General features: G+C 41.2%; 1 protein-coding gene and 1 long non-coding RNA gene across 2 annotated transcripts in view; one reads left to right on the forward strand and one right to left on the reverse strand.

Moving 5' to 3' along the window:
• Positions 1–4,825: 4,825 nt before the first annotated feature.
• Positions 4,826–69,388, reverse strand: TACR3 (tachykinin receptor 3). Its single transcript, XM_030565506.1, has 5 exons — positions 68,707–69,388; positions 41,164–41,352; positions 40,092–40,242; positions 10,139–10,335; positions 4,826–8,829 (listed from the first exon to the last, which is right to left on the reverse strand). The coding sequence occupies exons 1-5, from the start codon at positions 69,180–69,182 to the stop codon at positions 8,514–8,516; spliced, it is 1,329 nt and encodes a 442-aa protein (XP_030421366.1). The 5' UTR covers positions 69,183–69,388; the 3' UTR covers positions 4,826–8,513.
• A 73,061-nt stretch (positions 69,389–142,449) lies between these two features.
• Positions 142,450–144,179, forward strand: part of LOC115652961 — a 3,703-nt gene continuing 1,973 nt past the window's right edge. Inside the window, exon 1 of the long non-coding RNA XR_004000795.1 lies at positions 142,450–142,893. This is a non-coding gene — a long non-coding RNA (uncharacterized LOC115652961). The remainder of the gene's footprint in view (positions 142,894–144,179) is intronic.

The raw sequence follows: 144,179 nt of genomic DNA on the forward strand, positions 1-144,179 counted from the left end.
GTTATTTCAGTGATACTGAAAATATTTGTTCAAAAACTGATAATGAAAACTCAGGCCCATGCCAACCAGAGCTTTTGTTTTCTACAAGTTTAGCTGTGTAATCCATCACTCCCTCTGTAACTTGACAGAGTCAAGGGACTTCATTTTAAAGCATGTGCCACACAACTATTATTGTGACATTTCACCTAATCAGTGATTGCTTCTAGTTACTGCGTGGGCTGACTAACATCAACCCAAAAATATAGCCTTGAAAATGTGTTTAATTTGCTGAATAAAGAAACCTCATTTGTAACAGTAACCTTGGGGAAGAAAAAAAAATCTTCAAGAATGATGCAACCCTCCTCCCTGACCCACTTTTCTTAATATACCCTATCACTATTATGATTAAATGTAAGTACAGGTTGCTTTCCATCAGATCCAGGGCCGGCTGCAGACACCAGCATAGCAAGCTGGTGCTTGGGGTGGCCATGGAAGGAGGTGGCATGTCCTGGTCTTCGGCGGCAATTTGGCGGCTGGTCCCTCAGTCCTCTTGGAGGGAAGGACCAGCTGCTGAATTGCCGCCGAAGAATGAAGCGCCGGCAGTAGATTGCGGCTTTATTTTTTTCGCCGCTTGGCAAAACACTGGAGCTGGCCCTAATCAGATCATGTCTAAAAATACTTTACTATGTACTTTCCTTTGATTTATTGGTTTTAACTCTTTTCTTGTAAAATAGCTTCTTAGAAGAAAGAGAGACTTAACTGCATTACTAAAAAACCACTTGCTGGGATTTTAATGTTTCAGTCATTCAGACAAGACAATCTATGGAGGTGATAGCGTTTTATCACTTATGGCAAATTGCCGGCACTATGATGATGGGTCTCACACTTTCTCTTCTTGGGGGGGGGGGCGTTTCTTGCCCCTGAACTGGGATATTAACTGCCCCACTAGTGTCCTAGAGGAGGGGAGTGGAGATGGAGGGATCCAGGCCTGCCCTCTACTCCAGGTCCCAGACCAGGGGCCCTAGGGATAGCGATAAACCACTTGAACTAGCAGTTCCTTCCCCTGGGCTACTTCCCTCTCCTGCCCTTCAGCTTGTGGGGGCTTTCTGCCCTCCCTCGGCACAAGCCAGGTGTCCCTTTACCTGGGGTCTTGGTCTTCTTAGCCCACCGCAGCACTTCTCCAAACTTTCCTGTGCTTCCCTCCAAACTGTTCTCTGCTCGAACACCAATCCACTCTGTGCCAAACTGCTCTCTGCTCCAACACCTTCACTTGTCTGATTGAAGCAGGGGGTTTTATCAGGTGACTGGCTTCAGGTGATTTAATTGGCTTCAGGTTCTTTAATTAATCTATAGCAAACTTTCTTCCCTCTACAGGGAATAAGGATCCCTTCTAACCCTCTGCTGCTGCCCTCTGGCCATGCTGTATTACACACTCCATTGAGACAATGAGACAAATGCTTCAGCTGAGTTACACTGGCAATTTTTGTTACCCAGTGTCACACATATCAAGCAAGTCAACACAATCAGTTCCAAATGCTAGTTATCTCCTTCACTCTCTGAAGGGAGATGTAATATGTAGGCTAGATGACTCATTGTCTGGATCCTTGAGACGTGGGCCCCACGTTTGGTTGGGGCTCAGACTCAGTAGTGAGGCAGCGCATCAGGCAGATATTTGATCCCTGCCAGTCCTGTTTGAGGGTTGGCTGGGTGATAACATGGAGCCAAATCCTGAGTCCAGCACCCTTGCGAAGTAGCCAGGTGAAGTGCTAGGTATTTGTGAACTGGGGACATAGAGAGGAGTCCTCCGTGTTATGTGACAATGGCAAAGCATCACAGATATTCTTGTTTATTGAAAAAGGGGTCTAATAAAAAAAGTGAAAAATAATTTCAATTACATTTTTTCAAAAAAAAAAAAAAAAGCAAAACCTTTTGGGAAAAACCCAGCAATGTTTGGTATTTTTGAAATTTTTCCTTTTGAAATTGTGGCAAAATGCTCACCACAGAAATGGATGGATGCATCAATGTGGCAGCAGATCCTCATACCACACCTGTATCCTGCTGCTGTGCAGGGTGTTCCTATGGAATAGGGCATTGAATTCCCCCTTAAATCCTGCCCTGCCCCCCTAACTTCTGTGCTTCTTTCTTCATTTCTTTCATGGTTCTTTCTTTTGCATCTTTCCCTGGACTCCCTTTTCCCCTTTTGATTTCTCCTTCTGGTCTCTCAGCCCCAGGATCATTCTTCTTTCCCAGGATCATTCTCCTTTACACCTTGTTCTGTAGGATTTGGAATAATCATGTGCTCTTATTAACGCTACCTAGCTGGAGGGATCAGACATCAGCTTTTAGCACATATACAGTGATGAATATTTTTCTATGAAAATTTTCATTTCATTTCCAAAAATGTAGTTTAGTCTACACTCCCCCCAAACTTTCTCTCGCTTTTAACCCTTAATAATAACCCTCAATCTGGGGCTGGCAAGCCAGGGGGAAGGCATAGGCTTAGGGAGACATAGTAGGGAATAATAGTAGGGAACTAATCCACAAGGACTACTTACCTTAGTAAGTAGAAGTATTTCTCTATCTGAGTAGTTAGCTACGGTCTATTTCCTGTACAATCTACGATTCAAAAGATTTTGGATTATTACACTTAAAAGAGTCAGGTTTGGTGATCCGTTCTATCAAAGTGCACCTGGCTGCAATTTTAGTGTTTTATTCAGCTGTTATGGGTAGGATGGTATTCTCTAACCCTATGTCCACCAGGTTCCTTAAAGACCTAGAAAGACTGTTCACATCTATCAGAGATCCTACTCCACAGTGGGATTTGAACATAGTTTTATCAGCTTTTATGGATCCCCGTTTCAAACCATTAGCCACCTGTTGGTTGCTTTACCTTTCAGCAAAGGTGGCCTTTCTAATAGGCACCACTTCAGCAAGAAGCGCAGGGGAACTACATGCTCTAGTTAGAGATCCTCTGTACACTTTTTTATTTTTTTTACAAGGACAAGGTGCAGCTTAGGCAGCACCCTAAGTTTCTCTTCAAAGTGGTATCTGATTTCTAACTCAGTCAATCTATCTATCTTCTTTCCAAAACCAGATGATCATTACGATATCCAAAAGCTGCCGGCTTTGGATGTTCACTGAACATTAGTTTTTTATTTGGCAATAACAAAGCCTAGCTGTTTGTCTCCTGCATGGAACAAATGAGAGGACATTCTGTAACAACATCATAACTTTCCAGCTAGATCACCAGCTGTATTGTCATGTACCACACAATCAAGGGTATTCAACAAGAGCACGCTCAGCCTCTGTAGCATATGTGGGTAATGTCCCTATCATGGACATCCGCAGAACAGCATAATGGGTCTTCAGTCCACACCTTTCCTAGACACAAATGAGGATACTAGAGTCTCCTCGTATATTAACTATTTACCTACCACTGTCTCTATTCTTAGAATCACAAAAATGTAGGACTAGAAAGGACCTCGAGAGGTCATCTTGTCCAGTTCCCTGCACTGAGGCAGGACTAAGTATTATCTAGGCCAGCCCTGACAGGTGTTTGTCTAAACTGCTCTTAAATACCTCAATGACGGAGATTCCACAACCTCCCTAGGTAAATTGTTCCAGTGCTTAACCTCAAACTCCCTTGCTTCAATTTCAGCCCATTACTTCTTGTCCTGTCCTCAGGGGGAAAGGAGACAAATTTATTGCCCTACTCTCTATAACAAACATTTATGTACTTAAAAGACTATTATCATGTCCCCTCTCAGTGTTCTCTGCTCCAGACTTGACAAACCCATTTTTTTTCAACTTTTTCTGTAGGTCATGTTTTCTAGACCAATAATTATTTTTTGTTGCTCTCCTCTGGACTTTGTCCAATATGTCCACTTCTTTTCCGAAGTGTAGTGCCCAGACCAGTACACAGTGCTCCAGCTGAGGCTTTATCAGTACCAACTAGAATAGAAGAATTATTATTTGTGTCTTGCTAATATGTCTCAAACTGATGTTGGCCTTTTTACAGTTTTACATTGTTGACTCATTTAGTTTGTGATCCACTATAACTCCCACATTATTTTTCAGCAGTACTCCTTCCTAGGCAGTCATTTCCCATTTTGTACTTGTGCAATTGATTATTCCTTCCTAAGTGGAGTACTTTGCATTGTCCTTTATTGAATTTTATCCTATTACTTTATCCTATTTATTTCAGACCATTCTCTGGTTTGTCATGATCATTTTAAATTCAATCCTGTCCTCCTAAGCACTTGCAACCACTCCCAGCTTGGTATCACTCACAAAATTTATAAGTGTACTCTCTGCGCCATTATCCAACCCATTTATGAAAATATTGAATAGAACTAGACCCAGGACAGGTCCTTGTGGGACCCCACTCAATATGCCCTTCCAGCTTGATTGTGAACCATTGATAACTACTCTGAGTATGGTTTTCCAACTAGCTGTGAACCCCCCTTGTAGTTGTTTCATCTGGGCTGTATTTCCCTAGTTTGTTTATGAGAAGATCATGTGAGACTGTATTAGAAGCTTCACTAAAGTCAAGATATACCACATCTACTGCTTCCCCCATCCCCAAGGCTTATTTACCACATTCTTTGTCTTCTGGAGCATTTGAATTGTTCTTGCTATCATCAGCATTTTAAAAGTATATATAGAGTAGGAGGAAACCTGCACATTTCTGACATTGGATTGTCACAAGCGACTCCTAAAATTGTACATCTGTCTTTTTCAAGATTAAAATAAGAGAGAGGAAAAACAAAATAAGCTCACCACAGTCACGGTTTGAAGTACACAACGTATATTCATATACTGATTTTTATTAATACAATGCCTTTTTTTGTAATAGCCACAATTTAAAAAATACAGTTTATTCAACAACAATAAATGTTCTGTACATAACTTCCTTATAGACAGAAACTGTACATGAACAACCAGAAAGCCTTTACAATACACACATATAATATACAAGCACAAAGTTACTATGCTTAGCTTTTGTAGCCAGTCGGGACTCTCTCCCAGTTGAGTTGTGTTAGTATATCTTCATACTTGTGTGCATTTAAAAACTTTAAATCAGGACATTTGAGGCAAAAAATTAAAACAGACATGTTGTATGCATTACATTACAAATACTGAACTAGGAAAGGGTTGTTTTTTTTTTAAATGATAAACATTTTGCTGAAAAACAGGGCCTGTTGTTCATAAATACAGGCATTTGGCATGTATGAGCAATGACTTAAGGTCTGGTCCAGAAGTTAATGGGACTTTCCCTTTGATGTCAATGGCTTTGGATCCGGTCCTTGCTGAGAAGGGCATATGTGACACTGGAATTGCAAGTTATTATATTTTTTATAATTTTCTAATATAAAAGAGAATTGGCTTCTTTAATGAAATTGTTGGGGTTAATGCAAAGATGTCATAATGGGGGGGGTCACAATCTTTTTTTTTTTTTTAAAGATATTTTCAACTGTATACTTTTCCTGACATTTACATTTACAATTTTATCTTCTACAATTATACAATTGAAAACAAATAGTATTTTTTAAAGTTACCGAACATACTTGTACAATAAAATTATATATAAAGTACACATATTCATGTTTCTAAACAAACTCCAAAGTTTCCTGAAGTGTAATATCCATTGTGTCCTTGCTCTGAATTACTGTGTTCTGCTTCAGTATAAGACAGTTTTTATTCTTAATCATACTTGTATCACACACAACCCTTTAGTCTTTATGCACATTAAAAAACTTCTGGTTTTGTATGATAGAAGTACTGTATGATTAAAAATAGATATCTTGGATATTATAGAAAAGATTCTGTATATTATAAAAAAGAATTGTATTTGTTCTAGATCATCCAGATGTGTATTAGGTGGATATGGATCTAAACTTTGTCACACACTAACACTTCTGGACTATAAAATAGTTCTTGTTAAAGAAAAATGGGAAAATTCTGATATTAAAGACATTAAGGGGTTATGTTCATGGTTAAGTGTGTTGGTAATGGCCAGCCTGAACAGTGAATCCTGAATTGGATTCTCTAATGATTCCTAATTTGCTGTTGTCTCATTCACCTTGTCTAAGTATCAGATGCCTTTGAAATTTCCTTGCTGTCCAGTAACAATAGGACTGAGATGTTAAAGATCCAGGATGGGCAAATTTATGGTCTGATCTCTAAGGATGTCTCTTAGATGATGCTGAGTGCCCTCAACCCATGTTGGATGAAATCCTGAACCTTTTACTGATTCTTAGTCAAGCAATTATACTTTTTCCAGTCTTCAGAGGCATTTGTCTGAGTAAGGACAGGTTAAAACTGGATACAGATTTCAAGATTTGGCCCAATGATTTCAGTGGAAATGTGGGTGTGCAGAAGCTCTCAAGAGGTGCTCAGCTCTTTGGGCTTTTACCACAGTAGTCATTTTAAAAAGAATACTTTTAAATCTAATATAAAAAGATTGTATGCTTAGATTTGTTTCATATTTACAACGAGCTTCCAAAAATGTGATCACAAGATTTCTACATACACCCATAAGAATGCACATTATTGAAGGAAATGTATATTTGGAAAACTATGGTCTATGAGGACAAATTTCTAAAGGGATCTGATTTTGCCTTTACCATTTCAGGTGCAAGTAGCTGCAGGCTTCCTGTAGATAGATTGTACCCACAATTTGTACTAACTGGAGCTATCAGGTATTAGACATTTAAATGATTGATTTATTCTATTTTGTGGGTGCAGAAACAGAGCCCCATAAAGGCTGGATTCCAAAGTAAGCCCTTAGAGTTCAATGAACAGCATTGCAATTCTCTGAAGCACTAGGAAACTTTCATGATGGATATTTTTTCATATGCCATAATCTCACACACATTTCTCAAATGATTGTTGGATTCCTGTCCCAGTGTAAAGAGTCATATCCAAGTGTATTAGGATTAGGCTACCATCATCCCTGACTCAGGCTTAATCTGGAATTCAAGTTTTGGGTTTGGAGTCAATTGTGACAAAATCCTGAGAACTGTTTTTAGCACAAAACGAGGGAAAAACTGGCAGGATGACATGATCTCAAAAGAGTTCTCTTTTATCTTAAATCAAAATATTATAATACGTTGGGTCAAAATCTTGCAAGGAAAAGCTGCTTGTGTGAGAGATTAGTCATATCTGAACCTGCACTGAAAAATACACCCTTTATGGTTTGAGATTCAACCCAAACCAAAACTGAGTTTGTATTTGGGGACAGAGCAAGCAAACTATACTTAGTACAATCACTGTTTTTTGCTTTTGCAGGAAAACAGATATCTGCCCATACACTTCACTTGTTTGAATTTAATTATGTATACAAGTTGGCTGACAGTCAAAATGAATACAAATGCAGTTAAGTATTTTTATGTCTGTCTAGTAAGGCATTAATTTGCAATGCCTTACTGAGGAAGTGGCTCTTCATACTTCAGCGGGAGAGCATTGATCCATGCAGGGCTGGCTTTATGTATTTTGCTGCCCCAAGCACGGCAGTCAGGCGGCTTTTGGCAGCATGCCTGCGGGAGGTCCGCTGGTCCCGTGCCTTTGGTGTACCTGCCACCGAATTGCCACTGAAACTGTGGGACCGGCCAACCTCCCACAGGTATACCTGACTGCTGCCCTCATGGCGACCGGCAGGGCGCCCCCCACGGCTTGCTGCCCCAGGCACACGCTTGGTGCACTGGTGCCTAGAGCCACCCCGGATCCATGTTTAACAAAGATCTCTTGATACAGACTGTCTTTTCTGACCTTCACTTTGAGGTTGTAGTCTGGTGTTCCTACTGAAAGATACTCCAATGGTGGGTCAAATAAGTCCTATTTGCCTCAAACAAGGTGGTATTCCTGCATGTGCAGGGGCCAGAACAAGGCCTATGAACCACTTAAGCCCTATTTTGGGGTTTGAGTTAGTCTTAAGTGGGATTTAAGTGGTACACAGTTTGGCCTCTGCACAGAGCTAAATCCTATTCACATTGACTTCAGTAGGATCACTCACATGAATTTGTACAACAGCAGACTGGATTTGGAACTTATCAAGACTCGATACAAAAGGAATTTTTAACCCAATCTTATGTAACTTTTCTCCAATAGAATTCACAAATAATATAAAAATTCAGTGAAGTTTGAACTGTCGTTATTTTGAAGCTGTCTGGTTACATTTTGGTCTGTGAAACTTAAATATCAGCAAGTCAGCTATAGGTCAGCATTTGATCCTAGTGAAGGAGCAAGAGTTTGATGTTGTATTGTTTTAAAATAATTCTTACAAACATTTCTATGTACAAGATGTCACCGTGTTTTCATACTCATGTAAACAGACATCTTATAGTTCCTCTTTTTTTTCCAAAGCACAAATGTAAGCAGAGCCAATAAATCATATGGTATTTACAACCAGGGCTCATCAACTGAATCTTGACTGCCATCCAGTAGCTTGGATATTGGTTCTAAGGTAGAATAGCATTGTCTCGTTTATGTACAATACTGCTCTTTTCATGCCCATCACAAATTTACCCAAGGCCTTAAGAATACTCATCCACTGATGTATAGGGTGAGCTGATAAAACTCGACATTGTCGAGGTGGTTTTGGAATTCCTGCGTGAACAGCCATTGAAGTTTGTGTCCCGTGAAACAACCCTTTTCTTACGAGTGGATTTGGAATGATCTCCATCATTTGGATCAAACACTACTGTTGTGCTAGACTCCATTCTGGACACAGTGTACAAGCTACTTTGTCTGGTGGGATGAAACCTGGCTGCCTTGAGCTCCAGCTCATCATAGCTGGACACCTCAATAAATGGGCACCAACGGAATGCTCTCTTGAAACCAGCTCGGAACCTGAGAAGAAAGATACTTGGTGAAAACATTCATAGGCAAGACGTAGAGTGAAGAGTCCCCCCCACCATTTCTGCTCAGCCTTCCAGTGAGGAGAGTGAGGGGTTCTGTACTTCTACTGCACCTGCTCCCTGGCACATTCAGCCCCTGTCCCTGGCAGCCGGGTCTGGGCGGGGAGCAGAAGGGGTGGGACAGAGTCACTTCTCCAGTTGGCTGAGTGTGGCCGCTCCTGGTCATTGCCTCTGTGCTGTGCAGCAGCTGCCTGAGAGACAGCCTGGCTGGGAAGGTGGCAGCTGCCTGCACCCTCTGCTACCCACCCAGGCCTAGTATGTTTTTGGCTTGCTCAGGCCCTGGCCCTGGCAGCCTGACCCAGGTGGGGAGTGGAAGGGGTGGGCCACTCCCTCCCCAGCCAGGTTCTCTCTCAAGCTCTTGATGGTTTTAATTCAGTAACACTCATGGAAATGAAAAATGAGCAGATATGTAAAAGTAAAGTTATTTGTGAAGAGGTGTAATGGCACATGTTCTGAATAGTACTTATTTAGACCCTGATCGTGCAGTCTGATCCAGGTGAGGTGACTCATGCCCATAAAGAGTCCCTTAAACAGTTGTGGCCTGATTTTTTCAACAGGGTAAGCACCCACAAATCCCAGTGAAGTCAACTGCAAATGCAGCCCCCTTGAAAATAAGAACCTAGGAGTATGTGTGACTTTTTCCCCCCCGCAGCATCTCCAACTACATATGCTTTAGGACTGAGTAATAAGGCTATGAGCATTCATTTTATCGTCCAATCAGACTGCAATGTAGAAATATTGTGGTGTGATCAATAATACTACAATAAAGCTTTATTTTAAATTGCATTCTGACTGCTCACCTCGTAAAGTCATGCTATAAATATCTTTGGAGTAATGATTAGTTAGCAAATATATATAAATTGTGGCATACACCACTAACAGCAAAGCAACCTTAATTTATATTTGGTGTATTAGGGCCTGGTTCTGCAAGCCTGACAAGTGGAACTTCCATTGATTTTATTAGGCCTTCCGCATGTGGAATGTGGCAGGTGAGCTAAGCCCCTGCAAGGCTAAATGTTGCTCTTACATTTGTCAATGCCACAAGTGTTCACTGGAAGAATAGTATTAGCATTGAACAGAAACCCGAAGGAGGCTTTCACCTCACATGATATATATATTTTTTCCTCTCATTGGGAATCTTTACTACTGAAGTGAAAATTACTCTGCATCTTTCACATTCAAATCATTTATATTCTGGCTAAGCTCACCCTCCTCCCCCAATAGTTTCATGATTCTCTTACCTCTTATTAAGGCAGCAGTAGATAATGGGATTGTACATTGTGGAGCTCATGGCCAGCCAAAAGCTGGCTAGGTAGATTTGCTGAATATATTTCCACCGATTTAAGTGTTGGTAGATCCCAGTAACTATGAAGTAAATGTGGTAGGGCAACCAGCAGATTGCAAATGTCAACACAACGACAATCATCATTTTTACCACCTGAAAGAAGGAAGCAATAAGGCCATTTTATTATATATGTTACCTTGTTTCATACCTAGTACAAAGGTGTCCACATCACAAGCACCACTGCAGCTAGCACCAGCATTTTTGTTTTTACTCTGAATTTCTTGTGTTTCCATTTTTCTCTGGAGAACAGCATCCTCCTCAATAATAGCATGAGAGACTTTTATAACATTATCTACATTGAACTTTGTACCAAAAATTGACATTTAGTGACTAACCCTTGGACTTGTTCAATATTATCATTTTTCCTAGGTCATTAGCCACAGAATAAGGTTATCCTATTTTCCATTTAGCCACCCCTGCATGGCCTTTATTGCCCCAAAGTCTGTTGTAGAGAAGAGACTCCTTGCTAGCTGCTAAATAACTATATCCCTAGGCCCTTGCTAGTAAATGGGAGTTGAGTGAGCAGTGACCAGCAGGGAATGCCCACCAGCAGCAATCTGCATTCTTAATTTAGTTTCAGATGGTGTACATCCAGAAGTATGACAGGTTGGTGATCTTCATCATCTTCCCTGGTTTTGTGTGGCATCGCAGCCCCCAGATCACAACAAAAGACAAATGAGAAGCTTTGGTCAGCCTGAAAGGCAAGGGGAGAAAGTCATGCACGACAGAGGAAGTAAGCATTAAACAAAAGTGTTTCTAGCTGCCATCTTGCCCTCTCTAGCTATAGAAATTGCAAGACCAGTCATTCTCAACACAAAATGAAAGATCTAAGCATGGTAGATTTTATTTTGTGTATATAAAATAAAAACTATCCTGATTAGGCTTATACTGCAAATCTGGTGGCCGTGTATGTATGTTACAAGCAGAACTGGGATTGTCACCTATGCTTTAGGTTGCCTGTCACTTTCCATTATAAAGACTCTGTTTCCAGTTGCTTTCAGCTTTGCCAAACTTTAAGTGCTAGAGCTAAAATCTTCCATGTCAAGTGTCTCTCTCATGCTGATTTTTTTTTTGAAAGCTTCAGCTAAGCTTGTTCAACCTTAATCCGGCCCTGTGATACATATGTATGATGGTACAGATTGTAATTACATGAATACATGCTCATATTTTTCACACACAAATTACTTTTCATTAAATTTCTGCTACCAGATTCAGCAGGCTACCACAGAAATATTGCGTTGAAACAATCATAGTTCAGATTGGATTATATTTCACTCTTTTTTGGACATACTTTCCAGCTGTTCATCTGTGATGAAATTACTCCTGCAACTATAAATTGTACTGCTAGAAGACTTGGTGCATACTTTCATCACATCTTAGCATCGAATCCCCTGATTTTCAGAAGGGCCTCCACTTGGCCTCCAGTTTTGCATCCACATTTTTATGCCAGCATGGAACTGTTGTTATTTAAATTTGCAGGCATATTTCATAACACTTAGATGTCTAATGATCTGCAATCAAAATTAATCAGCTAAAAACCTGATACAACCAATATTTTAATAAAATGTGCCCATAAAATTACCCCTGAAACTATTTACCAGTGGAACAAAATAAGTAGAAAATGGAGGCTGCTAATGAAAATCAGACCTCAATTCTTTACAGTCTAAAAAGTCAACTCAATATGTATGCAAACAATCCATCTACACAATGCTTGAGAAACTGAAGCAGCAGAGCCTTTCAGTACTGTAATGTGTTTGGTTTAAACTGGCTGCACACTGTGATTCTCATACCCTGGAGCTGCAGGAATTGCTACAACAGTAACATTACAGATTACCAATTCTGGCATCACTAAAATGTGTTAGCTCCACAATTTCCAGAGAAAGTAGCCCTTCTGTTTCTAACACCTAAGCTGTTACAAAAGCAGGTTAAAACATGTAGACACTTAAAGGGCAAGTCAAGCCTCTCTACGGGAGTTGCCGATTTAAAAGATTGTCTGAAGGTCTCCTGAAAAAACACACATAAGCCAGTGAATGCAGGGCCACCTTAAAAATCTGTTGCTGTCTCTGCCTTGAATTTTGGTAATGATTCCAGATGCACAAATTTGTTCTTAATGAAAGACAAAACTACTATGATGGAGGTCTATAGAATGACTGGTATGGAGAAAGTAAATAAGGAAGTGTTATTTACTCCTTCTCAGAACACAAGAACTAGAGGCCACCAAATGAAATTAATAGGCAGCAGGTTTAAAACAAAAGGAAGTATTTTGTTCACACAACACATCGTCAGTCTGTGAACTCCTTGCCAGAGGATGTTGTGAAGGCCAAGACTATAACATGGTTCCAAAAAACCAAACCAAACCAAAACAGAAAAACCAGATAAATTCATGGAGGATAGGTCAGAGATGGTGTCCTTAGCTTCTGGCAAACAGAGGCTGGGAATGGACGACAACTGGGATGGATCATATGGTGATTACCTATTCTGTTCATTCCCTCTGGTGCACCTAGCATTGGCCACTGTCAGAAGACAGGATACTGGGCTAGATGAATTTTTGGTCTGACCCAGTATGCCCGTTCTTATGTTATACTTGAAAGTGAGAAGATCTGATATTTCTCTCACACCAGAGTATATCGTGAGTAGTTTCTCTGAAGGCAATGGAAATGTATGTTGTGTATGGTCTACAGAAAATGTCCACTGGGTTTTGGGATTTTGCCAGAAACTTGTAAAAGGGGCATTTTAAGAGAGAAAAATATCTCATCTATGTCACATAATACTCAAGCAAAAAAGGCCCCATTTTCCAAGGGAAAAAAACCTTTGCTTTTAAAATTGAGCATAATTTTGCATTTTTTGCATATTTACAATGTGAAAAACAGACATTTCATTGGCATTTTGCTTAAAGTGAAAACTAGGCAGTGGGAGGTGTTCCAAGACTTCATGAAATGAACGTGAAAAAGTTTACACTCAGAAATATACCCTACTCTGTAAAATGGAGGTGGTTATAATTCTATAGGGAATCAGGCATGTCAGTTCACCTGCAAATATACTCCTACCTCCTTACCTGGTGAAATGCATCATCAGATCACTATTGGGAAAGGCAGGAGTATCAAAAGGAGAAAGGATCAAAGAGAGTTGAAATGGAGGGGAGGGGAATGTGGATATATTGGGACAGAAGGGGAAGGCATGGGGGAAAAGGAGAGGAAATATAATTTGGAAAGGAGCAAGAAGAGAGAGGATTACAGTGAAAAGACAAAGTGAACCATTTCTCACAAAATATAGGCTACTCAAGTAACCGTATGAACAAGATTTGCTTGCTTTTCAAAACCTCTCCCTTTGCATACATGCCAATCTCCCATTAATGAATGATACAACAAAGGAAAAAAGCAGCTGAGAGAAAAACATGCATATTAAGAAGACAGAGACATTGAAATATTGTATTGTCAGGAATGCAGGTGCTCAAACTCGGGGTGCACACTCCATGATTTGAATAGCAACGTTAGATTCTCCTCATTCAGTATTGACTATATATATAAAAAACAAAATGTAATCCACTATAACTCATTATGAGAATCAGTTCAGTCCTCTTGCTCTATCCAAATACCATTAGATATAGGTGTTTCTCTTCTTGACAGTGACTGGTAGCTAACAAATAGAAGTGACATTCATGGTTTATAAATGCAGTGCTGCCGAGTTTGACTCAGTTTAATGAAAAATCCTGAAAAGAAGAAACTCTGACATGAGCTCCAGCAAAGAGTTAAACTAGAGCACAAAAAGGAGAGTGAAACAGTACTTGCACCTAATTTTTCCCAATCTCCAGATTATACATACACTAGAAATTTTATCAAAAAATCCCTCTGGTGCTATTGCTCATTCAGCTTCAGAGAAGAAGAAAGCATCTTAATAATTTTGTTATTTGAATTGTATAGAGTGCATCTGGCAATACAGAATTCAGTTTATTTTCTTTCTTTTTAATAGCAGCAAAGAGTCCAGTGGCACCTTATAGACTAACAGACATTTTGGAGCATGAGCTTTCGTGGGTGAATACCCACTTCGTCAGATGCATGTAGTGGAAATTTCAAGGGGCAGGTATATATATACAGGCAAGCTAGAGATAATAAGGTAGTTCAATCAGGGAGGATGAGGCCCTGTTCTAGCAGTTGAGGTGTGAAAACCAAGGGAGGAGAAACTAGTTCTGTAATTGGCAAGCCATTCACAGTCTTTGTTTAATCCTGAGCTGATGGTTTCAAATTTGCAGATGAACTGAAGCTCAGCGGTTTCTCTTTGAAGTCTGGTCCTGAAGTCTTTTTGCTGCGGGATGGCCACCTTAAGGTCTTCTATAGTGTGGCCAGGGAGATTGAAGTGTTCTCCTACAGGTTTTTGTATATTGCCATTCCTAATATCTGATTTGTGTCCATTTATCCTTTTCCGTAGTGACTGTCCAGTTTACAGTCTAGCTTGCCTGCATATATATACCTGCCCCTGGAAATTTCCACTACATGCATCTGATGAAGTGGGTATTCACCCACGAAAGCTCATGCTCCAAAACGTCTGTTAGTCTATAAGGTGCCACAGGACTCTTTGCTGCTTTTACAGATCCAGACTAACATGGCTACCCCTCTGATACTTGACACCATGCAAGGCACTGCATTTAGCCATATGGAGTGGAAATCCATCAACCTCATGAAGAAACTTGCAAAAATACAGACAGATATCATCTTCCTTTCCAAATGCAAACGGATGGACATCATACCAAATGGACTAAAGGTAAAAAATCCACTGCTATCTACATACTACACAGACCACAGTGAGAGATTATGCCATACTCTATCAAAGAAACTGAGGAACCACCTGATCAGCATCCTATACAGCAAACAGGAAAACATCAAAAAAGAGCTCTTCAACCTGGAGACTCTCATCAATAACCAAACTTCCATACAAACGGACTTCACTAAAATAAGACAGGAGATCTACATTACTCACTTCACCTCTCTACAAAGGAAAAAGGACTGTAAACCGTCTAAACTCCTACCTGCCTCATGGGGCCACAACCGTGGTACCCCCAACTCACCCAGCAATATCGTCAATCTATCCAACTACACACTCAGCCCAGAAGAAAAGTCAGTCCTATCTCGGGGACTCTCTTTCTGCCCTGCCACCCCCGACCAACATGATACAGTTTCTGCGCCGATCTGGAAGCCTACTTCCTCCCATCTCCCACTCAAAGAATACTTTCAGGACAACACTGAACAGTGCACTGATACACAGGTACCCTCCCACCAAAGCACAAGAAGAAGAACTCCACATGGACTCCTCCTGAGGGTCGAAATGACAGGTCTGGACACTCTGCACTGAATGCTTCCGCCGACGTGCCAGGCAGAAATTGTGGAAAAAAACAACATCGCTTGCCTCATAACCTAAGTCATGCGGAACGCAATGCCATCCACAGCCTCAGAAACCACGCAGACATTATCATCCAAAGAGGCTGATAAAGAGGTGCTGTTGTCATCATGACAGGTCTGACTACCAAAGAGGAGGCTGCCAGCAAACTCTCTCCAACACCAAATTAGACAGGCCACTTCCCTCAGATCCCACTGAGGAATACACTAAGAAACTGCAACATCTACTCAGGACACTCCCTACACTAACACCGGAACAAATCAACATACCCTTAGAGCCCCGACCAGGGTTATTTCTATCTACTATCCAGATCCACAAACCCGGAAATCCTGGACCCCCCATCATCTCGGGCATTTGCACTCTCACTGAAGTACTGTCTGGATATGTGGACTCTCTACTCAGACCCTATGGCCACCAGCACTCCCAGCTATCTCCGTGACACCACTGATTCCTGAGGAAACTACAATGCATTGGTGACCTTCCAGAAAACACCATCCTAGCCACCATGGATGTAGAGGCTCTCACACGAACATCCCCACACAGATGGAATACAAGCTGTCAGGAACAGTATCCCTGATGATGCTACAGCACAACTGGCTGCTGAGCTCTGTGCCTTTATCCTCACACACAACTATTTCAAATTTAATAATAATATATATCTCCGGATCAGTGGCACAGCTATGGGCACCCACGTGGCCTATACGCCAATATTTTTATGGCCGACCTGGAACAACGCTTCCTCAGCTCTGGTCCACTCACGCCCCTTCTCCTACCTACTCTACATTGATGACATCTTCATCATCTGGACCCATGGGAAGGAGTCCTCTGGAAAAATTCCACCATGATTTCAACAGCTTCCACCCCACCATCAACCTCAGCCTGGACCAATCTACACAGGAGGTCCACTTCCTAGATACCATGGTGCAAATAATGATGGTCACATTACCACCACCCTAGTAACCGAAAACCTACCGACCGCTGTGCCTACCTTCCTTACCTCCAGCTCTATCCCGGGCCATCACATGATCCATTGTCTACAGCCAAGCACTGAAGTACACCCGCATCTGCTCTAACCCCTCAGACAGAGAACAACACCTACAAAATCCTCACCAAGCATTCCTCAAAACTACAGTACCCGCATGAGGAAATAAGGAAACAGATCAACAGAGCCAGACGTGTACCCAGAAGCCTCCTACTGCAAGACAAACCCAAGAAAGAAACCAACAGGACTCCACTGGCTATCATATACAGTCCCCAGCTAAAACCTCTCTAATGCATCATCAGGGACCTACAACCCCTCCTGGGACAATGATCCCACACCTTCACAGGCCTTGGGTGGCAGGACAGTCCTCGCCCACAGGCAACCTGCCAACCTGAAACATATTCTCACCAGTACTGCACACTACACCATAGTAACTCTAGCTCAGGAACCAATCCATGCAACAAACCTCGATGCCAACTCTGCCCACATATCTACACCAGCGACACCATCACAGGACCTAACCAGATCACCACACCATCACCGGTTTCATTCACCTGCACGTCCACCAATGTAATATACGCCATCATATGCCAGCAATGCCCCTCTGCTATTACATTGGCCAAACTGGACAGTCACTATGGAAAAGGATAAACGGACACAAATCAGATATTAGGAATGGCAATATACAAAAACCTGTAGGAGAACACTTCAATCTCCCTGGCCACACTATAGCAGACCTTAAGGTGGCCATCCCGCAGCAAAAAGACTTCAGGACCAGACTTCAAAGAGAAACCGCTGAGCTTCAGTTCATCTGCAAATTGAAACCATCAGCTCAGGATTAAACAAAGACTGTGAATGGCTTGCCAATTACAGAACTAGTTTCTCCTCCCTTGGTTTTCACACCTCAACTGCTAGAACAGGGCCTCATCCTCCTGATTGAACTACCTCATTATCTCTAGCTTGCCTGCATAATATATACCTGCCCCTTGAAATTTCCACTACATGCATCTGACGAAGTGGGTATTCACCCACGAAAGCTCATGCTCCAAAATGTCTGTTAGTCTATAAGGTACCACAGGACTCTTTTGCTGCTTTTACAGATCCAGACTAACACGGCTACCCCTCTGATACTTTCTTTTTAATAGGTTTGTTTTTTCTCTTTTTGATAACTGTCATTTTCAGCTGCTTTTCTCCCTTTGCTCCATGTTATGTTACATTCCGTTAATGACTGATTGCAATTTGCGCAGATGGAAAGGATTTTCATGAAGCAAGCAAGCTAGGAAAGTACATGACTTTTCACTTCTACATATCTCTTGGCTAGACCCTCAATCGTATTCTATCTGCTACGTGCTGTCCTGCCACCACAAATCACTCAGAAACTGGTGGGTGCAACTACCAGTGGTTTCCACTAGCATAGACTCCTAGCTGTTGAACCAGTCCCCTGGGCTGGCAGGTAGTCAGGTATGCTTTGAGCAAGCCTGAGGTTGTAGGCAGAGCTGGTAGAAAATTTTTTTTTCTCATGAAAAATGTTGATGAAAATAATTTTTTCCCATTTTCGTCAAAAATTTCTGCTGAAAATTTTCCACATTTTGGTAAAACATCAAAACCTGAAAACCTTTTGGTTTTGGGGTGTTTGGTTTTTTGGATGAAGTTTCCAATTTGTTTACAGAAAACAAGCACTTTCAGTGAAAAACTCTATTTAGTTGAAAATCCAGTGTTCCATTGAAAAGTAGTTGAACCAGACTTAGCTGTGAGCTATGTTTGCTTTACCTCTCTCAGCTGCTCTGACTGTATTTCCACTTCACATGAGTATTTAACTCTTTAACTCTTGTGAGACATCTGCATAAAGACAATGTGAATAATGCAGGATTTCCTGTAAAGAAAATCCACATTTGTTATATTACTTAGGCTGATCTTGCAGATCCTCAGTCAGGAGAATATTCTTACTCATGCAGGAGTCCCATTGGATTAATCTCATGAGAGCAGCCTTACAGGACCCGGCCCTGTCTGAGGAATTTTATCTTAAGGGCATCCTGGACTATTTATACAGATTTCTCACTCAACATGGAGATTATATAAAAATGAATTAGACTGTGTACTTTACCGCCTTGCTTACTGCTTAAATCCTTTCCACTCACAAGTTGCAAATTCTCATTAATCAGCAGTGTGCAACACAGCAAAAGGAAGAGTCAGCTAAAATGTAGTGTATCAGAAAGAACGAAACATGCTTATCTAGTGTGAGCAAGGATACTTATGGGAGTGAGACTTTGTAGGATCCCCTGCCTTGTGAAATATTTGATGCTATTTTAAAAATGAATGGGAACTAAAGGATTCTGCTAAATTCACAAAGAACAACAATGATGTTTGGTTTGTTGTATTATTATTATTTCTTTGCACACATGGGAAGGTTTAGCCCAGGAATGGCTAGACAAACTAGTCTGGCTGATTTAGATGTAACATATGGCATGTTTACACTATAAACTCAAGTCAACCTATGTTAGGTCGACTTATAGCCCAGTGCAGGAATTATGTGGTGGTTCATGTCCACACTGCCCTTCTGTCAGTGGTGCACATCCTCACCAGGGAGCGCTTCCACCAACTTAAGAGGGATAGTGTGAGGGGCTGAGAGCCAGGGCTGCTCTCAGTTGTGCGTTCAGCTTCCTGCTGGGAGCCCGGCTGGCCCCCGGTCTCCTCGGTTCTCCGGCGGGGATGGGGCAGCCACACCGGACTTCTTGGTTCCCCGCTCCCCACCGGGAAAGTGACAGCTTCCTGGACACTGGGGGCGGATCTCTCCACAACCCAGCTGCTCCCCCAGGCTCTTAGCTCCCCATTCCCTTCTGGGAGCCTGGCTGCCACCCTGGGCTTCTCAGCTTCCTGCACTTTGCTGAGCTACTCAGTATATTTAGAATAAGATTCTTAGGCAGGTCAAAATCCTCCTTTCCAAACTACACTGCATCATTTTATTGGCTTTCTGTTGCAAACCTGATCCTGTTATTTCTACGAGGTGAATGGGATTTGATTCTGATTTCATTTGCACCGTACTGTGTAACTTCTTCAGCTTCAGTGGAGTTACAAAGATGTAAGTAAGAATCAGGTCCAGTTATTAAAGAGCATATATCTGTAAGAATGTCTTCATTTATCTATTCATAGATTGTTTAGCTAGAATAAAGTGATACAATTTGCAACATGTATCTTAAGGTTTGTAAGTAAATGGATACTTTAAAGTAAAACTAAATCAAGTGTGGCTTTACTTTTGATTTTTGCATTGTTATAGCTATATAGTAGAACCTTCTCATTGTTACTGGTGAGATTTTTGCCTCAATGATTTTCTGAGATAAAACCTGTGCCATTTAAAATATTAAGGGACTTTAAATTCTGATATTCTATCTCCTTATTAATAGACAGCTTTCTCTCTTGAAGTACTATACTATACCTTTCTTTTGTTTCATCTTTATACTTAACAACTCAGAGGAAAATTGTTTTGTAATCTGATAACGTGTATTATTAATGAGATTTCTCATACCCAGAGAAGGTTAAAAGGAACCCCTACGTTACAAAGTAATGAGGCTTTTGTCTTTGGTTATGAAAACCAAAATATATGTGTCCTGTATGTTTCCTAAATCAAAGAATCATAGTACTTAGATGGAAAACACCTACCAGATCATCAGATGTACTCTTCTTGAAGGGCAGAAATTAATCCACTGTAGAAGCGTTGTGCCACATGTTTAACTATCCTTGATTTTGCCATTTTAATTTATGTAACCATTGCTAACCCTAGCCAAAGACAAATGGCTAACTGTACACAATAGCTTACATTCTTTAATATTTCTCTCTCTCTCTCTCTCACACACACACACACACACACACACACACACACACACACACACACACACACACACACACACACACACACACACACACACTGCTTTTAGTGACAGGTGGTTGGTACCGATGACTATTATTAAGTTCTTGAATGTTTTCAAGGCACCAGTAAGTATGTGTTTTCTTCCCTTAAATATATCTCGTTCCATCCTTCTGCCTATCTCTTTTAGGGATAAGGAGAAGGGAAAATACAGCAGAAATGCAGATTCTTTTCTCTGTCCTCCAACTGTTATTCTCATTTCCTCTTTTCATTATCCCTTCCTTTCCTTCCATTGCTGCTTCCTTCCCCTGATCCCAAGTCATTACCATCAGTGACCAACTCCCAGTGATTGGTATTTCTTCTCCCATTTCCCCCGTTGCTTGCTAACACTTGACTCTTCATACTCCTAACCTTTGGCTTGAATCTTCCCTTCTCCTCACTAAAGCTAGATTGTGGCTTTGCCACGGGTGCTCAGAAAGGGGTGGCAGTTAGTTGCATTGCTTCAGGGCAGACTGGAAGCCAGATAGTTATTCAGAGAGTCACAGTCTGGTTCCTGGTTCCTTCCTCCTTTCCCCCTCTTTAGGGGGAAATAGATTACTTCCACCTACATGCTGGCTGAGCTGCCTTGGCAGGCATGTTTGGGAGGTGAAGCCAAGGCTCTGCCCATCCCCTGCCCCTGGCCAGGGGCAGCTCTACGGATTTTGCCACCCCAAGCATGGCAGGCAGGCTGCCTCCAGTGGCTTGCCTGCAGAGGGTCCACACCTGCGGGAGGTCCTCCAAAGCCGCGGGACCAGCGGACCCTCTGCAGGCAAGCTGCCGAGGGCAGCCTGCCTGCTGCCCTTGCAGCGCCAGCAGAGTGCCCCCCGCAGCTTGCCACCCCAAGCACACGCTTGGCGTGCTGGGGCCTGGAGCCACCCCTGCCCCTGGCTACCATATGCTATTCTCTGGGTAGCAAGCCAAAGAAAAAAGGGGGTGTCATTACATCCCTTTCTGCCATGCACTGTGCATGTAGGAAGGACCGCAATCTGACCCTTTTTAGATAATTAGCATTTTAGGCCATAATCATTATTCTGCTGATATCATTATCAATAGACTTATGCCACAGATGAGATGGTGATTGAGAAGTCAAACACTGTTGTACATAACAAGGTTTATCATGACTTACTTTCCACACAATCATTCCTTTATTAGTCCACTGGCCACTTAGTGTTGGTTACATCCAAAATATCAATACAAGCCTATACATCCTTATATTCTGTACCCTAGCAACAATACGGTTATAAATATTGGCTGAAATACCTACAACAGGTTCAGGCCTAGGTGACACCGTCCTATCATGGTGTACTCCAGAGGGGTAAGGAAAACTCTGCTGAAAACCCCCTAGAAAACTTTTATCACTGTACTTTTATCACTGTAACAAACAAGAGATAGCATTGCTGGTTATTGGACCTACGCTAAAGTTAGCTGAAGCAGTTTAGGGCTGCATTCTGCTGTCTTCAAGGTTTTTTACCTTACCACACATAGCCTATTTTTTCCCAGCTACTGGACTGAGCATTTCTTTTCAAAACAAACTTATGTACCTAATTATTTTACTGACCCTAGTACCTAATATACCATGTTTTCTGTATTTCTAGTGCTCAGTCCAAACCTTAAATAACACTGGTATTTCTGGGACCACTACAAGTTCAACACAAACAATCCCTCTGTCTCATGATCTCATTCTTTTGGTCACATAATTTGAGCTAATCAGTCATGTCAGAATCCAAACTCAGCTTAAAATGTATAATTCACTGAGAGATTTAGTGTGCGCCTATATTCCTATAAACACTGAGACTTTTCACATAATTTTCACAACTGTAGTGATTTTGTTAACTTTTTAGTCTATATCAACAAAACTTTCATGATAATAGTAATGTATGCAGGATGGGAACAGTAGAATCACAAGGTTTGAAAGCACAGATAGTCTTTCAATCAGATAAGACAGGTGCCAATTTCAGCACTTCATAAGTTGTTTTGTTCTTCTGATTTATAAGCCACTTTCTGCCAGTTTTTTAAATATCTACCTCTACATTCCATTTGACTAATCCAAAAATAAAAGTTCGTGATCAATTTTTTTTTGTTATTTAAATAGGAAAGTTAAAAAAGATAGGATCATCATGTAGACTGGTTTCACCATCAGCTATGCAACACTTCTGAATCTTAGCTTCATAAATTTGGAATAATCTCTTACAAATTGTGGTCTTCTTTTACAAAATAAAACCCATTCTGACATTTTTAGAAACAGATTTGGCTCCTGGCATTGTTATATTGCACTTCACTGATGCTGTCTGGTCCTCTGGACATTTATTAGAGCTGGTGATATCTCTCAGTTTTGCTAAAAGAAAATTATCCAGTCTGACTCTTTTTATGAAGTTCTGTCAAATGGAAAATGCACATAGAATTCCCTCCAGTCTTGATAATTTGCTATTGGATTTTGCTTAAATGTCACAAACTTGGATTAATCAACAGGATAAAGAGGGGAATGGGGGGCCTCCAAATGGTCCTCTTGGAGTGGCAGTGAGTAAGAGAAAAGCAGAAGGAATCAGAAACTAGAGATGTGAAATGTCTGTTAGGAAATCTAGTCCATCCCCTGCCAATGCAGGATTGTAGTGTATTCAGAGCTTTTCCTGTTTTTAAATGACGTAAATGGGAACTGTGTGATGATCAACTAAGGTGGCTGCTTCTTGATTTAGATCCATTAGACTTGGTTGCCATTTTACTATTTAATTTTTAATTTATCTTTGTACCACTAAACTTCATATTTAACCCCTGATTATGGGCCAGATGAGTCTCTCTAAGTCAATGAGAGTGCATTGTGTGAAAGTGAATGTAGGATATGGCCTTGGATCATTATGTGCTCCTTCAAATACTTGAAATAGAAAGTTCAATAGATAAGTTAACTGGAAGCAAGAGGCCAAAACATTCTTCTACATCACTGAAGAGGAAATCATTTTTACCCAGTTTACAGAATTTATACTTGCTATTTCACAGACAGCAACAGGTTACTGTTCCTGAGGAAAAAAAGTTACACTTGAATAGGTATTTCACTCCTTGGCTGAAATTAAATCAGAAATCTTTAGAGCAGTGGAAGAAATGCAGAGGCTTTCAGTGTAGCCATTTTGGAGGAGAGTGCAGGGTTCGTGTCCTGGAAGATGAACTTAATTCAACAAAATTGCTCAGATTTAGAAGTTCAAGGAGCTCAAAGAAGAGGGAACATCCTCCATTTTTATGAGTTACCAGAGAAAATAGAGGGAGAAAACCTTATAGTGTTTATCTAATCATACCTAAGTGTCAAGTTTTATATGGGTCAGCAGAGTTGTGCGTTGGGGGGTAGGGGAGGGGAGAAGGCACAAGAAGTCAATTTTTTCCTGGTACACCCATGTAAGCATCATTCATAATTTTGCTACTAGGACAGGGCAGAACTAGAGGGTGAACTCTAGCACTGCTGATAGTGCTAATCAGGTCAGAAGGGTCATGTCTAAGGGTATGTCTACACTGCAATCACAGGCTGTGATCACAGCTCCTGTAGGCATATCCAAGCTAGATTTAATCTAGGGCAATGAAGCTGTGACACCGTGGACTTCAGCACATGCTAGCCCAGGGGTGGCCAACCTGAGCCTGAGAAGGAGCCAGAATTTACCAATGTACATTGCCAAAGAGCCACAGTAATACATCAGCAGCCCTCCATCAGCTCCCCGCCCCCTGCTTTCAGTGCCTCACACCCACCAGCAGCCCTGCCAATCAGTGCCTCCCACTCCCTACCTGCACCTCCCAATCAGCTGTTTGTGGTGTGCAGGAGGCTCTGGGGGAGAGGGGGAGGAGCGAGGGCACAGCAGGCTCAGGAGAGGGGGTGGGAAGGGGTGGAGTGAGGGCAGGACCTGTGGCAGAGCCAGGGGGTGAGCAGTGAGTACCCTCTGGCACATTGGAAAGTTGATGCCTTTAGCGCCAGGCCCGGAGTCGGTGCCTACACAAGGAGCCACATATTAACTTCAGAAGAGCCTCATGTGGCTCCAGAGCCACAGGTTGACCACCCCGGGTTAGCCACTCGAGAGGCTTGTACAGGCCACACATAATTCTGTGCTGCCACAGCTTCACTACTTCAGTACCTGAGCCAGCTAGATTAAAGCTATCCTGGGTGTGTCTACGTGACCTGCAATCCCATTACCAAGCCCTGGCAAAAAAGCACAGCCAGAGGGGGAGAACAGCTTATTCACTCTTCAGTCAACTCCCACAGTGTCCATTGTAGGCTCATAATACCCCCTCTTGCCATCACGAGGTGCTTTACTTCCTGCAGTGCTCCACAGCTATAAAAGCCATAATTTTGGTCTACACTGTTAAATTAATCTTGATCACACTGTTCTTTTTTCTTTTTTTTACATTTTTGATTTGTTGTTGTGATTCTAAATGTTGTACTCTACTAGGTTGAAATTCATCGCTGTGCAATGGGCCACCACGGGGCCTGTTCTCCACTTAAGCTCTCAGCATTGGACTTCAGTGGAACTTAACAATGGTGCATGATCCTTGAGCTGGCCTTGGCGCAGGCAGGAATTTCACCTTTGGTCATAAACATACAGCTAAGGGTAGCGTAAAATCCCTTCTTACCCTGGTAAAGGGTTAAGAAGCTCAAATAACTTGGTTGGCACCTGACCAAAAGGACCAATAAAGGGAGAAGATACTTTCAAATCTGAGGGGGAAGGTTTTGTGTTCCTTTGTGTTCTCTCCAGGTCAATGAGAACCAGGGCAGGGAAAATACATCTCCCTAAGCCATATCTGAACTAAGCGTCTAATATTACAGAAATAGTAAGTAATAGCAAGGAAATGTGTTAGATTATCTTTTGTTTTAGCTTGTGAATTTTCCTCTGTGCTAAGAGGGAGGTTTATCTCTGTTTCTGTAACTTTAAAGTTTTTCCTAGAGGGAAAATCCTCTGTGTTTTGAATCTGATTACCCTGTAAATTACCTTCCATCCTGATTTTATAGAGGTGCTTCTTTTACTTTTTCTTTATAATAAAGTTCTTTTTTTTAAGAATCTGATTGGGTTTGTCATGTCCTAAAAACCCAAGGGTCTGGTCTGTTCTCACCTTGGTCACGCTCAAGCTTTCCCAGGAAAGGTGGTGAAGGGACTTGGGGTGATATTTTGGGGAAACAGGAACTCCAAGTGGTTATTTTCCTGAATCTTTGTCTAACTCACTTGCTGGTGACAGCAGTACTCATCCAAGGACAAGGAAGGATTTGTGTCTTGGGGAAGTTTTTAACCTAAGTTGGTAGAAATAAGCTTAGGGGGTTTTCATGTGGGTCCCCACATCTGTACCCCAGAATTCAGAGTGGGGAGGGAACCCTGACACCGCTAGAGAACACCGACTGCCACAAATGGAAGTAAATGTGAAGAGATAGGTAAATCAATCAATCTAGGGCATGCAGGTAAGCAGAAAGCACATTTTAGCTCTAGAAACGGGGATCTCATTCATGTGACCTCTAACAATGGGAAGAACTCCCTTAAAATTAAAAGTAGACTGCATAGCTTGGTACCCCTGGAGACTTGCAGGCACTGTGACTGGGAAGTGGCCATAAAGGCCTTCTTCATTTATTCACTAAATTGAATTAAGTGCCTGCTTTTAGAAGTAAGCCCGGTAAATTTATACTATAACAAACTACTTAAGGTAATTACCATGTTTCTTTATAATTATATGAAAATGTCATGGAAAAAAGTGCTAAACATTTAATAAAAGAGCTATTTTCCCCCCATCCTTCTGATGTGAACAAAACTGTGTTGCCTGAAGATAAAGGCAGCACTTGCCTTTAACAGCACTTTTTCAAAATACATGGCTTAATAATGCAGTTTGCAAAGCAGTTAGACCTATTCTTTTATTTCCACCATAATTGTGCATTTGCAAAGGTAGTAACATCTTTTCTTCAAAAGGTTGAAGCAAAGGGGTTTATTACTGCAGAGACAAAAACAAAACAAAAACACTCCCATAAAGCATGTGTTCGGTATTGCATTTAAATTGAGTTAGAAGCAAATTAACGTCAATGATGTCAGAGTTTTACTTATTGTATTGAAGGGCTCGTCTTCTTATTCAGTAAGGGACTGTACAGTAGAATCAATTTGTTAGGTACAGTAGATTTGCACCCGAAGTGTGGAACAGCACCTCTGAGGGCACTTTGGGAATGACCATTGCCACAACCTTAAACAGGATACATCATGTGTTTCAATCATGCCTTCCCAGTTTTGCTGGCTAGTGTGGCAGTAGCATAATAGTCCTTTCAACACCCAGCTTTTCCCTTTGCCAACAGAGTTTCTAGTGTCACTGCTGGCTGTGATGGGATGTTCACCCCACACTTGCCTGGAAAAGGTTAATGTGGAGTGCGAATTGGGCTAGTTAACTCTATGGGCCACAGCTGGAGGGACTCTGGTGATTAGGTATCCCCTGACAGGATGAGGGAGCCTAGCTGAAGAGGACCACATTGGGCTGGGGTTATAAAGGCAGGAAATTGGAAAGAGGGGGGAAGGGCTGCTGGGAAAGTTTGTCACTCTCTGCGACAAGGAAGGAGTAGGGCTACAGAGGCAGTATCATTTGATTTTTGTGTAGGAATTTTGACTCTATTGTTAAGAAATGTCTGACTCAATTCATCAAAACACTTAAGCACATGCTGAAGTCCTATTCCTATAGAGCAATCACTTAAGCCTGTGCTTAAAGTTAAAGTGCTTTACTGAATTGAGGCCTATGTGACCAAACACAATTGATTTAGGATTCACACGTTGAGGAGGGATCAATTATTCTGGCTTTGTCTAATACATGCTTAAAAATTTGGGATTAAAATGATCCTATACCACCTAATTCAATGTGTTTGTTAGAGAGACTGACTTCAGGTACTGACCAAAAGTTGTTGCCACCTGGTGGCTGTTTGGTGTTCTATATGAAATGAGCTAATGATCTCAGTCTATTTCCCAGTGGACATCATCAGGCTCGAGTTAGAACTGTTGTCTAATTGAAACCTGCCTGTTTCAGGCATCTCCTTGTAGATGTCTAGCTATCAGCTCATACTCAGCATGGCTAAAACACAGCTATGAATCCCCCAACCTCCAAGCCCATACCACTACCTCCTTTCTTAGACTTTGTGGACAACACCACCATTCTACTTGTCATCTGGGCCCATAATTTGGGTACCATCTTATAACTTGGACTCTCTCTCTGTAAGTCCCACATCCGAGCTATGTTAAAGTCTTATGGATTCTTTCTGTATTAACATCTAAGATATGAGCTTTCCTATCCATCCAAACAGCTAAAACTCTTGTCCAAATTCTCAGATACTGCAACATCCTTTTCTCTGGCCATGTTATATGTAGTCTTGCCCTGCTTGTATCTGTTCAGAATGCTGCTTGCAAAGATAATTTTCTTAGCCCGTTGTTTTGATCATGTTATCCCTCCCTCTTCTCCGCTGCATCAAACATAGACTACTTGTCTTCACTTACAAGGCCCTTCAGGACCTATCACCACTTAACTTGTCATCTCTGATTCAGTATCAAGAGTGTGACTCCTGTCTCCAATAAGACCATCGCCATTGCTCACTTGTTAAATCAAACTAGCACTTTCATTTTTTCTCCCATGCTGCCCCTCGTGCTTGGGAGAAGCTCCACCTAAACATCTGCAAAACTAATTCATTATCCTCCTTAAAACTCTCCAGTGCCATGATGTGTATAAAAAACTTGACAGTGGTTAGGCTGCTACTGTGCTGGGACTCCTACCTGTGATGCTGACCAGTTTTGTTTCATTGTTTCCTTGTACTCCCGCATCTGTGTGTATCCATCTGTGTTGTCCCTCGTCTTGGACTGTAAGTGCTTTGGAGCAGGGACTATCATTTTTTTCTGTGTTTTTACAGCATCTAGCATCCACGATAAGGGATCCTAGGTGCTGCCATACCAGTACTACTGCTAATTTAGCAGTTTCAGTAGATAGGTTAAAGCCCTGAAGAAAACCTGAAGCAGAGTTCTGTGTGGTTTGAAAGCGTGTCTCTCTCTCTCACCGACAGAAATTGATCCAATGAAAGATATGATCTCACCCACCTTGCCTCTCTAATATCCTGAGGCCATTATGGCTACAACAATACTGCACAGGCTAAAGGTGACAGTCACATCCTGCAGATCTTGCTCAAACCTTCTGCAGCACAGGAGCACGTAGCTCCCCTCTTACTCATGGTGGTCCTTTCTGCTTAGGAAAACATGGAGGGCTATGTGGGGAAGTGTGTACTGCTGCTTACTGTGCTGTACCTGTTCTGTGGATAAACAGCAGGTTCCAGGTGTCCAGAAGTATCAAGTGGTACATTTTAGGAGCTGAAAATTCACACTGATATAGAAAGAATCAACCAAGAGTGACTTCATTTACTTCTGCTGCAGGAAAGCAATAATTATGGATAAATTCTAAAATTAATGGCCAAAAAGGTCTGTCAGGTGCAAGGGACAGATATATTAGGAGAAAGCAAATGATGTCTGATTGCCTATGAAAACGAGGGGATTAATCTCATCCTTTGAAAAATCTAAACCTGTAGAATCATCCTAAAACATTTTGGTATGGGTATATTAATTTTGGTGTCTTTTAACAAATTCTTATGTCTCATTTTTTTTCCTGGGCAATTACTGAGAGCACAAAGAGCGAAACAGTAAAACCGAAAGTATGATGCATAACGCTGAACTGCTTTCACAATGGGTATTAGGTCCATCTGTACTTCATATACAATATGATGGAAAGGATTTAATAAGTTGTTTGAAACACTTTAAAGAATTATCTCAGAGTAGGAACCATACTGCCTCATATCATTGTAGGCTTGGGGCCATATTATCGTTATGAATAGTATTCATGGAACCTCAATAAAGTTCAAGTTAATGGAATTCAAGAACACCTGAATAGAGTTGTATATCTTGATACCATATTTGTGTTTACAGTTCTCATGTTTTTAATGCCGAAGGGAGCCAATTATTGGGCAAAAATAACAGGATATCTGTTTTTTATCATATCTTCATCATCTGGGAATTGTACTCATGGTATTTTGGCCCTCAGCCATTAAAAAAGCTTGTGATGAACATAAATAAAAAAAAAGTTAAATTCCCTGGGCTGTGGTGTATGCCACACAGGTGCTGAAATAGTTAATTGGAGCTGGAGCATTCAATGAGGCCACCAGGTTGTACCTGGAGGGTGGACTCTGCCCAATGAAAGATGAGTCCCAGCTGGTTGTTATAAAAAAAAGAAGCCCAGAGTAGAAGGGGGTGAAGTCCAGTGGGAGCTGCGGGGAGAGAGAGAGAGTGCGGGGAAGGGAAAGAACTTTGCAGTCCCTCTCTTGGCAGTCCTGCAGGGTTGAAAAGGAAGCCCAGGGGAAGAGCTAGCCTTGGGATCCTCTCCTGAATAGAGATCTTTGGCAAGAGGCCAGGAGGCAAACAGACAAGCCATTGGGAGCCCCTGCCCTGGAAGTAGGGTAAACCCTGAGAGGCTGTGGAGCATGAGGAGAATACAAGTACACAGTGGGCCTAGGATGGGGCTGCGTGAAAAGCCTGTAGACTGGCTAAGGTAGGAAGAAGCCCAATGAAGAAGCAGGATGGGTCTGAGTAGATGACATTGCTTGCTTATTATAGATTCCCTGGCCTGAAACCCAGTGGAAAGGGAGGGCCTGGGTTTCCTACAGGCCCACTCAGAAAGGTGGTGTGAAGACACCGGGGCAAAAGGACTAGTAAGTTTAGAATTGGACTTGGTGTGAGGCTGGTGAACTCTCTTACCTGGGAGAGTGACTATAAGTGACCTGGCTGGAAGGATGAGTCACAGAATTATAGAAATGTAGGGCTGGAAGGGAACTCAAGAAGTCGTCAAGTTCAACCTTCTGTGCTGAGGCAGGACTAAGTAAACTTAGACCATCCCCAACAGGTATTTGTCTAACCCATTCTTAAAAATCGTGCAATGATGGGAATTTCACAACCTCCCCTTGGAAGCCTATTCTAGAACTTAAATACTCTTATATTTTATATATTAGGAAAAAATTTCCAACTTAAATTTCCCTTTCTACTAATGAAGCCTATTACTTCTGCTCTTTTCAATGGACATGAAAAACAATTGATCACCATCCTCTTTATAACAGCTGTTACAGTATTTGGTGACTGATGAGGTCCCCCCTCAGTCTTCTTTGCTCAAGATTAAACAAGCTTATTTGTTTAACCTTTCCTTACGCCAAGTTTTCTAAACTTTTAAAATTTTTGTTCTCTCTCTCCAATGTGTCCACATCTGTCCTAAAGTTTGGAGCCTAAAATCATACACAATTCTCCATCTGAGGCCTCACCAGTGCTGAGCAGAACAGGACAATTACCTCCCTGGTCTTACATATAACTGTCACTAATACATGCCAGACCATTAGTCTTTTTCACAGTGGCAAAATATTGACTCAAATTCAATTTGTGATCTGCTGTAAACCCCAACAGCTTTCCAGCAGTACTCCCACCTAGCCAGTTATTCCCCATTTTGTAGTTGTGCATTTGACTTTTTCCTTCATAAGTGAAATACTTTCACTTATCTTTGAATTTTTTCTTGTAGAATTCAGACCAGTTCTCCAGTTTGTAGAGGTTATTTTGAATTCTAATCCTGTCCTCCAAAGCACTCGGAAGCACTCCCAGCTTGGTGTCACCTGCAAATTTTATAAGCATACTCTCTGTTCCATAATCCAAGTCACTAATGAAGATATTGAGTAGAACTGGACCCAGCACTGACCCCTGTGAGACCCCACTAGATATGCCCTTCCAGTTTGACAGTGAACCATTGACAAAACTCTTTGAGTATGGTCTTTCACTTAGTTATGCATCTACTTTACAGTAATTTCATCTAGACCACATTTCTCTGGTTTGCTTATGAGAATGTCATGTGGGACTGTGTTAAAAGCCTTACTAAAATCCAGGTATATCACATCTATTTCTTCCCCCTTATCCACAAGCCAGTAACACGTTAGCCCTGCACTAATCATCATCTTCTCTTTCAAAGTGTTTGTTGGCAGGGAGAGCCAAATGTGGAGAGCCTGCTATGCCATGACAAGGCAAGCCAGCAGAGAGTGCACTCTTCAAAAGTCCCTGTCCTGCAAACTGGGAAGGGGCTGTAAAAGCAGCTGCTTTTCCAGACTCACATCCCATTTGACACTTATGGATTCAGGACATTTGTGGAAGCACTTTCATTACTAGTCTAATCACTATAAAGGATTTATGGATGTTGCACTGAACAATATAATTTTTACAGGCCTACAATAATCTAAAATGTTTTTCTACTTAAACTTCATATGTTCATTCCAAGTAACATTTTCAAATGTTAGATATCAGAAATTGAGAAAATGTTTGTAATTATTAATTATGGATCCAATAGAAGAAAATTCACAGTAGTTTGTCTGGGCTCTTTCATAGATAATGTACTGCAGTTACTGAGGTGTAAATTATTTTAGCCCCTGGATGATAAAATTGCTTTAATCAAAAAAAGGCTGAAATGCATTCTTGGATGAAAAGAGCATACTTACTAAATTGCTCCTGGAAGGAATACCCAGTTAGCAGTGCCATTGCAGTGACATACAGATACAGGGCAAAACTGCAACCAATCTTCACTTGAAATAGCTTGGTTACTGTGAATACGTTACATCATTGCCACCTACCACGTGCTATCCCACCAATTTAATTACCTAGTGTAGACAATGCTTTAAAAGGACAGTTCAAGAGGACTGCATTTGTTGACTTACTCCATGGCTTCTGTGCTCATCCATCCTTGATACTAATTTCACATACCATAAATCTGAAATTAATTTTCATTAAGTCCAGAGTTCATTCATCTAGCTTCATTACCCAAGCCACCTGTCCTGCTTGTTCACATTTAGTAAACAAGGCATTGAAGTTTAATGGCCTAATGAATCCCATAATTAATTTTGATGGATGTAATAGGTGGCAATGTGAACTGCCATAACAGCCTCAGGTTTTGAGATAGGATCTCTGTCAACACATCTGAATAAATTCTATTGTCCACTTTATGTTATGTCCTTTTTGTAGTTTCTTGTCTTGTAGCTATGTCTTCTGTTCTTACCAACTCTATTCTTAACAAGTTTTAATATATAATCACTGACCTTGCTTTCCAGCATGTTGCACATCTATGATGTAATACCACTGCTTTATTTGACTTAGAGAGTGAGAAGGTTTGAGAATAAGTCTGGCAAATCTTGATAGGGATAATAATATTGTCTCATTAATTGCAGCTTTAACTCTTTGACTTTTTCCTTTTCACTCCCTATAGGAAGCTGTTCACGTAATGAATACCATTATCTTTCCCTGACACATTTTAATAGCAGGCACATCTATTTATCATCTTTTCTACAGATGGGAAGATTATCTTTTCATGGAAAGATTAGGTGTTACCTTACAGATAAAGAAGCTTTTATTTAGAGAAAACATTTTTGATGTCCTTTTCAGAATAAAAAAGGGCTTGTGTCAATGACATCTGTCTGAGATGCAGCATAGAAGAACAAAGCACCAAAAGTGATTTGACTTGAAGCATTGCTTCCCAAGCAGTATCTTACTTTAGGTTTAAAGAGACAGTGGCAGATGCATGTGGCTTTGAAGCTTGTCTCACTCACCAACAGGAGTTGGTCCAATGAAAGGTATAATCTCACCCACCTTCTGTCTCTAATATTCAGGGACCAACCTGGCTACAACAACACTGCATACAACTTTTGAGGCTGGCAGTTCCAGAAATAACTTCTGGGTGTGGTAGTAGCAGATAAAACAGGAATATCACAGGTCAAGGCAGATGACAGTCACTTGGCCACGAAACTTTGTAATGATGTGCTGGAAATACATAATTTAATGTACTTCCAAGAAGGAAATAATTTCTCTCCTGTCTACTTAGACAAACTTGAATGGCATATGCAATGACTCTTAACTGGAGGCAGGATCTAAAGCTTTCAGAGGAAAAAAAATACTAAGAATGCCTGCCATCTAGTTTAAATAGTATGTAATTTATTCTGAAAACAGAAACAGTAGTTTAATGAAGGGAAAGGGTCCTTCTCTGATCAAAAATTGTGAAAGCATGAAAAAAATGTTATTTAAGGTTGCCAGTGATGCGAATTCTAACACTGAAGTAAAAAGTATGAGAATCCAACATGTGAAAACTCTTTAGACTACTGTCTAATGTTAGCGAGTAGCACCCCTATTTCTCTTTAGTATTTTATATATTTCATACAGGATAGAGTGAATGTGTATTACCAATGGATTCTTTGCAGTGCTATACAATAGCATTGTATAATGCCATATACACAAGCCTGTGACCTTGACATGGTGTCTGGATGTGGCGTCGTGTCCTTAGTCTGTGTGTGCTGATAACTTGGACAACCTGCTCTTCCTGTATGGGTTGTGTGGCATGCCAGAGAAAAGTCAAGAATATTTCCTGAGGATTCATTTGTTGAGCTATATTCATAAATAGCTTCTCATTCATGAGTTTGTTAAGGATCACAATCTTAATATTCTAGCTGTGATGGAGAGAGGGCTCAATTCTATATGCAAGGTGAGTCTAGCAGAATTCTGTCTGGTTACATGTGGAGAGTGGAGAAGTGGCTATTTCTTAGCGTGCTTTATTGACATTTTTAAAATTTATACCCAATCTTGTTTTCAGCACACTACTGTAAAGTGTTTGCTTAGGGGTGCCTTAATCTAAGGTTGCGTTGAGCCTCTAGAGAGCCACTTGAAAACAAATATTTAAAATGTCTTGTTTACCTACCATAACTTGTCAGTCTTTTATTCTGGGTGAGTTTTCCAATTTTCACCTCGTTATTCTAACCCTGCCTCAGAAACAAGTAACTCTGTCCTCTTTTTATATTTGGCTTCCCACAGTGTGTGGCTTCTCAGATTCACATCAAAGATCATAATCTTCACTTTATTAAATCCAAACAATCAACAAACTATTTGGAGTATCTTTTTGTCTTTAGAAAGCAATCTTAGATACCTATATTCTTGTATTCTAGGCTTCCTTATCTCACACATAGTATGTTACTCCATCAAATAGCGGGGGTCTCATCTTAGTGGTTATGACATCCTTCCTCTTTTAACTACTATTTCAAGATCTAGTTTTCCAAATTTGTTCACATAATTGACACTACTGCACCTGCGTGCTTACCGATTTACTTCCTGGGATACTATGACACAGTGGGAAACGTTATATGTACTTCCAGGCTCATAGGACCACAAACACTTAAACATTTTGGGCAAAGGTCACGCCTGGCTTTTATTTATGTTGAAGTGAAGAAGGAAGTTGAGTTGAGGTTGCATGTTGAGAGTGTCAAGAGAAGACAATGTGGACAGAATCAAGTGTTGTAGTCATGAAAATTGTCAAAACACACACACAGTGGAGTATCATTAGTATAAAATTAATAGGTAAAGATGAAGCTAGAGAAAAGATGGAAAATGCAGAGGGTCAAAGAATAGAATTTCCTATTCTTGGTCTAATCATTGGCCCAAGACTCTTACTTCATCTTATCAAAACAATCTTTGCCACAAAAATGTTGTACCAGAATTGTATTACAATCATCTCTCACAGAATAGATAGAAGCAAGCTATTACTTTGACCTTTACAGTATATGTTGATTATTCCCTTTTTACCATCTCTGCAAAGTTACAAGGGGAATTGGAATTGATGAACAAATAAAATAAAGAAAACTGTAGTGGCTGACAAGCTAGGGATGAATGTGCATTTTAATGTTAGGGTGATTTTGACACTAACATTTAATAATTCCCCATATTTATATACTTATTCAAAGTTTCTCATCTACAGACAATTGGCCATGGAAATTGTTTCTTCATGAAAATGATTATTGGATGAGAGCACAGCCGAGAAACATGAGTCAATTCTCATGGCAAAGATTTTAATAAGAAGGAAAAATATCTCCCAAGTCTCAGTCTTGTTCTTGTTCTAAAGTTCAGATTGGTGTTGGGTAAACCTCAAAGGGGTTGGCCACTGAATTAGATTCAGGGAAGCATCCAAAAGTTCAAATGTATACGTAGCAGTATCCTGCAGACCTGTATATGTTAGCAAAAAAATCTCTCACCTCATTTCCAGAAATAATGCAACAATAGCCTCTGTTGGGATATTTCTGTCCTTTCCTTCTAGCCCTGGCTGAAAGAGGAAGTTGAGAGATTCACAAATGGAGAGTGGGGGGAATCCAAGACAAAAATCCATTCCTAATATCAGGGCAGGGCTTAGTTCAAGTTTTGAGCATATACTGGAGCAGGTGCTGCTGCAGCTGGGGGGAGTGAGGGGAGGGGGCAAGATTACTAGTCTACCAGTTAACCTGGCCCTGGGCTGGAACATCATGTTGGGTGGTGGATCCTCTTCTGTCTCTCTTGGAAACTGATACTCTCTAAAATTCACCCATATTGTCCTGAACTTTTGAAATGCCGCAAAGCTGGGGCCCTCCAAAATACCAGGAATGGTTTTACTCATCTCTAGATGTAAGGTGATCTTCCTTTAATTCCCACATAATTTGGAAGTTACTTTGAGAGCAATGTGGGTGTGTTGCAGTGCTGCATATAGACAGAAAATGGGAATGTCTTCAAAGCTGTTGATAACTTGATATGTTGTTTAGGTGTTAACCATTTTCTTAGCAAACTTCTAATGACTTCGTTAGAAGTTTTAGGTGTGCTGTTCATTAACTGTTAGCATTTCATATGCTTTGACCACCATTCCCAATAATCTGTACCTCACTGCATAATGTCAAAATCCCCTAGTGTTGTATATTTACCTTTCGTAATAAAATGCAATCAGCACAGGTAACTAGCCAAGTTTCTCTTCATTTGAATAAAGGCAGAGCTGTAGCTTTTTTTATTGAGTGTTGCAGGAAGAACAAATAAGAACCGAATTTGGAACCTGATCTATTCATTTGCCTTTTCGAGTGACAATTACAAATTAATCTTTCCAAATACCAGTTGCCTCACAAATCATACCTGAGACCACAGAAGTGTAATGGAAGAGCTGTCTAAGAGCTCCACTAATAACACTGCTGATGCCATTACTTTACGTCCCATGCACTATTAATCCTCTTATTGTACATTTGCAAAGCATGAATTCCAGTGCATGTCTATTGTAGGCAGAGAGATAATGTGGAGAGGCATAATGAAAACAGGGGCTTGCCATCATGTTAAAAAGCCTTTAATTAATGAGGCATTTCTTGTCTCTTGTGTTCATTTAAAGTCCTAAATGGTCATTGTTTTAAAGGATTGAAGGGATTTAGTTGGACTATTAGCAACACAAAGTAAATGCCAGCTACTCTCTTCAAAGCCTTCTGGCGTTCAACATAAATTGTTCATTTCATTTTATTATCAAATGTGTTGAATTTCTTTGATAAAGTGGGAAGGCTTGGCTCACCTAGTTCAGGAGCTTGAATTTAATGTTTCCTTCCAAACTCCCTTTTGCAAATTGCATTCGTTACACACAGTCATTTCTCAGTTTATCTTCACTGTCAAACCCTTGGCACCATTCATCGTTTCTTTTTCTGACGTAATGAGGAGGTATAGGTAATAAGCCTGATAATTGCCCAGTAAAGAGTTTCCACTGCTAGGGTTTTGTAATAAAGTTCATTTTGTAAACATAGGAAACCTGTTTTTGGATGAGTGATGATATGAATGGCAGATTCATTCCCGCTCCTGTGGGAGATAAGGACTCCATTAAAGATCTAAATAGAGCAGTATGGAAATGCTTTCTATATTTCTTGAAATGAATCTAAAGCATTAGCTTCTTGGGGGAAAATACAATTAAGTACATTTTCCAGATTTCCTTGATAATTGCATGTCAGTTTTCACTTAGTTTAAAATTAACCCCCGCCCCCACTCTCACAAGAATAGAGTTAAGGCAATAACTGGTAAGAGAATCTGTTAAGAGATGTCAAGTATCAGAGGGGTAGCCGTGTTAGTCTGGATCTGTAAAAGCAGCAAAGAATCCTGTGGCACCTTATAGACTAACAGACCTTTTGGAGCATGAGCTTTCGTGGGTGAATACCCACTTTGTCAGATGCATTCAGTGGAAATTTCCAGGGGCAGGTATATATATATGCAGGCAAGCTAGAGATAATGAGGTAGTTCAATCAGGGAGGATGAGGCCCTGTTCTAGCAGTTGAGGTGTGAAAACCAAGGGAGGAGAAACAATTACAAAACCAGTTTCTCCTCCCTGGGTTTTCACACCTCAACTGCTAGAACAGGGCCTTATCCTCCCTGATTGAACTACCTCATTATCTCTAGCTTGCCTGCATATATATATACCTGCCCCTGGAAATTTCCACTAAATGCATCTGAAGAAGTGGGTATTCACCCACGAAAGCTCATGCTCCAAAACGTCTGTTAATCTATAAGGTGCCACAGGATTCTTTGTTAAGAGATGGTTGCTTGAGCCGGGCCTAACAATTGCTTCTTTAAGAGTTGCTGGCACTTTGTCCTCCAGAAAGGAGCTGTTCAAAGTCCTTCCAATGTTTTCCACACTGAGTTTTACTAGTTATTAAGGACATGCTTCCAACTTGCAAGTGGTAGACTAAACTTCCTTAAGCATCCCAGGGCTGCCCAGAGGATTCAGGGGGCCTGGAGCAAAGCAACTTGGGGTCCCTTCCCTAAAAAAAGATTGCAATATATTCTCATGGGCACCCCTGCAGGGCCCGGGGCCTGGGGCAAATTGCTTCACTTGCCCCCGCCCCCCCAGGCGGCCCTGAAGCATCCAGGACTTGAATGAGTGAAACTGGTTGCAACCTATACAAAGAAGACATTGCATTAGTTGGTCTGTAGGTTGACTATATTTCCCAAAGGGAAAACAAGATACTACATATTGCTAGCCTGAGCCTTCCCCATCCCCCCAGGTGGGGCTAGCCCAAGCCACTCACATGGGGTCCTTCCCACTCCCTACCCTGAGTAGTGTTGAGCCTGGCATTGCCTCTCGCTGCCCAGCAAATCCTTCTGGGAATTTGTCCCATTTGCTCTTGCCAATTGATCAAGCTGGCAAGAGCAAACAGGAGAAATGCCAAGTTTTGTCAAAAAGGTTGGGAGGGCTGGGATAGGGCTTAAAAAAGGGACTGTCCCAGCCAAAAAGCGATGTATGATCACCCTATCCCCTGAGACACAGCTGTGCTACCAATTCATGAATGTAAAGAGGGACTCAGGGCTATATGATGTATCCTGGGCTCAGAAACACCCTTGGAAGCCTTGACTTCTCCCTTCCTAGGTCCTCTATTCTAAGAGTGTGATCACTTGTATTGTCTGGGAGAACCTCCTTCTATGTTCCTTTATATGTTTTTGAAACAAGTGAAGCACCAAAGAATCCATCCTATGGTTTCATGCATATTGAATTGGACTTTGGGAGTCCACAAGTTTTATATGTAGATGGCCAGCAAGTATGGATGGGTTTAATTAAGGCTGATACTTATTTACATTAACATAATTTTTGTATTCCAAGGTCACGGCTGTCTAAGACACAACACTTGAAAGTAGTAGCAAGCAGAATTTGGTGGTGTCCTCCTACGTGAATTTTAATTGTGATGGAGAGCTGGTGGGAGAGTTGGAATAACCGATTCATAAGTATTTCACAAAGTGTTCTGTTCAGTTTGTTATGACTCATGGGATTATGTTCATTATTCACAAATGTTGGGATAACTTTGGGATGACCAGTCAGACTACTTGAGTATGTGCTCACCAAAGCAAGTTAGGGTTCCATCATTGGGCCCAATATTTGCAAATCCATTTTAAAGAATTTTAGCACAAATAATTCTTTATCTGAAAATGAATAACAGAAGGGCTTATATATTCGGTTACTATCCTACTTGGAATGTTCTGTCGTCCATTCAAGAAGCAGAAACGATACAACCAGATTCACATGACCAATTGCACAACTACTGAGTGAATTGTCAAAGTAAATGGTTCACTAACAATGTATAAGCTGAAATATTGATTATACAAATAATTACAACTAATGAAATACATTGAAAAAATAATTCAAAGGCTCAGTTTGTTGATTCTCACTATAAAAGGTGCTAATTTCTAATGTATATCCTCCATTAGATGAATAGATAAAGCAGCTCTTATCTGTGTAGTGAAATAAGCCAGTTCAAAAACCTGTTAAGTCAGAGAAAGATTCTCATTGACTTCTGCTGGCTTTGGATCAGGTCAATAAAGAGCTACTGTTCAGAAAACAGACAAAGCTGAATCCAAAGTTCCAGGATCATCACTTTAGTTCCGTTAATAATGCAGACCTTCTATTTCACATCTCAAGGACACAATTGTATGCCTGACTAAATGTTACTCAGAGCCCCCTAGAACTGGAGTAAAGAGTTAAAATCCAAACATTTACATCATTTGTTTGAACAACAACCACACTGGAAAAAAAAACCCAGTCAAAATCAATTGCGATTTTAACTGAGAGTTCTTTTATAACTGTCTCAAATGCCATTCTGTCTGAAATAAAACACTTCCAAGACTTTACAACATAATTGCTAGTGATTTCAGCAGGAAAAAAAATCAATATAAACTTACTTAGCAAGATTTAATGGAACAGTACCTTTCTCTTAGCTTTGAGCTGCTCCTGGTATTTGTCAGATGTGTCACCTGGAATCTCTCCTCCCCAGAGGGTAATTCCGACTATGGTATAAGTGATACCCATGACAAGCAGTGGAAAGCAATACACTAATACAATCACAATGACATGATACCTGCAATAAAAGAGCATTGAACTGATAAATGCTTTGAGAGGGACTATTCAGATACAATTTTCTGAATGTTTGAGAAATAAACAAGATATTTTCTCTACCTAAAGGATCAGCATCTCAGATGAAGTAAACAGGTGCCTATTTACACCACCTGGAGATTTGGCCCAGTATTTTTTTTTTTTACTGTCAGTCATAAAAGTCTTAAGTAAACTGCATTAAAAGCAGACAGAAAGACAGAAAACTGTTTAAGATCTGAATTCATTATTAAAACCTATAGTTCTGATTCTGAATGCATACTGCTATTAATCAGTAGTATCTCATTGAAATCAGTGGAGTTACAACACTGTAAAATAGTGTTACTGAGACAAGTTTTCTGGGTAGCCAAATATTGCACAATAAAGTACTGTACCCATAAACAACTTTTTAAATCAAAATATTTGAAAAACTGGCATCTACAACTACTGAAATCAGAGTACAGACTTTGTCATTCACCCTGCAGCGCATGGGGATGCCTCCAAAACCTATATAATGTATGTCCTAGTTTTTGTGGTAGTGTAGTGAACTGCTATCGAAGAGCAGACACAGAATATTAACTTTGATCTTGACAGGTACATGGAAAGAAGATCTCCTTCCATATAAATTTGTCACTTATAAGTAATGCGCCATCCCAAACTCATGCAGATTAACGGCTAGGTCCTTAAGTGGTGTTAATCGGTGTAGCTCCATTGTCTTCTGTAGAGCTATGTCAATTTACACCAGATGAGGATATGGCTGAAAATCTCTGTAACCCACATTGTGAGCATGGGATAGGTACAGGGCTTGGTTTCTTGGTCTGCAAGTTATTCTTGCCATCCTGCTGCAAAATTAAAATAAGCCCGCAGTTTAGATCTAGCCATGCCTGTGTTTAAAAGCAGAAAAGCTTACGTGAAATGCTGTTTTGGACCACCTGGCCATGCTACATAGCAAAGAGTTCTTCCAGGCATCACTTTGGTTATGGAGTAGAGACACTGGGGAAATGCAAGCAGGAAAGCCAAAATCCATATACTGCCAATGACCACCTTCGTTACAGTTGCAGACAGTCTGGGCTTCAGGGGATCGATAATGGCCATGTATCTGTACAAAAAACAAACAAAAATCCTTCATGTGAGAAATCTTCAGCGATGACTTTGTTCCTGTATCAAACCAGCTTGTGCAAAGGAGTGAAAAGAAGATAGTTATTTTCTTGTCTTGGGAAGGCCCAATGGTATTATATTCTTCAAATGATCAGTGACCTGACCCAGCTCCCATTAAAGTCAGTGGGAGGGTTCCCCCGCACCCCATTTGCTTGAATGGAAGTTGGTTCAGGGTCTTACTGTATGTCTACACTGCAGTTAACCCCCCTGGCTGACCTGTGCCAGTGGACTCAGGCTCACAGGGCTCGGGCTAAGGGATTATTTAATTGCAGTGTAGACATTTGGGCTAGGGCCTAGGCTCTAGGACCCTGTGAGATGGGAGGGTCCCAGAACCTGGGCTGCAGCCTGAGCCCAAAAGTCAACACTGCAATTAAATAGCTCTGTAGCTTGAATCAGGTGGCATGGGCCAGTCATGCGTGTCTAATTGCAGTATAGACATACACTACAAGAACACATGTTCTGTAAATAAGAATGAGGTTGGGGGAGAACCACTGAGCTAAAACCATGGCAAAGGTGGTTTTTTGTTTTTGTTTTTTTAATTTCCAGCTAAAGGGAATAAGGAATGTTGTTAAAATGAACATTTTATGTTCCAAATACTTGAACAGTTTTCCCTACTTTTCTGTATCTAATAAAAGGTTAAAGCGGTTTTAACAATGTACCTGCCATGGTACTAAGGCTGAGGACTTTTTATACCAAACCCTAAACCTTATTTTACACTGTTTAATGTTGGACAGTGATTGGGTTATGTTAACACTTTGGCCGGTATATTCCATTTATGTTAACACAACAGTGGTCTCACAGAAATGCCTGTAGTAATGTAACAAACCACGTTTGGCTCGTGATCAAGATAGGATGCTTCAGTAATTGTTTGCTGCAAACAACAGATTTGTTGTTAAATTTAAAATTAACGATCACATTGTAAAAGTTACACTGATGTCCAAGACCAGCATATGGCCACAGTCTACTTTAAGAGCTGCCCTGTATCTAGAGAAACTGATACATATCCATGCATTTTATTAAGTAGGCATAAGTTTCCTTTCACGCAATCAGCAATACAAACAAGGCCAGATTGTGACTGGCCCCTGTAAGGTGGGAGGTTGGTGAGGGGAACTTTACCTTCTTGTCGCACCCCTGCCCAAACAACACAAAAGATGAAGGCACTAGTAGAAATGTGCGGCTAAGTCAGGAAAATGTTTGCAACCTTTTGCGATTTTGTTAGTGATGCCTGAGGCAGAATAGCATCTGTCTGGGTCTCCTGTAACTGTGTTGGCTATACGTTTAAGGTGGTACCTCATAGAAAACTATCAAAAAATAGGAAAAGGTAGCTTTTCAGTAATTACAGTCTCTTCAGGAGGACACAGAATAAAGAACATGATGGAAGGAGCAGGGGGTCTGGGGAAAGGTGTGATTTTAAAAAGTGAAAATTAACTTAATCTTTCTGCCTTTTGATCTCTGCCTTGATGGAAAAAGCAAATCAGAACCAGGACCTCCAGTCCACACCTGTATAGTTAATGTGCTTTTTACATATCTCTGCACAGCTCTGTTTTGAGCTCTAAACTGAGTTCCAGATTAACACTTTTTCCACTCAATTCCCTGATCACTCTCCCCCCATTTCATTTCCCAACACTGGTGAATTAAAAAACTGATTCACAAAGGGTTGATTTTTATTATTAATGAGCATGTTGCAAGGCATGGGCCATCCCCATCTTGTAAAGAAGTGTTTCCTTTCTGTGAAAAGCCCAAAATAGCTCCCAGACTTACTGAGTATGTTTATTTGATCTGATGCCCTAAAGTTTTCAAAGCCATGAAATGGGAAGCCTGGAACTATGGAGGCTCTCTGAGCTTCTAAACTCCCCGCCATGGAGCCAGGAGCCTGGAAGTCCTTGGATCAGCATCTGGGTCTGTGGCTGTGGGGCAACCCTGCCCTGGTCCTGGAGACCCCAGGGAGATGAGGGTCCTGGTTCCCTGTGTTGCCTGACTCTTAAGCAGGCAGCCCTGGGGATTTTGGAAGCCCTGGAGTCCCTGGCACAGGGCAGTCTGCATAGTAGGGGTGCCCCAGAGCTGCAGACCCCCTGAACCCTAGCATCTGCTCCCTAAACTTGACATTCTTATCTATTCGAGTCAGCAGCTCCTATAATCCCAGGGAGCATATTTTGTTTTAGAAATACCATGGATCATAGTTCCTGAAATGAAACTTTTTCGGGTTCATGGGAAATTTAAAAAAAAAATTTGTTTCAGTCCAAATCAGAACAAAACCAAGCTTCCAAATTTCCCTGGAACTGGAAATCTGTAGTTTGGGCCAGCTCTCTGATCCCTAATTACTGATGTTTTCTATTGGGTTTCGTGAACTATTGCTTTTTCCCCACCAGCAACTGCAGTTGTTGTGTAAATTGCAAATCACACGTAAACTAACAACACTAAAGGTTATACTCACGTCCACATAGTATTTATCTGTTATGAAAATATTAAGCCTAGCCTCTTAAGGGGAAAAGAAAACCCAGAGGACTATGGATCATTCATCATTAGCTGTTTTTGAACTGTTAAAAAGAAGACATGTCTCTTCAGGTTTCACTGTCTTACCAGTCACAAAGTTAAATACTAAGTCAGCAGCAAATTTATGACTAGGGATTTATTATGGTGTTCTCCTCTCTCTCCTCCAGTGAACACCCCTAGCATCTGCCCACTCATCCGTTTGTTCTTCCTTTCTCTTTCTACCCTATGTACTGTCTCAACCTAATTTTCAGATGTACTGAGTATCAGCAAATCCCACTGAAGTCAGTGAGAGTAGCAGGTGCTCAGTACCTCTCAGAATGAGGCCACTAATAATTTTGCAGTAGTTTCTAGCACTACAGATTACTTGAACTACACACATGCAGAGCTGGGGGTGAAACCTACAGACCTCTGTAAAGAGCTCTGACATTTTGACTGAAGGGAAAAGGTATGTTAGCTATCAGCAACAGAAGGGTTCTTAGTGTATATCTAAGCTGCAACCAGGCAACAGAGTGCAATGTAGTCACACAAGTATAAGCCTTGATTCTTCAATTGGCTGTGCATGGGGGGACTTCTGTGTGCATGCAGAGGCCAATTTACTTCAGCAGGGCTCCAAGCAACAGGCCTGTTGATATGCAGTTAATATAGAACTGGAGCCATAGAATGTCCAATCTTGCTACCGCTGAAGTCAACGGCAAAAAATTCTCACTGACGTCATTTGGTTCCAGATTGGACCTCACAAGACTTTTGGCACCAGTGGGAACAAGCAGATATTCTGTGCTTCTGAAAAGTCATGCCGCAAATGACTAATTCAACAAAAATAAGTGGGATGTGTGTGTTTGTGAATCAGAAATGCAAATCAACAGAAAAGATTTAGTGCAAAAAAAATTAACTCTATGCTTGTTCATCATAACAGCCATTTGAAAACTGTAATTATCTCATCCAGCATAAACACCAAATCAACACTTGGAAAGTAATTACAAGATAGGATATACATATCTAGAAATGATATATGTAAATACAGCTAAGAACTGATGACAAGTAAATATGTGTACTAAAGAAAAATTCAGTTAAGTCACCACCTGCAGGAATGACTTGTGAATTATTCATCCTCTGCAGTGAGTTCTGAATTTAGATTTGTGATTTTAAGAATCTTTAAGTGGCAGTTAATTCTTAACTTTCATCATTAAACTTTGCTATTTGGGTTATTGTGACCATATTTAAAGCAATCATACGCCTACTGAAAATTTTTCTAGTTTTCAGTTTGGACTGACCCAACTCCTATTAAAGTTAATAGTAGTCTTTCAACTGATTTAATCAGAGCTGGAGCAGGCACCACAATACCTGATGTGTAATGGTTTTCAGAGACACTGGACTCCTTCTCCTTCAGGACTGATCTTATCTGCTGTGCTCAAAAGAGAGACAAATCTTGTTTCCTTCAGGTCTGTTCAGTTTGCCTGGCCAAGCTCCAGGATTTACTGTATGGTAGTTGCTTCTTAGTCCCCTAAATCAGGAAAATCTGTCTCACTCCTCAGAAATCATTAAAGGTCCAGTACTGATTCAAATAACATTAATGAGAGGTTTTAGTCATTGACTTAAGTGGGAGCAAAACCAGATACACTCTATATTTGTGTGAGTTTTGCACTCTGTTGGCTTGTTACTGCTCACAAATAATATAAAATCCTTCTATAGATGATCCATAATGTACATTTTCCATTGACTCATGTGTTTAAAGTCCTGTATAGTATGTCTGGAACTGCAGGACCAACAATTCAGTCCCAGATCTGCAGGTGTTATGTTCAGAGAACAGGCTCTCAATAGCTCAGCCTGATTTTGATTTCACTTGTGTGAAAAGGAAAAATCAGTCAGCTTTCAAATGTCTAGTGCTAAGTGTCCTTAGCACATATTTTTTAAATCGTGAAACAACTGAGTAAATACTTTTTTACTTATAACTCACAATGTCAGAGAACCAGGAAATGTGTATGTCTAAAACAAACTAAATGCCATCACATCACAGAAAAAGCATAATTCACTCCAGTTAAGAGTATTAGAACCTTCAGAGGATGGGGGAAAAAGGCAGCTAACATGCATAGTGGACTGCAAACTGTGTTAGTAAATAGAGAGCATTTTTCCTGCATTTAACACATTATTTGGACAATTGCAGTAAAAATACATACATGTAAAAACAATGCCAAGTTCCAAATTGAATTTTACAAATATCCATCTGCAGTCACAGCTGGAATCCATTAAAAGTGCTAAATGATTTGTCTAGCTTACTTACAGTTTGCTTGTAAACTCATATAGGGGGTAGGGAGAAATTAACCTACTCAGCATAAGTTGGAACAGGTAACTGGGATGCTGATAGAGGAAAGAGATTAGAAGAAAATTATAAAGTTTGCATAAAAAGAGGTTCATCTGCAGCAGAGACCACTACAGTTCTTCACAGATACTTTTGATAATTTTTCATATGAGTAAGGGTTTCCAGGACTGTGCCCTTGGATGTTGAACTACTGTTGCTGCCTGGTTTTTATGGCCAAAATTATCAAAAGTATCTGATGATTTTGGGAGCCCAACTTGAAAGACTCTAAAATGGCTTCGAAATATACTTCAAAATCTTTCATCATATGAATGAGCTAGTATGCAAGGGTCACACTTTATGTTAAGTGATCATTTATAAAGGATTAATACATGCTTAAAACATCACTGAATCATTTAACTGATAAATTACGTGAAGTCAGTCGAAAGTATTTTATCTGGTTATAGGCTGTTTAGTTACTGGTTAGACTCAATATTCTATAACAACTGAGCAAACATCTATGAATGTCTATTAATCCTTTAAAATTATTTATAGATGTACCCTTAGTATAAAGTGAGACCATAAAATGTAAACAAAAAAAGGAGTCTCCCTCTGGAATTCTCAGAATGATTCAATTATTGTTAATGTATGTAAGTGTACATATGTATGTAGTTCAGCTTGATGTCTTAGAGTAGGATGAATGTATCAGACAAGTAGCAAAGTACAAATTATAAGCAGCTTGACTTTCAAAGATGATGAGCACCTGTAGTGGGAGGACATAAACAGAACGAGCCATGTTTTAAAAAGCAACTAGAAGATGTCCTAGCCTGGGATTCCTACATTTATTAAGCTCCCTGCTGCCAACACATCCTGATCCTTTCTGGTAACTCTGGAGGACCAGAAACTCTATAAACATTCATCTCCATTTATTTATAATAAAAGATTAGAATATAATTACAAAGCCATGTATATACACACAGCAGTTCAAAATAAACTACAAATTCCTTAAAACTATTTACACAGTTATGTCCTCTTATCAATTGTATTTAAATAGCACTGAGCAGTATTCTAAGGATCAAGTCTTTGAGGAGGTTTGATCAGACTTCCAGAGTGTGTTCTCACTTCTGTTGAGTTTGTGCATGGTGTTCTCTGTTGAGGAGGCTCACTTCCTGACAAATACTCACAGGACCCAGATCCTCTCTTTGTTGTGTTGGAAAATATTGAAGATGAACCTGATTTTGCCAGAGAAGTCCTCTTTGGAGTCTCCACTAGGTAGGATCTGGGAGTTTCCACTAAGTTCTGAATAGTTCCAAATGTTTGAGAGCTTTTGAGCCAAACCCTGTTCCTGGATCTCAGATCAGGTAGTGCTTTTCCTCTGTCCTGAAGATATGCCAAACGGAAGATGACTGAAACAGTACCTTCCAAATGGGGTGATGAATGTAGTTAATGGCATAGGTGCTTTAGCAAGAGGGATTTGCTAGGTGTGTGCTGTACCATCTAATTTTGAGAAGGCTTTGGCTTCTGAAAACTGAGCTAATGTCTGGTCAACTGCAGAAAGTGTGCGTCTTTTTCTGCACATGCTTTTACTAGGTTGTGTAATGTCTACACAAATCTGGATTTTGCCATTGGGCTTTGATACTATACCCACCCCTGCACACCAGTCTGTTGGTTCTTCTATCTGGGAAATAACCCCCATGTCTTCTATCTCTTTAATTCTTCTTTTTCTTTCCCTAGCAAGGGTATAGGAATGTGCCATGGGGCTGTAAGAGCAAAGGGAGTTGTTGATGGCACCAGTTTATTTTGTATTCCCTTGGCAGCTATCCGAGCCCTGTGAAGCTCCTGCATAGCTTACTTTCTGCCATTAATGCATTCCAGTTTCTCTGCTAGGTGTAGTCCTTGTACTGCTGGTAATCCTAGTAGAGGAGTTGTCTATCTTTATATTACATATTACTTGTTGAAGAACTTTCTGTCCTTTCTCCAGTTTCCCACAGCAGTGGCCACAAACATTCAATATAATGTTACTAGCTGGTGACAGTCAGCAAGTGAGATTGCACCCTGACACCAATTAGTTCCTCTGGAGAAGGCTGACTGGGGTAATTGAAGTTAATTACCTAATTAATTGAGGCTGGGTGAGTTAAAGAACCAATTAGCCCATCAGCTCAAGACTTATAAGAAGGGAAGTGAGGGAGAGAAGAACTAGGCTTGCTAAGCCCAGTCTCACTGATGTCTCTGGAAAGGGAGATCTCTGGTCCTCTTAGGCCCTAAGGAAAGGGCTGGAAACACAGGGGACACTACAGCATTACTGCACAGGACCAAAAAGTTATTAATGGACAGAACATAAATAAATAGTATGGTGTGGGTACACAATCACTGGAGTTAGAGTCATTTATGTGATGCTAGAAGACAGGACCAGAGTGCACCCTACTACATAGTCCCACAGAGAATCTTATTTGGTCTTTGCAGAGCTCCATCCTGGAATCAATTATTATCTTTTTTGGGAATGCAGTTACTGCTGCTCCTGTATCCATTTTAAATTTACCATCTCAACCATTGATATTCATGCTTGTGCACCCGGTGTTCTCTGTTCTGTTGGGAATAGAGTCTCTAAAAGTATGTACTCATTGTTATCTGATAACACTCCCTCTTGGATTGTTTCCACTACTCTTGGCGATCTGCATGCTATTACCCAGTGTCCCATTTTGTGGCATCTCCTACCTTCTGCCTTGCCAGCTAGACATAGTTGCAAGCTATGTCTTGCCACATCTTCTATAGCTTTTCTAAATTTCCCTCCTATTAAGGTTTCTTCGGTCTCCCTCTCTTCAGCTGTGCACTATTCTTATGGTATAAATTTGGTCTGACTGCTCCTTTCATATTTGGGTCTTTTTCTCATTACTGTGTCGATTTTGTCTGAAGCAGTTTCCCATATATTGTTAGTATGCAAGTGACAAAGCTGTTTCTTTACAGCTTCCTGGATTCTTACTTTTGCTAGTGTGAGAGCTGAGTCTAACTGAAGCTATACTGATAAACTTGTGTCTCTTATTAATTCTTTTGTTCCATATTTTTTATGTTAAACAAGACTATGAACTGCAGTAATAAAAGTCTGAGATTTTTCCTTTGTGGCAGGCACCTCCTACTAAATCTGGCCCTTTCATATGCAATATTCTGTCTGTCTGTGAAATGGGCATCAAAAGCCTCTTTCACTTTGGAGTATTTTATCTTTTCCTCATAAGAAGATAACATCAGAATGGCCATTCTTGGTCAGACCAACGGCCCATCTAGTCCAGAATACTGTCTTCCAAAAGTGGCTGGCGCCAGATGCTTCACAGGGAATGAACAGGGCAATTTATTGAGTGTCCAGTCCCAATTTCTGACAGTTAGAGGCTTAGGGACACCTAGAGCATGGGTTCATGAAGGATGGACCTATCCTCTGTCAACCCATTTATATCTTGATCTTCACAATGTGCCTTAGCAATGAGTTCCACAGGTTGATTGTGCGTTGTGTGAAGCAGTACTTTTTTATGTTTGTGTTAAAAGTGCTGCCTGTTAATTTCATTAGATAACCCCTAGTTCTTGTGTTATGTGAAGGGGGAAATAACACTTCCTACATTACTTTCTCCATGCCATCATATCACCCCCTTAGTTGTCTCTTTTCTAAGCTGAACAGTTCCAGTCTTTTTAATCTCTCCCCATGTGGAAGCTGTTCCCTATTCCTAATAATTTTTGTTGCCATTCTTTGTACTTTTTCCAACTCTAATATACCTTTTTTGAGATTGGGCAACCAGAACTGCATGCAGTTTTCTAGGTGTGGGCACACAATGGCTTTATATAGTGGCATTATGATCCTCCAGTGAGAAGCAGCGTGCACAGTATATCAGCAGCAGCATCACCCATGGCAAATATCAGGGCCTTACATGGAATTTTTGTGCTTTCTCTGTTAAAACAGAAGTCATCTAGAATTGCTCAAATCTATGGATCTCAGCTGCCTGGGTTGCCAAAATCAGACTTTTCTCACAGGACCATTTGTACTCTGGGCTTCATTGCTGTGCTGAGACAAGGTTCTTCCTCTTTCCTTTCACAAGTCTCTTCCCTGATTTTCCATTTTCACTGGTCTGGAATTTGGGGCTCTCATCTTTCCTTTACTCCATCTTTAGAGAGAGAGATTCATTCATTTCTGAAACCATGTAGTCTAAGGACATAGACACAAAGATCCATGCTTTAAGCAGCATCTAGAGAACTCCCTGACCAGGAAGTTCCTATGTTTAAACTCCCTGATGCACCATATCTTGGTCCTCTCTGGTAACTGTGAAAGCCCAGGAACTCTACTGCTACTCCAGAGTACCCACAAATCCCACTGAGGTCCATGCCAGCTGTAGGTGGTCAACACCTTGAAATATAGGTTACTTCTCTTTTGGCGCTTAAACGTGAATTTAGGACCCACATTTTTTACAACAATTGGCTCAATCTCTGTCCAAAAGTGGAAGCAAGTTTAATAGAAAACATCTACCATAGACTAGGAGATAAACACGGAGTGTGGGGGTGGGTTACTTTACTTCTTCAGGAGGAGGACTGGAAATGTTCACATTTGAAATCATATTCTTTTCGTTAGGCAAAAATATCACACATGTGCATGGTCAGAAAGTGGCATTGCGTCAGGTTCTGGCTGGCAGATCCTTGAGAAGCACATGGACATAACTGAACCAGAAAAAAAGTATTCAGGAAGAAAAGCCCCATGATTCTGCATCCTTGTTGAAAGAAGACAGAAATGGATCAACCTGGAGTGAAATATGTGAAAAATCCAAAATAAGCCTTGTAATTGCTACCATTATACTGTAAGTGAAGTCACTGAGAAAATGAAATTTGAGACACATCGTCAGATTTGAATTTCTTAGGTCAGAATTTGGTTTGAACTTGTCAGATATTTCCTGCTTCCGATAGGGAAATTTGAGAGGAGGGACTATTATAAACATTGTCTATATATCTGGAAAGAGTGCTGGGGCAATCTCACTTTCCTGGCTACATGTGATGAAGTAGATATAAAAACAGTCTTGATCAATGCAAAACAAAGAATAAAACAAAGAATGTTGTTTGTCGCCAACCTATCTATCTAGTTAGCAATGAATGTTTGCAGGTGCATTCTGAATTCACAAAGCTCACATAGAGTAAAACACACTATCTTTCTCCTGTGTCTTAGATTTACTGACTCTAATACCATATGGGGGGAAAGATCAGCAGAAGCTTATTTCACTTGTTGTCAGAGAAAGAACTCTATTACCAACCCCACAAAATCATGAGATTTTACAACAAAAAAAAATACATGTGATATTCTTTTGTGTTTTTTTCCTTTTGATACTTGGACTCACATATTTGTTTTTCTCTGCAGCTGTTAGGGCTAGAAATTTAATTTTATATGAAACCTGAGATACTCATATAATCACAAGACAGGGGCTATAAGAAAAAGACCAGATATCATGAGACTCACAATAACATTGCTACACGGACAGGGAGAAGCTGGTTTTCATCTGAGCTCTCTGATCTAGATGGCAAATCAGGGGAAAACAACCATAAACCCCCACAACATTTTATATCAATGTCTGTCTCTGGCATATAGTGACCTGGGCTAGCAAAATATTAATTCCATCCGTTAGTGCAAAGAAACTGTGTTGTTTAGTTTCATCAATGTAGAGATCAAGGCAACTACATATTTTTGAACAATTGTGTTACACTAGGGGCAAATAAAATTAATTACCCATAAACTGTATCTTAAAAATAGCATGTTTGAGAGACAGCCACTTCTTTGAGTCATCTCTTTGGAAATATCACTTTAGAAGACTCTGAAAGAAAATGTCTTCTTGCAAAATCCCAGAAGAGATAAGTGCACTATCATGTTTCTTACAGTTACAACAAAATATATCTGATTACAACGTCCAAGCCCCACAACTCCTCTACATACAAAATATTTGAATAAAAGATATAATGGAAGTCACAGTACTGCTTCTATGTACTCATATATGAATAGAATTATGATGAAAGGTAATTAAAATTTGATTCCTACCCCCTATCCACATTTATTGTTGAAAAAGATTTCTATATGACTATACTTTCTATACGTAAACTTTGACTTCCCATGGGCAGATGGGAGAAACAGCATATAATATCTGGCTTAAAATAAACAAAAAGTGTGTTTTTACACGTTTTTGAACAGTGAAACATTTGCTACTTCCAAAACCTAGAGGCGACCTAGGCTCCCAATTAAATTTTTCTTTAGCTGCTTTAGACATACATTTTGCATTGTTTAAAGCAGGATTCTCAAACTTCATTGCACTGCAACCCCCTTCAGACAATAAAAATTACTACATAAACGCAGGCGGGGGGACTGAAGCCTGAGCCCACCCGAGCTCCGCCGCCTCAGGCAGCAGAGGGGTGTAAAGCCTGAGCCCCACTGCCATGGGCAAGAGGGCCAAAGCCCAAGGGCTTCAGGCCCAGGCAAGGGGCCTGTAACCTGAGCCCTGCCACTCACGGTTGAAGACCTTGGGCTTCAGCTTTGGCCCTGGGTGGTGGGGTTTGGGCTTGGGCTTCAGCCCTGGGCCCCAGCAAGTCTAACGGAAGATTCCATTAAAACAGGGTCATGAGCCACTTTGGGGTTCCCAACCCACAGTTTGAGAACCGCTGATCTAAAGCAACAATAGGCACTGCTATTTTGGCAGCAGGATGGGAACAGAGCCCAGGGATATATCCCTGTCCTCCTGAAAGAACGCCACAATAGGGCCAGATCCTATTTCCACATGCCAAGTTCAAATAAGTGGCGCAGAGCACTAATGCCAGGGTGGACAGGAAAGAATCCTTCCTTCTCCATCTTGTTGGTAGGCTGTAGAGCATTGGAGCTGTTGCAACCTCCATATTCACCCTACACGGGGGTCTTGGCCAACAGATTTGTATAGTTGCAGACCTACTAGCCACACCCAGCTTTTTTTTCTTGCTCCTGCTCAAACCTCCCTGGTTGCTATATAAAATGTACTGTCCCTGATGCAAACTGGTGCAAGTGGTGCGTTCTCTGTGCAATGGAACCATGATGATTCTGCAACTTTGGAAGCCGTCTGTGCTTGTGCAGAAAGAGGAACCCTGCTTCACATCTTTTATGGCCCTGACCTGCTCCTCCACAGCCATCACCTACTTCTCAAGCTCCCCCTGCCAATGGCAGCAATGCTTAGACATGTCATCATGTCCTGCACCACCCTGACCCAGTATCTTCCAGATCCAGCAGATGCAGTGGCTATATAGGTGATGAACATGAATGCATATCTTCGTGATACCTGCATACTAGATACCACATCACTTCTGCAACCATCCATAACTTCTAGTACAGGGGTGGGCAAACTACAGCCTGGGGACCAAATCCCCCCCCAGACATTTTAATCCGGCCCTCAAACTCCTGGAAGCAGCGGCATGTCCCCCCTCTGGCACCTACACATGGGGCAGTCAGGGGGCTCTGCACGCTGCCCCCACCCCAAGTGCCACCCTCACAGCTCCTATTGGCTGGGAACCACGGCCAATGGGAGCTGCAAGGGCAGCACCTGTGGATGGGGCCGTGCACAGAGCCTCCTTGCCATGCCTCTGTGTAGGAGCCAGAGTGGAGGACATGCCACTGCTTCCGGGACCTGCTTGAGATAAGCGCCACCTGGATCCTGCATTCCTGCCCCAGCGCTGATCCCCCTCCCACCCTCTGAAACCTTCATTCCCAGCCTGGAGCATCTTTCTGCACTCCAATTCCTCATTCCCAGCCCCACTCCAGTGCCTGTACCTCCAGCTGGAACCCTCACCCCCTCCCACATGCCAACCCCCAATTTTGTGAGCATTCATGGTCCGCTATACAATTTCCATACCCAGTTGTGGCCCTTGAGCCAAAAAGTTTGCCCACCCCTGCTCTAGCACCTCTATATGTCTGAGGATTTTTAGGTAGGTGCACATAGCTGTGGTCCATAGACACTTCCCTGGACCTCAGATCTCCACACTGTGAAATAAAAGGACAAAGTGTCCATATGAAATAGGTGATGCTCTAGAATGTAGCTCCCAATTTCATGCAAAGTTATACTACAGGAAAATTGCTGGAGGTGAGTTTGGCAGGAGGAAGCAACAGCTAGCAAGGGTTCTTTGCACATACATGCCTCAAATGGTTTGTCAGGAGTAGAATTCAAGCAGAGATAGATATCAACATGGAGTCTATTAAAAATGAAAAGCTCTCTTCTATATGCAAAACTGCTTGTTTCAGAATTTCTAATGACTAATACCTTTTAAAGGGATTAAGTGATAATCTGTTATAACAACTGCAGTTTCAACACCATATGTTTAAATAGCTTGACGGGTCTGATTTCAGCCTATAAAATCAATGTATAACTTCAGAGTTCAGGGACTGAGATTTAAAATGACGGCATCATAACTAGTACTATATGTCTGACATATTGCTTTGGTACTAAATCAACATGCAAGAAGTGCCATATATTCAGTACTTGGATGCAATGGGAGAAGTACAAGCTAATGTAAAATCAGATCTTTAAGTGAAAAATAGGTATTTGTGAGGTTTTGAAATGAATGACTTTTTTTGTGGGTGCGACAAAGAAATCAGTAAGGTTGGATTTTGTGGGTGGGATTTTCAAAAACACTTGCTAGGTTAGAGCGGGTCAAAAATTTTCAGTTGAAACTTTTTTTTTTTAAAATGACTTTTTGACAAAATCAGAAATTTGTGAATACATTTGTTTTGGTTTAAAAATTTGGGGGTTTGGGGTGGGAGGGTTTATCATAAACCAAAAACTGAATATTTTACACTTCTTGGCAACTGAAAAGTGAATATGGTCTGGATTTTTTAATTTTATTTTATATAATTAGAAAAAATAGATTTTTTTTCATGATACAGGTGGGAAGAATCTTCTCCCAACCAGCTCTAAGTTAGATCCCCAAATCCCATTGAAAGTCAATGAGATTTGGTCATTCCTTTTGATACCTTTGAAAATCCCATCGTAAATGAACAATAACTTGTAGGTGAAGTGAAAACATTCCTAATTATATGGATATTCACTTACAATTTGTCAGTTCATATGGACCATGTGCCTTCTAGATTGGTGTGTGAGTTCTCCTCTATGCACAGGCCCCCTGGACACATGGTGGTAGGGATGTTTGTCACAGCGAAGGAAGAGGCTAGAAACTGGGCTGGGCCATCTTCCTTTATCACCAATGGTAAATTAGAAGAAAGGATAATGCTGTTTCAAGCTATGTGAACATTTCCATTGAGCCCCCACCACACTCGAGACCACCTGATGTAAGAGAAGTTACAGTTGCAGCTTTGGGCAGGTGGGACTCTGGTAACATGGATTCTGAATTTTCCAACCCCAGGCCAAAGACTCTGGACTGAATTCTTCTCTGTGTATCTTCAGTGGAGTTACACAAGGGATGAATTTTGTCCATGATTTACGTTTTTACAGAAGCATTGGCTCCTTTAATTTCTCAACTGCATATTCTCTCGGGAAGTAGTTGCCTGAGCAGTATAATAACCAGTTACAGTCACAAGGCAACCTGGTTCTTCGTCTGTGAAAATGTGTGTCACAGTGTTAGTTTTTTATAGCAGCCCTTGTTTAGAGTTGTATTTGGGCACATGTGAGTGACACTAAGGAGCTCTCTAATATAAACATTTAATCTACTTAATGTAACTCATAAAAGTTATAAGGCATTTTATTGTAGGTCGGTAACATATGAAATGGATGTGTTAAACCCATTAAAGGAGTGTTTTTTCAATATTTCACCTAAAAACAGTGGGTCAGATCATCAGCTGATGTATGTGGGCACAGCCCCATTAATGTAAATGGAGCTCTTCCATTTAAATCGGCTGAAAATCTGGCCCCATATTGTGAGGCTACTGCCCACTGAAATCAACAGGAGTTCTTCCATTGCTTCAGTGGGATTTGGATCAGGCCCTTGGTCTCTTTGTCCAATTTAAAAATACAATCAAAAGTAAAGCCAGCAGCTACTCTCCACCCCCAAATAAAAAATAAACAAACAAAGTAAAATGCCCAATAATATTCTCCTTCCTTACACACACACAAGCTCCTATCATGTCTCTCCTTCCTCAAATGCCTGAGTAAATAGATGGGCCTGCCCTGAAGATCACTAAATCCTGGCTATTCTGGACCAAGTGGGATAGCTAATATTTAAGTTGAGGGCCCATCATGGAACATTCTATGGGCAGCTCTTTCTTTTGTTCTGAGAGGGCTCCAGCTGGAGTACCTCTGTGGCTTACAGCTAATGCAATGTGGCAAGGAGAGTAAGGCAGTGTCTAAAGGAGGCTGATCCTAAGCCTGTTTTAAACACATCACTTAATCAACAGGCTGCTGCAGTTCACCCCACCCACCCCTGGCTTCAGTTTCTGGGTTGTGTTTGTAAAGTTTCTAGAAATTTCTGCCGTCCCCTCCATGAAGAAAGGTCGGAATAATCAGGCTATTCACCTCTTCAAACAAATCAATTGACTGAGGCTTTACGGATGCTATGGTGGAAGCAAGGAACACTGTCCTTGCTTCTCAGACAATCTTTGCAGAGAAGTTCAAAAAAGTCTTTATAATGCAATCTTAGGCAAAATTGACATTGGATTGAAAATCAGATTTTCAGAGACATTGGTAGATAAAGCACATTTCCTCTCTGATACTAAAGGTGATCTTTCTCTCACCCTCAGTTCTCAAAGATGAGGAAAAATTGAAGCTAGTTATGAAAAAGTGTCAATTTTCCTCACTAAAGAGCTGCAGTTTCCTTCGTGGTCTTATCTTTCATGCCAGGCTATTCTGATTTACAATATGTCCTTGGTAATGTATTTACTTAGCCTTAATTTAATTCCTCAGATTAAAGAGATTCCTTTAAAAATAGGAACACTACGCAGCAGGGTGTTGTTGAAAAAGTCTGATAGAATCAGCCTTCCCAGCTCTGGAAGGGCTGAGGAGAGCTCATTCTTCTTCCGACCCTCCTGATTCCACTATATATATTTTGTGTTTCATTATGTATGTATGTATGCTAGAGATGGGCATAAAAGTATCACTCCCTAAACTTTGGGGGCAGTCAAAATCTGAACCTGGATTCAATAAAAATTTGCTACTCTGGCAAATTTCTAGTATAAATAGCTTATATCCTATCTCTTATTTCCAGCCCCATCACATAAATGCAAATCTCATGCAGTTGTGAATAATTTTATTATGAGCAGAATACCAACGTTGTGTAATCTACATCGCAAAGTGTAGGATAATTATGAAATTAAAGAATTAGGGTTATTTTAACTTTGGTTTAGGAAATATATGTGTTGTGAAGAAAGGCCCTGATTAGCAAATAGAAGAAAGGCCTTGAAAATAAGAAGTTATAAGGCCAGAAGAAATGAAGTAGGGAGGATGTCTGGTTCAAAGAGTAACTAATGAGATAAGAGGAAATTTCTAAAAGGAAGGCCTCTGACTGAGAGGAAGAACTGCAGATGGTTTTAAATAAAACAAAGAGACTCATAGCCCTTCCCAACCCATACATCAGTGTTAAATTCTGTCTGAACCGTGGTGCGATGGAAAAACTATTGGCAGCAAGAAGGAGGGAAGAAAAAGCCTTGGGAAGAAATGAGGTTTTAAATCTTATCTGGATTAAGACTGGAAATAAGGGTGAACTGTCTCAAGTTGCTTTTTAGTTAACGTTGGTAATTGGCAATTTCATCACTTGTTTATTAAAAGGTATAAAAAGGAAACTCTTCAAGGGTTCATTGCTAATACCTTCCTGATCACACTGGAGCTGACCAATGTGGGTTTAAGCACCCCTGGGTTTAACCTGCTGGTAAGTACCTTTACCAAATGCTCCTAAATGTTTTGCTACTGTTTGGATGTAGTCAATTGTTTATTATTTAGGCTTTTTAGGCATCTTAGAGCAATTGTATAAGTACCATTTGGCCTTTGGATTTAATAAATAATTTATGGTTAAATTAGTGTTTGGTGGTTCCCATATTAATAATTTCAGATATTATCAATAATTCTAAGGCATCATTGGAAGTTGGATGAGAACCTTAAATATTGAATCCATTTAAATCTTATTTAAATTATATAAAATTGTGAAAAATGTGATAGCTATAGGTGTTCATCAGCACCTCATCCCTGCAGAGTCAAAGCTAGAATGTACAAAAATTATTTTTGGGGAAAAATCAGCTGTCTTAAATGGCCTTCAAAATATTGTGGTATATATGAGAATATTTTTCTACTGTAGTCTTGGCTTATAAAAAAGAAATTATATTTTCCATTTATGCAAGATCTAATATATTAATGATACTAAACCATTCTACTTGTAAATTATATCCTTTTTCAAAAGCAAGTGAAGACTTTGAGGACAAAAAACAACCTAATTATCTACCAACAAATTATCTAAATTGTGTTGGTGAAGGCTAATGGAGTTTTTAATTTGAAAGATCTTCAGAAATTATGAGTGTTAAATTGTAAATGATAAGATCTAAAAGCAGAACAGAAGTAATCTAAACCAGAAGCTAAAATAGAACAATTAACAGGAAAATGATTCTGAGAGCTGAATAGCTAAGGCCCTAGATCCTCAGGTGTTGTAAATTGGTGTAGCTCCACTGGCTTCAGTAAAGTTATTCCAGTTTATACTAGCTAACAATCTGGTGCAATGTATTCAGAAGATGAAGTAGGAATGTGAAGAATGAAAAAAGTGAGGAGCTGAGTGTAGGGGTCTTGAGAAAGAGAAGAAAGATAGTCTTCTTATCTAAACCAGAAAAATGGGATCCATGAGCCCCATGTTCTAGTTCTGACACCGCCACACTATGTTCCCTTCTAAGCTGTGTAGTTGTGTGGCCACTCAGGAGTGAATCAAGTGCTGCACACTTAATTGGCAGAGGGGCACACCATGGTGTGTGTTTAGGTGCCCCTCCCACTGCTGCTCTGCAGCTGCATTGCTCCTGCTCTCTACCTTGGAGTCCCTAGCCAGCTGCTCCCAGGACCCTCCTGCTTGCTTTGCAGAGCAGGAGGGGTGGGGTGGGGTGGTGCTGATGTCAGGGTGTACCCCATCTCCACAGAGTAGGGGAAGGGGGACAGGGCTCAGGAGCAGGAGAGCTGCTGTGGTCTGAGCCTTTTGGTGTGAGTGCCTTAAAGAGACAGCGCATGGTCTCTCAAAGACTTCTCCAAAAGCCAGCACACACATGCTCTCTCTCTCTCTCACACACACACACACAAATTCTGTTTCTCTGTCTCTCACATACATATACACACACATTTTGTCTCTGTGTGTGTCTCTCACACATACATACACTGTCTTTGACACCCCCCCCACACACTGCCTCTGTCTCATCCGCCCCCCCCCACACACTGTCTCTGACACACACACTATGTCTCTTTCACACTCACCTTCCAACATATGTGGTGGTGGTGGTGTTACTTCTTGGCAGTTCCTGCAATGTACATATATTCTCTGTAATACTATTCTTTCAAAGTGCTTTTATTTTAGTTTTTTTTTTGACTGGTCTATGCATTTCATAATTTTATTTCTTTTATGTTTAAATGTATTTCTTTGAGTAGTGAATTATAAAATGCCTAACCTGTCCTGGCTGGAGTAATTATCCCTAAGGTAACTTGAAAAAAAAAAAGATATCTAGGTATTTTGGTTCTACTGGTGGTGCACCGCCGCACATTACCTCGATATTGGTGCACATAACAAAATTCATTCTGCATCAATGGAAAAAATTAGAGGGAACATTGCAGGGCCACATACTTCCCATGTCACCTTGGCCAGTTCGTTTAGGTCTGAGTTTCAAAAATGTCTGCTATTTTTGGATGTCACTACATTTGAGTGTTCAAACTCATCGACTACGTCTACACTACAGACCATACAGTGGCACAACTGTATTGATGCAGCTGCGCCACTGTAAAGTCTCCTGTGTAATTGCTCTACGCCGATGGGAGATAGCTCTCTCATTGGAATAATTAAACCACCCTCAACGAGCGGCTATAGCTCTGTCAGCGGGAGAGCATCTCCTGCTGACATAGTGCTGTTCACACTGCTGCTGGTGTCACCTATAAATTTTTTTCAAACCCCTGACCGACAGAAGTTTTACCAACAAAAGTGATAGTGTAGATCTAATGTAAAACAATATGCCAGGAAGTCAATTGGTGATGTAGACAGCAGTGCTGAAAATGAAGTCATATTTGTCTCAGATAGGGCACTCAAAAACTGGCATAGTCAAAAGTAGAGGACATGTTTGAAAAAGAAGTCCTTGACTTCTCTATGCTTTATTGTCCCCATCTGTGAAATGGAGGAAACAGTAATTGATATCCCTGGGACGCTGGGAGGCCTAATCCATAAACTGTGAATATTTGCAAAGTGGCTAGAGATATTCAGGTGGAATGGCACTATACAAGTACATTTTTATTAAGTGAATATTTTTGTTGCTGTGATAAAATCCTAGGAGAATAATATATTAAAGTGATATTCAAAGCGAGAGACCTAACTTTGACCTAGCTGATGAAATTAACTATCTGGATACTCAGATATTCTCTGAGTACAGATGTCAAAATACAGAGTTTTTTAGCTCCTCAAAGGAATATATCAAACAGACAGACATGACAGAAAGGGTAATCATATGCACATGTAGTGGGAGGAATGGGTCAAGGCATTAACAACAATCACAAAGAAAATTTGCATCCCAGATTTGTTAGCAGAATGCTTTCCTGAAAAAAAAAAACCCTCTATGCTACAAATGTTGTTTTGGAGAGTTGGTATGTTTCAGAATAAACAACTGTACCTCTACCTCGATATAATGCTGTCCTTGGCAGCCAAAAAAATCTTACCATGTTATAGGTGAAACCGCATAATATTGAACTTGCTTTGATCCACCGGAAGGTACAGCCCCGCTCCCCCAGAGCACTGCTTTACCAAGTTACATCTGAATTCGTGTTATATCGGGTCGCGTTATATCGGGGTAGAGCTGTATGTTGAGTAGATTCCATTTTGAGTCTGAACTTTTCAAAGCAGATGAAATGAAAAATAAAGATGGTTAGTAAAACATGGAAATATATGTGTGTGTAATATGCTATGATTAGACTTAAGATCGAACAAAGGTGAATCATGAACTGAATGCTTTGAAAATGCTAATGTGGCAATGGGCTGGCCATGTGACATGTTGAACCTATGGTATGAATCCAATGCTATCAATAAGGAATATAAAAATTAAGAATTGAGAGTCCTTTTACACATTACTGCTATCTGTGAAGAGCACACCTCACCATATGCAAAATATTCCTGATATGAAGAATTCCAGTTTCAGCAGGGTAATTTGTTGAAGTAGGTATGTAGCTACCCCTTCTTTTAGGTCTGGAGGCTGAGAAGATTTTAGCATCTGCAGCTCCAGGATTAGCCCATTGATTTCTATGATATTGTTAGAGTCAATGACTCATTTCAGGATGTGATGTATTAGCCATGCTGCCCACGATATGAGAATATCAGTATTTTTTAGCGAAAGAAATGAGGGTCCAAGTTATTGCACATAGAAATATATTGAACCAAACCAAAATATATTGAACTTCCATATAAAATCAATCATGTATTCACTTCCATCAAGATGATTAATCTTAAAGTATAAAAAACTATGAAATCAAGGATTTTTTGTGTGTTTTCCCCCAAAACAACCAGTACTCTTGAATGCACTGTTTAGGAGGATGATTTTTCAGAAACCAGTCCTGTTGGGATGCCATCATATTGTCAGGAAGTGCTCTGCATGGCTCGAAAGCTTGTCTCTCTCACCAACAGATGTTGATCCAATAGAAGATATTACCTCACACCCCTTGTCTCTCTAATGAAGGCAGTGGCAGTTTTGTCTAAAAGGGCCTGATTATGAAAGGAGTGTGAATTTATTGGAAAGAAACAAGCTTTTCAGTTTCCAAGAGAAACATCAAGCATGGACTATTTACATGGAGCAAACAAAGAGCTCTAACGCTATGTAATTAGTTCACAAGCAAAAGCAGTGATGTATGGAACATTAATATGTTCAAACAGAGTGTTAGATGAATTTGATCAGCAAGGGAAGGGTGAAGCAACAGAGGAAAAAGAAAATATTGAGTAGAATACAAGAACACAAGACATGAGCACAGAGCTGCACTTTTAAGAGTTTCTTTTGTTAAAATGAATGGAGTAGCTCAGTGGTAGAACCCATTAGTCACTTTCTTTCTGTTTAAAACAGTAATTTTATATTGTAGAAAATGGATTGGATTAATTATTTCCTCTTTGTTTAAGAAAGGAGTGGTAATTAGGGCAGTAGAATCTTTACATGTTTTGCTGTGCAAAGAGGTTCCTGGCATCTACTGAACCTTGCAGTTTGGTTCTTGTAGGTTGGAGACAAATCAGCCCTGCAGGCTCCTTTGAAGCTGTGACAAAATGCCCCTTCCTACCGTACACTGCCAAAAGGACCTCTTAATACTCCCCAACAAGCCCTATAATGTCTGCTGAATGGCCTGAGCTAAACCTTTTGAAAACAGCCAAAAGAGTCCCATGTTTTTTTTTGTTTTTGTTTTTTGTTTTGATTAAGCCCTAAGCCATCAAAAGGTCCAATGAAATATGTTATGGCGGTTGTAGGAGGGAATGGTAGCAATGGAGTGTAATTCAGGGAGGGAAGTTCACTGGCTTCTAGCTTTTGTAGTTACAGGCTCTGGCTAGTTTGAGGCTCAGTACGAGTATTTCACAAAGCTCTAGCCATAATTGCCTGCTTTCACATAAAATAGTATAGCCCTAGAGTGAGGGGATGTGCACCCTACACCAGCTCTGAGAGACCAATTAGGTTATCCTGCCTCAGCTGAGAGAAGGAGGGCCAGAGTTAATTGAGAATGAAGCCCAGCTGGGGAAAGGGGTGGGACCATAGTATAAAACCAGGAAACTGAAAAACAGAAGGGGTTGCAATGGAAGGAGGCTCTAGTCACTTCCTGGGATGAGGGTGACTCAGTGACAAGAAGGAAGTCTAGGGGGCGCATAAGGCCTGAGTGCCTATCCTGGATTAAGCAATCTGGTAAGAAGCTAGGGGTAGAACCATGGGGAGAAGAGTAAGCTCCTGGAGCAAAAGGAGATAGGGAGAGTCAGCAGGAAGGAGCCTAGGGATGAGTACTGAGGACCTTGATTGCTAGTTATAGGTTCCTTAGGTTAGAATCCAGAGTAGCAGATGGGCTGGGCTTCTCTTCTAGCTACTGATATAGTGGAATCAACCTTGAGCTGGGATTGAAAGCTAAGCGGAGATGGCCTTTGGACTGCTGTCCTGGATTTTGTAATCCCAAAAGGGGTGCATTAAATCATGCCTGGGCTGAAGGGCTGAGTTTTGGGGAGAGAGACCACTGCAGTAATGGAGCAACTGTCAGCAGGGAATGCCATATGGGCAGAGAGCTGCTATGTCACGTCTACCCATGAGGAAGTGCTCTTGTGGTGCGTGAACCTCTTCATATGTAGGCACAATGGTGCAAGTTAAATGCAAAGTAGAAACATGAATCTCCAGACTAGGAAATCCAGAATGTTTGTTAAGATACTTATGTCAAACTTTGTGTATTTATTTCTCTGGCGGTCTTGTTTTGCGTTATCAGAAATATGCATAAAGCGGGGAAAAATCAGTTGTTATATATACACACCTTTCTTTCCCATACCAGTGTCCTGCTTCTGATGCCAGTGTTGCCCCTCTGCTGATTAGTAGCAAATTTGAGGGCCTTGCAGGTTGGCTTTCGAGTGAAGGAGAAATGAGTGATGCAGAGTCTTGCTATATCCTATGCACACACATCCTGGAACAGAGGCATCACAAATAGCACACAAGCAAATCACTCTTCAGAAATCTTAGCCTACACTCCAGCACTTGGTTCCTGGAAAGCTTCTCCAAATCCAGAGAGCAAACTATCTGCCACTGCTTCCTCCAAGAATTACTGCATATAAAAAGCTAATAACAATATGGCATTTCTTCAAGGAGCAAAAACTTCTTTGAATACTAGGAAAACAGACTTCTAAGATATGTGTAACATTGCTATTTAGTGACCCCTTTCATAATAATGTGTTTATGAACCTTGGAAAAGGTGAGATAATTATTATGGAAATGTTAACAGTACATTAGTTGTGATCTTTTTTTTTAGTGTGCATTAATAGTATAAATATCCATGAAAAGAAATAAATGAAAACTGAGATGCTACCTTTCATTATGCACATAAAATACCCAAAGCTTTTTATCCTGGGAGTCTTCAACATCCATGCTGACAATGCCTGTGGTGCAATGCTCCAAAACCTACCCATTTTCACCAGTATCATCAAAGTTAATTTCAAGGCCTAAACACAGAGTAGTTCTAGGGTAAGCCTGATTTTTCTAGACTGGAAATGGGTATAGGGAAAATGAGTATTAAACTACCCGACTCTTCCAGCATGACCACACCACCCTCTCCTCTATGCTGAAATCAGTGTAGCTGGTGGAAAGGGGTGAAGGGTCATCAGTGAGTTAGACCCAAAGAGTAGAATTATTGTGATCATTCACTGGGCCTGATACCCGAGCATCCTCTTACTGCTTTACCCTTGGAACCTCAGAGTTTTTCCTCACCAACCTGAAAGAGGGCAAGTAGAAATGAAAATTGGTAGTGGGAAACATAAAATAAAGTCAGACTTCAACACATGGCCTTCTTACAAGCCTAGATGATGGCTGTGGGAGAAAACTAGATGTGTTACTTCTCCTCTGTTAGAGGCTGCTAAATTTACACATTGAACTGATTTGGACTGTGAATAATTTCATTAACCCAAAATATCTTCATCCTCAACTTCTGAACCCAGCACCTCTATCAGCTTCACAGAGGAGATCACCTTAGTTTGGGATGGCCTGTGTGGGTTCCAGTGACTTCATACTGAACACACAATTGATAAAACACATCCATCCAAGAACTTGACTTAGGGTACATCTATAATACCCGCTGAATCGGTGGGTAGTGTTCGATGTATCGGGGATCGATTTATTGTGTCTCATCTGGATGTGATAAATCGATCCACTAATCAACGCCCGTACTCCACCAGAGCAGGAGGAGTAAGCGGAGTTGATGGGGGAGCCGCAGCAGTCGACTAGCCACCGTGAGGACGGCCAGGTGAATCGAACTAAGATACTTCAACTTCAGCTACACTATTTGGTTATCTTAGTTCGAACCCCTTGGCTAGTGTAGCCCATGCCTTAGTCAAGCAACAGAGAGTCCTAGAAGTGCTGAAGGAAATCCACACCATTTGAGACTTTGACCAATGTCCTTCCTGATAGTTAATGACACCTGGGTCAGTGAAGAATAACCTGTACTGTGTGAATACTAATACATACAATCAATAAAACTTAGTTACAGGTATGCATTTTTGAGTCTCAGAACTTTGATTTTAATAGCTTCTAATCATATGGGACATATACACCTCTGCAAAAGAAGCTGTTTGTTTAATGTCAGACCTTGTGTAGCATTTCCCCCCGGTGTTTTAAATGTGATGCTTTGGCATACGGTTCTTAAATATTTTTTCTTAACATTGTTTTCTTGACATGCTAATTATATTGTATTTTATTTCAGTGCTGTTTCCTGAGTGCCCTGGCACACTACATGGAAGTGATTTATAAATAAAATGACTGTAAAGTAACCTTTGCATTTCTATAGTGCCTTTCATGTGGGGAAATCAAGTATATAACAGACGGTAATGAACGAAGACGTGTAGCACCTCTTTGAGGTAGGCATGAAAAACGGATCACTTAACTCACTGCTGAAATGCATATATATCCGATGTGGAATATGACAACTGTTTAACAGAACTTACACATCAGATTAAGACAGGAAGTGAAGAATAAATATATTCAATTGATAATGTTGGAGGTATTTAGATTGGCAGAATTTAATTGCTGGAGTTAAGACTTGACCAGGATACCAGAAGCAACATCCTGGCTCTGGCAGAAAGCATGAGATCTTTCATGAAAGCAAGCAGGAACCCAACATTATATTTCTTGTCCAGGAAGAGTCCTCTTTGAGAACAATGTCCTGTGATGGACATGCTACCTATCTGGGTCCCATGAGGGGTTGGGCCTTGGATCCTCCTTGGGATTCCCAGCTAAACTGTTTCCTTATGAGTCTGCAGGGAAGTGCTGTAGAAGCAGGTGGGGAAGGGTTAAAAGATACAGAGCATGTGCATTTGGGTGTCTGGCCCAGCTGTTTAGGTATAAAAGAAGGCAGTAGTGGCTGCTGCTCTCCTGCTTGAGCCTCAGAAGGGGGAGATTTTTGTCTTAAAAGACTTTTGATAAACCCTGCAGAGAGCTAAATATTTGTTTATACTCTGGCAAGAAAAGGACTTGTTGCACAGTTGATTGCATGCCCCCGCCTCACACACAGTAGATTGTTTGTTTTTTCTGGGTGCAGGTGCCTGTGCGGGAGGGAGATGTCTTCTGATGGCAGCCCCTGTTCTGATCTCTGAGCCCAGTTAATTGTTCTCAGAAATAAGTCGGAGGGAAGAATGGCACCTAATGAATTCCAAACACTTGTGTGTCTTTCAGCCTGTTAAAACCAAGCCAAGCATTTGAGTTTTAGGCAGTGTGGAGCAGGGCAAGTGGTTTTTCACTCATTCTAGAAATACACCAATCTCTCTTCCTTGAGGACAACTTCATCTTTGGTTCCAATCTCATAGAATAATTAGCAATATTTGGTGTAATGCAATATCTCATTTTTTTCTCACCAAAAAATGCAGACAAGGCATCTGGATAGTTATGAATAAAATCTTAGGGCAAGATCCTTATTACTCACTAAAGACTCTTTGGAGCACTGAGGACATTAAATTAGCCCTAAATGGGTAGTTAGGGAATCCTCAGCTGTCATAAGGACAGCATACCTGGCTTTATTCCATCTGCTCTACGTCTCCAGCAGAGGGGTGTGTGCTGAAGGTGAGGTACAGTGAGTTGATAGCAGGAGCAAAGTCAGAGCACTGGGTGCTTTCACATTTTGGGGCTGGTAGAATGGCCATCACTGGTCCCAGGAGCAGAGGAAGTGGAAAGGTGGCTTAGAACCATTCTTCCGTCAGCCGTTCCTAGCATGATTTCTTGTGGCTGAGAATTCAGCCTTCAGACTTACAATTTAGTAGAACTCACAAAGAAGTATTCTGATCTTGTGCTCTGTAGGAATGCTGCTGCTGTCTTTGCACATGTTTTTAAAGCTTCGTATGATTAAACCTTTGAAAAAATTGTCACCCCAAAGTTTCATATTTTCTAGCAAGTTAAGTGAGCAAACCTACACAACACGATTTTAATAGCTTATGTACTCTCTTGCATGTAAAAAGTTATAAATGCACTGCAATAACAAACACGTAGTAAAGAGTCTTAGAAATAACTACATTACCTATTGCTGCAGATCTGCAATCTTAAGCTATCAGTTTTTCTGAATGTAAACCAAATTGCTTAGGCTCATGAAGGAAGTGCCGAGTCTCCCTTTCAATACAGTGTATGTGAAAGTGATCAGGAAGACGGGAGCGCTTCCTAAGGGAGAGCCACAGACTGATCTTGTAAGAGTCAGAGAACAATCTAGTGAAACATTTTTGTGAGAGATTTGATGGAGTCCTTTCTCTCGTCAATAGGAACCTCTGTATCAATCCCATCCCATTAGCGTCAAGAACACCAGGATGAAGTTTTGTCCCTGTTCTATTTTCTCTCATGATCACAGGCTTCCTTGCTCTAAGAATTGAAAGGGAAATCATACACTTGATTAAAAACATAATACCCACCCCTACTGGTAGCCACCCCTACTGGTATACACAAATGACAATGTAAATCATTTCATTAGCTAAGATCAGGAGGGGCAAAGCTGAAAGAAGCTTCCTGCTAGGGGAGTTACTGACAACAGACTCTGAGGTTGCTTTCCCTCTGCTGAGGAAGCAAAGAAGAGGCAGATGCTTCTCTGGGATGTGTCCTCAGTGGCTGCCAGCGGCAGAAATAAAGAAGGAAATTTGAAATGCTTCCTGTAATCGCATCATTAGTACAGACTCTCCAGCAGCAGGGTGTAGCACAATGGCATGGACCGCATGAACGGAGCATCTCCCTGGGTAAAGAGCGCACCCAGAGCAGGCGCTGGCATAGCACAATCATTATTGAAAGGATGGGAACACAGACAGCTGCTGAAGTCATCACATAGGAAAAGAATGTGAAAGAAAGACTAAGGGAGAGGGAATAAAAGATGAGGAGAGAGAGAGAGAGACTGAGAGGTAAATCAGACAGAGGGGAGAAAAGAGTTAAAATGAGCATTAGGGAGAGATCTTGAAAAGGCACTGTGGAGTGTCCGTGCTGATCTGTCTGACAGACACAAGGACTACAGCAGGATTTCCACACAGAGCACTTTGGGTGCAGTGTTCATTACTCAACCCCCTCACCTATTTGGCTTTCTCCCTCAGGGATTTTTCAGCAGAGAGATTCTGTCTCCACCCCATCATCTCCACCAGTCCCCTCCCTCCTCTCACCTGTCCACCGCAATCGCCGTCATGGAGTAGATGCTGGCAAAGACTGCAGTGATGGGGAAGAAGTTGTGGAAGCGGCAGTAAGCTTCCCCAAAGTACCACTCGTTGTGCAGGGCATAGATGAAGTTGATGAGGGTGTTGAAAGCAGCCATGGAGGCATCTGAGAAGGCCAGGTTCACCAGGAAATAGTTGGTCACTGTCCTCATACGCTTGTGAGCCAAGATGATCCAGATGACAATCAGGTTGCCAAGGACGGCCACAGCCACCACCCCACCATAAGCCAGAGACCACAGGGCAATGCGCCAGGAGGGCTGCACAAATTGGTTGGAGAAGTTAGCTGTTGCGGGTGCTAAAGGGGAGGAGATGTTACCAGCCTGAGCTCCCAGAGGCTGCCCCCAGTTGCCTCCTGACCCAGAAAAGCTCGTGTTCCAGCTGCTGCTCTCATTTCCACTCCAGCTGGATGCAGGTATAGAAGTCATCTTGAACGTCCTCCCTCGTCCCAGCAATATGAAAGTCTCCCCCACTTCTCCTCCCCCCCAAAAAAAGTCGATCAATAAAATGAGAACAGCTTAGTGGAAGTGAGAGAGGGATCAGAGCAGGCTTGAGCCACACCACATGTGGTTATGCTGCTTAAACTATAAAAGGATGCTACACCAGGAGAGCTGCTGCTTGTGAGTAGTACACGCTGTCCCCTTCCCTCTCTGTGCAGCCAGCTCTCTCTCTGCTTTGTTGAAGGAGAAGGGGATCAGGAGCTGAGGCACCTTTTATAGGATTGTGTGTTCCCCGGTGTCCTAAAGGGAGTGGGGTGATGACACTTTTTTCTTTCTCTTATCCCTCCTCCTCTCCCCAGCTTTCATTCACTGTCAGCAGCATCCACTTTCAGTAGCTGTGAAGGAAGGAACAAGGAGAATAAATCCTCTCCCTCTCTCCTCCCTCTTCACTTCCCTCTTTACCCTTTCATGCTCATGCCTGTTTTTTTGTTATACTCCTTCCCCAGCTTTGTAGGGCTCTGTGTTGTTGAAATCAATTGAAGATTCCAAGTCTCAGATGCTAATAAAAACACACTATATTGTCACTTCCATTCTGTGTTCTGTCAGAACATTCTCTGAGAAATGCTGGGCATTCTGCTAAGGGCAGCAGACAGTCTGGCTGGCAGTATTCGTGGACATCAGATACTTCCCCGATTTGTTTTAACACATTCTTTAGAACAATTTATTAAGCCTCTTGTCTTTCTCCCCTCCTCCTTCACAGAGTTTTCATTTGAATGCATGCTATTTATTCCTGCTGTTACAGATCTAAAGCAATGATGTTCTTCATGAGATAAATGAATGATAAATCTTGCTGCTTTCTACTGCACTTCTTTACATGTAATAGCTAATTATGTCAAGAAACATTTATAAATTTTAAATTAATGAAACTTTCCTCATAGAATAATCTTTGGATCTTATAAAGCTACCAGTTTATTCAGCCACTATTGATTTCAATTGATAACATGATATACCCCTTTGTGTAGAATTGACAGTAAGGTAAAATTTTCCTAAACCTGGGGAAATCAGCAGGATTTTATTTTCTTTGTACTGAAAAAAAATTCCACTAGTCCAGGTTTATAATAACTATTTATATTGCACAAATCCTACCTGCTCTGAATTCACTGGGCAATTGTAAACATTTTTCGTTTACCTGAACTTCTTTCACCTTTTATTAATTTGAGCAATCAGTATAGCTATCTTCATTGATTGATGACAATTTCTCAATGGGACGAGGTAAAGCAGTTGGGTTTATAACCTGATGTAATGCCTGAAACCACATATTTCTTAGTTGTGTAACTGCAGTTGGCATAGAGATTCTGCTTCGTGCAGATGTTGATTGGAAGGCATTATCAAATCCGTCAAACACCGACTATCTGAGGCATTGCACCGTGCAGGCAATGAGTGCATTTCAGTGCCATTCTACTCCATACTTCAACAATTTAGAACTAATACTTGGCATCAGAATATATTTTCTTTGGAATGTCAGAGATGAAGTATTACTTTGTTCTCTCTCTTGGTGGATGTATTTACTCAATGAATGTGGTGTGTATACTTGACTGTGGGCATGCCTTCACTGTAGAGTTAATTGGAGGGATTGGCATTTAGGTGCGAGCACCTACACTGCAAAGCCATACTGGAGTTGTAGCCTCTACACTGATACAGAGCTCACTTGTGTGCATCATATCCAGTCGTTCTTAGCACTGCAGTTAATTGAGCTGTTCTGATTCTTTGCCAGTGAAATGGGAAAGAACTTGTTTGTTCTTCTGGGCACATGGTGGAAATTGTGGGAAGGCACTGGAGGACAATCAGCACTGGAATGATTCAGCCTGAATCCTCACTGTAAGTGTGAGCGTTGCCAATGTGTGACTATTACTCAGGCTTAAGTCTCTACCCAAGGATGGGTGGGCTATCTCAGGTTGAAAGCACCACTGCACTGAAAGGGGAGAGTTATGTTTGTGGATGGGAGCCGGGCAAGTCCAAGATAATGCTGCAGTGAAGACAAGCCCTGTGAGAGTCTGTTGCAGGAGTGTTAAAATGCTGAGTTCAATGAGTAAGGAGTGCAGGATTGGCCAGCTGTAATGATTATTGCAGTCTTCACTGTTTTGTCAGATAATGGTGCAAATGATTGGGTACAAAGGCCTAATTTAAGTGCACTGACTTTATTTTTTAAGTCTGTTTAAATGATTCTATAGTATAGCTGTAATTTGGACACACTCATTCTTTTCTTTTCAACGCCTCTTGCACTCCGCTTATTTATAACCAAATTATGTCACCCTTACACATGCTAATAGTATTCTGTGATGGACTCAGTGGTGACTTTGCCACAAGCCCCAATTAAGGGGCAGTGGCACTGTTTCAGGAGCAAATCAGGAACCAGATTATGACTCAGAGCACCAATCTGGTTCCTGGTTCCCTCTTTGCTCTCATAGGGAAACAATCAACTCCATCCCTATATACTGAGCAGATTGCTCCCCCCCCCCAACATATTGGCTCAACTATACACATTGGTGCTTGGGAGGGGCAGAGCCAGACTCCATTCACTCCTTCATTCCTGCCTGCTTGCTGCCTGGCCACCAGTGTGGAAGGGAGTGTAGTGGCCCTATGGATATTACTCTCCTCAACGTGCTTCTACCCACAGTCTTTTCTCTTACCCCCACATCCCAAAACTGATATATTTGTTGTGTGTGAGCAGATACCTGAAAGGGGAGATGATTGTGAGAATGCCTGTCCACTGAGAGAATTGGACAGGGCCGGCCAACAACATTTTGGCATCTGAGGCGGGGCGCTCAAATGACGCCCCCATGCCCCCTTGCTTGGGCCAAAACGTTGAAAGCCTCAATTCTGCCTTCTTCCTGTTCTACTCCTCTCATGGTACTGCTCTGCTACCTACCCTGATAAAGGAGAACTAACAACTTCAAATGTCTTGTTCAGAAATTTTAAGTAACACTTAACTTTCAAACGCCTGAACAGCAAATGTAACTTCTCTTGTCTGCATAGTAAAAACTGGCATTTTTATGTGTTTGAATAATCAAAGTGGTGCTTTCTGTGCCTTGTTGGTTGCAAAGATTTGAACTGCTTCCTGCTGAAGGCCCACAGTCTGGGCCAGCTCATGCTCTATTGAGATGGTTGCAAGGCCGACCAGCCTCTCCTGTGTCATTGTGGAGAGTAGATGTGTTTTTATTAACTTCAGCTTAGAGAAGCTGCGTTCTTCACTGGAAACTGTTACCAGAAGTGTTTAGATACATGCGCAGAGCAGCAAAAGCATTTGGAAGAGGGTGGTCATCTTATTTGTGCACATATATTCCAGAACAGCCTTTGGAGTTGATCTTGCTGAAATGTCTCTTGAAAGGGCTTTCAGTTCATCACCTAAATCACTCACATCAATACCGTGCATGTCATCATGTGTCAACACTGTGTCTAGTGCCCTGCATTGCTGGTGTAGGTCTTCTGCAGGTATAATGAGGAGCTTTGGAATATCATACAACATCTCAAATATACTGCCGTGTTCCTTGAGCTGCATGAAATGTTCAACTGACTGTATTGCACAACCTAGCACCTGGTTAAATAATTCAACTTTGAATTGTTGTTTGGGATCTCTTATGGGATTATCCTGTGCCTCATAATCAAAATGTTGTCTTCTTCAGTGACTCTTGTATTCTTGAATGGGTGGGAAAATAGCTTTAGTGTGAAGTTCCTCTGCCAACTTCTGTGCACTCTTCAGAACATTTTGAAATCCCTCATCTGACTGGTAAGACTGTAGGTATGACTTTGCTTTGTCCAGTTGTTCCATTGCTCCAGATATATCAAGGTCAACACCTTGAAGTCTCTTGCTTAGAACATTTATTTCAAACAGTATGTCATGCCACAACACTAAGCCACACAGAAATTTGAAGTTATGTATGTTTCTGGTGATTCCATTTCCCTCTGCCACTATTTTCCCACAAACAGTTCCTGTCATAGCATTATGACATAATAGCATAATGGCAACTCTGACATCATCTATCTTCCCAATTTGGTATTTGATAGGCTTTATCGCCTCCACTCAACTTTCCCATCATGTGGCACTCAGTGGTTTCAGTGTCAGAGAGGATGTTCCCAGATGTTGCTTCAAAATTTGTCATCGATGAGTTGATGCAGAGAAAAATACATAGATGCTTTGAATTAAATTAAAAAATTCAGCAGCCTCACTAGAAGATGATGCTGCATCACTGACCACCGAGTTCAATGAATAAGAACTGCATGAGACAAAAAAAGCTTGAGGGTTTAACTCTCGGATCCATGTCTGCACTCCTCTGTTCTTTCCTCTCATGTTGGCACCATTATCGTAGCCCTGACCTCTCATGTCAGCTATCTCAATTCCCGTATCTTCCAGCATTTTAAGAAGCACATTTGTCATACAAGCTCCTGTAGTATCATCAGTGTCAATAAATTCTAGAAAATGCTCTCTGACAGTCACCTTTGCAGGGACATTTTCACTAGGTTCTGTTGTTGTTACAAAATGCACCATTAAAGTCATTTGTTCCGTCTGGCTGATGTCAGGTGTGCAGTCTAGAATAACAGAGTAATATCTTGCTGACTTCAGATCTGCCATAATCTTCTGTTTGACTTTTGTTGCCAGTAATTGTATGATCTCATTTTGAATTGTTTTTCCAAGATAGTGGTGTGTGTACATTTCTTGGGTGGTGATTCTTTTTAGATGCTCCTGGGGTACAGCATCAAACTCAGCCATCAGCTCCACAATTTTTAGGAAGTTTCCATTGTTTGGCACATACAGCTGATCTGAAGTGCCATGCAGTGCTAGGTTTTGGGTAGCAAGCATTTTCACAATGGCAGTGAGACTTTTCAGAGCATTTTGCCAGTAAAGAGACTCTGATGCAATCTTCTCTTGATGCTGATCATCTATGGTGGCCTTTAACCTTAGTTTCATCTCAAGCTCCTTCTACCTATGGAATGCTCTCTGGTGATTTGCTGCCTTCTCATGGCATGCCAGATTTCTAGCCAGATTTTTCCAGTCCTTTGTTCCTGTAGAACCCAATGTGGTTGGAACATTAGACTGGAAGAGTTTGCAACAAAAACAGTATGCAGCATTCTGGGTTTTTGAGTGCATAAGCCATGGCCTCTCCACTTTGTCACCATTGGGGATTTCACGCCAGTAATGTGTTGGATAGAAACTTCTATTTCATTGTCTTTGGGAACATGAAGTTTTTCTACTTGCTGTGGCTCATGAAGTACAAGGAAGTCCCTCAGTCCTGGATCGTCTAGACTTAAGGAACTAAACTCAGCGGCAGCTGTATCTTGTGCCTCCACCACACTCTTGTTTGATACACTTTTCTTCAGGAATGTGCCTGGTTACTTCCATTTGAGATGGAGATATGGATGCTGCAGTAGCTGCCTGGTCACCTGTACTCTGACTAACTGGAAGATCAGGCATCTTCTCACCACTTGCATCCTCACTGGGGCCAGAAGGCTCACTGTGAATATTTGTATCTTTGTATCTCAGGAGAGGTCCTTTCTGCTTAGATAGAAAAGCTTCCTTTTTTTAAATTTCTTTTTCTGAATGCTGCCCCAGAAGGGCGTTTTCTGCTTTCATTCATGACTGCTGTTCTGTGCCAGCTACAGTGGCTCTCAACACTCAATTGAAGGGGACAAATAAGCAGACTGGTAGCAGGGCCTGAGTGAGGGAAGATATCAGCATCTTAAGGGCCTAACTGGCTCCTACTACTTCAGTTGACTGCCTGTTCTCTTCAAGTGGGTTCCAGGAAGTAGTAGGAAACAGGAAGCTCCCTGAGAAGCTGGTGTTAATCAGTCCAGGCTCCTAGGGGTGCTAAAGAGGTACATAAGAGGCTCCTCATCCTCTCTCTCCCTGCAGCTCCTGCTGCTTTCTGTTATTCCCTGTCACCTTTTCTCCTGCCTGCCTGTTATGTCTCTTGTGCCTTCCTTCCTCCAGCAGAGCACTCCACCATCTCTGTGCATCTAGAGCCGAGACAATACATATGCACCAGCAGCAGACACAATTTTTTACACTTTGGGTCCTAGTGGTGCCCCCCACAGCCTGGCACCTGAGGTGACCACCTCAGTTCACCTCATGGTATGGCTGGCCCTGGAATTGGACCACTCTAATCTGGACAACAGGTCCAGTGGTGCTTTCAACCTGAGATTGGGTAGCCAGATCAAGTGTGCACAGATTTGGGATTTAGGATCCCTTTGGGGATTTACTGAGAGTCTGCTTGAGATGCTAGGGGACCTAGCTTGCATCCTTCTGTGTTTGGAGTTTCCCACACCCAGAGATTTAGAACACTGAGGAAGTGGACTTGACCCTATGGGACTAGCAATGGAGTGGAGCAGAACTGAGTGCTATTGCCTTCAATGGACTGAAGCAGACAGGTGAGTAAAGCTGTTTCCTATCAGCCACTTGACCCCCACTAGGCCACCACTAGATCTAATCAGGTTAATGAGTAAGGACTGAGTTCTTGGCCTTTGACTAAGAGTTTGGGGTTAGCTGTACTCCTTATACACTATTTTGTTACTTTTATTTTATGCAAACATTTGGTTATTGTGTTTTCCCCAAATTAAAAGAATTCCTATGTATTTGTGAATGGTAAAGAAACATCAGGTGGATCAAGATTAAATTCTCTGCATATGCTGCTGGAACATCCTTCAGGATTTCATTATAGCTGCCCTATACACCTTGTAGCTACTTTTTAAAAGCTCCAGCGCATAAATCTTTCATACTGAGCATGCAGTGGAAACTTTATCACAAAATGGAAGTCAGGATGAATGCTTAAGTCTTATAAATTATGCTGGCTCTTTGGGAGTTTGATTTCATCTTCCACAATTCCCTAGGCACCAAACATCTTTTCAAAATCTCTCCCAAGTCACTGCTTCAGGGAGCTGCACCAGGAAAAGTGGGATTATATACCTAGACTGCAATAGTATGGGTGTATAGCAAAACTGCACCCAGCACAGCATTGATACATACCGTGGATAAACTGCACCACTGATATTTACAATGGTGCTGTCCCACCTGATCAGTTGTCTGTGATTCCATCTCTAATGTAGACACAGCCTCTTTCACCTAATTCCTTGGGTAGGGTGGAGTGGAGTGGTGTGAGGGTGAGGGGTAGGGCTTCAAGAAATTAACCTTTCAGAAGATGCGTTGATACTTCAAAAGTCGTCCTCAGCTGGGTTGCTTCTTGACTGTTTTGAAATTAACTGTTTATCAGTCTTTCATTCAGATTTTTACAGTGGAAGAATTGCGATTACTCAGAAATACTTACCACTGTCCTAATTGTTATGGCAGCTTATTTGCACAACACTATTATCATGAGCCTGTCAGCCTACTTGGGTTATGAACAAATAGTTTTATTGCTTTTATGTATGGAGCTGTTCTTATAAAACAGCTGGAAATCTGTTGTGATGTTGATTCCTGGATATTGTTCACGTATGTTAAAATTCTGTTCTCTGTGCCAAGCCTGAGTAAGTCGGCAGGATGCAGGGGGAACTCCACAAGGGAGCGTGTGGGAATGTGTACATGTGGGGGTGGAGGGAGGGGAAGGTGACAGGAATCATTCTGTCTAAACCACAGAGCAACAGCGGAGCTTCTCTGCAGACAATACTTTACCTAGTGGCTGGAAAAGCTTCACTAGCCCCAGTACGCATGCTCCACAGTAGAGAATGGACCAGGGGACTATGTAGTGACCGATCATCTGGTTCCAGCCCTACCTTATCCCTAGCACCACTTCTTTGTCTCACAGGGGTACAAGTTCCCTGTGTGCTCCCTCTCTCCCCCTCTCTTACTATTTCCCTCCCCGCTTATGCAGCAGAAGCTCACTAGCTTTTCTGGAAGAGTTCCCACACACCGGTAAAGTAGGAGGCAAGATTTGTGCCTCACTGCAGAATCAAAGAAACTACTGACTGTCAGACAGCAGTTATGTTTGCTAAGTGCCCAGTAAGGAAGGGTATAGTGCTGTAAAAATTATTAGGAACCACACTCATTTCTATTGGTTTTATAATATTTCTATACAAATGAAATCAAAACTGTTGTTAAAGTTTTGGATACGTGTGATGGGGCAGAGTGGCGCGGCACTAATACCACAGGGGTTAACCCTTCCTTCCTAGCAAAGGAAGCCACGCCCTGGAAGCTCTGCTGGGCATGCTCCAACTGGAGAATCAGTATAAAAGCCTGCAGAGCTGCTCAGTCTGGGCGGACTGCTGGAGGGAAAGGAGGCACACTGCCAGCTCCCAAAGAGGGAGAGGCTGTGCATCGGGATCCGGAGGCCAGCCAAGCCAGGATGCACCTGATGCCCAGATGGAGTACATCATAGGAGGAGAACAGACTGGAGGATGCCCCGAAGCAGAGAACCTGGTGTTTATGGTAGGAAGTGACCCAGAGGAACTTTAGAGGCAAAGGGCGTTAGAGCCGCACAGATGCTCAGCGTGTTAGGGGTGGATCCTCGCTGACCTGGTGGCAAGGGGAACTTGCCACTACCAGGGCCCTGGGTCAGGACCCGGTGGAGAGGGCAGGCTCAGGTCCCACCCCCCCATAACCGCTCTCACACCACGGGGATTGTATGGACTCTGGCCATTAGGCCGCATTGCTCCAACGTGGGGAGCAACTTATATGGACCCTGGCCACACTGCCCTGAAACTTGGGGTGAGTTACCTGGACTCCAGCTGCTAGGCTGCACTACTCTGCTTGCAAGGGGGATTGTATGGACTCTGGCCATTAGGCCGCACTGCTCCAATGCAGGGAGCAATTTATATGGACCCTGGCCATTGGGCCATACTGCCCTGAAACTTGGGGCGAGTTACCTAGACTCTGGCTGCTAGGCCACACTACTCCGCCTGTGAGCGGGATTGTATGAACTCTGGCCATTAGGCCACACTGCTCCAACAGGGGAGGTGATTTATATGGACCCTGGCTATTGGGCCACCCCACCCAGATGTTTGGGCTGAGTTACCCAGGCTCTAGCCGCTAGGTCCACTATCCCGACCAAAGGGTGATTGTGTGGAAGGAGGCCATTAGGACGCAGCCAGCCGCTCACAGAGAGACGGGCGCGTGAACTTGAGAGTTGTGAGATTCCGACCCCCCATCCCACCTCTGCCCCAAAGGGGTGATGTGGTGTCAGGCCTGCCAAAATATGGCTAAAGTTGACAGTCTTAATATGATGCAGGAAATCCTAATATGGTGGGATTTTCATATGAAAATGTGATAAGATACTTTTGTATACTCTAAATTTTTGTACTTGCATTATCTATAGCATTCTTCTGCCCTAACTCTTCATCCAATATATGGTAATATTGGTGCCACGGATAAAGGAACAAATGCAGCAAATAGTTTGAGAAAGCCATCTCTACTCTACGTCACAGTGCTGTGTTTTGCTAAATCCATAGTGATAAAGGTGGACTTTGAACAATGCTTTTGTTTTTCTAGCTTAAGTATTTATTGAATGTAATACATTTCAGATGACTAGGATTTTCATTCAGAGTTCTCAAAAATAGATCAGCATTATGCGCTTAATCCAAAACCAGTTGAAGTCTTTTCCTGTGGGAATCTTTCCCCTGACTTCAATGGACTTTGGATCAGGCCCTAAAAAGAGAGGGTACATCTACACCAGTGGTTCCCAAACTTGTTCTGTCGCTTGTGCAGGGAAAGCCCCTGGCGGGCCGGACCAGTTTGTTTACCTGCCGCGTCTGCAGGTTCAGCCGATTGTGGCTCTCAGTGGCCTTGGTTCACTGCTCTAGGTCAATGGGAGCTGCTGGAAGCAGCTCAGGCTGAGGGACTTACTGATCACTGCTTCCAGTAGCTCCCATTGACCTGGAGCAGCGAACCGCGGCCACTGAGAGCCGCAATTGGCCAAACCTGCGGACGCAGCAGGTAAACAAACCGGCCCGGCCTGCCAGGGGTTTTCCCTACAAAAGTAACAGAACGAGTCTGGGAACCACTGATCTACACAGTGAGTGGCATCCCAGAGCTGTGAGTCTCAGAGCTTAGGTTCACAGACTTGGGATCATAGGACTCATGCTACCAGCTAAAAATATCTGTGTGGATATTGCAGCTTGGGCTAGAACCCGGGCTCTGAAATGGTTTGTTTAGAAAATGTAAAAATGTTTTGACGTTTCAAAACACTTTTTTCCTTTATATTTTTTTGGCTGAAACTATTAACCAAATTTGACCCTAATTTGCAGGAAAAATTTCTCCCAATCGCCCCAGGAGCATTTGGCATTACAAGGAGTTTCTCAAGAGAAGTATTCCCTAAAGACATTTCATTTTCCCTCGCAAGGGTTTTGTCTGGAGAGAACAATTTACCAAAAACTTTCCTCCCTTCTGTATCTAGAGAGACACACACATTTCACCAGGCTTTGTTCCCTAGTACAGAGATTTATTTATGGGATAATATTGTTAATATGTGACACTTTTTTTGCATGAAATAAAATCTTCAGCACAGAATGGTCATAGCTTTGGGATTGTCTAATTTAGCACATACCACAAGCTCATTGATTTCAATGTGATTTCCCAGAGTGTAATTGAGATCTGAGGTTGTCCCAGGATTTTTAATCTGCTCCAGGTTTTTTGATTTGACAAATAAATAAAACAACAATATCAAGATGCTGATGATATCTGCTCCTGAAAAAGTGGAATATTAATAATTTTGATAAAAATAATGCAGAGAAATATGAATTAATCTGGCAGTTGGCTGTATCTGCTTCAGGAGTGTGTTTTCTGCATGTCCTTATCAATGTAAAATATGTTATCATTTAATTCTGAGTCTCTTGGTCTGGAGAGTTCAGGGGGATACCAGAGGAGATTTGATACAGAAAAATTCCTTTGTTCTTGGCACAATGAGGTCATTTTGGGGGCTTGATGTCAGCCTTAATACATAATCCCATTTCAACAAATTCACCTCTGTCCAATTTTCTGCTGCAGAGCTGTTTATTTTCAAAGCCTTTTCTCTATTTCAAAAGATTCCGTTTTGGAAGTGGCATAAGGTAGAATTTATTTGAAGTGATTTCCCCACCACCATTTCCTTTGAGGAAGGTCTAGGTGAATGCCATTGTTGGAACTAGTTTCTTTAATATTCTGCAAAGAAATCATTTAGGTATTTAATCATACTCTGTAATGGCCTTATCCTTCTTAATTGCTCTTTTACCTATATGGTCGTCTAGCAGATCCCATGACTCTTTTGCAGGTAAAAGAGGCTCCACAAAAGGATCGATCTCTGCTTCAAATCCTAGTGTGTATAAGAACATGATTGTGATGGCTAAAACCCAAATAGTATGAAGTATGCAAGCATTTACCCGGGAAGTGCCTGTCCCAACACAGGTGGAGTTTTGCCCTAAGTTCATTCTTAAGGTGTGTGCATGAGCAGAGTTGCAACAGGTTGGTAGAATTCAGAATCAACCCAGATAGCTATTGTATTATTAAGTAATCATTATTGTCTGTATAGCATCATTCACAGCCACTAGCTAGGCATCACTGATTTAGAATAAGTCCATTCCTCCTGTAACATGTGATTGCATCAGTGTATGTAAGCTTCCTGCAAGACAATTGAATTTACAAAACTGAGGAATTGGCACAAATGCCAGATTTTAAAAAGGTATTTTGTCAACTAAAGACACAGATGAGTGCTTAGTGAGGTGCTTGAAGCCAATGGGAGTTAGGCACACAGGTGTCTAGAGTGATTTTTAAAAAGCACCTATCTGCTTGTTGAGGTGCATAAATACCTTTGAAAATCTTGCCTTGGGGCATAATCCAATCCGGGCTGAGGTCAGAAACCTTTTAATTGACTTTCATTGGTCAACATATTCAAAAGTGAGGATCTACAGCTCTCATTGACTTCCTTACACCTGTTGCTGATTGTAGGATTGGTTATCTATGCAGGAGTAATTACATGAATAAGACATGAGAGGAAGGAGGAATATAAACTCAGACACACTGTCCCGGAGAGGATGTACTGTAAGGCTGAATATTTTGCAATTAGAGCTGACCAGGAAATGACAAGTGCATTTTATGTCAATTTTTGGTTTTGTTCTAATGCAGAACAAAAACAACTTTGAACACTTTTGTGAAAACATAATGGTGTTTAAATCTGCACTAATGCATTTTAGTTCCTGCACATAGGACATAACTAAAGCACCTTTGTTCCACTGTGCTAGTGGAATGCAGACCTAAAGCTGATTTAAGCAGCATCTTGAGGATTTCTCCTCCCTAGGTGGCCTTGGGACTTTGCATGGAATTTTATACCATCCCTCCTGAGAAGCCCATCTGATGCAGATAATCTCAGTGAAGAAAGATATTAGTTCCTCACAGAGCATGGTGCTGGATTCCGCTGCAGAGTGCAAGCATGTGATGTAGTTGCTCATTCTAAATACCTCCTGTTGGGCATGATTTGGATGGTTCCTATGAAGGTGGAAAAGAATGATCCTTTGGCCTTTGTATTGACCTAGTGATATTGTGTGTTTCTGCCATCACAAATCAATTTTCTGTTCTGCTCTCTTCATCTGGTGTAGAGTTCTAAGAACCAATGGGATCTGTGTGGGAGATGAAGCAGAAGGGAACATTTAGGGCAGGGGTCAAGATGCTGATTGTCCAGTCTTGTGTATGATGATGATGCCTCACTAAGTCCATAGCTTCTTAATCCGTTGGTGGGCTGTAGTTGTCCCTCATTGCTTGGAGTTGTCCTCTGTGTCAAAATATAGCCCTAAGACCTGGACTGAAAAGAGGCTAGCTACTTATATGGGTTGGTCCAGAAATTACCTGCAAGACTGCTAAGAAGAAGAGAAAGGAAATGAGATTTTGTAGAACTTCTGTGAACATGGATGCTGAAGTCCTCTTTGCTACTTCATAAAGGTCTTGATTACCCAGCAGCTTACTACCTTACCTTCTCTACATAAATACAGAGCAATGTGTATATTTATGTGCACATATTAAAAACTGAGAATCTGGTCCCAAATACTTAAAAATAATGCATGTACTGAAAATTAAAAGGATTTGCATACTGTCATGAAATATGGTATTATCTATATAGTAGTGATCTATTCCCATCAGTTATAAGCCAATATAGTTTAGTAACCATTACGAAAATAGTGGTTCCTTCTTAATGTTCCAGTACTTTTATGTTAAAGAAAATACTGAGCCTGATTCCCTGCTACCTTGCACCTTGTACTGAGAGCAAAATGAGTGTAAATATGACCATTTTGTCTTGGGTAAAAAGAAGGCAGTGAAGAATCTGGCCTAATAGTTTTGAGTATTGCATTTTGTTTTGTTGTTGAAAAATTGGTATGCTTCATGGATTCCAAGGCCAAAAGGAGCCATTGTGATCTGACCTTCTGTATAACACAGGCCATGGAACTTCTCCAAAAGTAAGCTCTTAAAAGATGCTTATCATAGTTTCTATGTGCACTGATTGCTGTTATGATTCCTGATATGGAGCCTGATTTTACAGCCTCTTCATTTAATCTCTGATTCCAGTTGGAATACTATAAACAGGTCCTTCGTAAAATTACTGGTCTTGCTCTAGCATTTTTAGGGACATTTCCCCACAAACATTGGTTTAAGTGAGGCTTCTCACTGTCCTTCTGTCTGTTGTGACAGCATTTGTAACTGATGTTTCCCTTGTTTCTCATTTTGTGCTGTGGTTAAATTTCTTGGAACACTCTTGTCATGGTATAATTCCCCACTCTGAACCTTAGCGTCCAAAAGATGGGGTACCAGCATGAATTCCTCTAAGCTCAATTACCAGCTTAGTACTTGTAGCACTGCCACCAACCAGGAATTCCAGTGCCTGGTACACTCTGGTCCCCCAAAAACCTTGCCCGGGGACCCCCAAGACCCAGTCCCTCTGGATCTTAACACAAGGAAAATAAACCCTTTCCCTCACCGTTGCCTCTCCCAGACTTCCCCTCCCTGGGTTACCCTGGAAGATCACTGTAATTCAAACTCCTTAAATCTTAAAACAGAGAGGAAAATTCACCTTCCCCGCTCCTTCTCTCTCCCCCTCCCAGACTCTCCCTGAGAGAGAAAGTAATCCTACAACAGAGAAAAAATTAACCTTTCTCTCCCCCTTCCCTCCTTTCTCCCCACCGATTCCCTGGTGGATTCAGACCCCGTCCCTTGGGGTCTCACACCAGAATAAAAAAATCAGGTTCTTAACAAGAAAAGCTTTTAATTAAAGAAAGAAAAAACTGTAAAAATTATCTTTGTAAATTTAAGATGGAATATGTTACAGGATCTTTCAGCTATAGACACTGGGAATACCCTCCCAGCCTAAGTATACAAGTACAAATTAAAATCCTTTCAGCAAAATACAAATTTGAACTCCTTCCAGCCAAATACACATTTGCAAATAAAGAAAACAAACATAAGCCTAACTCACCTTATCTACCTAGTACTCACTATTCTGGACATATAAGAGACTGTTCAAAGAGATTGGAGAGAAACCTGGTTGCATGTCTGGTCCCTCTGAGACCCCAGAGTGAACAACAACCAAAAACTAACAGCACACACAAAAACTTCCCTCTCTCAAGATTTGAAAGTATCCTGTCACCTGATTGGTCCTCTGGTCAGGTGACAACCAGGCTCACTGAACTTGTTAACCCTTTACAGTCAAAAGAGATATGAAGTACTCCTGTTCTATTAACCCTTAACTATCTGTTTATGACAACTCTGCATACATTTTTCTCTGATACAAAATAGTCTTCTATGTTATTCAAGTTCAGATGTTTTCCTGGTCCCTCCAGAGCTCTCTTGACAGCCTAAAGAGGAGTCATCTGAAGCCATGTCTTTGTAGCTTGTTTCCAGGCATCTCTTGCTTTTTCTTTTTCTCTGGCTCTTTGCATATCTATCTCCCGCTCTCGCCACACATAATAAATAAAAGGAATTGGTTTTCTGTCCCATCCCCTCTTCTGTCAACTGCTTATGCTAAGTCATTATTGTTCTTGTAACATGCTTACAAAAATCCTTTTATAAAAATTATTTTAATAATGGAATTATAGAAGATGGAAATTAGTGATAAAAAGAATCTACTTCATTGAGTCATATAGGGCCTGATCCAGCATCACTGAAATCAATGGGAGTTTTGCCACTGACTTAAGTAGGAGCATTCTTGCTCCCATAGGCCCTGATTCAAAGTCCAATGAAGTGAATGGATAAGGCTCACAGTCAGTCAGTGCAGATTGTTTGCTATGGAATTTTATCTTATTTTAAATCCCCTCTGATGGGGATTCAAATGATAATGAGTCATCCACTTGTATTTCACAATGGGATGAGAGAATACTGTGGCGGTACCATGCTCTATTGAGGGAGATGGTTACAGCACACGCTGGTGATCTAACCCACTGCTCAGTGTACATAATACCATCGGCAGGATCTAGAAGGAGTTGTCCAACATCTCTGATTCACCAGTGCTTGGTTGCCAGTGATTGTTGTGAATCTGAACTTTGAGCCTTGCTGTTAGAGTAATAGGTTTTAAGATTTTATTGTTATTTTTAGATGCCCATGGCACTTTGTTGTAGAACCTGATCCTGTAAATAATCTCAAACCCTTGCTATTGGCTTTAGAGCTATGTACAATTCCACATTGTATTTTGGGCCCCCATTCTCTCCAGTGGGCTTGGTTGCCTGGAAAACTACATCTCCCATAATGCAATTCTGATTCCCCTCTAAACAAGTTCTTTGTGGTGCATTATGGGAGATGTGGTCTAGCCTGGGAGCTAAATACATAGGGGAGAATGGGCTATCAGGTTCCTGAAGTAGAACTCCCATGAGGCAATATGCCACTGAAGGAGAATGCAGTTCAATATTAACTGACTTGAAACAGGTCAATTCCACAAACTGAAATGAAACATTTTGGAATGTTAAATGACTGACAGTAATTAAAAGTGTAAAAATGTCGTGACATTTTAAATTAATTTTTTTCAGAATTTCCATTCTCTCTCTTTTTTTTTAATGAAAACATTGAAATGTCAGAATTTATTATGAGATGGAAATTCTAAATTTCATTTGGCTCTGCTGTTTTCCTTCTAAGAGTATAGGAAATAATGGTGTTTACCTCTGAGCATTCATCTCCAACTGCTACATGTGCTGATTTGCACTAAATCTGTATCAGAAAAGTCTTCTTTTATTAAGCCTTGAACACCAGTGAATAAAAATGGCAGCCAGAACACTTTACCTGAATACAGCTGATGTTTCTTCATTACAATTGAAGGTAGCACATTTTCAAGCAGCTGTAATATGCATCTTAGAGAAATTGCATAAATGTTTTGAATTCTAAAAATCCTCCAGATCCATAGATTTAATTGAGAAGAAACTGGAATGGAATTCACCGAGAATGAAAGAAGTGAATGGCAGAATATCCAATTGGAAAGTGCAGTGTCTGGGGTCTAATCCTACAGATGAAGAGAAAACAAAATAAAATAGAGGCTTGTAGTCTTGACTCAATAGTGTCTGAAGGTACTCCAATATTATGGTTATGGAGCCATATAAGTACCCAGACTGACAGAGAAACTCACTTGGAAATCGTGCTACTAGAATAAGAAATTTAAGGATCATTAGTATACCTGAGCAGTGGAGCTTGGTGAGCTGGCTAAATTAGCCCTTTATTGGCTTTCAGATAACCTTATTCTGATTGATTAATTCTGCCATAAGGATCCCTCTTATAAAAATGTTTGCACCTTGAATCCCAGGACTGTCTTAGTCATGGGTAAATCAGGGACTGTGTGAAAAGATATAAAGAGAAACTGGAATGTAATAGACTGTGTATTGGCAGTTTTCCATAATATACTTCCAGCCTGACCACAAAAAAGACATGTTTGTTCTGTTAAAAAAACAGCTTGAACTCTAATATATATCCCTTCAGGTCTTCTTTAAGTGCCAAGGCTAAGAATAGAAGATGCAAGTTACAGGTTCATATTTTGAACACCTGAAGATGCAAAGAATTTTATTTTAGCAAAACAGGAGGAAAGGTCCACAAAAAGTAAGGAAGATTGTGGGGAAACCTGAAATGGAATGTAACTGGCAGATGTTACTTACTTTAATATAGGCTTTTATCTGTAGAGAACCTTGTGCATTTGTGCTATGGGGCACTTGAACTTGGCTCTATTGATTTGGTTGTTCGGAATATGTTTTATGAAAAAATCACTCACCAATGTTTTGTTGTGTAATACCAACATTAAGCTGTTCTCTCACTGAATGAGTTTGTCTTGATTTAGGGGTTGTTTCTTGTTCTTAGCTTTACAAAGCATACAAGAAATAGCCAGATGACATTACATCTAGACAGTAATGTTCCCATTATTGTCTTAATTCCAGTGTTGAAACAAGAGGATAGTGGCAGCTGTTTCCTTTATTTAAAACATTTCCTATAATTTTTTTCTTCAGGTGGTTCCTGAAGTATCACGATGGATTAAATGTTCTTTGCAGTAAAACAGGCGTTTCATATAAAAAGTATTTCTTACAACATCCCATCTAATAATTAAAATCATTTAGAGGCTAATATTTCTTATATTATAATACCCTGGCATTAAAGCCATAACCTGTTTTTGTCTACTTTGTGTAAGAGTAAATCTTACAAAATAATGTGTATTTTTTCAGATCATGTTGCGAAATGAATTATTCCAGTATTCCTCTTTATGCCTGTCTTCCCGACTTATGGACATAATAAATCTGATACTGTAATTACAACTTTTTAAATATTTAGATGCTTACATAAAACTGATATAATTTGAAGATAGAAAAACGAAGGTCTGATTTTAAGTGAGATCCCTACTCTATTTTCCTGGATTCTGTCCATAGCATGAAAACCAAGCAATGGTACTAATTTTCCAACAAACTTCCAGCAAACCCATAGTCCCTTTGATTGATATAATAATTTAAAGTGGGGATGAGCAAACTTTTCCTAGTGTGGACCACTTCTTAATAGGAAACTTCCAACCTAGACTACATGCCCTAGACCAACCTAGACCATTCACAGTTGCACAACATCATTGTATTAACTATAGTAGAGCAGACCAGAGGATGACCATTACATTTCAGAGCAACTTACAGGGTTTTGAAATTTATTTTCATTTAAATGCAGAACCACATATTTTGGCTTTGAAACAGTATATTTTGTTGAAATTTCATATTGTAAAATATGGTCCTACCACTTCTAAACAATAGCAATTTCTTAGACACATGCTGAGAGGGCTTTTGTGTAGTTATTTTAACAATCTTCAGAATAATGTGATTTGTTGGTTTTGAAATAGATTGATAAATTAAACTAATCTGCATATGTAGATTCTTTTCTGCAAACAATTGGACAACTGGGTTCTGTTTCCAAGAATGTTGTTCATTTGCCTATATTTATGTGGAAGGAAGGATATTTGTGCATGAGAAAAAGTATTTGGTATTTGCCATTAATTATTTTTCTGTTTTGAATCCTCCGATCAAGGCCTAGAAATGATAACTATGTAACTAAGTGACCAGTTACACACAAGTAATCATAAGGATTTATGGATGATCAAACTGTAAAATGTTCAGACAACTGGGTTGATGGAAAATTGGTATTGGATTAAGTGTCTCATTAACTTTCAGTACCAATTTAAGTTTAAGCATGAAAGCAAATAGCAGAAGCATAAGAAAAGGAAGAGAGAGAAAAAGTGCATTGAAATTAGAGCTGGTCAAAAATGAAACATCCTTTGCAAAAAATATTTTCTGAGTTGGGGCATGGGGTTATCCGAATGCTTGAATATTCTGTATTTTTAATAGCTCTACTCATAACTCACTGTCTCATGGGGAAAATGTCTTGTAGGTCATTCTGTCCTGGCCTGTGGTGACTAGTATAATTATATGGGGTTTGATAGTGCCACATAGGTAGATCTTAGGTTTAGGTTTGATTTTAATTCCATCAAAGTGAATGGCCAAACTCTCTAACTTAAGTGACAGTGGTTCTCTCTGTTAAATAATTAAGGCCTGATCTAACTTCCACTCATGTCAATTGAAGCCTTACACTTAAATTAATCTGGAGACATCCAGTGAACGCCAAGCGATTTCCATCCAGACATTTTAGAAAAAGTAGCCTCTTTGCAATAGTTCTTCCTCATAGTTGAAAACCAAAGCAACTGCTTCTTGTTTAGTTGGGAAATCCTGCTGCATCCTGTGGTTGCCACACAATTCTGGGCCACCACAACATTGTTCAATATCCGTTTACTAGACAATGCTAAATAATAATTGTTCTTACTGGACAATGTGGGAAACTCCTCGTCAACTTGAAAAGTTTTGTGGGGAACATATTGTGACAGGGTACCACTCAGCCCTCTGATCCACCAACCTGGACTCCTTCTCACTACGCTGCTGTGACAAGCTGCAGATCTGCTCCCAGTCCTATACTTCCGCCCACATTCACACAGTTAAGGATATTCCCATCTGCAGTTACATATAGGCTCTCTAACTAACCACTGCATGAACCAACACTAGAAAGGCTAAAGCCAAGGTAACTCTCAGGTCCCCAGGTATCCCCACCCCAAACATAAACCCCAAATTATACCATCTTGGGCTGTACAGGGAACTATACAGCATCAGCTCATAGAGTTCGCTACTCCTGCCCCCAACATCAAGAGGAATATGCAACAGCCTTTGCCCCTTGAGCTACGATTTCCCACGCACTTCAGTCTAACTCACTGGTTTAGATAAAGCAAAAACAAGCTTATTAACTTCAAAAGATAGACTTTAAGTGATTATAAGTGATAGCAAACAGATCAAAGCAGATTACCTAATAAATAAACAAAAACAGAAACTAAGTCTAAGATACTAGAAGGATAGGCTATGAATTAACAAATTCTTACCCTGGTTGATGATACAAGCAGACTTCAGGTTCTTATGGGAGAAGCTGGAGTTGCTTAACAGCTTGGAATCCCGAGGTCTTTCATACACAGGCTAGAAATCTTTTTACTCTGGGTCCAGCACTTCCTCCAGTTTAGTCTTTGTTCCTCAGATGTTTCCAGGAGTCGTCTTGTGTGGGGAATGAAGAACCCCTGATGATGTCACTCCCTGCTTTATATAGCTTTAGAATAGGGTGGGAACCCTTTGTTTCAAAACTTGATTCCTAGACTAGTTTGTGGAAGAATACAGACATCCAAAAATGTAGTTGAGTCATGTGGCCTGGTCACATGCCCTTGCATACCTTGCTGAGTAATAGCTGCCATTACTTACAGACTACCTGGAGCTTTCTGAGGAAGGTTAAGCTATTCCACAGCCTATTGTCTTTGCTGATGAGCCATTAAAACTGTCTGGATTTTTCATTGTTGTACCTGAAAGGCTGGCTGTGAGTGTTTTCCAGAATAACCCCATTTGAAATACAGATCCATAGTCAATATTTATAACTTCATATATAAAAATGATACATGCATACAATAGGATACTCATATTAAGCAAATCATAACTTTTCCAATGACACCCTACATGACTGTTCTTGTACAAAATGCGTCATAATTATGACATAACCATATCATCATAATATCAATAAAAAAAACCCCAAAACCCTGAAGATGGAAGGATTTATAGATTTTTTTTTTCTTCCAGGACATGGAAGTAAGTACATTTACTAGCTTCATGTAGGTAATTTACAACTTGTGCTACACTCAAAAGAAATCATATGTTGTTGAATTTGTGCATGGGCGGGAAGGGGAAGAGTTGTAATAAATACCATACAGGACATTTCTAGAAAGAGTCCTACCTTTAATATATGCATGTAAAAGAATACTGTGCTGGCTAGTGCTCCATATTAAAAATCAAAACAAGTCTCATATGTAAGGCTTTTTTCATGGTGTTGTAATATTCAGATTTGTCCAATCTCTACTCTTCCTCCTATGTAAAATGATAGAGCTGCACACTATTGTACCATACAAAACATGGCATTGCCTATCCTGCATTTTAGGTGCTTTCTCTCCAGAATGATGAGAAAATGTTAATATTGCTGTTCAGTCCAATGCCATTTTGGGGGAAGATTTCCCTGTGTAATTCAGTGTATACTCGCTCGACTTCCAGTTTGATATAACATCTGACACCATGTCATCTTTGCATTCAGAGGGCAAGCTGATTGAAGAGAAGTTCAATGCTTGAAATGCACGAGCCCCCAGCTGTGACTGAGGCTAGACCTTAACTAGAAATTTTCTTGTATAGTAGTGTCAGAGGCTACTTTAAAAAAAAAAAAAACTTTTCCAGGACAGCACAAGCCCTAGTATCGATATAATTTTGGAAGTATATCTTACTTCACTCACTGAACTGCAATAAGCTATATTAGCAAAAGCCTTTTTTTTTGGGGGGGGGGGGGTGCAATATAAACCATGTCTACAGTAGGAAGATTTTGGCAGTATAGGTATACTGGCAAAACTTAAATGTAGACGAGGCCTGAGAATGCTTAGACTTCTGGAAACATAGTTCACATTAGGCATTCTCAGAGCTTAGCAGAAGCTTCAGAATGCAAACAATACATGACCTAATTAGCATAATCACTTCTAGTATGATTATGTAGGATTCTAGTAGGATTCTAGTAACATGATGCCTATTCTTACACTACTGTCTTTCTCTAATACAGAAGAAAATAAAACAAAGTGAAGCCAGGTATAACGAGACTAATATATATATAACATTACAGAGCAACTATTAATTTTTTCCAAACAGTATCCTTAAAGTTCAATCAGGCACACTAAGGTTCTACACTGAGACCATGGGATGCTTCCAAAATCAGTTATCTCTAGGGAAAAACAGAAAATGAATCTCCTAATGCCTCAAATCATCCTTCCCCAGTTAGTCATCTCATGAAAAATGATGAAGCCAGAAATGAAAATATCACCAATATGGTGGACACCAAGCAAGGAACAAATGAGGTAGAAGAACATTAATCAGTACTTGATTATCTTAATAACAATAACATTTTTGAAAATGAGACTATAATTGTTGTTGCTAATGAAAGGCTCAGTATTGTCATTAGTTGTAGCACATCTTGTTTTAGATCTGTAGGGGGAGGAGGGGAAGAGCTGGCATAAACCAAATAAGATCAAGAAGGACGCAGATGTTCATAATGTGTTTTACATGAGTATCATGTTTTGTGAAGGTAAATTACAGTAAATAACTGAATTCAATTTTCCTTAATGTAACTGCTCAGGATTTCTCAACGTAATGATAAATTTAACAACATTGACAAAAGTGTTGGCACCATTATTGCTAACGCTTGTGCTATTAGTTGCTCCAAATACTATTTTTCTACAGTTAGTATTTCCTGGAGTTATGGTACTGAGAAAAAGAGGATGAGAGAGGGATTTCAGTCAGGCATGCTGGGAACTATAGAAGTAGGGAACAAAAAGCACTTTAGTTCACATTGCCTTTATTTCCTTTGCATAATGGCTGCCCGTTGTGTCCTAAAAGTATGTTTTCCCAGAGAAGATGTATATTTTGTTGGAAAATGCTCCAGTAGTACTCCCAAAAGAAATGCTTCCGTGTGATTCAGAGTGATTTGAATTTGAGCTCTTGGTGTGAAATTCTGGTCTCTTGATCACAGCCAAAGTTTTCCCATAGGAAGCTGAAGAGGGAATAAAGGCAAACAGAATACGTCCCATGGCATGGTGTAGGGCAACTGCACAAATTGATGGAAGCTGCAAGTACTTTCCATACATTATAGTAATGGCCAGGATCCTTTTCCTCCAATACACACATGCACATCATTTATGGCCAGTGGTTCTCTCCATCATGCCCTGGGACTCATGAGGCAAGTGACAGAGTTAGATAGGGGAATCCTGTGTGATGTAAATCCAGCCTATGAAAGGATATCCCCAGTTAACCAAAGGCTCTCTAAGATTAGGGGTCAGATTCTGAGCCTCACTCCATCTGCTTTGCGCTGCTCTGGTGGCAGATGGGATGGAGAACTGCCTAAAAAGGTCAGTTCCTGAAATTTTAATGTTAGTACAAAAAACAGTTACAGCTCCGGGTAGAATCTTGCCCTGGTATGCTAAGAAATTGATAAGTTTCTCAATTGTCTAAGGGCATAATTATGCAAATACTCTGTGGGCCTGATACAAAGACAGTGAAAAGATTCCCATGGATCTGAATGGACATGAGATCAAGATCCACCTGTCTAACACTCACTGACATGGAGTATTATCGAGTGTACCCTATTTGTGTAAACAATTAGGAAAATATCCATGCATTCTTCTTTTCTAAAGTGTACTTGAATGAATAATTCCACTGTCAATTCTGTTATTACTTGGATTGGTAAAAAAAAAAAAAAAAATCCCTTGAAACTGTTTTTTAATGAACTAGGTTTTGAGTAAATAAAACTTTGTAAAAAAGAAATATCTGGAACATGTTGACTGTCAAATCTCAAATCAAAGAGTTTCCAGTTTTTAAGCTAAAAATGTTCTTGGCTTGTGGTCACCAACATTTAATTTCATTTTTTGTTCAATAAGAAATTAACTTTCCACAGAAGATATTAATGAATTTTTTTCCTTGACTCTTTCCATGGGAAAACAAATTCTGATCAGTTTAACTGTTACTGCAGAAGTATTTTAAACAGGATGAAAGTACTGGAAGTTGTTTGACCAAGCTATGCTCTCACCTGAGCCACCATCTTAGATGAACATTTATCATGTCAAATTTCGAAAAAAGTGGCCTTCTGTGTTGTAATTCATGATGGCCCCATCACTGTATATGTTAGGGAGGTGGGCAGAAGATTGGAGAATTTAATGGTGATTCAGTAAAATGGTAATTACTGCTCTCCGTCATAAATGAAAATATGTTTTTCTCCATTCAGGAACACTTTAAAGGGGAAGCAATTTTATCACTAATTTCTTGTAGTGACTTTTTTATCCATCCTTATGAAAGTAGTATAACATTAGTCATCCTATTCAAAGAACCTCTATTTCCTGTGTCAACAAAGCATTCTTTGTGAACCTAAATGATTTTGAACTGAAATACAATGAAGGAACATTTGGGGATTAATATTAAGAATATTTGTTTTTCTACAGAATGCCTTCCATGTAGATCCAAAATAATTATTTCCCAAATGTAGTTTCTTCTATATTAAGTGTCCTATATTTCTTTTCAAGCACAAGTATGGAAATATTCTTTCTTTGATTCTGCTTTACTCTTTTCCCCTGCTTATTTGAAACAACAATCCAGTGGCATATGGATGGTCTCAAAAAACAGATTAATATAAATCACTTCCCCTCCAAAAACGGGTTGCCTATGCTTCCTCTTGTCCCCACACTGTCTCAAGATCAAGCTAAATTATTTGAGGGAAGTCAGATCTCTAGCAGCAGATGCCTTTTCTGACAAATGAGTCTCTCTGAAATTTGGAAGGGGAGAAAAGAACATAGCTTTGCAGTTAGGGATGCACACTCATAGATAGAAAGTGGTCTGAATTTTCAGTGTGTGTTACAAGGTATGGCATAGACAACATAGCTCATGCATGTGTGTTACCTTATTGCAGCTGCTTAGATCCCACCATAGTATCTATCTCTACAGGAAAATGTAACTTACAGTGGTGGAGAATGTATGTGTGACACTGCACCCCATATTCTTCTTAGTTGTTGATTATGATAATGATGCATTTTGTACAAGATAGGGCATTTAAGATGTCATTGGAAAAGTTGCTTGGGAATCATAGCTCAAGGGGCCGGGGCTGTTGCATTTCCTGTCCTCACTGAGGGAGTGGCGAACTCTATGAGTTTACTTTGTAGAGTTCCCTGTGCAGTGCAACATGGTATAATTTGGGGTTATATTCCAAGGGAGTGTTCTTGGCTATGGCCTTTCCATTGTTGGTTCATGCAGTGGCTGGTCAGAGAGCCTGCATGTAATTTCAGCTGGGTGTGTCTCTGCCTGTGTGAATGCTGGTGGAAGTGTAGGACCAGGGGCAGGGCTGCAGCTTGTTACTGCAGCACAACGTGAGAGGGAGACCAGGCTGGTGGTTCAAAGGGCTCAGTGGTACCCGTTCCAGGTGGCACCGCAGGGGAACCTGGCATGTATGTGATCGACCATTTTCTCTTTCTTGTCTGAGAAAAATGCTCTAGTTTCTTAGAAAAGTTTCTCATGCAACTGGAAACTTCTAGATTTTTGAGAAATCCCATGAATTAATCTTTGCTCTTGAGTGAAGAATATTTCATAAGGAAAGCATGTATTTCCTGTCTTTTGATCATATTGATAATCTTGGCCCCAGTTACAGCTTATTGTTATCCAGATGAATAGCAAATACTGGGATCATGAGTGAAGTTATTGGGACTCAGCCTATTGATTTAATAAAATAATCCATTCTTGATTTACTTTTATGCAACTATTTAATTCATTCAACAGTTAAGATACAAAATATCTGACAATCAATAGCTGAAGTTTGTTGAAGGCAAATTGTGCTTCAAGGCTGAGATACCTCAGGCCCTCATACTGGGGCAGACGTGTGCTAAGCAAACTGGAGGTCTGGCTAGTTCCCCTTCTTGTTTGGGATGCTGAAACTACTAAAGAATGTCCCACAGCTGCTCCATTACTGTGACAAGTGAAGGGAGAGGACATGGGTGTAGGTAGGTGGAAGAGGTTGCAGATGCCATTGGGTATCTGCCATTCATCTCTAGTGAGAAAGTGGGCTTAGAAGTTGGGCCAATAGAAGATATTATCTCACTCACCTTGTGTCTCTAATATCCAGAGACCAACACAGCTACACGACTCCATACAATCCTCTCTAGCAATAGCTGGAACACCACAAACCTCGGTAATTGTTTCAGCTGCTTTTATGCAGACGACTAGCCTAACTCTTCCATGCTCAGAGTTTGCCCAATTCTTCCTTCACTCCTTTCTGGGAAGGCATCTTAGGGCTTGTCTCCACTTATCAGGGTGGCAATTGATCCACCACAGGTAGATTTAGTGGGTCTAGTGAAGACTCGCAAAATTGACCGCTGATCACTTGCCCATCTACTTTGACTGCCCATCCACCTGAATGAGAAGTATAAGGTAAGTCCACCCAGCACGGTGTAGAGACCGCAATAAGTCGACCTAAGGTACATCGACTCCAGCTACATTATTCATGTAGCTGGAGTTGTGTAACTTAGGTCGACTTAGCCCCATAATGTAGACGTGCCCTTAAATCACCACCACTCCTTGGGATGCTTTCCTCCGATTATCCACAGCTATACTGACTGCAGATCCCTCTGTCCTGCTTCTCTTGTCATTACTTAGTCTGGTGCCAAATATTTCCTATGTCATCTTTTCCCAGGCACCCATTCTGGCTCTCTGCCTACCAACAGTCCTTGTCTGCTCCTGTGCCTAGCTTAGAATCTCTCTTTTCTTCTCTTTCACAAAGTACTGCAAGCTTCCCTTACTCTCACACCCATCCCCTCTCTACTTCAGCACCTCCTGCTGTCTTTTCCTCTTAGTCCTCCTACCAAGCAGATACCTGCAGAGCTCCCAGGGAGAAATGGTACTGGGAGGAGGGGGGAAGCATGCAGAAAAACTTACCATCATCTGTCTGTGGTTCTCCAAACTAGGTCAGCATGTGGAAACTGGGAAAAAAGCAGTTCTCTCTCTCAATCCTGGGTGTGCTAAAGAAGAAAGAGCCATAAGAGAACCCTGATGCCATCCTGCTCAGAGAGCAAGGCATGTCACAAGGTGACTGGGCCCTTTAAGAGATAGTGAGTCGAGCCCCACCTGTGCCTCACTCAGCTTCCCTTCCTAGGTGGGAAAAGTTAGCACAGTCCTATGACAGGTAGGTCATGTAGCTAAAACAGTTCCAAACACAGGGATAAAAGACGAGCTTCCAGAGAAGCACAGGGAGAGAGACTGCGTAGACAGCTTGAGAGAGGCTGGCTCCAAGAAGCCGACCAAGGGGCACAGTCTTCCTGAGTTGTTGACACAGGCTCCAGAAGAAAGGCTGTGAAGCTCCCGGCACAAAGAGGGGAAAGTGATGTAAGTTACTGACACAGGCCCCAAGAAGAAGGGCTGTGGGATTCCTGAACAAAGGAAGGGAGGACCTCTTCCTTATTCAGAGCACAGGCCTCAAGAAATGGGGCTGTCAGACTCCTGGCTTAAAGGAGAACAAAGGAAGGGAGAACCTCTTCCTTATTCAGAGCACAGGCCTCAAGAAATGGGGCTGTCAGACTCCTGGCTTAAAGGAGAATAAAGTCTGGGACTAAGGGGCTGCATTTTCATAGGACTTAATAAATAAGACCCCACAAGGGAGGATCTTACTTAAGTATTCTAGTGTGTGAGCAAATCATTTCAAGAACCCTGCTGGAGCCGAGGGTGGAATACATGCAGAACCATGCCATGCTGCAAGGAGATGTGATCCGGGATGGCCTCCAATCACAGGAATATGGGAGTTTGGTTAAAAAGTAAGAAAAAGTGGAGGGGAGCACCTGTGCTACTTCTAGGATGTCAGGAGATGATCCTGTGGAAAGTGATCCCTTAGGGACTTTTATATACGCTCCTATTTCCTATACTGTTACCATTCTGCTCTCCTAGTGGCTCCCTTTGTCTCCCTTATTCACCTGGTAACTTCACATAGTCCCTCATTCCTTACTTTTGTGCTTGGAACAGCCGCCCAGTTAGATGTCAACCTCCCTTCTCATCTTTCAGAAAAAAAAAATCTGTTGATGCACCTCTAGCAAGAGCATTCCAGCTAGCAAGGCCATCATACAACTTCATGTTTGTTTCCTATGACTTTGTCTTCACAGCAAAAAAGAGAGTTTTTACAAGTAACTATGCTGATGTAAAACTCTGCTGGAGTCATGTCACAGTCAGTTTTTACCTTCATGTAGCTAGTCAAGGTACCCCCTGATGAGGGAATGAGTGTAATTTTAAGCTCAGCTACTACACTGACGTAAATCCTATTTGTGCCTTGTATCAGAGGGGTAGCCGTGTTAGTCTGGATCTGTAAAAGCAGCAGAGTCCTGTGGCACCTTATAAACTAACAGACGTATTGGAGCATGAGCTTTCGTAGGTGAATACCCATTTCATCGGCTGCGTGTAGTGGAAATTTCCAGGGGCGGGTATATATATATATGGCAAGCAAGAAGCAGGCTAGAGATAACGAGGTTAGTTCAATCAGGGAAGATGAGGCCCTCTTCTAGCAGTTGAGGTGTGAAAACCAAGGGAGGAGAAATTGCTTTTGCAGTTGGCTAGCCATTCACAACTAGCATTGGGGTTGAGCCCTCAGTGGTTAGCAGACAGAGACAGACTCACACCTTGAGTGTGGGAGAGAGAGAGAGATGCACACCACCCCTTTAAGTAAGCTAACTCACTCTCTCTTAAGTGCGTCTTCTTTTTAAGTGGATCAGAAATTTGAGACAGCAGCTGCTGCCTCTGTCTCTCTCCGTGCCTGTCCCCTCCCTGCTGTATATGGGGAAGGAGTAAGTGGGGTGCAGGAGCAGGGGGAGGGGACACCCTGCCATTAGCCCTCCCTTTTCCCCCTCCCCTGCACAGCAAGCAGGAGGCTTGGGGAGCAGCTCCAAGGCAGAGGGCAGGAGCAGCACATGGCAGTGTGGGGAGGGACTGCTGATTGCTGGCCTGCTGGGCAGCTGCAGCACAGTGAACTTAAGGGAGCAGCGAGTAGATAGGGGGCTGCCGGTCCACCCTGGTTACAAGCCCCCACCAGCTAGCTGCAACGGGCTGCTCTTCCTGCAAGCAGTGGACAAAGCAGGCGGCTGCCAAATGATGAAGGGAGCATTACAGAACTTTAAACGAGCATATTCCCTAATAGATCAGCAAGGTAACAATGAAACAGCATTAACCAGGATGACTTTAAATGAGGAGTTACTGTACCAACATTCTTTCAATGGCCTTTTCTGTTTCAATCTCTTTTTCTTTTTTACCTTGAACTTATGACTGTTCCTGAACCCCAGTCATGACGCAATATAGCACAGTTTAAGGGACGTTTCTAAAGGAAGAACTGTGGTGGTTATCAGACTTTTTCTAGAGGGAGGAGGCCACTACATTTGATCCTGCATTCCTGTCTGAAAGCATATCCCTCTCCTGTCCCTTTATTTAGTTTTATCTAACAAGCTATTGCAAAACGTTATCACAAATAAATTCTACGAGGAGCCCAACTGTGCAGAAATGTATATACCTTTGCAGCCTTTCACTCGTTGACATAAAATATATGTATTTCCTAGTTTGTATGCTTGCCCTTATTTTGCCATTATGGCAGGCTTGTGGATTTAGTCAGATTTCCAGAAGCAGAAGTTAAATCATTTAAAAGCAGCAGAGGTAGAGCTAGGGTTTGGGACCCAACAAATGATGCCCAAAAGACCCACTGAAGTGGCTTGGCTTTGGTGTGCTTCTCCCATTTCTGGGGGGATGGAGTTTGTGGTGGGGAGAAGAGGAGCCTGTTAAAAGACTCCTGACCCTGTGGTACCACCACCATCACTGCCACCATTGGGGTTGGAAAACAGGAGATTTAGAACTGGGAGCTAGCACAATAATGTAGCTCTGGCCCAGTATGCTCCACTCTCACCCCAGGGCTTTCAGCTACAGGAGTGAACTCATTTAAAAGGAGCCCTACACCACTGATAGCCAGTAAAGGCAGAGCCAACAACAGGATCAATCCCCAGTGAACGTATTAAAAGGATCCCGCTCCCTGCTGCTGGCAGCAACAGTCATTGGATCAGTACTGATGTGAGAGGAGAATGCTTATTTAAAATACATTGGGTAACAATGCTGGTTTCTCTCCAAACTGAGTCTCTCCTTTTTCCTGCTGTTTATTTGCTTTCTTTCCTCTGCAGAACACCCCCTTTCCCACAGGATGTTGCTCCCTTTCAGGGAGATTATAGCTATAATTCAAATCTAGACTCTCTTGGGAATAAAATCTTTTTTCTAACATAGACACAAGCACTCCTGGCTCACCAGGGGATACTAGACTAATGGTTATGTATGTCCAAAGTTGACTAAACATAAAGGCCTTGTCTCCACTTGGATTTTAGTCACTGGAGTATCTGCACATGTGCAAATTATTCTCCACTAATGTAAATTGTGTCTTGTGGTGGGGAGAGGGCCCCACCTCCATGAGAGAGAGGACTAGAGAGTGGGCATAGTGGTCCGCCTCTGATACAAGGGGCAAGTGCGAGAACTAGGCAGATTGTGCCACACTGAGAGACTGAGGGACAGGATGGTGGAGAAAAGAGACTTGTGTTGGAGGGCCTGGGTGGCTTGGCTTGCCGAGCAGCAAAGGGAGTTGTTCTAACTGCTGCGGGGGTGGGCACCCAGACCAAACAAGAGATGCGGCACCAAGGATGAGAGGCTGGGGCTGGGATCTTTGAACTGCTTTGCCTGTGGGCGACGGGGACACTACCAGAGCGAGTGCCCCTACTGGCACCCCCTGTGAGAGAAAAGGTACCCCCTGTGAGAGTAATGGGGGGGCCCCAGCTTGTTGGGTCTGTGGGAAGTGGGACACCTGAAGAGAGGGTGCAGCTACAAGGCTCCCAAGGCCTGGGTCAGCCCAGAAGGAAGAGCTAGGGCCCAAACAAGCAGGAGTAGGGCCGTGGCAGAGAGAAGACACAAAAGTGCTTCCACTGCCATGAAGGAGGTCATTTAAAGAGGTACTGGCCCCTGAGGAGGAAAGGGGGAGTGTCTGAGACAAGGGCTCAGTCTGGGACCAGCCCCAAGGAAGGGGTGGTGAAGACCGAGGCCTCGAGGGAGAAAGAGGCTGGGGCAGAGAGGCCCAACCTAAAAGAGGGAACCCACATAGGGGCTGGGAGGGCCGATGTGGGAACCCAAACAGAAGTGGGAACCCACATAGGACCAGGGAGGTCTACAGTTGGGATTCAGACCCTAGAAGTAGGAAACTGGTTGCTCTAGACGGTGGAGGGCCTGTGAGAGGAAATGGATGCCTTGAAAGATCCCTTTCCTTCTCTCCCCCCCGGCCATGAGCATTCTTAAGGGGGAAGGTGTGTGGTGGGGAAAGGGCCCCACCTCCATGAGAGAGAGGGCTAGAGTAGACGAGAGTGGCTGCACAGGCCGGCAGCCAATTAGAGAAGGGCCTACTGAGAGCCAATCAGGGCCGAGATTAGAGCCAACCAATCAGGGTTAGGCTAGGCCCTATATAAAGGCTGCCTAGGAGAGGAGTAGATAATTTGTCCCAGACCTTCATGGGGGAAGGTCTGTCTCCAGAGCAAGAGACCAGCACTTTGGACAGAGCAGTGCTGGGCAGACTGGGGGGTGGAAAGCATAGGAAGACTCCGGCCCAGTACCTGCCAGACTGCAGGCCCTGACAGAAAGGGCCTGGAGGGTGCAAGAGAACAGAGGGGAAGTGGCCCAGGGACAGTTGGACAAGGGGAGAGAAGGAGGGCAGGAAGGTTGCCACTAGAGGGTCCCTGGGTTGGGACCCAGAGTAGTGGGTGGGCCTGGGTCCCCCCCCTTGTACTGCACCTGACCCCGCAGTAGGGTGGCCAAGACAAACTGCAAGGGGCTAGACTCTAGGGGTTGTTGTTGGCTACTGAGGCAGGTGCAAGGACTGTTGTTAACCCCCCCCTCCGGAAGGGGGTGAGGATGGCCATTTTATGCTTGGTGCTGTAAGAACATAGAATAGACAATCTCTCTCCAGAGGGCTAGACTTTGACATATTTTCACAACACAATGATAGTTCTTATTCATCTGCCTATGATCTATTCTCCCTTTTGGTTTTGAAACAGGTGAAAAAGGAGAATCTCAAATCTGTACTTATAGGTCTCTCTTGTTGCCCTTAGAAGATCATTCTACCAAGTCAAGTCTTAGAGTATTTGATATTTCCTGAACAGATATGCAAGAGTTCAGTGGCATTCAGCCTTGCTGTACAAACACAGATTTCCTTTTAGTCTGCACAAAACCAAGCAGACTGGTTTCAATGTAGTGGCATATTTGGCAAGGACACTTTAAAAGCAAAAGGGATCTTCAATAGTGCTTGTAACATACAGTCTCAAATAAGAGTTGTAAGATTCATTTTGATAGTAAACCAATCAATACCTCTGTTTCAAGAACTATTGAGACTTCACTTTTTCTGCCCCTTTTTTTTTTTTGAGAGAAAGTGTCGGAGTGACATTGCTGATAGTTTTAGCATATTATGCCAAACTGCCATCTATTTCTCTTTTACTTGTCTCCTTTAACCAAAGAAGATAACCATCTTCTACTATGTACTGTCAAGTCTGATCACTTTCAAATGACCAGAGTAAATGAATAGAAATCAACCTGCTAGGAATATTTTGACACTTGTGTATAATTAACCACCTAAATTATGGCCTCTGGCAATTTTCCAAGAGTAGGAATAGTCATAACATCTTAATGTGTTAGACTTACTTGTTCAGTTATAACATCCAATGGAATGACAAATGAACCATGTTAGGGAACTGTTTGGCCTATGTATCTGCCAGGGTTAAAACCTGGTCCTCTAACAATGTTATAGCTGGCTCAGTCCTCAGCTGCACACAGTAAGGAGCAAGATGAGCTGCAAAGTAGCCATCGGAGGTATGTGTGTCCCTAGTCTTGTGCTGGTTCTATGCTATCCCTGGCATAGTTTATGGCAGCTTCAGTGCTGTAAATTACATATGCTAGCAATGGCCCCAAGATGGGATAGCCACTACTGCTGCTGGCAGTATTATCAGGTCTATAGGGTGTGTCCTGAGAGGGTACTTTGCCTAGTCTACTTTTAAATGTTCAAAGCAATGGAGCATCCACTGCTTTTTCTGCTGTTGTACTAATTCACCTGACAGTCTCTAGTGTTCCTTCTGTGCTTTATTTTGCACCTGAAAGAGTGTGCCATAGCTTGAAAATCACCAAAATTACATTTGTGTATAACTGGAGTAACACACTGGTAAAGAGCGGTCCTTTATCTAAGGGTAGCACCAAAAGCCATAACTGTTGTTTGGGAAGGGGAAGTGCCATATGTGATTATGCTTGATTTCGTGAGAGGTTGTAACCATGTCTTAGTTTTATATTTTCACTGTCCTTTAGGGGCACTTTTGGAGAAACACTATCCCCACCTACACTAGGACCCATCTTCCAGTGTCTCACATTTCTTGAGCCTTTTGGCAGATTGGTATGCACAGTTTGCCTGTTTCTCATGTGCTCCACACCAGCCAGAGTTTTTCAGTTTATTGCATGGAGAAACCTGCTGTACAGTTTTCTGGTTTGACATACTCAACTGTAGAAATCTCTCTACGGTTTTGAATGTGTATTTTTCTCCTTTTCCACAGTACTCCTTCCCCAGATATACCATGCTAGATTCTGCCCTCAGTTACAGTCATTGAAACCAGTTTCAGTGAATACACCTGAATGCAGAATCTGGCTCAACTCTTCCTAAGCTCTCTAACAGTGAATGACAGAGGAATAATCCTCATAAAAATAATGAACAAGCAATTCAGACACCTCTCTGGTATAGACTGCATGGTTAATTGAACTAACACCTAGCAAGGGATAATATACAACCCAATCCTGTAAGGTGCAAATGCAGGAAGATGAGGCCACTCAATGGATTGTAGGATTGGGCCTAGAGGGCAAGACTAACTGGTATGCTCCAGATACATTGTACCACTCTGGTGACACAAAGAAGCCATCATGCTGCATTTAGTGGCTGGCTAAAGCAGGTTTACAGCTGGTTTTCTTCACCAGAGTGGCACAAAGAAGCCAAATCATACCAGTAAACCTGGTTCATAAGCTGCAGTATTGCTGTCAGAGTCTATACACCTCATGCTGGCTTGGCAACCAAAGTGTTAACACGAAAACCTGTCTATCAGCTCAACCAGAGCTCATTGGCAGCCCCAGAGCAGGCGTGAGGATAAAAGGGCTGTAAGGCAGGTAGGTGGGGGTACCTTCCAGAGAGACTGATGGACCTTGGAAAGAAGCTTCTGTTAAGAAACGGCTTATCTAGTTGTGTCTCATGTTGGGTGAGAACTACAAGAAGTTGGAAAGCTCATAGAGGTAGGAAGCTGCTGAGGGAACATCAAGGGACTAGAGACAGGCTAATTCTGGCTGTTCTGAACAGGGGCCTGGACTGGAACCCAGTGGACAGATGAACCTGGGTTCTGCTGCCTCTTCTCCAGATTAAGGAGAGAGAGAGAGAAAACGGTAAAGGGCTATGAGTGTGAGGCAGAGGCTGATGCTGTTGAACTGATAGTTCCTTATTTTTGGACTTTTCTGTGTACTTTGAATGAGGCTATACTAAGAACATAAGAATGGCCATACTTGGTGAGACCAATGATCTATCTAGCCCAGTATCCTGTTTTATGATAGTGTCCTATGCCAAATGCATCAAAGGGAATGAATAGAACAGGGCAAGTGATCCATCCCCTATTGTCCATCCCAGCATCTAGTGGTCAGGGCATAGGGTTGTATCCCTGATCATCTTGGCTAATAGCCATTGATGGTCCTATCCTCCAAGGACTTGTCTAATTCTTTTTTGAACCCAGTTATACTGTTAGCCTTCAACATCCTCTGGCAACGAATTCCACATATTGACTATGCATTGTGTGAAGAAGTATTTTCTTTTGTTTTGTTTTTTAAGCCTACTGCCTATTAATTTCATTGGGTGACTGGTGGTTCTGGTGTTATGCAAAGTGGTAAATAACCTTTCCTTATTTACTTTCTCCACACTTTCATGATTGTTTAGATCTCTGTCATAGCCCCCATTTGTCTCTTTTCCAAGCTAAATAGCCCATCTTTTTAATCTCTTCTCATGTGGAAGTTGTTCCATACCCTTAATTTTTAATTGCCCTTTTCTGTACCTTTTACAATTCTAAATATGCCTCTTTTGAGTTGGGGCAACCAGAACTGCATGAAATATTCTAGAGGTTGGCATACCATGGATTAATTACTGTCTTCTATCTATCTCCTTTCCTAATGGCTCTTAACAATCCTTTAGGTTTTTTGACTGCTGCTGTGTATTGAGCAGATGTTTTCAGAGAACTATCCACAACTCCCTGAGCTCTTTCTTGAGTGGTAATAGCTAAGTTAGACCTCATCATTTTGTATGTATATTTGGGATTATGTTGTCCAATGTGCATTACTGAGCAGTGACTTAGTTGGAGAATTAGCCCATGCAAGGCGACAGATGGCCATGAGGCCAGAAGACCTGGAGGGGTTCTTAGAGTGGGGATAGGTGCTGTACTGTGAACATAGGGAGACACTCTAGGTTAGAGGAAAGGGTGTGCTCCTACAGTTGCCTAGTGTGTTTAAATGGGAATTTCTTTCCATTAGAAAGCACCCTGTAGTGGTCTAGGCAGCTGTCACCACATTGTGCGTGTCTTAAGTCTTCGTCTTGAATTCTGTGCACACAAGACAAGTATTGTTCCTTGTATTTGTATAAGTATTTGTTTAAAATGAATTAATTAAAAAAAAGCAAAAATGTGGGAGAAAGGTACAAAGCAACTAGAGAAAGCAGCAAATATATTTAAGACCAGGGCAAAAAGAAGAAGAGGAAGAGAAGCTAAAGACCTAAGAGGAAAAATGATACTTGTAACACTAGGTAGGAATTTCAAAAGAGCCCAAGGGATTTAGGCATCCTGAAATGAATTAGACTCCTAACTCCCTTAGGTACTCTGGTTTATTTTCAAGATAAAACAACAATTTCCAGAACAGTTTAGTTCTCTGATCTGTAGGGTGAAGTTTACTTTGAACTGTAATTTATTTTGGCTTTTTGGTTGTTTGTGCTATCTTAGAAATGGTGCTGTTAGGGGTAATATATAAAAAATGCTCCAGTGAACAGAGATGGAAATTCTCCTGAATCACCTTTAAAAATCTCTGCTATTCTTGGGACAAAGTTGTTGTTTGGAGACAATTCACTTTTGAAGGAAAGTTTAATTTGCTTTGAACTAAGACAAATCTTCCAACACTCCTCTGCTCAGAAAGTACTTTTCAAATGTTCAAAATCTCTCCTTCCAAAGTTGCCTTTTGTTCCATTTGCTGACATGTTTGTTTGCTAATAAAAAAGCACAGCTGGAAAGATCCACGCAGACTGTCCTTTAAGTAACATTTCATTACTCAAGTGTGGTTTTATGGACTTGTTGGATTTATTAACTCTAATCCTTTGCTTTGTAATAGGTGCATATAAGCTTACTGCCCCCCTTCATTCTCCCCACCCTTTCCCCCTCTTTTTAGGGAGCATGAGCTAACTTTTCCCCCTAATGTAGCTCCCTTTTTTCTTGTCATTGAAGTTGTTGCTCCTCTCAGCACAAGTGTGGCAATGAGGTTTGTGACAGAAATAGCATATAGCCAATGGCAACTGAAAAGCAAGCCTTGAAACACAACCAGTGTATTTAAAATAAATATTTTGGTTCATTTCCTTGGCTGGTATAAATTGACCTAGTTCCATTTGCTTTCAGTGGAGATGCAAGAGACAAGCTAGGTGAGATAGTATCTGTGATGGGGCAGCCCTGCCCCACACTAGCCCCAGCAGCATCAGACCAGTAGTTCTGCCGGTGGAAGTCCCGGCCTGCTCATACTGGGCATGCGCCAAGTGCTCAGGGAGTATAAAAGGAAGAAATTCAGCTCAGTCTGGGCTGGCGGCTGCAGGAGAAGGACCTACCCAGGAAGCTCCTGTGGAGGACCAGCCACTACCCTTGAACTCGCTGGGATCTGAAGATTCCCCTGGCCAGCACAAAGCCCTGCTGTGGGAGGAGCCTGAGGAGGAGATGGACTTGGAGACCTGCGGAGAACCTGGAGATTCGTGGGAGACCCCAACCCTCAAGATGGTAGGAAACATCCCAAGGGGGGCGTGATGGACTGATACTTTGCCCCTGGTAAGCCTCAGTGTGGTTCAGTATGATCTCCCCACTGAGCCAGTGGCAAGGTCCTGTGGTGCTGTAACCAAGGGCAACTCCATCGACAATGGCCACTAGGCCATGCTGCCCGGCAACAAGGGGTGTAAACCCTCAGATTATCTTTTATTGTACTTCTATTGGTGGAAAGTGCATCCCTTAAAATTAGACACGAGCCTGAACCAAAAGACAGCACCCAAACACCTCTAAACTTACCAAGTTTTGAATCAAGATCTGAATCGTTCATCCTGAGACAACTATTTAATATCTGGAGGACATTCCTCCCAGAACATAGTGAGGCTGAGTTAAATTTATAGCTTGAAGTCCTTAGTAGTCAAATAGTCATAGGACCTGACTCTGCTACATCTGAGACCTTGAAATGTTTGAACCCTCAAAGCATTTTAGACATGTTAGATGTGGATCCACAAGGAGAGCCTTCCTTAACTTTTAGCCCAGTGGTTAGGATACTCACACAGGATGTGGGCTATATTGATTCACTTCCCCCCTCTCCCTGATAAGGAGAAGGGATTTGAACAGGGGCTCTTCACCTCCTGGGTGAGTGCCAAACCTCTGGACTAGAGTCACTTACACTTAGTCTGACCTAATTAATATTAATTATTCTATCTATAGTTGAACAACTTCAACAAGAGAGACAGACCCATATACGACTATCTCACAGTCCAATTTTCAGATTTCTCTGGGAGTTCTGTCCCTAAACACCTTTTTGAGGCTCTGGGCCCTAGGCACTAGTGAAACTTCCACTAGGTGCCTCTCTGCATCTTTAGGCATCTAATACCTTAAAAATCTGGTCCACTGACATTGTGACTCTTGCTGAAGATCTGCTTTCTTCTCTTCACTGATGCGATCAAGTTACTTTAAATTTTGTTTAATGAAATTATCTGATCTGAATAGAAATGCTACAATTAAACTTTTAGTAAAGACATTTTCTTTTCTTAGGGTACTCTTTAAGAATACATACTAGCACTCTTTTAAAAAAAACCCACACACCATAAAAAGAGCAATTCAGTGCACCTGAGAACAGCATGTTCTTCGCCAAGGAACCAAAGGAATTCAGAATGTTATCAACATTACAGTGTGAGCATATGCTAATAAGAAAATTAGAGCTTCTAAAAGAGCTATACTATTTTTTAAGCTTGTAAAGTTATGCCATGCAGGCCCTCAGATGTTTTGTCTAGCTATGCCAAAAACAAGATCCAAGACAAGTGGGATATCGAAATGTCCCAGATCCTGCTATGCATAGTTTTATATGGCAATAAAATGGGGCTGCATTTCCTTCAAATGATGTGGTGACTTTGCCATTATTAGTGTGTGCATTCTGTCATCTGATTGTTCAAGCTTGAATAAAATATACAGCCAGTAGATGCATAAAAATACATTTTCTTTCATAGAAAAGGTAATGCATATCAGTTTATAGAATATAGTTTAGAATATTTTACCTTTTTAATTTTTGCTGCTGCCCTTCTGTCAACTTTGGGGTGCAATCCAGACCAGTAAGGGGTTATCATGACCTGGGGTTCAGGAGCCATGTTAATTCTGTCTCTTAAGTTGGTTAATATATAAATTGAGGTAAACCTACATTCCTTTGTCTAGGTGGACAAATCTGTTTATTGCCTTTACCTAGGTTAAGTTGTCTTTGTCTTAAATGTGTTCTAGTAATATTATACAGAGGGAATTTATAACTTCACCTATGTTAGCACATCCATTTTACAATAGTGACCAGTGTGTTGTTTTTAAATACCTTACAAGGCCTATTTTGTACAAACACCACTGCAGCAGCATGTAGGCCAGGTGTGAATACAGAGGTGCTTACCATCACCGCTTCCCTGGGTGAATTCAGGACTTTGTTGGGGTTTGACTACTGATCTGACTCAAAAGCAGTCAGCCATTCAGTCAAAGCCAATAATATCATCACCAACTACTTCTTAAACTGAAAGAGCAGAGGACTTGGAGATCTCCTGATCAGAGGACAGGATTATTCCCATTAGGAAACATGATCCAAAGATTTACATTTCTGTTGATTTGAGACTAACACGCAAACTTCTTGCTGCCTGCTCACCTGCCAGAGACTCTAATATGTCTAGAGAACTGTGTGTTTTTATGTCTTTGCTTTAGGCTTGAGTCCCACTCTGGAATTAATTCAGGCATATTGATCACTTAATGCAGATTATGTTATTAGCTTTCTTTTATTAAGGGGCTCAGAGATGGCTGAGGGGCAGTGCCTAGAGAGTGAATATGATGCCTTTGCGTGGAATTAAGTTAAAGTACAAGACAGGTCTTCAACTAGGGTAAATCAGCATAACTATCTCCAATTTGCCCAACTTGAAAATTTGGCCTTCTACTTACAGGCTGAGATCCTAGCTGCATTAAAGTCAATGGGAGTTTTGCTATTGACCTGGGTTAAAGCCACACGTTTTTCCATATGAATATTTTTCATCAAAGAAAGATTCAGTTTTCAATAAGAGTATCTTGGCATTTACAAGGGCACTACTGTTTACTTGCGCTATGTGAACAGTTTTCTTTAATTTGAATGACAAGTTAGACAGGTGCTCTCCATGATATGTAAAATGATTTTTTTACTTAATTTCCTTTTTCAAAAGTGATTTTTTTTGAGAATCAACTTACAGTGGAATTTTAAATGGGTGTATGTTTGCATTTCATTACAAAATACTACTGCTTTTGTATAGAGGAATACTATTAATAAATAAAATATAAAATAAAGTAGAATGGTGTTATAACAAATGACTTTTGGGCAAACATCTGGTTGATCATTGCAGCTGGATCATCATGCATCCGTCCTTTACAATTGAGACCTCTAAAAAAACATTTCCTGAGAGAAAGCAGTGCTCAGTTATGGCCAAGATTTAGAAAAGTAGACAGCAAACAGAAACAATTATAGAATTTTAATCCATCTCCTAGTAGTGGAAAAGTGCTCTCTCCTCTCTCTCTCTCTCCTCTCTGTGCACTAAACACAACAGATAGCCAGGCATACTTTGTTTCAAATGCTGGGTTGTGTATGCCATATAAACTCTAAAGTTTTGCCAATTGGCAGTCACAGCAGCAGGATACTTCTGTTCAACAGCCATGGAGAAACAAAATGGCTCAGGCTTTCAGGATTCCACGAGGTGGCAGTTTGCTTAGGAGTTAAAAGTTGCAATGTCCACATCCCATTGTGGATCTAACCCCTAACTCCAATGCCTATGGACTTATAAAAGTTCCACTGGGCACCTAAATACCTTTGAATAACTGGCTCCTAGGGCCTTATCCAAGACCCACTAAAGCCTATAGGAATGTTTCCATTGACTTCAAAGGCTTTTGATCAGAAATCTAAAGAGCTCTGGTTGAGCTCAGTTTTGAGGTGGGGGGAGTTTTCTCTGTCAAAAATCATTGAGATCAGAAAGGGTGTGTGGGCAGGGTGGAATAATCTCCTCTCAACATGCGGAGGTCAAGCTTCTTAATGCATAGCTTTCTGAACACAGGGTAGTTCTGGAATTTCAGGTTGAATTCATGCTGTGTCTTCAAAAGCCTGGAGTTCGGAGCTGGCAAACAGGACATTGTCAATTACTGTGATATGGAGGCTCATTGACAAAAGGTTCGTTGTTCTTCACAAGCAACTCTTGTCTCAGACCTGGCAAACTCATTATACCCACTACACTACTTAAATGGTATTTATCCATAAAGGGTAGTATGTGAGCTCTCTAATGAAAATTTGTAACTTTTTGATACTCATAATCACTGTGAGCTGTATACATGGGTAACATTTAAGGAATAATGTAAATATAGTGAAAACTATGCCTTATGGTCTTGGAGTGAAAGCAAGTCACCAGGGAATCATGTCTCAGTGCTGCTCCATTCAAGCAGGAGGGGAGTTGTCACCCTCCCCGGCCAGTTGATTATGGAACATATTGCTCAATTGTCCACTGTGGCAACAACTCAGAAAAGTCAATGGAAAATCACCAAACACAAACTACAAACATTGAAAGCACATGACAATACAAAGGAATGATATGACAGCCATGGGTTCACCCTGTCTGTATATGAAGACAAGACTGATATGGTATATCATAGGGAGGGGAAAGACACTCTGCATCCAGACACTGAGAAAGCACCTTGAAGACTGGGGATGCTTCATGAAAGATTGGGTTCTGGATCCTAGGGGCCAGCAAACACTGCGAAAGACTGAACTTTGGAGTGAGAATCTACTTTATTGGCTAGAGAAAGGTAACTAAGTGTGGGCCCGAATTCATATCTAATGATTTTGTTTTGTCTGTCTCCATCGCTCACTTGTTTCTATTTCAGTCTCTATTCTTAAGTAAACTTCCTTTTGTTCTACTATAATTGAACTCAGGTGCTCTGTATGATACAGGAGAAGTGGTCCAAGGTAAAACTGCTAAACTATAATACACTGTTCCTTTGGTAACTGAGGATCTGGGATTTCTGTGGGTATCCAGTGATCAGGGGCTGGATATCACATTGGCCAGTTTGAAGGGACCTGGGGGCTGGGGTTTATCTGCTGTCAACCAGAAGGGCTGGTATAGCCCAGAGGAGAGTGCTTAAGTGGCTAACAGGCTGGTTGTGTTGGAGAGTAACACACAGCTGACACAGGCAAGATTCCCTCATGCTGGGTGCAGGTGGGCAACAAGATGACTCTCGGCCCTGAGTACCTCAAAAAGCATCACAATTACAATTTCTTTTTTAGGGCTAAAATGAGACAAGATGCCTTTTAATTTTTTATGATCCGTTGATTTATGAGGGGCAACATTTCTACAAATCTCTGGGAAATACAATCAATGGCTGCAAGATACTTCTTTCACCAGCCTTTCCCCTAGTTGCAGGTTGTAATAATTCAAGAACGCCCTGTCTGAATAACTTCAAATTTGACAAAAAAAATCTAACTCGGTCTCGTACCTAATCTGGCAATAGGATGGCCAGGATCTTTTTGTCTGAGTTAGAGTAGGAGGAAGGGAAATCAACATTATAATGAAAACTCAATAGCAACCTTCATTATCAAGTGGCTACTACAACTCCGTAACATACACTGTTAATTTAATGCAGCTTTGATTCCATGAGGCCAGCTCACATAGTTAAAAGATAAGCACCATCACTTCTTTCCTGCTTCACAGATCAAGAGCCAGCACAGAGGGGTAAATTCATGAGTTTATAATCTAGTACTAGACTCAGATGGGTGATGGTTAGGTTTACTGGACAACTCATCAACCTTCAAAGACATATGCCCTAACCAGCAACACAAACTTTATTCCCAAGAGCAAGTATTAAATTATAACTGGCTCCATTTAACTCTTCCAAGAGCAGGGGCCTGCAGTTGAATTCTCCTAACCGGGGACAAAACTATTTCCTTCTTTGAAAACCTCATCAGAAATGGCTTAGTCTGCTGATTCTTAAACTGAGAGCCTGCTGTAGATCATGATTTATGGGAAAACACACAAGTGGAAATGAAAACAGGGCTCTAGAAAGCAACTCAGAGTTGAATCATCACTATTACTAGTGACAAATAAAAGTGAGTTACACAGCATTATGAACTTAACAAACCAAACCTTACTATAATATAGCAGAAGGAATGACTATGCTGTTGTATGGATTATATAAAAGACCTTCCTTTTAACCAAGTTTACAGAAAAGTGTTAGATGTTCGAGATTTTTTAATTAAAATGTGAGGCTTCAATAGGCTTTTTTTTTCCTGCATCAGGTAATAGATCTTTTGATTAAATCTCTCAAATCGCCATTGTGTTCTCTGAAAGTGAAGTCTTTAGTTTCTTCTAGATGTAGCAGATACTTTGGATTAAAACTCTTATTAATCTTTTATTGTTGCCAACTTGATCCAGATATGATGTATTGATAAAATGTATTTTTGTCTCACAAAATTGTTCTAACAACTTAATTTTGTCAAGTAGGACTCTGGGTGGCTATAACATACAGGGACATCACTTATGGACTGGAGAAACTCATTTCTTGTTCCATGTCTTCACAGGTATAGAATGCTATTTAAGGAATTCTTTCCAAATTAATCTGGTGAAGAAAGAGCCTTTTATCTCTCTGGCACGAATATGCACACTTTCTTTTATTGGTGATAATGATAAGGAAATCCTGAGCTGGCATATGTGGTTAGCATGTATTCTAGCAATGCCCTTAGTGAATCATCACTATTTCAAGAAGACAAACTAAGATTCCTTGGAGCTAAGCAGTAGCTTTTCAAATTGGTCATTGGTTTACCATGCATACACACCCTAATATTACTCATTTTGTTAGACTTCACACAGACCTTTTAATGTAATTAAAGATGTAGGAAGTGGGTTGATGGCATTCTATAACTTCAAGTGGAAGAATGCTTTTAATGAAAAGTTGATTTACTCTCTGACACAATATTAATGATTAAGGAATCGTGGTATTGTTGGTTTTGTGTGCAATAGGTTGACTGTGGGCAGACTTTTGGAAAATAAACCCATTCCCTCTAAGAGTGATACCATGATATCTCTGTGTGGTTTGTGGTCAAAGAGGGACAACTTTGTCTACTGGGACATAGGCAGCTTTCAGCCACTATTGGTCAAATACTAACTGTTAAACAAGTTTTGTTTTCAAACACTTTCACAAATAGATACACATGCTGGCACTTCTAACAGCAGTAATAAAACTGAATTGGACTCATAAAGTTGTAGTCTAATCTGTGTAATCACATGTTTTCATTGCTGTAATTCTAGTCCTCTCCTCTTTCACCCTCCCATTGTTTAAATCCACTCTTTATAACTTGACTTTTAAAATTACATTGTAAGCTTTCTGGGTCAGGAATAGTGTCATACAATGTATTTATACAGCCCAGGAGGAATTGAGCTCTGATCCTGTCTGGAGCCTGGGGGTGCTGCCATAATACAAACAATTTCATTATTGTTTAAGCTTATACTATTTGGGTCTCATTAGTTTTTGGATACTGGAAAACAGGTGTGCGTGTGTCTAAAATGTATTTGAATTGTGATAGTTTAAAGAATTTTACCAAAAATGAATATGCCTCCAAAGATTTATATCAAAGTAGATTATTCATTACTCATTTATTTGTCATTATTTTTTCTTTGGAAGACTGAAATCTTTTAAATTAATCAGGAAGCCAAAGTAATACCTGATCAGAGAGAGAACCATTCACACAACATGAATACCAAAGCAGAGAGCTTGTAACTAGGAATGTCAAGCAACTGAAAAAAATTAAGCACGATTAATCACACGATTAAAAAAATTAATCAGGATTAATCACACTGTTAATAATAGAATTCCATTTATTTAAATGTTTTTGGATGTGTTCTACATTTTCAAATATATTCATTTCAATTACAAAACAGAATACAAAGCGTATAGTGCTCACTTTATATTTTTGATAAGTATTTGTACTGTAAAAAAGCAGAAGAAATTGTATTTTTCTGTTCACTTACAAGTACTATAGTGCAATCTCTTTATCATGAAAGTTGAACTTACAAATGTAGATTTATGTACAAAAGATTTTTATTTTTTAATGCAGTAAAATTTTAGAGCCTGCAAGTCCACTCAGTCCTACTTCTTGTTCAGCCAATCACTCAGACAAACAAGTTTGTTTACATTTGCAGAAGATAATGCTGCCCACTTCTCATTTACAATGTCACCTGAAAGTAAGAACAGGTATTCTCATGGTATTGTTGTAACCGGTGTCTCAAGAATGTATTTGAAGGGACTGAACACTGAAGGGACGCTACACTGGGAACCAGAGAGTCAATGGCAAAACTCCCATTGAGTACAATAGGATCAGAACTGGACTCTGCAGGGGAGATTATCACCCCAACTTCAACTCCTTTACACAGGGGGAGGGGGGAAAGAGCTTCAATTGTACAAGAGGGACCTAAGAATATCTACATGGCAGCTTGGGGCATGTCACCCAGGCCAGGTACAAAAACTCATGCTAGCTCCACTCAGATTGGCATATTAACATTAGCTGGATGTTATACCCAGGTGGTGGTTCAGACTAGCTGCCCAATTCTGAGCACACCCAATCCACTGGGTTGGAGCTTGGGTGACTAAGCCTTTGCCTGTGCTACTAGTAGTGGTCTGAATGTTGCAGCACAGCAACACTCGGGCTAGCCAGTCAAGGTCCTACCCAATGGGCTGGTGGACTTGTCTCAGGTGGCTAGTTAGAGCTGCCACAATGTCCAGACAGCTATTGGAGCTAGTGCAAATCTATCTAACTGCTGGGATGCATGTTCCCAGCTGCAGTGCAGAAACCCTAAAAGCCCTGGATCAGGCAGAGCAAATTTCCAGCACAGGAACTAAGGCAGACAGCAGTAGATTGTCTTCAGAGGATCCACATGCAAGCCCTTGCCTAGGGAGCATGCAACGAGTGTGGGTGGGGCAGAAGTGGCATGTTGGGGTTGGCTCATAGCATTGTGGAGTTCTGGGTTTTACTGTTGCCCATGGGAAGACAGGAACAGGCTGTTGTAACTTAGTCCTTTGGTGCTGTATTAATTATACTAGGGGTGGCTCTGATCCCTGAAGCAGCCCAAAATTGGGGGGATTGCAGAGATAGTTTAAAGCCACCATATCCCTCACTCCCCTGGGACTTCTAATTATGTGCTATGCATCTCACCCTGAATCTGTAATGCAACAGAGGTGTATCCCATCCCCATATGGAACACCTCCATTTGCAGGACTGGTTATTCCACTGAGCAATGGTGGAGTTCTTTGAAGACCTTATCAGGTGATGCACGTCTCTTGAATAACCCCAATTTCACTTGCTGAGTGTTAAAACTGTAATATAATAGTTATATGGCCTGTGTTGTACAGGAGCTCATAATAGATTATCATAATGGTCCACTGAACTTAAAATCTCTGAATATTTTAAAAATACTTATTTTTGGTTTTGATTTCCCTACTTCCAAGAAGTTTTAAGGACTTTCAATTACACATATTTTGATAATCCATCATAAACCTCAAAAGCAGTCTCTAATTATGTCATTTGGCATTTAAAAAATAAAGCAATTAATGAATGTTCCATAAGAACTCCTGGGCTCTTATAATTACTTTGAAAAACACCATATTTATTCAATGCATTGACAATAGAATAGCTGGATTTCTTTTTAACATATTATAAACTACTCTATTGTCACTAATGGCTTCTTGGCTTACTTAGAGCCTAACACATTATGGTCTGTCTTATGATGCATTGTCAGTGATCCCTTAACAGCTTGGAAGGCACCAATAGGTTATATTTTATTGCAAGTTTTTTGCCCAGCAATATAGCATTTCATTCTCCCGTGTTGTATGAATCAGGTCCCTTTGATCCAGGGGCTTAGAAGTGCTCTCCGTTTTTATTGCCTTACCTTGTCATCTCAGTGAGGCTCCTATTTAGCCACTTTTAAAAGACTTTGTTTCTCAAGTGATTTGGCATGCCACCATGGCTTTTGTTTAAATGTTAATATTTTCTGACTTACTTAATTGGAGTTCTAAGTGATGTGTATTTTATAGGAGACAAATAGAATGTCAGTGGTGGGTAGCTACCAGGGAAGGGGAGGAAGAAAAGTGCCAGAACTTCATGGAGTTTTCCTTTCAGTCATTCTAGTTGGAGTCAGGGTCAGGTTTGATCCTAGTGGAAAGGTTCTTTAGGGATATTTTGAATGCCAAGGACACCAACAGAGATGTCTCTCCGCTGACTGCCAGACCTTCTGCTTTGGATCACAAGACTACCCATCCTTCTCTGCCTACCACCTGCTCCTGAAACCCTGAAACCCTTTAACCAATGGGGGCATAGAGACGTCTCTAAAGCATTAGGGGTGGGAGAAGGGGACTTCTTACCATCTCCTTATCCTCAAATACAGACTCTTGTAGGGTCCTCCTCAGCTTGGGGTAGAAGGGGATGGTTCAGTGGAGGCAGTAGCCCACCGCCATCTAGAACTAGCAAGTGGGAATCTGTACATAAAATTTCCCTTCTTGAGAAGATCCTGGGGAAATTCTCATAATTTTAATGCCATTATTGCATCTTTGTACGTCCAATGGAATAAAGATGTTAGTAGGGGTTTGGACAAAAGACCCAGTAGGCCTTTCATCTCTAAGGGACACGATATTTAGTGGAAAGTTATCTGGTGGATAGGCCACTGGACTGGGTATCAAGAGGCTTGGGTGAAATTCCTGGCTCAGTCACAGTATGTCACAGATGTTTTATTAAGTTGCTGTGAGACAAACAATAAGGCAGAGAGGAATCCAATCTTATTTCATCCCAACCCAGATTTTTCTCACTTTGAAAATTATAATTGATTTTGATATTAAGGAAGGTACCTAACAATAAAAACTGCAGCTACAGTTGCATAATTTGATACATCTCTTGATTTACAAATTTCCTACAGATGAAGTACAATTTCACCTACTTATAATCTTCCAACAAAATTGTTTCTTTCAGCCAGGAAACATTGTTTGGATTGATAATGATTTTCTTACTTCTAAATTAAATTTAGAATTTCACAGTTATCTACAAGTCAAGTGACACACTTATGTTGCATTTTCAGACTGAAAAAATTCAAAAAGTCTATCGATTCAAAAAGTCTTTAAAGTATATTTTTTCAAAAGAAAGGAATGTCTTTTACAGTTTGCAGATTTTTAAGAAGTTTGCTTGTGGCTCTTAGAGGAGAACTAAACCTTGTTGCTTAGCAGAGTTAAAATACTTTGTAGGAATTATTGGTTGTTAGGGGGCTTATTCCTTCACCCTCTTACTTCCCTGGTCCTTCTCACATGAACAGAGAGCAACAATACCCAAAGTCCAAAGGTGCAAACAATTCAATGTTTATTGGGGTGAACTTCCAGCAAGCATGATTCCAGTTTCCTTCTTTAGTGTCCCCCTTCCCAGCTCTGACACCACAGAGCCTTGCCTGTGTTCCTGTTCCTGTTCCCATCCCCTGTTCCCATTTTCCCCTTTAGCAAGACATGATTTTAATTCCCCCATCCCCAGTCCCTGTTCCCATTTCCCCCCACACTTCCTGATCGACTTCAGACTATATAGCAAAACCTGAGTTTTGCTTAGCTATTCCTTAACCAATCATTTTACTGAAATTTAACTAACTAATCCTAACATATTGTAACATGGTTATTTAACCAATTATACCCTACCACCTTAATTGGTTTACACCCAACAAAATTAATTATACAGCAGACAGAAACAATTACAGAACCAGACAGAGACCATGCAAATAAACATATAAAACAATACAGAAGTGAGGATTTCATAACTACATCTTTACAGACATAAGGGTTTTCCAGCTGTGTCTATTGATAAGTGAGTTCTTGCCAGACAGGATGCTATCAAACTAAGTTTCTTTTTACATCTTCTAGGCTCTTCCCTTTCTCTGGAGTTGATAAGAATATCAGGACAGGATTGTATTCCCAATAGCCCAATAGCACTTTATTTCAATGTGATTAGTTTGGAATGTGAGGATGTGACCATACACTTCCCAGCTTATGGCTGACTAACTACATCTTAGCTGAAGGTCTTAGTCTGTCACAGTAAGAGAAGGCCATTACACAGACAGTGATTCTGATTCTTTCTTTTATACCTCTATAACTAGCTAAGTGATAAGAATACACCTACATTCTTAAAGTATAGGCCTTTGCAGACAGGCCTGAATATCTATATCCTAACATTAGTCTTTATTAAACACATATTTAGTTCCACAAATAAGCCTGGCACTATACAATCTGAGGCCAATACTAAACAGGTAACAATAGGTTTCCATGGTGCAGGAATTCCACTGCAAGAACACATGAGAGATCCTACCAATAGATGGAATGGGGGGTGGTATCGGGGCGGCTCCAGGCACCAGCACGCCAAGCGTGTGCTTGGAGCAGCAAGCCATAGGAGGCGCTCTGCCACTCACCGCGAGCATGGCGGCATGCCTGCGGAGGGTCCGCTGGTCCTGCAGCTTCGGCGGATCTCCCCCAGGTGTGCCGCCAAACCCTCGGGACCGGGGACCTCCCGCAGGCAAGCCGCTAAAGGGAGCCTGCCTGCCGTGCTTGGGGTGGCAAAATACCTAGAGCGGCCCCTGGGTGGTATTTATATGTTGAATGTTCCATGGAACAGGTAGGGTTTTAGAAGCTTCTTGAATGACATGGAAGAAGCTATTTTGAGTGGAAAGAATAGGCTTGCTGGTTCACATTCCTGAATCCCTACACTCAGAGCACAAAAGACTATATGAAATAAGAATATTCTGTCCATTGTGCAAAATCCTTTGTGCTTCATTATGCATCAGACTTGAGTGCATATTTAAAGGTAGGAACAATAAACATGTCCAGATAACTGCTTGTGCATGTCCAATATCTTTTAGCTAATCTAACTTAACTGTAAATTAACAAACCAAAGTTTAAGCAGCATCTGGCCAATCTCAACTAGTCTTTTTGAAACTTCCACACTTCCAGGGTCTCTCACCTGTCACAGGCGGCAGTAAGAATGGCCAAAGAGAAAAGTTATGCCAAAAATCAGGGCCAGCCATTTAAAGCTCTTGATAAGAGTACATGTCACGAGTTGCAGAAAGCAAATTGCTCAGGGCTCCCACAGAAAAATGTGGTGTTATGCAAAAATATAGTGGCATCCATTTCAAGAATAGCATATTTGATTTTCCACAAAAAACAAATAAAAGGGCAAGGAAAACATCAGGAAAAGTTAATGCTGTAGGTGACATTAACCATCAGCTGGATGATCAGCAGTTGAAAAGAAAAGCATGTGTGCAGAAAAAATCTGATTGGGTACATACACATCAACAGTGTGTAGTGTGTATTGTCTGCTCTTTTTCCTAGATCATCCGTGTGGCCACTAGCCTCTCCCATCTGGATACTGCAGATGTAAGAATGGTATAAAGCTTGCTGAGGGTCTGTCATAAACATACAGCTAAGGGTAGCATAAAATTCCTCTTTTACCTGTGAGGGGTTAATCAGTTCAATTGACCTAGTTGGCACCTGACTAGAAGGACCAATAGGGAAAGAAGATACTTTTAAATCTGTGGGGGGAAGGTTTTGTTTGTGCTCTTTTCTGTGTGTTCCTGCTTGAGACAAAGAGAGACCAAGCAGGTAATCCAGCTCCTACTAAAACAATACATCTAAAATTCCAGAAATTGTAAGTAATAGCAAGGAAATTACATTATCTTTTGTTTTAGCTTGTGAATTTTCCCTATGCTAAGAGGGAGGTTTATTCCTATGTTGTAACTTTAAAGTTAAGCCTAGAGGGGAATCATCTGTGTTTTTAAGTCTTTTTATTACCCAGTAAAATTACCTTCCATCCTGATTTTACAGAGGTACTTATTTTAATATATATATTTTTATAGTAAAGTTCTTCTTTTAAGAACCTGATTGGTTTTTAGTGTCCTAAAAACTCAAGGGTCTGGTCTGTGCTCACTTTGTTAACCTATTTGGTTGATATATTATTCTCAAGCCACCTAAGGAAAGGGAGTGAAGGGGTTTGGGGGGATATTTTGGGGTGATAGGGCTCCAACTAGCCCCTCCCTGAATGTTTAAATCTCTTGGTGGTGGTAGCAATACCATCCAAGGACAAGGAAAGGAATTTGTGCCTTGGGGAAGTTTCCACCTAAGCTGGTGGAATATAAACTTAGGGGGTCTTTCATGCAAGTCCCCATATCTGTACCCCAGAGTTCAGAGTGGGGAGGGAAAACTGACAGGGTCACTGTATTAGCTTCTTTTTTTCAGCTCTACTGTCTGTGCTCAGATTGGGAAAATCTTTTGCATTTCTCTTGATGTCCCTAGGTTATCAGGTTAGTGGTTCCACAGGGGTATTTTTTTGTTTGTTTGTTTCCACTGATCAAATGGCATAATCTGGAATGGTTGTCTCACTTTTTACCTGTTGTAATTGTTGGAAAAGCTGAGTGGAATAGTCTTTGAAGGAATTCTAAGAACTCAGGCTTCTAATTTTATGTGTCAGGTATCTTTATTAGGCATACAGCAAAAACTAAAGAGTTGATCAGATGCAGACAGATCCAAAGTTACACCGCAATCTTTTCCTTTTTATATACACATTCATAACATTATTACACATTCAGTTCTTCAGGATTGGCTTTGTTATTTAACCAAGCCTTGTACAGCATGCTCTGTTCCCACTCTATACAGATCTATCGACCCTCTCCCCCTACATTCCAGGTTAATCGCCATTGTAAGTAGTACCAGGGTTTCCACCTTCATCTTGGCTAATTCAGTGTAGTACAGTAATCATGTCTCCAAACAGGTGATCCAGTTACCTCCCAAATCCTATCACCAAGAAATGAGGCCTCTTCCATATCCACTTACTCATGTCAAGCAAGGCTTACAATGTCAAAATAGTCTGCAGGCTCTCACACACATTTGTGACTTTCCTGTATGGGGAAAGTCATTATAACTGTTTCCCTATCCAGACAGCAGGATCTGGAATGCAGGTTAATTACTACTGACTCTTTGGGGTAGATTGCCTATATTTAGAATGCAATGCTGCCAACTCTCAGGATTTTATCCCAAGTCTCAATGTACATAGCACTCAAATCCCAGCTCCCTAAATCAAGTGATTATGTGAGAATCTCAGCTTGCATTATAAAAAGAATTTCTAACCTTCATACTTCCAGAGAAAAGCTGGAAAATATGATCTGAGTATAGCATATGGACCTGGAAACCACAAGGCTTGTTGATTTAAAATAATGATATTTTTAAAGTCTCACTTTTTCTGAGATCTGGCTTGTGAGTTTTGATCATCTGGTGGGGCAGGTAGCCTTCTACAATAGAGAATTAGTGTCTGGAACAGACAGTATCTTTTCAGGTATCTAAAAGGGTGTCATCAGGAGGAGGGAGAAAACTTGTTCACCTTAGCCTCCAATGATAGAACAAGAAGCAATGGGCTTAAACTGCAGCAAGGGAGATTTAGGTTGGACATTAGGAAAAAGTTCCTAACTGTCAGGGTAGTTAAACAGTGGAATAGATTGCCTAGGGAAGTTGTGGAATCTCCATCTCTGGAGATATTTAAGAGTAGGTTAGATAAATGTCTATTAGGGATGGTCTAGACAGTATTTGGTCCTGCCATGAGGGCAGGGAACTGGACTCGATGACCTCTCGACGTCCCTTCCAGTCCTAGAGTCTATGAGTCTATGAGCAGCCAATCCTGCACAGAAGGCTTAGGCTGGAGTAAAGGAGCCCTAGAAGCTACCTGATCTGGGGAAAAGGCTGAAGCATTAACTCCAAAAACGCCACATGAATCATCTTCTTGTCAATGAACCAGACTCTAGGAGCAATTACTATTCATTGATATTTGGGAACCAGCTCCACTTGATTTCAATGGGAATTAGTCACCTAAATACTTCTTGAGGATCTGGGTCCTTCTGACTTTGTATAATGAATGGGTGGCTTTTATAGGATGTGGTAGAGGCCTCTACCAGCTTAGTCCTGTAGACTAAAACAGAAAGTGATCTTGCCAATTTTACAAATTTAATATAGAACAAGAGTAGAGAATACTCTGCTGTATAATTCTAATAGAACAGTTTAAAAAAAACCTATAGAAAAATATCATTCTCTATTAAATTCTATGGGTTTTTAGAAATCTAGGGGGTTCATCCCTTTTTCCTTCTGGAAAAGTCTTATAGAATTTAGATCATGATATATTTATTATAGAAAATGCCTATAGAATGTAGTAGATTGAAAGAAGTGTTCTACAAAAATGCAATAGGGTTCTTTGGAAATTATAATCCTACCAGAATTTAATAGAGAATTACATCCCTACTTTAGAATAAAACTTGTAAGTTTTAAAAATTTACATAGGTAGATTCTTAGCCTGTACTAAATTTTATAAGCTTTTTAAATAGGATTTTAGTCATGATGGAATGATCAGCAACATGGATCAATAAATATTAGAAGCTACAGCCATTATAATCAACACACTTTTTAGGGGGTTAGAATAAAGCAAACAAGAAATAGATAGCATGATGAATTAGTAAAATCATAACTGTATCTGACAAAATTAGCTTCTGACAGCACGTTTAATTCATCATTACCATAATCAAGCTGAGCTTGTTGATTAATTTGATTTTATACGTTGCCTTGTGTCTGACAAACAAACTCAATGCCAAAAACACTTTGACTGCATAATTGAATACCATTTCTCTGAGGATCAAACAAAACAAAAAGAAGGTTCATCAAAGTATTGTACTGTAATTAAAGAAAAGTAAAGAATATGTGACTGGCAGGAAAGAAGGTATATTTGTCTCTGGGATGCAAGAGTCTGATACTTCCGTTTGTGCTAATCTGTTTAATTCCCAGGCAAGTTTCTCTTCTAGAAAATACTAGATTGGAAAATCATTTCATTGACCCCCCACCAAGACATTGAAGCATATGTTTTCTCACACTTACGGTGTCAGTGTTTTCCTTCAACTAGAGCAACACATTGAGTGGAAATTGACACTTGGCAGACAGCATCAAGCAAGAAAAATATACTGGCAAAACATGCGTGAAAATCTGGTAAGCATTTCTCTGTTCATAACTCTAAGAGGCTGTGGGAATGTTTGGGAGTGAGACTGAGAGTGGGTGCACTTTGGTTGTTTCTTTCTGTTGGGGAAATGGGGTTCTGTTTTGTGATTGTGGAATTAATTTCAGGATTTCTCTTACTTTAGCAGGATTTTATCTGCTTGGCCAGCCAAGGGAGAGACACCTCAGTTTGTTGTCAGTTCTGAAGGTTTAACTCATGGCCCTGGGTTGCAGATTTTGCCTGCAGACTCTGCCTCTGTGGAGGAATGTGTTCTAACTGTGGGGAAGATGAGTGGATTAAAAAGGTGAGGTATGCCTCCCCCATGAGCAAGGCTGTTGTGTCACCCCACTTAGCCTTGTTGAGCAGGTGGCTGTGAAGGGGATTGTTGTGTGGATGTTTTTTTTTTGTCTCTGTAGTTCACCAGAGGTCCTGCATATCTTGTCCCTTCATATTAAACAATGTTTCCAAAGTTCTAAACACGTCCATGAAGTATAGAATTGGGGAGTGTGACTAAGTTGTTGGCAGCTGAGGACATGACCTCTTTTTTTCAATGTGGGAGGCTGATACACTTAATCAGCGCCCTAAGATGATGCTGTACCTGGGAATGTGTGGGTTTCTGAGAGTAAAGCTGTCATAAACAGATAGTTAAGGGTTAATGTCTCTTTTACCTGTAAAGAGTTAAGAAGCTCAGTGAACCTGACTGACACCTGACCAAAGGACCAATTGGGGAACAAGATACTTTCAAATCTTGGTGGAGGGAAGTCTTTCTTTGTGCTGTTTGTTTTGTTCTTTGTTCTCTCTTGGAGCTAAGAGGAGCCAGACGTGCAACCAGATCGGTCTCTATTCTTTATAACAGTCTCTCATGTTCATAATAGTAAGTATTAACTAGTTAAAAGGCGGATTAGTTTTGTTTGTTTTCTTTATTTGCAAATGTGTATTTTGCTGGAAGGATATTTTACTTCTGTTTGCTGTAACTTGTAACTTAGGCTAGGAGGGATGGAGTCCCTCTAGTCTATATAAGCTGAAGACTCTGTAAACATTTTCCATCTTGGTTTTACAGAGATAATTTTTACTTTTTTCTTTCTTTAATTAAAAGCTTTCTTTTTTAAGAATCTGATTAATTTTTTCCTTGTGTAAGACCCAAGGGAATTGGGTCTGAACTCACCAGGGATTGGTGGGTGGGAAAGGAGGGGGGGAAAGGTTACTTCCTCTCTGTTTTAGGATCCAAGGAGTTTGGATCAGTGTACCTCTGGGGGTAACCCAGGGAGGGGGAAAAAGGGGGAATGGTTTATCTCTCTCTGTTTTAAGACCCAAGGGATTTGGGTCTTGGGTCCCCCAGGAAAGGTTTTTGGGGGATAGGAAGTGTACCAAAACATTATATTTTGGTTGGTGGCAGCGCTATCAGATCTAAGCTAGGAATTAAGTTTAGAGGGGTACATGCAGGTCCCCACTTTCTAGACGCTAAAGTTCAAAGTGGGAATAATACCTTAACAAAAGCCCAAGGTGGGATGGCTCTGGCAGAGATTGTGCCCTGGTCTACACTATGAGTTTAGATCAAATTTAGCAGCGTTACATCGCTTTAACCCTGCACCCATCCACGTGATGAAGCCATTTTTGTTAACTTAAAGGGCTCTTAAAATCAATGTCTGTACTCCTCCCTGACAAGGGGATTAGTGCTGAAATCGACCCTGCTGGGTTGAATTGGGGGTAGTGTGGACGTAATTCGATGGTAACTCCAGGAGCTATCTCAGAGTGCTTCATTGTGACTGCTCTGGACAGCACTCTCAACTCAGATGCACTGGCCAGGTAGACTGGAAAAGCCCAGCGAACTTTTGAATTTCATTTCCTGTTGTCCTCCATGGCGAGCTGATCAGCACAGGTGACCATAGAGTCCCAGTATCACAAAAGAGCTCCAGCATGGACCGAACGGGAGGTACTGGATCTGATCACTGTATGGGGAGGTGAATCCCTGTTATCAGAACTCCATTCTAAAGGATGAAATGCCAAAATGTTTGAAAAAATCTCCAAGGGCATGAAGGGCAGAGGCTATAATAGGGACCCGCAGCAGTGCCACGTGAAACTTAAGGAGCTGAGGCAAGCCTACCAAAAAAACAGAGAGGCAAATGGCCGCTCTGGGTCAGAGCCCCAGATGTGCCGCTTCTATGATGAGCTGCATGCCATTCTAGGGGGTGCACCTACAACTACCCAGCCCTGTGTGTGGACTCCATCAATGGATTTTCACACAACAGGGCTGCAGATTTTGGAGATGAGGAAGATAGCTCACAGCAAGGAAGTGGAGAAACTGTTTTCCCCAACAGCCAGGAACTGTTTATCACCCTGGAGCCAGTACCCTCCCAACCCACCGAAGGTGGGCTCCTGGAACTAGAAGGTGGAGCTCCTCATGCTGCTCTCCCAGTCGGCAGCACCGCGTGGTCGTACCTACCCCTTGCTCCCATGGCTCATGAAGCCTGGACAGTAGTAAGGAGCAGTTCAACTATAGGCTGAGCAAATGCAGAATGGTGGTTCTTCCCCCGTAAGCCAACTGCCCTCCCCTCCCCCCTTTGTTCTCTGCTTGCAGAGGCAATAAAGTCATTGTTTCAAATTTACAATCTGGGGGAAGCAGTATGACTGGTTCTGTGGCTACTGACTCAGTGGCCTCTTGGCCTGAGCCTGACTGAGAAATGCAGCCTGAGCCTGTTGCTATGATATCTGCAGCCTCAGCTGTGGATTCTGGGTTGCTGGCAAAGCCCCAAAGCAGCAACTGGCCATTAGAGGAAGGGGGTCCAGTTTCCAAGGGCACTGCGAAGAGGGTTAGTCTGGTCAGCACAATTGGGAAACAGACTATTGGGGGTGCTTAGGATGTCTTTTTTTCCTTTTTGTCAGGGACATGGACAACTCTTTGGTTGTAGTTCTGCCCCTCTTGGTCCCAGCAGCCCCCTCCTTCCAGTTTCTCTGAGGTTCCCTCTCTCCCCACCCCTCCTTGAGGTCAGTAGTGATTGAGTCTGGGTGTGGGGGATGAAGACTCACATATTCTTTGGATTCTGAACTCCCTAAGGGGGATATACTCTGGACACCTTTAGTAGGTTTCTGGATGTCTAAGTTTATCAAACAGAAATAGCACAGATTGGAGAAAAAAAAACCCTGACCAAAGTTGAGGATTAATGGATATAGGAGAATTTGGTGTTTTTTGAGGCATTGGGAATTTTTCCCCTTAGTAATGGAGTACTGGTCTGATGGATAATTTTGTATGTGGTTTTCTGAAGGAATGTGAATGGGTGCAAGGACATTAAAAAAGGTATGGCTCTTTTTGAGAATCTGTTCCAGAAAAAGGAAGTGTCTACATTTTTGTAAGAAGTGTACACAGATCCAGGCAACCAAGCTGACTGGCTTGCTGATTGGAGAGGGGAGGTTTTTTCTGAATCATGGTTCCACTACAAGTGCGAGGTAGCCGTCTTTGCATACAAGGTGAGGCCCAATTCAATGGTTGTGGAGGAAGCTGTTCCAGGACATTTATTGATGGTTTGAGCTACTTTTGCACAAATCTTTTTTGATTAAGGTCTATGTTCCTACTGTAGTGAAAGACAGCATGTGGGATTTTTAGAGCTTGGGTGCTCTTTTGACAAATTGTTTGACACATGATATTCTAATTTTGGGGGAGGGTGGTAATTTTAATTTTATTCTTAATGAGATTGGAACCGTGGCCACTGTCTGCTTAGTGATCTACAACTCTTTTACAGGCTTCTGACCTTACTGAGGTCTAGAGTCATTTTCTATCTCATGAGCAGCAGCACACCTGGTTTAGTGTTACTGCAAGCTCTTTATGGTTCATTTGGACCATTTTTATGTTTTCTAATTGTCTTATGAATTATGTTTAACTTCTCTTGGAAGAAATGCTAGTTTGTTAATGGGGGCAGTTCTTCATGGAAACTGTATGTCATCAGTGGTCTGTCCCGTTTAAGGGCAGTGAGGCCTGGGGACAGCTAACCCTGTACTAAGGCATGATCCCTTTAAGAAAAGTAATTCTGCAAAGGTTGAACAGACCAAATCGAGAATGGGCACCAGGTGCTTGAGTCAAGTGACTATCTGTTGAAGATTATAAAGGGGTGCTTTAGCTCAATCATGGGAAACTACCAGGAAGACTTTCTTGGTCTTGGATTAGTATAAGGGTAGGCTGGTGAAGGCTGTCAGGATTAAAGCACACTTCTAAGAGTGGCCATGCAGACCCTGATCCAACGTAACTGAGTGCAGGGACCTGAGCTAGGAAAAGACTTGGGGGAATCTCACCATCTGTGAGACATTCTGAATGAGAATTTCTAGTTCCTTATAGGAGAAGGGGAGGGGAGTTTCAAATTTTCTGTATGTAATTGATATGCAGCAGGATACGGTCCTCTGCACACAGATTTCCCACTGTCAACAAAAGTTGAACATGTGAATTGGGACCATATATTATCCTCAATAGTTAGATTTTGCAGAAAGATATCAAGTCTGTAGACAGGCACTCCAAGCTTGGTGACTGTTCTGAAATCTTTGGCAAGCACTCAAGGGCTGTGGAAAAGTTCAGCTGGTGAAAATTGGTATAGCTCTTCTGAAGTCAGTGGAGCTATGCTAATTTGCGCTAGCTGAGGATCTAGCCCTGTAAATATTTGTTTGGCTAGTGTCTGAGAAGGAACAAGCTCATTTTCTGTGTCTTCTTTACAGATTATCACTAGTAAAAGTAGACTGCAACCAGCACACTGTTTCTATTAACCTTATATTTATTCTATTCTCCTTTTCATTAACGTAAAACATGCCACCAGATTTATCAAGGTATCTAATACAGTTTTAGAATTCCAACAGCTCTCTGAATTATACAGTTTCTTCTTGTAACTTTATATTCCTTGTCTTCTGACACAAGTTATTAACACTATCACCTGAAAGACAAGAAAACAATGTCTGAAACATGGTTATGCATTCTTTGATAAAGGATATTATTTGTGAGTTTTCATGCCGTATCTCCCATCTGATCAAATTCATAGTCTGAGCAGAGCATTTGGGAATGCAGATGTTGTGACATGCTCCAGGTTACAGTGTCTAAATTGGAGATTGGATGTTTGCAGTCATAAACAACCTACAGAATCAATGAATGGCAGCATATGGCTAATATATGGAGACAGTTAAAAGGAGTCAAGTGGACTATGGACAGTGTACAGCAACAAGGGCTGAGGAAAAACTTGGTGAGCTTCATTCAATCCCAGCATACGCTGCCTCCTTTAATTTTAATGGGAGTCCAGGGATGAGAAGCTGGCAGGATCAGCCCCTTAAAGAGACACTTGGATGATATTTTAAAATTTCATCTTTAAAAAATTCTCACCCATGTTACTAATAACACTTTTTTATATTTCAAACTAAAAGAAATTTTAAACATTTCTTTTCACTGTTTGTTTCCCTTGTGCATTTTGCTCAGGTTGGCCAATGAATGAACTAACAAATTTCATTTTGTTTATTATCTAATTTATACTGGGATTTTTGAACACAGCACAAGACTTGTCAAAAGTACTGCTTGAGTGCTTAAAAGAGAGCATAGTGCTTTTTTTAAATCATTTTTTAATGACAGGGAGAACTGGGATGTAATTCTTAGTCTGGGAAGCCTAATAAGAACAAACCCAAGCTAAAAAAACCCCTAAACTCTCTGTTTTTTTGTAAATGCCAAGTCTGTATGATGACTTTGTGAAATCTCTTTAGATTCACTTTATGAATTTCGTTTGAGATTGACCTCTGTATGTGTAAACCCCTATTATCTTTGCTTTTAGTTCTTGTGATAAGGAGATGGAGAGGGCCACCTAAGACCAGCATCTGAATAGATCTTGCCCAGACATGACAGTGGGATGGCTGCATCCTAAATGAAACCAACCAGTTTTCTCCAACTTATCTACAGAGAGCTAGGGCTATAAGGAGTGGAAAATCCCAGAAGGGAACAAAGACAGGTGTCAACAGAGGTGACTAAAACACATAGGCTGAGAAGTTGAGGAGAGACTCGGGGCTTGTCTACCCATATCGTGTTGCATCAGTGCTGCTGCATCACTGCAGTACTTAGTGAAGAAGGCCTCTCTTGTTGGAATAGGTACTCCATCTCCCAGAGAAGCGGTAGCTATGGCAATGGAAGAAGTCCTCCCATTGACTGACAGCACTGTCTCCACCAGGAGTTCGGTCGACATAAGTGCATTGCTCAAGGGTGAGCAACATAGTTATAATGGACAGAAGTTTGTAGTGCAGACCAGGGCTCATAGAGGATGAGAATAGCACAGAAGGGAAGGTTTTAGGAGGGAGAAGGGACTGGTGATTTCAAGACCACCCAAAGCTGATGGAAGGTGACTTTACAAGTCAGAGTGACTATATATTTTGGAGGAAAAGCCATAAGCTAGAGAAATGTGGTCCAGCAGAGGGGTCATGGACCCCTGAAAGGACACTGACCTAAATTCCAAAGCCTGCTTGAGTGGTGAGGCAACTGAGGCAGGAAATGACATGTAGGTGTTTATTATTTTATCTCGATCTGTGTCTCTCTTGTGCTGTCTAAAGAATACTTAGAAGTTCTCCTGCAAAGCCTTTGTCCATGGGTCTGTCAAGCATTAAACTGTAAATTAGACTGCCCACAAGGTGAAGCTCTGGGAAAGGTTGTGCTTAAGTGTCTCATCGTTGGGTTAGCATTGGTCCTGGGGGAAGGTTATCAGAGAGTCTGTACAAATTAAGTGGACTAGTGAAGCTGAAGCCAGAGACTGTGGCCAAGAGGAGCCTTAAAAGTAGATAGGCCAGGCCAGCCAATGGGTCCAAATACATCACTCTAGGGAGTGTTCAACAGGGTAGCTCAAGCAGGGCTCTGACAATGTGTTTTACACTCAGAAATAATGATCCCTTTGGCTTGGCAGCACTAACAAAGTCTATTCTCAGGGTTGTATTCACTTCAGATTATTCCTGAGATATAGTTCTCCACCTCCTAACACCAGTCAGGACTGAAAGTTGAGCCTTAAACTCTGTAGGGTGTGGTACAAAATCAGACATAACAAACATGGTGCTGTTTGCTTTCAGCCCCATTAAGCAGAGGAGGGGGAAAATAACTGTCCTCTTCTCATTTGACAAATTGTCAAGAAAAGTATGAGTTGCTCATTGACAGAGTACAGTGCCTTAGGAATTTGCAGCTTTTCTATGAAATACTGTAACTTCCATGATGAAGCTGTATAGCCTCTAGCTAAGAACTGGTCTTTCTAATGGGAATTTCATTGCTCAATCTAAACAGAGCAGGCCTCAGGATATTTTCCAATGGGGGAAAAATTAAATTAAAATAAATGGCTTTCAAGTCATGGATGTCTGGAACTATGTGAGTTGGGGGCAGATGCGTGGGGGGAGGGAGGGAAGCTACTGTCTTTAAGAAAGAGCTGTGACATGACCCTCAAACCAGGCAAAACCCTAAACATTAGGAAAGAAGGGGCCATCCCTTCAGTTCTTGGACTTCTGCTTTGAGGGTGTAATCTCGACTTCAGCCACGTGTGTGCAACAGGATTTTGAACCAACTCTGCTCTCTTCCACTAGTATAAACAGAACAGAAGGTGTCTCTTTATCATTTTAATCAAAGCCATTATAGTTGTTATGATTTTGTTCAGTAACAGCCTCAAATTGAATAGCTCAGCAGGCAACAATATCTCTTCCTTTTCATTTCTGGTTACCAAGCTATTTGCTGTCTGAAAAGGAAACAATAAGGTAAGCAAAGAAGTAAAATGGGCACTTACAAATACCAGGTAATTGCACGACCTGTGAAATGAAAATAAAACCCAATTAATTATTCTTCCCCACTTTCTTAGCAATCAGTCTCAATAGTACTTATATTTCATTAAACTGTTGTTGGTGCTCTGATCATGCCAAGTAGTTATTCTGTGTTACTTGGTGTCACTTAAAACATAGGATGAGTTTGAAGAACACTTCTTCAGCTTTACTCCATGAGTAAGTTGCCTTTTCCATTGACTTCAGTAGGACTTCTTGTAATGTCAGGTTCTATTTAATGTGTGGGCAAGGGTATCGCAATCTGGCATAGGACAGATAGTGCAACTAAATAGGTAAGAAAATAATAATGAAGGTTGATTTACTCTTATTTCTTTTCTTTAAATTCTTGAAATAAAGCCTTTTAATAGGGCAGCAATACAGGTCAGTTATGGCATGTGGCACACTGGGTGCTTGAAGCAATGTTATTTCTTTAATTAGGTATACCTTTGTGGAAAAAAGTCCTCTAGAATTTAACAGCTATGAGGCCAAGAAGATCCTGTGGAATTTAAATAGGATTTGATGGAAATTACTCTAAAAATCAGTGGAGAATGATAGCCTTTCTACAGAATTTAAGCCACTAAGGGAATACTATATCCCTATTGTAGAAATGTCTGGGTCATTTAAAGAGTCTAAACATTCAATAGAAAGATTGTTATTCCCCACTAACTCCTTTTGGGACTTCTCCATAAGGGATTTGACACAAATCTGTGTTCATGGTGATCAGAAGAAAACAAGTGATCCAGTTCATCCTCTTGTTTATATTACCTGCCTTCCTAAAAGACAATCTTCTGGTCCTGCCTCCTGCTGCAGAGCCAAAGCACAGTAGAACCTCAGTATGAGAGTGAAGTGGACAGGCTGTAAAGGGAACAGTTATAGGGTAGCCCTTTCCATGGGATCACAGGGATGGAATGGGGAATGGTAAGGGTGCAGTCAGTGGCTCCATATATGAGGATTAATCAGTTAGTTCTAGCAGTGTAAGGGGTTGGAAGAGTGGGCTAATGCTGTGATGCAGCTACTCAAGTGCTCACTCTGTAGCCCATGTAGTGGGAGGGAAGATTCCCCTAAACCTAAACCTTAGTTTAATTTTCCCCATTCAAAGATTCTTTATTTGAGTTCTGTGCAGGGAATGTGGATTTAATCTTCAGGTTCAAATCTTGTAGTGTCTCTGGCAAACCTGATATAAACTTCCATGGGAGTCTGACTTGAATTAGAGCTCAGTAAGAGTTGTAGGATTTGACCTTCAGTGAACAGCTATTTAGCAAAAACTTTTGAGTAATAACTTTGTATTGGCTAATATTGCTGTTAATGCACTTATCTGAAGCAATTTCATTTTCCTGGACACAGCAGGTAGGAAGACAAGAGACCATAAATGCAGTTTAACTGGATGACAGCTTTATTAAGTAACACGTCTGGGAACTCTCCAATGTCCAGTGCTGGTCATTCATCTCTCATCCATACCACTTGGAGGGCTTCTCTTGACCCTTCTTTGACTTACACACACTCTTTTAACCAGCCCCAGCACCATTGCTTGGGCCCCAGTGCCTTCCCACTGTATGAAGGCTGAGATAGAGGGAAGAAAGGGTTGTCTTCTCACTGTACCAAATATTAAGAGCCCTAACCACCATCCTCACCTTCTTTAGAGATACATTCTCATTATCAGCTTCCAATTCAAATTTCTCCTCTATTGAACAATTACCGGCACTGGATGTATGTAAAACTTGTGTTGTTGCAACCTAACCTGCCAAGCAGGTCCCTGGGACTTCTGAGAGGAAAGTGGAAAACCCCCAAACCCTGCCTATTGGAGCTGATAGCTTCCACTACACCCTTTTTTCCTACCAATCAGCCTCTCTCCTCAAGCCTACGAGGCAGCTCAGTGCCCACCCAGAGGGGAGAAAACAGAGTAATCATCTTTCAAAGCGGGTCACTGGTTTACTTCCCCCTGCTAGTCAAGGTCCCTACTTCTGAGGCTGCAGGGCAGAGGGATCCTTTTGTATTAAATTTGCATTTATGTGACAAGTGAAGAAATGCGCAATTAAAATGAAAATTTCAGAACTTCAAAATCTTCAGCCCACATGAGTTACAGCAGGAGTTGCAAATATTCAGTACAAAACTAGAGGAGGTTTCCTCACTGAAGCTCTGTGTGCTAAATTAAGTATAATCTTAATGGTGTGTGCTTATTTGATTTGAAATCTAAAGAGAAATGAGGAGGGATGCCCTGCCATCACTCCAGGTGCTGACCTGACATTCAAGTCAAGTTCCTGTGCTCCTGTTGAAATTGGGACGTTGTTCTGTTTGTACAGCACCTAGCATAAAGGGGTCATTGTCCATGAGTGAGATTCCTACGCACTAAAGTAATATGAATAATTGCATAAGCTAGTAAATGGTGTCAATTCTATTCTATGTCAGGGCCAAATTCTCTGCAGGTGCAAACGACACAGCTCCATTGGAAGCAATTCACTTTATTCTAGCCTACCAAAGTTCATTGGAGCTGCAACAATTTATATAAGCAGAGAATTTGGCTCAAGGTTTTTCTCCTGTGCCCATCACCATTGTTTCCAAGCACCTAAAACATAGTAGGCACGAGACCCCCTACTGAGAGAAAGCTAGAAGTAATTAATTATTCACTGAAATTCTCTCTCCAGATTAGAAACAAGTAATGTCTGTGGAGGTAACTGAATATCTTCCCAAAGGAGTTAATTTTTTTTTTTTTAATTCTTCTTGGTGAGAAGCTGCAGCATTGTCTTTACACAAATACAATGACAGATACTCTTATCTACTAGACGTCAAACAGAAAAACAACAGTTCAGGCAGCTGCTAATCTACTCTGGCTCCATTGCCTGTACTGAGAGAAATATGTATCCCAGTTTCATTGCTAGGACAGCAACAGCACCAAGAAGTGAAAAGAGTGACTGACTTCCACAAGGTCACCTGAGTGCTCATTAGCTCAAATGCATTGAGAATGCAACATCCTTGGTTTACAATGGAACTCGGAGTACCTATACACACAAGAATAAAAGGACAGACTATTTTTGATTTCTATTAATTAGCAATCTTAACTATTTCAGTATATCTTTATAAATGAAGTAAAATCTGTAATTCAGTCATGACCAAAATGGTTTTCCAGCAGAGAGGCAATTTAGAAATCTGTGGAAATTGAAAGCATGAGATAAGCTTAAAGGGAAAATCTCTAGGTTGTATGCTATAGGCAATTACTTAATAATAACTTTTCTACCTAGCAGGGCTGTTGTGAGGATTCATTAGCTAATGTTTGTACAGCTCTTTGAAAATATAAATAAAAGCTGTACAAATGCTCATTACTACTATTACTATCCATAAATCCTTCTGTTAGGAACATTATGGACCAAGTAGCAGCCATCTCAGCTATGGGGCTAATCCAGCTCTCATTAAAGGCTCCCATTGTCTTCAACAGGAGTTGGACTAGGCTATATGTACATGATAAATTCCTTTTGGCTTGTGAGTTGGACTATGATTTGGCTTCCCTGTACAACCTAGGGAAAATTCTTTCCATTAATAAATTTTAAAAATAATTCCCATTTTCTACACATCTAAAAGTGTTAATTCTTTCGAAAGGTTCCATCTTGAAAGTAAGAACCTATGTTTTCTTTCTAGTCACAGGATATGTGCAGCATGGGGAGTAACCACATAAACTTCCCCATCTTGTGCCACCACCATCGTTCAACCCCGCAAGAATCACTTCTAGCGGTAAGAGGGAAATTTGTTTGTTTGCTGTTCTTATTTCCTTGACCTCTCTACTTTGGCTACCACTTCCAAAGACTGAATCCATCACCACAGTTGGGAACAGCATATCCATGGTGCTGTTCCCAGCTGTGGTGATGGATTCAGTCTTTGGAAGTGGACAGGCTGCTGATTTGATTTCAAAGGTTTTTGCCTACATTCTGGTGAATTTTAGGCTAATGTCTCCTCCAATATTTATCTTAGATCCAGATTAGTCAGCAATATTAATCTAACATAAATAGCCAGTGATAACATTAAATCAGGAGTCTTGCTTTGATTTTTGGGGGGATTTATACATTGTCTTTGCTTGTAAATTTCATTTTCTGACTTTTCCTCTGGTTATGCTATGGATCCAGAATAACTAGGAATATTCAAGTAACAAGCTTTTTTTCCAAATCACCATTCCACTCTTTCCCCCATAGTTAGAGAGGTAGAGCACCTCTTTGAAGTACAATAAAATAGAAGAGCACAAGTCAAGTTCATGAACCTGATAGTTCTGTGTCTCTTGCTTCCTAAATCCCATTTCCTTTTTTACTGTTTTATCAATTGTTCTATATGACTTGGCTCCCTTCTTTATCACTGCTTTTCAAAAAGAATAGAGAAAATGAATTTTTTCTTTCTTTCTCTTTCATAGGGCCTCATTCTGTATTGTTTGATGCACCCTCAACTGCTGTTGACTTCATTGCAAATCAAAGGTGATCAGCATATGACAGGTATGCTGTCATAGGTTTAAAAGTAGCCATCCTGCAGCAAAAAAACTTCAGGACCAGACTTCAAAGAGAAACTGCTGAGCTTCAGTTCATCTGCAAATTTGACACCAGCAGCTCAGGATTAAACAGACTGTGAATGGCTAGCCAACTACAAAACCAATTTCTCTTCCCTTGGTTTCACACCTCAATTGCTAGATATACCTGCCCCTGGAAATTTCCACGACATGCATCCGACGAAGTGGGTATTCACCCATGAAAGCTCATCATGCTCCAATACGTCTGTTAGTCTGTAAGGTGCCACAGGACTCTTTGCTGCTTTTAGCATATAACAGGACTGGGTCCATATTACTCCATCCTCTGTCATCATTGCTGTTCCCTGTCTTCCCAGTTGCACCACTTTTTTGTTCTCTGCTGCCTTGTTCTCCAAATTCATATCTCACTCACCCTCTTCCCCGCCCCCCCTCCCTGCTGCAGGCAGACAATGATGCAAAGTCCACCTACTCTTCTGTGATGCTTGATTAGAAAGGATTAAACATCCTGCAAAATAAATGGCTCAAATTCAACCCTTGAAGACGTTGGGAGATAATATTTGTGCTTTTGCAAGTTTTTGTATATGGATAATGGTCAACAATGTAATCAACAGTCCCTGTCTATGCTGTAGTCTGATAATTCAGAGATCAAAAGAACATCCTAGCATTTAAATGAATTGTAAAGATGGGATATCTCTGTATTCATCTCTTTGAAATATATCACTAATCATCTGTGAATGGTGGAGGACAAGCCAATTGCCTTATGTTAATTCGTATAGCTAAGTTCTGGTGATGGACCTCCTTCAAAGTCATCCTTTTTGTTCCCCAAGGAACTCTAGCATGTCAAAGAGGACATAAAATTGTATAAAAGATCCTTGGGTACTGATCCTGTTCATCTTCAATCTGCTTCAGGCTTGCTACAGGGGATGCTTAGGCCACAAGGACTGAGATCCCAATTCTAACTGGATCATCATTTCTGAAAGAACTCTTTGCAACTACAAAGCTCACCATCTCTGCTATGAATCTGAATCTTAAGAATTGAATTCATGTCTGAATGTATATTGATCTTTTAACCATACTCTCTCTTGTTTTTAAATAAATTTTAGCTTAGTTAATAAGAATTGGTTGTAGCGTGTATTTGGGTAAGATCTGGAACATTCATTAACCTGGGAGTTAATGTGTCTGATCCTTTGGGATTGGTAGGACCTTTTCTTTTATATAATGAAATAAGATTTTCAGAAATCATCATATTTGACTGAAGTACCTGGATGGAGGCCTGAGGCTGATTCACTTTAAGGGAACTGTGTTGTTTGGACTTCTGAATAACCAGTAATGCAATAAAGAATCTGTTTTTTATACTGGCTTGGTAAATCTAAGTATTGGAATATCCACTGGCTTTTTGGGGTTTGTCTGCCCCATTATTTGCAGTTCACCTTAATTGAGTGACCACAGCTGCCCCCACTGGGACCCTGGTCACACCTTTTCTCTAGAATAATAGTAATGCTTCTTCCTAGGTATTCCTGTCTGGATACTGATCTTGGCCTCCATCACCAGTGTGTCTGCCCCACAAACATCTAATATATTTATACTACCCAGTATAATGCTTTACCAATTATACATTACAATACTCCTTTAGGATAATTAACTCCATATTATGGCTGGGGAAAAATCTTAAGTGAGTTGATCATGGTCACAGAGGAAGTTGTTGTCAGAGCTGGGATTAGAATGCAGGAGATCATTGTTAAGAATGTAAGAATTGTCATACTGGCTCAGACCAAAGATCCATCCAGCCCAGTATCCTGTCTACCGACAGTGGCCAATGCCAGGTGCCCCAGAGGGAGTGAACCTAACAGGTAATGATCAAGTGATCTCCCTCCTGCCATCCATCTCCATCCTCTGACAAACAAAGGCTAGGGACACCATTCCTTAACCATCCTGGCTAATAGCCATTAATGGACTTAATCTCCATGAATTTATCTAGTTCTCTTTTAAACCCTGTTATAGTCCTAGCCTTCACAACCTCCTCAGGCAAGGAGTTCCACAGGTTGACTGTGTGCTGTGTGAAGAAGAACTTCCTTTTATTTGTTTTAAATCTGCTGCCCCTAGTTTTTATATTATGGGAACAAGTAAATAACTTTTTTCCTTATTCATTTTCTTCACACCACTCATGATTTTATTTAACTCTATCATACTCTCCCCTTAGTCTTCTCTTTTCCAAGCTGAAAAGTCCTAGCCTCTTTAATCTCTCCTCATATGGGACCCATTCCAACCCCCTAATCATTTTAGTTGCCCTTCTCTGAACCTTTTCTAATGCCAGTATATCTTTTTTGAGAACAGGAGACCACATCTGTACACAGTAATCAAGATGTGGGCGTACCATGGATTTATATAAGGGCAATAAGATATTCTGTCTTATTCTCTATCCTATTTTAATGATTCCTAACATCCTGTTTGCTTTTTTGACTGCCTTTGCACACTGTGTGGACATCTTCAGAGAACTATCCATGATGACTCCAAGATCTTTTTCCTGTTCCATAATTATTCTACTAGACAACACTGCCTTTCTACACTCAGATACTTCTCTTTGTAGTCAGAGACTTAACCTCTATTGAAGTCAGATCATGTTTTTTTTTTTTTCTGTTCAGGAGCTTCTTACAAATCTTGTCCTCAAATGGTTCCTATCAATACTTCCAGATAAGTAAATCAACACTTACTTAAGTTAGCATGGGACTGACAATAAAAGGGAAAATCACAAAATGATATAGCAGAATGAGACATAGCTAGACTAACACTGTGGAAAGCATAATGAGCTAGGTCAGAGCTCTTAATTACGGCTTACTGGTTAAACAACGCCTTCTATCCCAGTAACTTTCTCTTTTAACAGCACCGTGCTTTTTATGGTTCAAGGTCTCATCCTCTCTGTGGGATACTGAAAGACATGACCCAGGTATGTCTCATTGCTGCGCAGTTGGAGATTCTGATAGCTGTTCTCTGAGACTGCTGAGGCAAAGGTGTTCATGATGACAATGTAAATCACCTCCAGATTTTGGTACAACCTGCAGCACACAACTACATAGTATTTCTAAATTAAACTATTCTTAAATTCACTAACCCTTTGTAGCTTCCTCCTAAAACTTCAGCAGTCCATTTCCTACATGGTGTGTCCATTTCAAAGAAGTCTTTGAATTGTGTAGGGGGTCTTAGAAATTGAATTCCCAAATCTTGTACTCAAACCAATTAAGGAACATGACAGTTACCTTTGACACCTTGGAAATTTTCAAAGGTCCTCCAACCCTCCCCCTCCTTTGATACATCTGAATGAACATCTTCCCCTAATTCACCTATCTCCGGCATATATGATATGCTCTTAGATATAAAAAACTCCTGAAAGTTCAGAACACAAATACAGCTTGATTGGTCAGTCAAGATTCTGACCACTCTAGGCAGAAGTTATTTTGCTTGAATTGATAACTGAGGTTAGCCTTGATATTTATAAGGTCCCAACAATCAAGATGTTGGGTGGGGGTAGGGAAGCAGATGTAGTCTTTGTTAGCCCCCCAAAACAAGCTCTGGCACCGAGACAATGTGGGGATCGTATACAGAGGGTGTGGTCTTGCTGCATGTAACACAGCTATGCTTCGCAGGTATTCCTGTTGTCTAGTGTGCTGTGCTTGAGGACAGGGCTGTGGCTGAAGGACTGACAACTGTGAGACTCCATTGGTCACATTAATCTCTCTGTGGGGTGCAGAGCAACAGTGGATATGCAGAATGACTCTGCTCTGACTCCATAGCCTTAGTGGGAGGATTTCCTTCTCATGCTTTACAAGCCCAGCAGGAAATACCTTGTACACAGTTTGAATACTTAGGCTTCAGGATTTGGTCCAAAATGATTAACTCCGAATCTTGCTAAAGATCCTTTTTATCCTTTACAATGATGGCTATAATAACAGATCCCATGTTTTTTCCTGTTTTGATAATGGTGGGGTCCATAAATATCTATTACTCATGAATTTGGCTGGCTGCTGTATCATCACTGATTTGTTTGGTCCCCCCACAGATTGCATGTACAGTTGTATGCTGTGGATTGCAGTCACCTAGCATGCTACTCTACAGAGTAAAACTGTAGCTGTTCTGGGAACTCTGTGTCCCCTAGGAATTCACTCCAAACAAGCTCTGTTTTCTTTGCCTCTACACCCAGGACACCATTCCCTGGAGTGCTGCAAAACAAGGCAACACAATTTCTTTATTGTTTCACCCTCTAATATGCCTGAAAAATCTAAGATGCTTAGCTAGCTGGGTGTGAGCTGGAGGCCTGACCACAGGTCTGCATGTGGAGACTGTTAGTTGCTGCTGTCTTTGTTTTGCTACTGTTGGTTTTGTTCTGTTTGGACTCTGTAGAAGTTTTCTTAATATTGGCCTAGGGTAGAAGGGACTGCAACTGACTGAAGGCTGCCTGACTTATTTTGTGGACTGGAAAATCTGTGTACCAGTCACATTAAACTCTTCTGAAAATATTGTACCTAGTGTTCCTACAATGAAGACTTAGGCATATAACTGAAAGAGTAGAGGAAAAAATATATATTTGAGTTAAATTTGAGCATTTGACAGCATCTCCATATAGTTTGTTTAATTACTCGTGTGGCAGAGCTCTGACCTTGCCCCCGTGGGTCCTGCGCTCCTAAGCGGTTTATGCTAGCTTCAGTGGCTCACTGTGACTCTCCACGTAGCCCTTCTCTCTCTAGGGCCTGGGCTACAGTCTATTGAGCCCTTTTCATCGTAGGCCAGCAAGGAGGTTGGTGAGAAAACTCCCACAGTCTCTGTTGTCCCTGGGGTCTCATTTCAGAACAGTTTAGCTTCCTGTCCTGACAGGGGCCTGACTTCTCCTCCCAGGAGATGTTTCTGTAGTGGTGGGTTGGGGGGAACCCGGCTTGCCGGGTTCCAGGCCAGGGACCCTAATGGTAGCAGCTGTTGGCAGCCAACCTTTCACTGCCAGAGTTGCTACATTTCCCTGGGCCACTTCCCCACGGCTCTCCTGCTTCTCCCTTCTTCATCTTTACCTTAGGGCTCCCTTAACGATGGTTTGAGGGTGCTCTTCATTGACCAGCCCTTCAGCCACACTTCCTCTCCTCTGGCTCCCTGAATCTCTTCTGCCTGACTGGAGTGAGCCCTTTTTATAGTATCAGCAGGGCCTTAATTAGAGTCAGGTGGTCACATTAGCTTAATGGCCTCTCCTGACTCTTTGCAGGTTAATTAGAGTCAGGTGTTCTCATTAGCCTGGAGCAGGCCCTGCTCCGGTCAGTCAGGGAACAGAAAACTGTTAATCCAGTGACCAGTATATCTGCCTTTTGCTATTCTGCTGTACCCAACTGGCCTGGGTCTATCACACTCCCCTCCATAGTCAGTTTTTGCCTTTTATTTGTGTGGGACTCTTCCATACATTAAAAGGACAAATTCATGGCTAGGAAGCAGTTCTGCAGAAAAGGATCTAGGGGTTACAGTGGATGAGAAGCTGGATATGAGTCAATAGTGTGCCCTTGTTGCCAAGAAGGCTAATGGCATTTTAGGCTGTATGAGTAGGGGTATTGCCAGCAGATCGAGGGATGTGACATTGGTGAGGCCTCAGATCTGGAGTACTGTGTCCAGTTTTGGGCCCCACACTACAAGAAGGATGTGGAAAAATTGGAAAGAGTCCAGCGGAGGGCAATAAAAATGATTAGGGGGCTGGAGCACATGACCTCCGAGGAGAGGCTGAGGGAACTGGAATTGTTTAGTCTGCAGAAGAGAAGAATGAGGGGGAATTTGATAGCTGCTTTCAACTACCTGAAAAGGGATTCCAAAGAGGATGGATCTAGACTATTCTCAGTGGTACCTGGTGACAGAACAAGGAGTAATGGTCTCAAGTTGCAGTGCGGGACGTTTAGGTTGGATATTAGGAAAAACTTTTTCACTCAGAGAGTGGTGAAGCACTGGAATGGGTTACCTAGGCAGGTGGTGGAATCTCCTGCCTTAGAGGTTTTTAAGGTCAGGCTGAGATGATTTCATGGGAATTGGGCATGAGCAGCGGGTTGGACTAGATGAGCTCCTGAGGTCCCTTCCAACCCTGATATTCTATGACTGTAGAAAATCATGATTGTAAAACCACAAATTGTTAGGTGTATTCAGGGCAGGTGTAGTACCTGAAACTACTTCTAACTCTCATTTCTAAGTGATTAAAATTCAAATTAATTTCCTTTATATTGGAAACAAACCAGTAATTAAAATAAGCTTTTTAAAACTTTCTGATACATAAAAAGATTAATTTTAGGATATATATTTCTAATGTATTTCATCCACAGTAAATTACCCTGTGAATTTTTAAAGTTACAAATAAAAATGACATCTCTTGTAATGAGTTGGAGTATTTATAATATGAAATAAAACACACATTAAAAATGGTCATGAAAATTTTTGCAGCTTCATTACATCCTAGGACCTTTCAAAAACTTCCTGCAGCATCTTGCATCGCTTTCTTAGCCTATATCATTCCCGAGTTTTATAATGTTATTTGAACGTTTCTTCTAGCCTTTTTAGTAATTTTTTGGCTACTTTTTGCATTACTTTCATTAAAATGAGTCCAAATTACCTTTGCTCTTTGTATCTGAGTGCTTTGAGAGGAAGATCAGGGTCATATCAAGGATTGTTTGTGAGGTCTTTTCATATTTAATGCACTTTTTTTTCCCCAAGGCTACATGTGTTTTTAGAAGGCCTTTCTTCCCCAAGAACAATACTACTTCTGTATTGAAGTAGTGATCCTATATGAGCCATATAAGGGATGATATGGGTACCAAGCAGTAACTATACTTGCTGGTTATCTCCACTAATGTGATCAGAGGAGAGAGCAGATTGCCTCCCTGCCCAGCTATGCCAAAGAAGTGGGGAGCAGTGACTCTGCGGCATGCTGTCCCCTTAAACCTTGGCTTGCAAGTGCTGGCTGGCAGAAGATTAGACAAATTGCTGCTGCTCAGAATGGTATGAAACATGCATGAAGCAGAACAATGCAATGCACCATGCTATAGATCAGCAAAATGCTTCTTGGGCCAGACTTATGACCAGCCACATGCCAATACTCCCACTGTAAGTATTAGAATACAATAATCATTTAACGTTAAGAATTTCTTCTGTGGATATCCTAGCCATATGCTACATCAGTGAAAATGCAGAATAACTCCACTGACTTTAAGCCATCATAAGTTTGAATGAGAAGCATGGCGAGAGCAAATAACTTCATTCTTTCATCATTAGTGAAAAATAATTCTAGTCTCTGTTCCCCATCGTATTAATTATTGACAGATCAGAAACAAATATAATCGTGAGTTGCTCCACCTGGAGTGATTTCTTGTGAACAGCCTTTTCTGAATAATTCAGTTGTTTGAAATAAGCTCTGTAAATGCAGAATGACTCAAAACAGAGAACCAAAAGCATTGTTTAGAGCCAGCCAGTCCTCACCACTGAGAATTTAGCAAAGTACATCACTGATGATTCAGGAATGACCTTTTAGAACTGCTTCTTATGTTTTTTCATCTGCCCTTAACACCAATCAGCACATTGCACACTATGGGGTGGTGAAGGGCTCTGAGGAGGCAGCAAGGTGGCTGCTGAAGATAAAAGGGAAAAAAAATTATTCTGTCTTCCAAGTCCAGCATATCCTACTATACTCTGGAGTATAGTGACAAAATCCTTTCAAATGCAATTTTCCGTACTGTTTCTTTAAGGCTGTAGATGAGTAAGTTTGACTAGTAATTTGGGGGCTGATCCTGTTTCCCCCAAAGTCATATGATTTATTTTTCCACTGGCTTTGAAGGAAGCAAGAGTGGCTCTCTAGTCCCTTTCTATAGCTAGTTACCTGACTTGTGGCAAATGGCTGCATAAGTAGACAGTGTGCAAGTTACAACAGAAGAATCATCAGAAGAGCAGCAGAATACCTCTCAATGTGTTGGAGTGTTTGCTTCCTGACTCATCTGCTTGCGACAAGTAGAAGAAAAAAGTGTGGATAAGGGAGGCAGAATAGCTTAGATGATAGAGCACTGGAATGACACTTAGGAGATCTGGACTCCATTCCCAGCTCTGCCACTGGCTTGTTGGTGACCTTGGGTAAGTCACTTTGCCTCTGTACTTCAGTTTCCCCATCTTTAAAATGAGGATAATAATGCTGATCTCCTTTGAAAAGTGCATTGAAATCTACTGCTGGAAATTGCCGTATAAGAAGTAGGTATTTTTAACTTTTCCTTTTAACAGGAATGAGCGAATGTAATATAAACTCAGTTCCATAACTATAAATCTTTTTCTATGGTACTAAATTGTCCAGTAATCTCATTCTAAAACAGTCACCATTTTTTTGCATAATTAAAGGAGTCTGAATTTTTGTTTGCATGAAATGTGGTGGTCCAAAGATACCCAACATTTTTTTAATATAACTTGTAAAATTCAGTTGATTCATTCACCCAACTTCTCTAAGCAGATGAAGCAGTTTGTGACCTCTGTCTCCCCCTCTGGGCATTCCATTGGTCGTTTTATAATCTATTTATTACTCAGACACCAAGACAATAGGCACACTATAAGAAGATAGAACTGAGTGCTACTGGTGCCTTTACCTAATGGTATGAATTTTTTTTGTAAGAAACCAGGGCGATGTTACATGCAGACACCACAGATCATCCATGGGAATTAAACCCACAGATCTTCATCACGGAAAGGCATACACCAGTCTGAATAGAAGCCATTGTTGATTTCCAAAGCACAGTACAGATATTTAAATATGGGGGATTTCCGTTTAGCAGGGTACTTTGTTACAAATTTTGTATTGGAGAAAAGAATTATTTTAATTTGGATTCAGTGCTTTCATGTGCTTTTTCTGCACCACATTCTCCTGTGTTTACCATGCTGCTAAAATGTAATGCCAGGGGTCTATGGAAATTTCTCTAGGATAAATGTATATATGGCTTGTGCCTGGAATAAGAAATGAGCCTAGATGATACTGAACAATAGCCGAGAATGTTAAAATCCTGTACCAACATCCGCAAACTGGTGAAGAATAATAAATCAGACATTTTCATTGTCAGTTTAAGAAGTCAAGTAAAATGAGCCGGTAGCATGCAATTGTCAATGTTCTCAATAAAATAGCCTAGCCACCAGAGCCCCATTTTCCAGAAGGGTTTTTATTGTCTTTTTAAATGGCTTTGTATATTACATCAAGGTCCAGGCTGTCCTTGGCCCTTGCACAGAGTGAGAAGGCAAAGGAGCCTTCCCCACACTGCATACCCAGATACAGCCTCAGCCTCGGCACTCAGAGGAGGATTTATTGCCCTCTCCATCTGTCCATATCGCTATAAGGCATTGTCTCCCCAAAGCACTGGCCGCTGCCTTCACACCTTCCCTGT

This window comes from Gopherus evgoodei, chromosome 5, assembly GCF_007399415.2.
Source record: "Gopherus evgoodei ecotype Sinaloan lineage chromosome 5, rGopEvg1_v1.p, whole genome shotgun sequence".
Taxonomy (NCBI): Eukaryota; Metazoa; Chordata; order Testudines; family Testudinidae; genus Gopherus; species Gopherus evgoodei.

Coding starts and splice junctions, on each gene's coding strand:
- TACR3 (XM_030565506.1), bottom strand. CDS start 69,182: ATGACTTCTATACCTGCATCCAGCTGGAGTGGAAATGAGAGCAGCAGC. Junction 41,353..68,706: donor ACGGCGATTGCGGTGGACAG/GTGAGAGGAGGG, acceptor TTTTTTGTACAG/ATACATGGCCATTATCGATC. Junction 8,830..10,138: donor TACTGCTGCCTTAATAAGAG/GTAAGAGAATCA, acceptor CTTTCTTCTCAG/GTTCCGAGCTGGTTTCAAGA.